The sequence below is a fragment of the Mixophyes fleayi genome, chromosome 8 (assembly GCF_038048845.1).
Source record: "Mixophyes fleayi isolate aMixFle1 chromosome 8, aMixFle1.hap1, whole genome shotgun sequence".
Taxonomy (NCBI): Eukaryota; Metazoa; Chordata; class Amphibia; order Anura; family Limnodynastidae; genus Mixophyes; species Mixophyes fleayi.
Window position 1 is genome coordinate 143076045 of NC_134409.1, and position 123882 is coordinate 143199926.

At 45.1% G+C, this 123882-nt stretch overlaps 1 protein-coding gene across 3 annotated transcripts; it reads right to left on the bottom strand.

Moving 5' to 3' along the window:
• Positions 1 to 19052: 19052 nt before the first annotated feature.
• On the bottom strand, positions 19053 to 87766 carry GGA1 (golgi associated, gamma adaptin ear containing, ARF binding protein 1). 3 transcript variants are annotated; one of them, XM_075183962.1, is made up of 17 exons: positions 87659 to 87766; positions 82287 to 82371; positions 79839 to 79914; positions 79291 to 79389; positions 60280 to 60403; positions 60058 to 60158; positions 59377 to 59457; positions 48876 to 49013; positions 48700 to 48781; positions 48281 to 48388; positions 48035 to 48196; positions 34594 to 34655; positions 27941 to 28098; positions 22572 to 22747; positions 22141 to 22310; positions 21908 to 22018; positions 19053 to 20033 (listed from the first exon to the last, which is right to left on the bottom strand). In XM_075183962.1, exons 1-17 carry the CDS (start codon positions 87687 to 87689, stop codon positions 19923 to 19925), a joined length of 1875 nt encoding a protein of 624 aa, XP_075040063.1. In that variant the 5' UTR covers positions 87690 to 87766; the 3' UTR covers positions 19053 to 19922. The 3 variants fall into 3 exon arrangements, with proteins under 3 accessions (XP_075040063.1, XP_075040064.1, XP_075040065.1); XM_075183963.1 differs by having other exon boundaries at positions 87633 to 87721; XM_075183964.1 differs by lacking the exon at positions 87659 to 87766 and adding an exon at positions 87438 to 87536.
• Between the last annotated feature and the right edge of the window lie 36116 nt (positions 87767 to 123882).

The window sequence follows — 123882 nt, forward strand, 5'->3', positions numbered from 1 at the left end:
TTCACAACATACAGTATCTGTCGCAATGCTGGCTGCTCTCAGAAGAGACATCTCCGGTGCTTCCTGAGTTAAGATTTTCTTATACGAACATTTTACTTAAAAATGCCTAAACTATGTGGAAAAAGCAGTTTCCACATAGTTTAGGGCTTCATAAATAGGCTTCTTAGTTCTAATTGACTTGACCTTTAGTAAAGTGCTGATTGCAGCAAGTGTTTTGTGCAGTTGTCAGTGTTGAGAGTGCACTGCCACCTGCTGCCTGTATCTGGTAATGAGGTGATTCCTCACATGGTGCAGTTGTCAGTCTTGAGGGTACGCTGCCACCTGCTGTCTGTATCTGGTAATGTGACAGATCCTCACATGTTGCAGTTGTCATATTTGAAGCAGCGCTGCCACCTGTTTGTAGCTGATATTGCAGCGAATCCTCACATATTGCAGTTGTCAGGTTTGAGGGTGCGCTGCTGCTGGTTATCTGGTAATGAGGTAATTCCTCACATGGTGCAGTTGTCAGTTCTGAGTGTGCGCTGCCACCTACTGTCTGTATCTGGTAATGAGGTGATTCCTCACATGGTGCAGTTGTCAGTTTTGAGGGTGTGCTGCCACCTACTGTCTGTATCTGGTAATGAGGTAATTCCTCACATGGTGCAGTTGTCAGTTTTGAGGGTGCGCTGCCACCTGCTGTCTGTATCTGGTAATGAGGTAATTCCTCACATGGTGCAGTTGTCAGTTTTGAGAGTGCGCTGCCACCTGCTGTCTGTAGCTGGTAATGTGGTGGATTCTCACAGCATAATTTCTTAGAGATTTAACTATTAAGGTGAGTGTAAGTAAGATTAATAAATATAACCCTAAGAGCCAGATGCAAAGAGTTAAGCAAAACTGCACCTGAAAGAGAATTTTGATAAACAGGTTGAATTTTTGATTCAACAGTTTCAGTAAAAAAAAATCTAAATCTACTGTGAATCAATCAGTATGTTTTATAAACAATCACTGTCTTCGATACAAGCATAATAATACATTGGTAGAGGATAATTGTAATTACAAATGTAGTTTTATATGTAGTTTTAATAAAGACAAGTGGGTGGAGAAAATCATTAACAAAAACTGGAATTTTCTCTTATTAGACCCGGTACGAATATATTTATTCTATAGTTTAGGAGTCCCAGTGGTCAACCTCTCAGTTCACCCCTCTAATATCACCACCAGAGAGGCATTAACAGCTTAGGGTAAAGCCAGAGGGTTTTGAAAAACAAAAAGCCTATTATACAGCATATAACTCTTTTACGTACAGGATGTTGATGCATGGAAATGCAGTGATATTTGGCATATTGGTCAATTATAGCAGGATGGCACATTGACATACTTTACAAATCTTTATGAAGATTTCTCTGCACCGTCTAATTTCCATTTTTTATACCTCCAACTGAGGCAGTCACTCAATCAGGGGAGGGCTGGCAAGTTTTATCCCGGTGGGCAAGACTGGACTCAGCAGCCCATTATGATAATTTTAAAGGGGAAACAAGGCAGGTGGACCAGTGACTCAGCCCATGTAGCCCACTAGGGGGCAGGCCTTCCAGCCCAGCCTGTCCCTGCACTCCATGCACAATACTCTCAGAGATTGAGAAGTGTTCAATACTCCTCATCAAGCAAAGGTACATCAAGTATCTAACTTCCTGACTGCTCCCATCTTCTAACCAAGAATGTGACCCTAATAATTGATGGCTGAATGAGGATAAAAGTCATTGGCTGCCTGAACAAAGAAGTTGACAATGTGCTCCAGAAACCCCCACTAAGGTATCACCTGAGAGTTGCCCAATTCTATTTTCTGCATCACACCTATCCAACACTTCTTATGTTAAATCTCACTCACTCGTGACAACAGGCCAAGGGAAGAAATGGGACAACAGAGGATATGTGTGTAATACCCCTTTCCTTCCTCTAGTGTCCAGTGGGTGTTTTAAAATGAAATGTGCCTTGATCTGTGGTATCTCCTTTACCTTCAATCTTCAGTAGCATCTCCATCGTGGTCTGAGTGCAGCCGGCTCTTCGTTGGGTCGTGTTCTGTATAAACAACAGGAGAGGGAGACAAATTAACCCTCCACCCCTACTAATAAAACCACAGGCACACACAAACAATAACAGTACACAAATTGCTCTTTAAAAACCACTCTGACCTGTTTATTAAACCAGCGTAAGCTCCCAAAGAAATTTGACTTGACTTTCTTATTAAAAAAATTTTAATTAAAAATGTAAGTTTTAAAAATAGCTTAAGTTAATACATTTACAATACTATAGATTCACTAACTAAAATCGGATACATTTATATAACATCTCAGTAAATAAATATACATTTATTATAAATAAACGTCCCTTATATAAATTTCAGCGTCCAACTAGTCCTTTCCCCTCATTTAATGCCAGTCTAATATAAAAGTGGTAACTGGCCCAGGGTATTATCACAGTTGTCAGTAAACCGTGGTATTGAAGCCATTTATATCCCTACAACTGTTACTCTCCAAATGATCCTTCACTATACATTAGAAAGTATCATTTGTCCTCTTACTGTCCCAGCTTTAATGTCTACATAAGGCGCAGGTGAAGCTTAATGCTGTTCTCTCTCTCTCACAGGTATACATGTACAATTCTTAAGTAATCAATCAATTTATAGGGTTTTCAATGGCAATTCGTCTCTTATCTGAGGTGACAATCTGGATTATTGTATACATATTGTGCAGTTTCTGCTCCATTATTGCCTCAGTTCACAGCCCTTGTTATTAAGCACAGATCTGAAAAATGGCTTAAAAATGGCTTATAATTAGTCATCAGGTCTCTTCCTATTACCTATTATTGAGTTACTGTTGTCTTCCTGTCAGCTGGAACCAGGGTTTCCATTCTCTTCTGACGTTTCCCATTAACAAGGTGTTTCCACCCACAGAACTGCCGCTCACTGGATCTTTCTGTTTTTGGTTTTGAGCATCATTCTCTGTAAACTTTAAAGACTGTTGTGTGTAAAAATCCCAAGATCTGCAGTTTCTGAGGTACTGATTCAACCTACATGGCACCAACAATAATTCCACAGCAAAAGTCACTTAGATCACATGTCTTCTCTATTCTGGTGTTTGGTCTGACAACAATTAAATTGTTGACCATGTCTACATGCTTTTATGTATGGAGTTTCTGCCACATGAATAGCTGATTAGGTGTTCAGGTATACCTAAGTGGACAGTCAATGTTTTTATAGATCTGTAGCGCCTGCGGGAAACAGGACAGACACAACACAAAAGAACTTACCTTGTAAACGATGGTCACCTCCAGTCCGCCTCCGATATCCCAGCTGCGACCCGATCCCAGCAGATCCGCAGCCGCAACCCTTGTCACCTCCAACCACGTCCCTCTAAGAAAGAGACAGAGATTACGGCCGTGCCTACCAGGTAAGGGCTGTCCAAGAATACGGCAATGAACAAGAACACTCTCAGTCCAAGCTCCCTTGCCGCCTCCTCACTTTGCTCTTGCCAAGGCACGGGGGACTACAGGCACTTGAGACCAGGACTAGTCCCGCCTCAAGTACCTCGCACACCTGCCGGTGAGGGCCTAACTGAAAGGGGGAATCGAGCATGATACTCACCGGGACACTCCCACTTCCGATCCGGTTCTCCTGCACCTTCCCGACACCTGCGGATGACAAGGAACACACAGCCTCCCTCTACGCTGTCAGTGAGACTAAGATGGGCACCCACAAATGCTAAGCTGTCTACAACAGCGACCCGACCCTAACTCTAATGGTCGGCAACGCAACTAAACTATACAGCTACAACTAACTAGGTGTGGTGCGCTAACGGAACTGCTCACTAACCACTACGGGGAACACCAGCCGGTGTTCACGGACTAAACCGGAGGGCGGTTCCTAACCCCCTCACCCACGTTGTACCAAGAAGCTGCCTTCTTGCTATGGGGTCACCCACGGATCCTAAGGACCGGCTGCACCAGGCCCGACTGAGGCTCACTGGAACAGCCCACTAACCCGCGTACAGACTGCCGCCCGGAACAGCCGATCCAACTGAACCGCCCGACTGTCTGCACCCGGGTATCGAACACGTGTCCCACTCCGGAACCGCCAGGGAATCTGCATGGAACTGAGGACTGGGACACTCAACCTGAACCATGGGACGCCCCTGGAACTGCGTTGAGCTGTGCTGCACTGCCACTGACTCACTCAGTCACCCCCTCTGGAAACCAGTGCGACCCCAGGGACCTAAGGGACAGGAAAAACTATGCGTGTTCTTCCCTGACTATGTGTACGCTGGTAACTACACTTGTCCCCACAGCACAGGTTATTACAGGAAAACACAGGGAACAAGAGCCTACCTTTAATGGGGGCCTGACGTCTTGCCCCTGGACACAGTTATGTAGCACACCCCAAAATACCGTAATATAAACAATACTCGCCGCAAAGACAGAATAAATACAGTATACAGTACTTTGCACGCTACTCACCAGAGCACACCGCTGCTAGCCAACCAGCCGGTTGCTACAGCACCCACAGGAACCTCCGCTCTACTGTACCTCCTAACTACGTGTGCTCACCTCACACAGGACCGCGCCTACACTCACGAGGCTCTCACGCCTCTACCACACACCAGGGCCTTATGCCCTACACACCATGGGCCTCTGCCCAGCTACACACAGAGCCTTCTGCTCTGTTTCATGGGCCTCAGCCCCCTCTCTAACTCAGGGCTCTGAGCCCACTCACTAGGGCCTTATGCCCTGCTACCGAGGGGCTCTAGCCCCTGCCTACTGAGGCCTGTGGCCTCCCTAACTATTTACTAGGGCCTTGTGCCCTTTATAGCTACAGGCTACCAGCCCCTACTCAGGCCCTGTGGCCTTCCTATGGCCTCTAGGCCACTAACTACCTAAGGGCCTTGTGCCCTTGCACCTGGGGGCTCTGAGCCTCCCCTCACTTAACTAACTAACAGGGTCTTGTGCCCGTTAACAACTTTATGGCCTACTGGCCCACTACTTGATCGGGGCCTAGTGCCCAAGTCCCTGGGCCTTGTGCCCCTAATTTACTGCTCCACGGGCCTTGTGCCCGACCGTGGCCACGGGCCTAGTGTCCGACCTAACGTTGAGGGTACTTACCTGCTCTGCGCAGGATACTCAACTTGCCAAGCCGTCTTCTGCCTTCTTTTCCGTGTCTTCCAGACCCTCCAGCCGGCGGCGCCTCTTCTCCCGTTCGGCGCGGGTCTTCTGGCTGGTCTGGAGGCGGGGGCGCTCTCAGCCCTTACAAGGGCTCCCCGCCGTCGTCTCCGGTGAGTGATTAGTGGCAGGGTCGCTCCTAGCCCTCGCAAGGGCTCGCTGCCATTCCGGCGTCCTGTTGATGGAAGCTCTCTTCTGTGCTTGACTCGCCGCTCCGGACGTCCACCGACGTCCTTCTCACTCCGCCGCCGACTGTGTTCTGGCAAAATGGCGCCGCCCGGCGACTTATATAGTCGCCGGCGCGACGTCATCAGCCAGCGCGAGCGCCTATTGGCTCGCGTCGGCACCAATCTTTTAAATGGCTGGGCGCGAGCCGCGATTGGCTCGCGTATCCGGCCGCTGATTGGCCAGCGGGGAAAGATGAGCCCTGATTGGCTCATCTGTCCTCCGCTGCCAGAACCTGGGGAAAAGTAGCCAAACTTACCGCCGCTGGAGCGCTGGACGGGTAAGTAACTTCTTTCTTCCTTTTTCACCCTCTTGCTGGGCACAGGAACCAGGGGCATCTTCTGTCCCTCCAGGGACACGGCGATATCGGGCATCTTCGCCCGCTTCCAAGGTGAAATGGCAGAAAGACAGTCAGTAATGCGAGACAACACAGATGGTGAGAGATCAGGAGAGGATAGATAGATTTGGGTATCATCTGCATAGAGATGATACTGAAAGCCAAAGGAACTTATTAGTTTTCCAAGAGAAGTGGTGTAGATAGAGAATAGCAGAGGACCTAGGACTGAGCCTTGTGGTCTCCAACTGGTAAAGGAAGCGGAGCAGAGATGGATCCAGAGAAATTAACATTGAAGGAGCGATTAGAGAGGTAGGATGAGAACCAGGATAGGACAGTGCCTTCAAGACCTAGGGATTGTAGCATCTGTATGAGGAGAGAGTGGTCAACAGTGTCAAATGCAGCAGAGAGATCCAGGAGAATTAGAAGAGAGTAATCACCTTTAGTTTTAGCTGCATTCCAAAGACAACTCTCTGGTCTTTTCTTTTCTTTTTTGTAATGAATATTGTGGATACATTAGTTGTCAGCACCTTCCCATCTCCACCTCTACAAATATTACCAACATGGAGGTTTATGACATGTCTAATAAAGATGACTGTTTGTGGAGTGTGGGCAATTGCTTTTTTCCAATACCAGTTGCTGCATATATTGGCATAAAGACATTCCATTAGCAGGGCAAATAGTAGGAACAGTATGGAGCAGCCATATCTAGTTCTGTTCTCCTCTGCACTGATCATCTCATCCCACTAAAATGACCTCCGTCACTCCATCCGTCTGTCCCCTAATCTGAGCACCTACAATGGGCTCTCAAAACCATTTGTTCCTTAAAGCCTACCAGCCATCCATCTAACCTCCTACTTCCCTGCTCATGCTGCATCCTTACTTTTACACTACAATGATGCCTAGCAGGCTTGTGGAAAGGCCTTGCTTACAAATCCTGGGTGCAAATGTACAAAGTGAGTTTTCTTGAGAAAGTCAACTCCATACAAAGTGAGTCCCACTTGGTTGTCAGAAGATAATGAAATATATAAAAGATACACTCAAAGTTTTAAAGTATAATTTAATTAAATATTGTCTGTATTTTATATATCTGTGTGTCACATCAATTGTATTATTTATGTGATATTTTTAATGGACTTTTTAAATATTTCAAACTTGATGAGGTCTCTTGGATATGAACCACACATATGGTACTCTAATTAAGAATTGTTGATTCACAGTTTTTTCTGGATAATGATTGGACTGCTTTGTTTTGAAATTTGTTGCAAATCCATAGCCCCGTATGCCTTGAGAATGATTGTTGAATCGAAACGCACCTGAGAGTGTTCATCTACCCCGGAATACATGGAGCAAAGTTCCGGCTACCCACTTAACAACAAAGTGGTTTTGTTTCTTCACGTGTATACTATATATTCGGGGGGTAAGAGTCCACCCTTATGCATATTGTAGCATTTGGAACACTATTTTTTCGGGAAGATATCTCCATATGTATATCTTTTTAAATTTCAATAAAAGATGAGGCACTATTAGTGCTACTTTTTATTTGATTCTTCCATATGGAGCAGAATCATAAAAAGATTGAAGAAAGTTTAAGAAAATAATCGTATTGAGAGAGAAAAATGTAACAGGAAAAATTCCACTAAAAGATATATGCTGTATTTGGAAAAACATCTTTGTAGTGTGCTTACTGAGGGGTACGGGATAGATCTCTCCTTCTTGTGGGATGTTGCATGCGAATTACATTGATGTTACATTTATTTACAAAATTGGTTTAAAACAATTTAATAGGTTTATTTAGGCTATATGGCATTATGATGTTTTTTTGTGGTTTTTTGTATGTATTTCTGGAGGAAAGTTGATAGAGCAAACTCCTGAGTCACTTGTCTGTGGATTTTGACATGAATATAATCATATCATCGATAGTTTAACAACGAAAGAAACAAGAACTTGAGGAACCTCATTTATATCAATTACTGTGACTTTTTGTGTAATCTTGGGAGACTCAGCTGTGGGATTTTTCTATTGCACATTATGTTATTTTGAGAGGTAGTATTAATTTAAGTTTTTCATTAGCGCCACTTTTGTTCCTAATTTAGTTTTAAGTATTGATCCTTTCTAGGCTCAAGTGAGAGTCACAGTCTAGTCAGGGAGGGCTGCTTCTTATTGTTTGCGCTGATCCACTTAATTATTTTGTAGCATTCTTTGTATTTTGAAAGTCAAATAATTGGATAAAGTCTTCAAATTAATAAACATCGATTGAACTGGTTTTATGTGAAAATAAGCGAACGGTACGCTGTGGCGTAGAAGGGCTAATTACGCAATCACACAAGCGATAAAAAAATGTACACGCACATATATATTTATAGCTCACTTTAACAAAGTTCCAGCATAGTCCTTTATATTCAAGTGTAATAGTTTAATATAATAATGCTAAAACTTCTTCAAAGACAATCTAAGGCTCAGGATATAGGAAATGTATCATGTTTAGTGTCATACTAATCCACTTTTTACCATCAGAAATCCGATTATATCGGCTAAGCAATCGCACCCTGTGTACGCTAGTTATGGATGATAAAGGATTAATGCTCAAAATTATGTTGTGTTTGGAATGCATATGGGTTTGTTTAAACCAGTATTTTGGCAGGCTCCTGAGGGAAGTTGGAGTGAGTTGCCCCCACCCTTGAAGAGCATCATTTGAACCGACCTTTGACATGCATTGTACTGAACAATCCTAAATCCTGAACCAATAGAGAATGTTTTTACAATTATCTTGTTTACTTTATTACATCATCACTGTTTTTTATGTAACACAAATTATATATAAACCAGACACTGAGAACACCATTCACTATAGTTTGACCACGGGTTTCAGGACCGGTTAGCTGGATCCAGTGTGCTGCATATGTATGGGCTGTTCTTTTATTTATTATTGTAATTTGTTACATCTTGCTATTATCTTTTGTCTGTTGGTACCACACTGATCGCAGCGGACAATATTTATTTGGTAGCGATAATACGAACACTACAGTATTTTTGGGGTTCCATTCTTGTCAGGAGACAAGCAGTTATTCAGAAAGGTATGGAAATTCCTCTTTTTAAATTGTTTTGCTCACCCCTAATATAGTAAATAAATGAAAAACAGATTGTGATTTCAGGCAGAAAGCTAATTGACCCTTCATTTAAAGCAATAGGTTGTCTAGATTCCTACATTAAATGCATTCCCTGACTTTTTTTGTGCCTCTATGATGAACCCATTGCATAATTGGGAAAAAAAATATGGTAGTTGCAGAATTGTACTGCTGGCACCCCTTACGCTGAACCCATAGGGATTCTTTCTTATTTGGAGAGTTGCATCTGTACAAGGATAACTATGACAATTCCTTCATTTGAACTTTTTTTTTTTTTGTAGTGTATAAATGAAAACATGCTTTTTTTTTCATTATTGTGTCACTTTCCGGGAAAATACTGTGCATTCTAGTCTTGGGTAATAAGGAAACACATGTTAATTTTTGAAAATGTAAAGTCTTCTGAAAAAAAAGGAAGAATTTGTGTTGGTACTCCATGGCCTAATTACTAATATTGACATCAGAAAATGAAGAGCCCAAAACAGGCTCAACTCAGGGTGCCAATACCATAAGAAAGGTTGAGCGCATTATAGATTAAACAATAATGTTTTAAATCATTCCCATTGTTAACTCAATTAGTGCAACCCCAGAAAATTATCCCTAACAAATAACTTTCCCTAAAATATAGATTTTAAATATGTGCTTTATATAAAGTATAATACATTTATAATATCAAGCACCAAAAAGTAGTTATCTATCAAATTATTTTTATTTTACATAGAAGTTAACCTGCCTCTGTTCTCTCCCACTGCCAGTGTTGCTAGATTCAGTATACTATTTATACAGCAATAAGAGCCATTATTAGCCATTAGGCAGGCATGGGCAGCTAGATGTTCAACACCCAAGCCCTCTGACAAGCAATCAGCACGATTGGCAAGCTGCCACCCGCGACCTCCTGGTTCTCTATTGGGAGCAGTGGTTCAATTCCACCAGACACCTGGGTGAGAGGCTTCTGAAGTCATGGATACATAATAGAGCTCCTGATATTGCCTGCAGGTGCTTTTTCACCACAGGTATTCCTGGAGACAAAGTAAAAATGTGTTGCTATAAGAAAAGCCATTCAGTCCCTTATTGTGGTAGTAGTTCCCATTCCAGAACAACAAAAGGGCGTGGGTTTTTACTCAAATCTATTCCTGGTCATGAAGCCAGATGGATTTTTTCAATTTATTCTGAATCTGACATCCTGAACTGAATTCAGTTTTGGATGGACCAGCATCAGCAGCATGAAAATGGGCGAGTTCATGGTGTCCTTGGATATCAAGGATAAACATTTACATGTTCCAATTTCAGAGTGCATTGCAGTTTAGTTCAGCTTTGGCCTGTTGACCGCCCAGAGGGTGTTCACAAAGCTAATGGCAGTGATAGTGGCCGTTCTTACAGCCAGAGAGGTGATGGTCATCCCGTACCTGGATGATCTGTTGATCAAGGCTAACTCCTTGGCCCTGCTTCAGTATCATTGTCAGGAGATGGCCCAGGTTTAGAAAATAACTTTTAGATAAATCAACTACAGGAAGTCCAACCTGACCCCTTCCCAGCGCATGATCTTCCTGGGCCTTCTGTTCAACATCCATCAGCAACAACTTTTCTTACCGAAGGCCAAGATTATTTTTCTAAACAGACTAGTGAGGGTTCTGTTAGCTCGCAGATAGGGGTCAGTTTATCTGTGCATGAAGGTTCTAGGAAAAATAGTTACCACTTTCGAGGCAGTGTAGTTTGCACATTTCCATTTGAGGACATTTCAAATGAAGTTGATCTCAAAAGGTGAGCAAGTCACGCCATCTCTTAACCAGGTAGACTGTCTCTGTAAGTGCGTGCTTTGAGAGTGTGATCCAATGATCAAGGCTAGGAAGCCTGTTTCAGCCAGTAATAAATTATATAATTACTCAATGAATATATGGTTAAAGAGATTAGTTTTTACACAGAACGACTAATAGCTTTAAAGTGCATACAAAATGGCTTATTTATTTCCATGTGATATTTTGAAGTTTACCCAGCTACTGTTGACCTTTTTGAGCAATTATGATAGCTGTGATTAGTTATTTATCAAAGCTATGATATATAATTAACAATCTGACAGCAGAGAGAACCATTAAATTAAAACAGGAGACCTTAAATTATATCACAGATACCAGATCAGATTTGAGATATATTGAAATTAATGATGAATAAACAAAGTACACATAGGGAAGCTTAGCAGGTTGACAGTGCTATTTTATCACACAATCTTTGCACTCCATACACTGTACCATGTTTTTAAATTTTCACTAATAATGATGATTTAGTAGGAATATGGAAAGTGTTTTTTTTTAAACAAAAATACAAATAAAGGGTATAATTTTATTATAATGATAAAATCACAGAGTGCCCCTATAAAGACACAGTTTCCTTCTTTCTCATGTTCTTACATCTCCAAGTGTGAAGTGGTTTCGTAACTCTTGTTTCAGGGTGAACCAATTTCTGCTGCTCCTGCAGGACATTCAGGAAGGGGGTTTAAAACTTAGCTTGTTGAAGGTGCAGTTCTCAGCCCTCTTGGTTTTCTTTCACATTAGGAGCAGACCTTCTTGTAGAGAATGATGCATGTGCAGCCCCCAAACATCACTCGGTGGCTACTTTTCATCTCAATCTGCTACTTTCAGCTTTGCTGCATTCCCCTTTCTAACCAGTTAATTAGTGGAATTAAAGTTTTTTACTTGGAAAACTACTAGCTTTTTGGCTATATCCATAGCCAGGAGTTTCAGAACTGGGGTATCTGTCTTGTAGATCCCTATTTCTCATCTTTCATGAAGACAATATGGTGCTTAAGTCTAAATCCTCTCTTCAGCCCAAGGTGGTCTCCAGCTTCCATTTAAATGAAGATACTGTGATTCTGGCCTTAGACTGGGATACGATTCCAGTGGAAGAGCTCTCTTTTTACTCTCTGGGTATGGTTGGAATCATGAGCATCTGTGTACATAGGAGTAAGCAATTATGCAGGAAGGATGACCTGTTGGTCCACTACAATGTCCACAAGAAAGGTTTCTCAGCCTCTTACCAGATTGTTGCTAGCAGGATTAATTCAGTAATTCGCAAGACCTATATTGGGACAGGGCAGCCTACCCCTGAAAATGTAAGTGTGCATATCTATACATCCGTGGATAACTCTTGACTAGCTGTGCAGGACAGCCGCCTGGTCTCCAATGCACACCTTCACAAAGTTCTACAGATTTCCCTCTTTTGCGTCCAGGAACGTAAGGTGCCACTGACGTCTGAATGTACACAATCCTTAGGCATAGCTTTGGGACGTCCGCCATAATCCAGTGTCGCCCATTAAAATTAACGAGAATGAGATTTTTGGATTTAGGTTAAATAATTTTCTCTGATTCCACTGAAATGACTGGACACTGAGATCTCTGTTTTTGTTCCTGCTCTGGATAAGTTAGTTCTCTCTTCTTCTATTCCGTTGTTCTCACCTTTGGGTCTTTGTTAGAAACAGACTGAGATCCAGGGGCAGTGAATGAGATATAAAGGGGGATGGGGGGGGGGGGGGGAGACACCTTCAGTTTTGTCTGTAAATTTGAAAGCACTGAAGCTCCGGTCAACACACAGTCAAAAAATTACATTATTTTAGTTCTAGGGCTAAGTAGATATGAAGGGCTATAACAATTGATTATATTTACAAACCATCTTCTCTCTCTACAAACTGTATGAAAAAGACTTTCCAAGAACATGAATGCTTGTTATAGGATGGTTTTTACACCCTAAACGATGTAAACCTGTTGGAAGGAATACTGTCCATGTGCATCTACCACTCTCAAAAGCAACAGGTTTACTTCGGATCTGTAACATGTTTAATAAATATGTTTTTCTCTAGGAATGGCAACAATGCATCTATGTCTGAAGATATTTAACCATTAGAGAGTATGGATCTGTAGAGATTAGGGGTCTATCCACTCCATTATAGATTGACCAATACAGAAACCAGTGCCAATGCTGCCACTTAAACAATTTGAGGAAAGGGCACATTAAACCAGAGTACAGTTACATATTGTTATAGCTACACATATATTGACCCTCAACCCTGGTTTAACATTTCATTTGATAGATAAGTCTTCGAATAGTAGAACAACCAAAAAACTGCTCAAAAACACCAATGTCAAAGAGTCTCACTTAGGAAATGCAAAACCTTCTTTGGTGGTGCTGCATATCTATCTTCAGCACGGGTTTATGGAGCTAGATGGCGACAATGCAGAAAAGTAGTATTTGTAGCAATTATGAAAATAGTTGGGGTAGAGAAAGGACATTCCATGAGAAATATGAAGTACATGTTACGGCTTACGGTCTTATCATAAACCTGTAGAGCAGGATGGAGAGGTCTTTAACTATAGAAGCCACCTTTCCTGTCGAGCTCGTTATGCTCACAGGTACTCAGATGCCCCCAGGTCTTAAACTCACCATACTGTAGTGCAGAGTAGCGGGGTGTAGAGGTTAGCGTGGTCAGGAAACAAACCGAGGTTAAGGGCCGAAGCAAGTAACATGGTCAGAGTCAGGCAAGATGTCAGGGCTGGCGGCAATCAAGTAAAAGCCAGGAACGTAGCGAAGGTCAGGACAACAGGCAAGAATCAAAATCCAATAACGAAGCCAGGGGTTATACACAGACAATCCAAACAGTAACACAGGTTCAAGCACAGGAGCAGGCTAGCACAGAGAAACTGGAACTATAACCGGCAGGGAGGCTAGGCCCTCCCTGCCTTATATACAGACACTGGCCAATGGTAGCAGGAAACAAGCAGCAAAGTAAACAGGGGCTGCTTAATGATTCCAACCTGACCCATTTGCGCACGCGCCCGGCTGCACCTAATTCTAGGACGCGGCACTAGCTATTACAGGGTCCAGGACGAGACCCGGAAGTGACGTCTTGGTTGTCATAGCGACGGCCGGGGCGCAGATGAGAGAGTCGCAGCGGCTGAGCACCGCCGCGACTCGTAACAGTACCCCCCCTTGAGGAAGGGTCAAGGAACCCCAACATCCAGGTTTTCCAGGGCACCGTTTAAATAATTCCTTGAGGAGTTCGTTAGCGTACAGGCGTCTCTGAGGGACCCAAGAGCATTCTTCTGGGCCGTGGTCCTTCCAATGCACCAGAAAATAGGTTTGTCCCTGAACTTTCTTGGGAGTCAAGAATCTTCTCCACAATAAATTCACGAGAACCATGCAAGTTGACTGGTCGAGGTTTGGATAGTTCTGGAGTCTCAAACCGAAAGACGAGACAACAGGTTTCAAGAGGGAACAGTGAAACAAATTAGGAATTCTCAAAGAAGGTGGAATCTTCAGCCTGAAGGCAACAGGGTTAACTCTTTTTAACAATAGAAAAAGGTCCAATAAACCTAGGTCCCAATTTCTTGCAGGGCTGTTTGAGCTTAATATTACGGGTGGAGAGCCAGACTTTGTCTCCTACTTTAAGAAAACAGTTCTTACGATGACGATCTGCATAAAATTTTGATCGAAAGGAGGCCTGAAGAAAGGCAGAATGGACCTTCTTCCAATAAGTCTGAAACGGGCGGTTCTTTGGCGTACCTCAGGAGAACCAGAAGGATTGATTGAGGAAATAGAATTAGATCTAGGATGAAGGCCATAGTTGCAAAAGAAAGGTGATGTGCGGGTGGAAAAACGTCAGGAGTTATTATAGGCAAATTCGGGCCACGGAAGTAAAGAACACCAATTGTTATGAAATTTGGAAATATATAAAATTGGAGGAATTGTTCCAATGACTGATTGACTCTGTCGGTTTGACTGAGGATAGGCAGATGACAGACTGATGTTGATGCCAAGGTGGGCGCAGAAAGATCTCCCACGGACAGAAACACTATCTTCAAGCAGACTGTGGAGGCGGAAGATATGGCGAATAAATAACGATGCCAGAGTTTGAGCATTAGGTAGACCTGTCAAAGCAATGAAGTGGGTCATCTTGCTAAATCAATCTACCACCACCCAGATAGTATTGTGACCGGATGACCAGGGTAATTCCACAATGAAATTCATTGACAGATGTGACCAAGGTTTACTTGGCGTAGACAAGGGCATAAGTTGACACGACGGAGAGCTTCTGGAAGATTTTTTCCTAGCACAATTTCTACAAGAGAGCAAAAGTTCCTTAACATCAGCGGTCAAAGAGGGCCACCAAACTGTGCGCAGGACTTTAGTGGTTTTGAAAACTCCAGGATGACCGGCAATCTGTTGTCATGAGCTTCAGATAAAACAGCCTTCCTGAGATGGACTGGTACAAACAATTTCCCAGAGTGAGTCTCAGGAGGGGCGATTCTTTGGAAATAGTGAAGAGCGACTCCCAAATCCTGGGTCAATCCTGTATGGATTGAGGAGGTAGGAATAATAGGAAGCGGAACAGCGGGTAGAGCGTGAGAGGAAATAAAACTGCGGGAGAGTGCATCCACTTTAACATTCTTGGAACCAGGTCTGTAAGTAATCACGAACTTGAAGCAGGTAAAAAAACAAGGCCCAGCCTGCTTGTCTGGAATTTAGACGTTCGGCGGATTCAATAAATGATCATTTTTTGTGCTCCGTGAGGATGGAGATAACATGAACAGCACCTTCCACACAGTGCCGCCATTCTTCAAACGCTCATTTTATAGCTAAAAGTTCTCGACTGCCCACATCATTTCTATCAGCAGCTGAGAACTTCCACGAGAAGCACATGGGTGCAATTTATGATCCCGAGGGTCCTTTTGGGACAAGACAGCACCAGCACCTCTATCAGAGGCATCCACTTCGATGATAAAAGGTAATTCAGGGTTGGGATGTCTCAAGACTGGAGCAGAGGCAAAGGCAAACTTTTGGGCTTCAAAAGAGGCTATAGCTTCAGAGCCTGCTTCCATCCATGGAAACAGTTTCCACTCTTCACTGGCCGGTTATAATGTTATAACTAACTGTCTTATCATAAACCTGTAGAACTGGGTGGAGAGGTCTTCACCTATAGCAGCCACCTTTCCTGTAGAGCTTGATATGCTCACACGTACTCGGATGCCCCCAGGTCTTAAACTCACCGTACTGTAGTGCAGAGTAGCGGGGTGTAGAGTCTAGCGTGGTCAGAAAACAAGCAGAGGTCAAAAGGTCTGAAGCAGGTAACCTGGTCAGAGTCAGGCAAGATGTCAGGGCTGGCGGCAATCAAGTAAAATCCAGGAACGTAGCGAAGGTCAGGACAACAGGCAAGAATCAAAATCCAATAACGAAGCCAGGGGTTATACACAGACAATCCAAACAGTAACACAGGTTCAAGCACAGGAGCAGGCTAGCACAGAGAAACTGGAACTATAACCGGCAGGGAGGCTAAGCCCTCCCTGTCTTATATACAGACACTGGCCAATGGTAGCAGGAAACAAGCAGCAAAGTAATCAGCCTCAGGGGCTGCTTAATGACTCCAACCTGATCCAATTGCGCAAGCGCCAGGCTGCACCTAATGCCGGGACGCGGCGCTAGCTATTACAATGTCTCAGTCGTTGCCTAGGCAACGGCATGGACGAGACCCGGAAGTGACGTCCCAATCGTCATAGCGACAGCCGGGATGCAGGTGAGAGAGTCGCAGCAGCTGAGCACCGCCGCGGCTCGTAACAGTACACACATCGGTGCAGATAGTTCTGCAGAGCAAGGTATAAACAAAGAGCAAATGATTGAGATAAAGGGGTGGTGAGGGGCATTCCATCCAGTGCAGAGAGGGCACGGTCTTTCTCACTCAGGAATTTATTTTTGCACTAATTTTCAGCATTGAGTTTAATCCTACAAACACACAAAAGTACCACATGTAATAGACACTTCCAATGTCTCCTCACTGTCATGAGTGAATTACAGTGTGTGAGGCTTCGCTTAGCTGTATTTTAGGAGCAAACATGACATGTGAAATATACTGAAATTGGTGGTTCTGAAGTAGGAGGTTGCACTGTTGTACAATGAACTACCTGGTGCACTTTTAGTCTGCAGAAGCGCCTCTTGAGAACTGAGAGTAAGAATGTACCTTAATGTGAACCAGGGGGCTCAAATGGGTGCATTGATGCGAAACCAAGGAGCTTTGTGCATCAAATGCATATTTTAATTAAGGCACTGTGTGTTAACAGATCAAACAACTTATATACTGCAGAGCAAATTCACTATGTACTTTGGCTACATTGTCATCAGATTTCAAACTTCAGAAATAAAGCTTTTATTTCTCATTAAATTACAGAATTGAGTGTGCCTTTAGCCCCTCCCCACCCATGTGTGTGTATTTACAAATTATATATATATATATATATATATATATATATATATATATATATATACACATATATATACACACACACACACACACATACATATATACATACACACACAGGATATAGATAGGTGCAAATTAATAAGATAAAAATGTAAAAAATCAGCTTGAAGATATAAGTGAAAAGGATCACAATGGAAGGTGAAAGCAAAGAGAAGCCATATAACAGACATATCTTCTATTCTGGCCCATGGTTTTGATTTTTTATCCTTTTTCAATACTGGAGGGGCTGTAAGTATAAGGATTGTAAGTTTCTCTGTCTTTATACCCAGTGCTGATTTAGGCTTCTATAGCAGTTGCTGTAGATTAAAAACAAGTGTTTTGGCCATTTGTAAAATTTCTGCTTTCAGAAAATAGTTTTTTTTTTGTTTTTTTTTTAAGGCATCCTAAACTTCTAAATCTTTAACAAAGAATATCAACTGACTTAAGGCTTATTAACATCAGTAAAACTTCTCTTTTTCTGTATAAGGACACTGTTTCATGCACGTGAATAGCCAAGAAGGGAAGTGGTGTTCGTGCAGCTTCCTCAATAAATACTGATCACAATTCCAAGCAACAAAAAATAGAATTAAAATGTCACATTTAACAACAATGCTACTTATAATTATCAGGGCTGGAGAAGAGTATTTTCCAGAGTACATTAGTCTGGAAAACCAGCATAATTAAAACAAGGGTTTGTGATATGGAAGAGATGAGCAGTTGTGTGGATCGGTCAGATGATAATCTCCAGCTAACTATAGGAGAGCCTTTAATACATCACCGAAATGCTTGCACAACACTGCATGTAGACTTTGTAATAGATTTGCTGCAGATTGAAAAGAAACAATATCCCAGTGTGCAGGTAAGGAAGTTAAGCATATATCGCCGTAGCTCCAAAAATAGACTATTCACCAGTCCTTTAAAAAGAAACATGCTTCAGGTAGGACAGATTATATTAGAGATTACACGGTGATCAATAATATATGTGTACCAGCTGCTGAATTTAACATTACTGACTATACATAAAGAAGTACATCCAGCTACTACTTATGTACATAGAAGAGGTGACTGTACACTCTGCGACACACTGGAGGAGATGTGGTCAATGTATTGTAGCAGCATTCAGAAACCATAAGAGTCATTTCAAAAAAACCACAAAGGAAAGTCTGCTTAGCACACAGTGATATGTGGTTGAGAAAGGCGAACACTGGGTGCAGCAGACTGTTAGAGCCAAGACGAAACAACAGGTTAAACTGGATTTGAAGGAAAATTCACTTTCCTTTCTTTCAAATAGAAAAATAAAGTGGACTGTATACTGAAGACTCCCTTGTTTTGGTAGATATTACCCCCTCTGCACCCTATTGCATAAAAGTATCTATCAAAGGGAGCTGAGTTTCTGCTTTACAGGTTTCTAAATCCTCTTCTGCAACTACTGCTAAATACGTTTTTTCTAGCTTCCTGTTGTGCTTTCAGCCATGTACTTATATCAGGCAAAGTTGATTAGTCGCAGACAGTTTGCTGAGCATTATGTATCCCTTCTGCCCAATGTCATTACATGGGTGACAAGCAAAAAAAACCTCTTGTATTCAGTAACAATTGTAGGAGAGCATCTATAAGTCAATAACGAACGTACCTGAAGGCTAAAAACTAGGGTTTATTTGAGCATTTAAAAAGGACAAGTAAATCCTAGTTAGATCTTCTAATTTCTCCTAGCTTAAAAAAAAATAAAAAAAATATATCCCAATTTCCTATTCACAAAGCTGTGCAGAGCTTCCCACTCAGAAGCTCTGCTGGAGAAACTAATGTCTACTACCATTATCTTCAGCCAAGCCATAACCATATGCATTGTCCTCAGCGCCAATTGCAGGACTTTTGACAGATAAAACTCTGCAATCCGTGAGGGCTGTTAAGTGAAATAGGATTGAGGTTTATTAAAGTTGAGTTTTCCTAGAATATATGATTCATTTACCTCTGCTTCTAGAACTACATTACCACGACCCTAAGGATGATCATTTCAGCTAGACACACAGGTAGCAAAAAAGACCAACTTCATTATGCTGTAAGATAGACTGATATAACAAATGAGAGTAACAGCGAGAGGGGAGAGCAAAGTGTGAGCACAAGATATAAAGATAAAAGCCGGAAGTTGAATTTGCATTAATGCACAAAACACAATGCAAATAATGTAGTGTGAGAAACAGCACACAATAGTAAGAAGCACGATTGAAGACAAAATAAAAGAACATTCAATGACTGTTCATAACATGCAGAAAATTAAGCTTTTGGTTAGGGTTGGTTCTATTATATTTGTACAAAAATCAACAAACATTATGTAGGCAACAATTTGTATAGAGGAAAGTATTGTCTAAAACACAATCAGGTTGCTGTAATAGGTCATTTTCTGAGGTAGGAGAGTGGACTGTGCTGAACAAGCTGCCATTTCGGACTTATCCGTTCAGAGCAATGTGACAGTCCTCCTCAGAGTAAAAGGAAAAAGAAAAGGGCAACAAAACAAAAAGCTAAATGACAGATAAAAGAAGGAAAGGAGTGACATTCCCATGTCCTGCACTTTCTGTGTAACAGCCGGGCTAGATAGGTGCTTTGGATAAACACTTTCACTAAAGAGCAGCCACAGAATTAAGAAAGATTTATGGATAGTGCAGTTCTTGCAGAGCCTGTCTACGCAGGTGATGCACGCCTCCGACCGTCGGCCAAGTAAGGGCTTGGTGCTTTCAAAGCATAAAGTTTCTGTCAAGGAGTTTTTCCTAAATATATCCTACAGGTGACCCCACTTCTCCACAGGAGGGAAGTCTTCCACATCTCCCATCTCTTCAAAGGTTTGCTCTCCTTGTATATAGGCAAGTTTGTATCGTAAGCGAACTTTTTCCTGTTTGTGAGAGATGAGGACAGGCATGACATAAATCTCAAGTGTTAGAAATACAAACTGGTCATAACTGTCTGTGCACCAAGAGGACGGAGGATCAGCATCGCACCTGCATGGGGAGGGGGGCATGTAAGCAAGTGGGGGTATGTAGGTAAGGGGCGGCTCTGCTGTACCTCTGTGGGGCTATGTAGGTAAGTGGGGCTCTGTACCGTACCTGTGTGGGGTATGTAGGTAAGTTGGGGCTCTGTACCGTACCTGTGTGGGGTATGTAGGTAAGTTGGGGCTCTGTACCGTACCTGTGTGGGATATGTATGCAAGTTGGGGCTCTGTACCATACCCTCTGTGGGGCTATGTAGGTAAGTTGGGGCTCTGTACCGTACGTCTGTGGGGCTATGTAGGTAAGTTGGGGCTCTGTACCGTACGTCTGTGGGGCTATGTAGGTAAGTTGGGGCTCTGTACCGTACCTGTGTGGGGTATGTATGCAAGTTGGGGCTCTGTACCGTACCTGTGTGGGATATGTATGCAAGTTGGGGCTCTGTACCATACCCTCTGTGGGGCTATGTAGGTAAGTTGGGGCTCTGTACCGTACGTCTGTGGGGCTATGTAGGTAAGTTGGGGCTCTGTACCGTACGTCTGTGGGGCTATGTAGGTAAGTTGGGGCTCTGTACCGTACCTGTGTGGGGTATGTATGCAAGTTGGGGCTCTGTACCGTACCCTCTGTGGGGTATGTAGGTAAGTTGGGGCTCTGTACCGTACCCTCTGTGGGGCTATGTAGGTAAGTTGGGGCTCTGTACCGTACCCTCTGTGGGGCTATGTAGGTAAGTTGGGGCTCTGTACCGTACCCTCTGTGGGGCTATGTAGGTAAGTTGGGGCTCTGTACCGTACCCTCTGTGGGGTATGTAGGTAAGTTGGGGCTCTGTACCGTACCCTCTGTGGGGCTATGTATGCAAGTTGGGGCTCTGTACCGTACCCTCTGTGGGGTATGTAGGTAAGTTGGGGCTCTGTACCGTACCCTCTGTGGGGCTATGTAGGTAAGTTGGGGCTCTGTACCGTACCCTCTGTGGGGCTATGTAGGTAAGTTGGGGCTCTGTACCGTACCCTCTGTGGGGCTATGTAGGTAAGTGGGGCTCTGTACCGTACCTGTGTGGGGTATGTATGCAAGTTGGGGCTCTGTACCGTACCTGTGTGGGGTATGTATGCAAGTTGGGGCTCTGTACTGTACCTGTGTGGGGTATGTAGGTAAGTTGGGGCTCTGTACCGTACCCTCTGTGGGGCTATGTAGGTAAGTTGGGGCTCTGTACCGTACCTGTGTGGGGTATGTATGCAAGTTGGGGCTCTGTACTGTACCTGTGTGGGGTATGTAGGTAAGTTGGGGCTCTGTACCGTACCTGTGTGGGGTATGTATGCAAGTTGGGGCTCTGTACCGTACCCTCTGTGGGGCTATGTAGGTAAGCTGGGGCTCTGTACCGTACCCTCTGTGGGGCTATGTAGGTAAGTTGGGGCTCTGTACTGTACCTGTGTGGGGTATGTAGGTAAGTTGGGGCTCTGTACCGTACCTGTGTGGGGTATGTATGCAAGTTGGGGCTCTGTACCGTACCCTCTGTGGGGCTATGTAGGTAAGCTGGGGCTCTGTACCGTACCCTCTGTGGGGCTATGTAGGTAAGTTGGGGCTCTGTACTGTACCTCTGTGGGGCTATGTAGGTAAGTTGGGGCTTTGTACCGTACCCTCTGTGGGGCTATGTAGGTAAGTTGGGGCTCTGTACCGTACCCTCTGTGGGGCTATGTAGGTAAGTTGGGGCTCTGTACTGTACCTCTGTGGGGCTATGTAGCCAAGTTGGGGCTCTGTACCGTACCCTCTGTGGAGCTATGTACCGTACCTGTGTGGGGTTAGCTAGCAGCAACACCTGAGTGACAGCAGATGGAGGCAGGATGGGGTTGAATGCCGGAAGTTCGGAGCCAGTTGCTGGTTGCAGCTTTACCTTCATCACCTTTCAAAGCCAGAAAAAAAAATATTAAATAGAAGATAAATATATAATAGAAGATAAGATAGCCTATGATAATTCAGAAATATGGGTATGAAGAGAGGAAGTGAGAGAGTTACAGTTACAACCTTTGGAACAGCAGCCTGAAAACTGATTCCAGTGACAGGGAGAGGGGCCGTGCTCAGCATTGAGATTACAACCACCAGGACATCCGGCCTTCCTGGAGGGGCATCCTGGGCAAAGTGGAAAAGCACTCGGAAACTGCGCTGGTCATACACAGTGACTGGGAGGATGCTACCTGTGTGGTGAGAACAAGAGGGGCAGAGAGGTGAAACTTGGTAACCAATAAAACAGAGAAGAAAAAAAATCACAAGTAAATGACACAAGGAACTGGAAGACAATATATGAACAGCAATTTGAATTGAAAATGTATGGAGAAAACTGCTCCCATGAGGTCTATAATATGTCACCAAGGTGGGAATGTTTAGGATAGAATATAATAGTGTCCAAAATATGCATTATCCCCCCTCTTATTCCTGTACAGCTCACTGATCCGTACTAGGTTTGATGGACTCCAGAGGTACAGTAGTATTAGCCAGGGAGAGTTCAGTCTTCACAGGGGACGGTGAGGGTTGCTCACCACCGATGGGTACAATATCTCCCAGAACAGATGCAGGGTGAGGGGTAGTTTTACTCTGGAGGTCTCGGAGAGTGGGCTTGAATTGAGGCTTTTCCCTGGAAGGAGAAGGGACAAACGTCAAAAACAATGGAATTTTATGCATCAAGATAAAAATATATATATATGATAAAAGACACACAGACACACACACACAGTAATTACCTTCTAAAATGACCAAATGAAAATAGTGCACTTCTAAAACAAATGAGCTACATATTAAGAAAACTTGACAAAAACAGTTTAAATGCTGAACAATAAACCTACTTCATGTACAAAAAAGTCAATGCGAGAAATAAACAAAAAAAGTTAAAAATGGAATTTTCATACTTATGTTAAATACTTCTCTCTAAATACAATAAGTGGCACTGGAAAAACTGGGGTATAGACTGCAATGACAAGCTTGAACACTTTGAAAATTTCCTCCAAAAATTCTAGCTCCTCCCAAAGGAATACCCTGGAAGCATATCAGGAAGTTTAGTATTTTTCTAACAAAACACAAAGACAGAACCAGGAGTACAAAACAAAAAGGAGTGGAGAGAAAAACAAAACCGTAACCAGAATCTTAACAATGAGAACAGTAAAGAACAAGGATTAAACAAGGCTGTGACAAGATGGACGTCCTATGCCACCCTGTCTGCTGCTGCTGGGAACCAGCTGGGCTTACTTTGCCAAAGTTCCTTTTCGTTATCCCAATTGCACCCTCTAACCGCAGTACGAGGGGCTCACAAATGCTGCCACCACTGGACTCCTTACCGGCATTCAAAAGAGGGTTCCTTCTGGGTAACTGATGCTGCGAACGTACCCTGTTATTGGTGTATCTAGGCTGGTAGTCCTGACCTCTTCCTATAGATCAGGGTTGCTGTGAATGGATCCCCCCTGGCCTATCACAATAGCCAGAGCTGCTGGGAAGCGGGCAGAGCGATGGTAATGGATGCTGGGTTCAAACCTCAGAAACAGCCGGGAACGGATTAGATTTTGGGTCTAATCTGTAGGTCACAGGAATAGAGAAGTTTCTAAACAGGTCTATGAAGCAAGTGATGTTTATTTGATCAACCTGGTTGAAGGTCCCGGGGAGCAAGTCAGATGGAATGAGAAGAACAATCTTCAATACAAGACAGGCTGTGTTCAAATCTGTATAAAAAGCACTAACAGGATAAACCAGCCCCCTTGAGATCTGATGCAATTTGTTTACCATAACATGTATATAAATGCAATGCAAAGCTAACAATATTTACACTTCTTTGCGATATGCTAAAACTTGCTGTGATTTCCTGCATCTTATTTTGCACACAAGAAAATTTAATATAAAGTCTAATTAAACCTTCCTGTGCCTTCAGGTGCTAGACCCTCACATGTCAGAAGGTCTAATTAACATGAGATTAATATGGGTCCTTTCTTCAGACAGCTGCAGAATACACATTCCCAAAGAATGTCACAAACCCCAAACAAGTAATTTCCCCACATCACGATACAATAAGCCTTTGTGGAGGAAGTCTTATGTGTATCAGATATATACCTCAGAAATCATGCATTTCCTCTAGCAAGGTTAAAACAAACAAAATTTCTACCCCTGGTCTCAGAAATAAAGCTCTCTCTTTTACCAACATACCCACAATATCAAAAATAAGTACATTTGCAATATATAAATAAGTGCCTTGCGCTATTTCCTTTAAATACATTTATACCATAAGTTATTTATAAGTGATCTAGTCATAAAAAGGATGGGTGTCCAGTGTGCCCCACTGGATTCAGAGGCAAGGTTTTAACCCAAATAGAAAAGAAAACATCCTATTTTGCCTGTCATCCATGGGGGACACTGGAAACACTGGGGATGTTCCAAAGGTGTCCCTTTCAGAAGCAATGCTCAGAAGTAGTATAGAGCAGTCAAAATGTGGTAGAAAAGCCGGTGAAAGTGTGTATCGAAGATATGGTAGCCGTCCGCCGCGACGCCTATGCAGCACTCACTGACCTGGTAGAATGTGCAGTCACATTTTCGGGGAGAGGCTTATCTGCGCCAATATACGCCAGACGTATCACCAGAGTAATACCGGTGGTAATCGTTTAACGATGACCACAAAATCAGACAACGACAAGCCCTACAAATAAAATCCGAGTGTATGAAAAACCGACTGCAAAATAAACAGACTTACCTCAAACCAGACGCTGCAGATCTCCGTGGCACCATCATGCCGACAGAAAGTTTTTCATACATTCAAATTTTATTTGTAGGGCTTGTCGTTGTCGGATTTGTGGTCATTGTTCAAGCGTACCCAACCCAGTAATACACCTGCCAAGGAGATGATGCTTAGAAGCTGGCTAACCTCTCCTGTAGTCATTGCAGAGGACTAAGATCTTTCGTCCTAGGCACATCACGAGTCCTATGGACATAGGTCCCTAAAAACTTTTCAGAGACCGGAGAGCATCCTCTTCATCTGGAGGCCTATCCTGATCCGAGGGCGGAAATCCTAATTCAGATGTAATTTGGAAACAACCTAAGGTTGAAAAGAAGGCTTAGTTCAAAAGGACAGCCCTGTCTTCAGCAAAACTGAGGAAAGGAAATTTACAAGACAGAGCCCTCAGCTCTGAAACTCTCCTAGCTGTGGAGATAGCCAGGAGGAAAGTAGTCTTCCGGGTAAGGAACTTTAACTCCACATTATCCAATGGCTCGAAAGGAGGGTGCTGCAACACTGTCAGCACCTGTTCAGATCCCACGGAACTACTGGATGTGCTAGTTTTCTCTGAAGGCTGGCATCTGTTGTCACCGATGTCCAGGCCCAACTGGAGAATGGGCAACCCCCTGTTGAGGCTGTCGCTCCTCAAACACCAAAGAGGTGACTGGCAGAGACCGTCTCAGGTACTGACTGCACAGCTGAAGGCGAGACTTGTTCCATGTCAAAAAGGAGTCCAATTTGGAACTCCCTATAGTGGAACCTCGACAAGATGCACTGCCTCGAAGGCAGACACCATCTTGCCTAGCACTTTCATTCAGAAGTGAACACACACCAGTGTGTAAACTAAGATGGACTTCATCAGTCCCTGTTAAAAGAGGATCTTTACCTTCAGCGGGACCACCATCTGCTGTAGAACAGCAGCCTCAAGAATACCATCTGCTGGTAAGGAATCGGATTGAATTTTTTTAGTTGGTGATCCAACTATTAAATTCCAAAATCTGGGCCGACTCCTGCACATGGACCCGAAACAAGGTCAGAGAACCTGCAATTTGGACTCAATGTCTGCCTCTAAGACCCTAAACTAGAGGGCATAAAGTGCCTTGGCTGCAAAGGCAGATATTTTTGCCCCAATGAGCCGTGCATCAATGGCAGCCTCTCCACCACTCTCAGCAATGTTTCACCACAGTGAGCATATCCGATCTGGGTCTACCAGTCTACCGACCTTCTACCAACTGTTCCGACCACATCTTCACTGACTTACTGATCCAAGCCAAAATTTAGATTGGTCTAAGGGAGGCCCCTAGTTGCTGTGAATATCAACTTAAGTGTGGCCTCATCTTCCTATCCATGCTATTCCTTAGGGTAGCAGCATTCTGAATCAGAATGGTGGTCATCATGGACAGGCGAGCTTTGCACACATCTACCCTAGGCAGAGATTTTACCATGTCCATGCTAGGAAGTGCATAAAGAGACTGCAATCTGCATGAAACCTGCAATCCGGCCTAATCCACGACCTGAATAAAAGGTCCTTTAACCGAGGAGAAGAACGAAAGGAACACGTTTGCTTCTTCTTGCTACTAAACATCAAATTGTTGGAAATCCCAGATTCACAGCTGTCCTGAATATTTTATGCCTGCCGCACAGCTTGAAGCAAAGTCTCCACTCCTTGCTTCCTACCAGAGTCTTCATCAGAGCACAAGGAAACCTCAGGATCAGAATATTCAGCCACCTCACCTTTGTCCTGGGAGGAAAGTTGTGTGTGCTTCTCATAACTGAATGACCGGTAGAAGTTGACACTTTCAGGGTCTGGCAGTGGTGGCAGAATCCAAAATCCTTTCAAAGGAAGAGGAAATCTGCACTAGACAATGCACTGGACCTAGACATTGTGCCCCAATCAGGTCATTGGGTGTTGCATGGGAGGGTTATAACAATGGGGCCCACCATAGACGTGAGCATGGCTGCTGATCCTCTACTTCACATGGCACTTGGAGTAGGGAAACAACTTAGGGTATGTCCCTCTCCAGGCCTAGCCTTGGACGCACTCCCCTTACCAGACATGACAGAGATGGGGAGGGGGGGGGGGGGGGGGGGGTAGACAGGACAGCTGCAGGTGGAGAGGGGAGAAAAAGGAGCGGTTGCTGTCTTTCTTCTGCGATCCAGAAGGATGTCCCCCTCAGTCTCCTTGCTCCTAATGGGAGGAGTTGCCATGACAGGCAGCACTCACGTGACCCCTGTCACTGCACCACTCCTCACTTGTCTGCTCCAGCGCCGGGAGGATGACAGGGACTAAAGATCAGCTTTCCCTATCCAAGAGGATAGGGAAGCCATTTACTTCTAATGCTGCACCTCTAGTGCGAGGTCTGGTGCTGCTTCCCTGCAGCACTGGCTGGTACCTCCTCTGGCTCCTCCAGGCAGTGGCGGAACGACCATTGATGCAGCAGGTGCTGTGCACCAGGGCTCATGGAGATAATGGAGCCCGCTGCACAGGGAATTAGCGAGCTGTGTGCCCCGGTTCCTTCCTCCATGCTTCCCTGCACCGGCTAGTTTCAACTCTGACTCCAGGTATCCTGCAGCCACCGTGGCTAAGTGGGTGCTGGCAATGAGATCTCCTGTCAATCATTAAAGTGAAAATAGAATAAAGGTTCAAAATAGAAGGCTGCCCGCTGCAGTAATTAACTAAGCGTCCTGCTCCAGCAGCACTTTTAAAAAGTACCTGGCAGCCTTACAGGGTATGAGTTTTTGGAGGTAATTTTCACAGATCTGCAGAAACATTGGTACATAAGAGTGATCCCAGGCTTTATACCACCATTAAAAAAAAACAAAAAAAACTTTGCAATGTTACAGCATTAAATGACACCAATGACATATGATACAAATTCTTTGGCAACAACTTATAAAAATAATTTTACATTTTGTTTTAACGTGGTGTCTGGCAGCCTACTAACCATCCATATGTAAAGATGATGTGGATGCCACTAGACAGTGTCTGTGTCCAAACAATCCCTTAGTATTAGATATTACAGTATGAGTTCATATTAAGTTTAAAATCTTAGATAAACAGTAACATTACTGGCTCACCATCGTACGTGTAATGCAGAGGCTGGCAGGGATTGCTGAAGAAGGGTCTTTCCAAGAAGATCAAGGTCTTCCAAAGCTTTATTAGCCTGGCATGTAGTCTGTGAGAGGGAAGAAACCCCCTTCTCATCTGAAGCAGAGTCAGGGTTTGTTTCTGAAGACTATGGAAATATCAGTGGTTGTTCATGAGAAAAGAGATTAAAGAACGAACATTTAACACAAAACAGGACAAGCAATATCCTCCACTATATAAGCACAGTCATACAGCCTCATCAGAAACAGACATTAAAAAAAAAAAACAGCTGCTAAAAACCATGAACATAAATAAAAGAGTAAAGCAGGGTATTTTCAGTATAAGGAAGATGGCAGAACAAGGGTTACTGACACAATGGTAATATTCTTAGGCCTCTGTGAGACGACAAATCTAGTTCTTCCACTACAAACTTAACTGTTGCTGTGTTATAAGTTTGAAAGATTCATAACTTAGGACTGTAGTGGCTGATCCATTTAGCAGACATTGAGACCAATACCTTAGAAATCCACTGCATTCTGTCTATCTATCTCATAGCCACTCATCTCCTGGACATCTATAGTTTTAAAAAGTTTTGTAATAAAAGTAATATGTGGGAGGGATGCCACCATAAAAAACCATATACCCAATCACTCGCCCACACTCTGCAGCCTTTAAACAAAGAAGGAATGAAATAGAGGATGATGAAGATGATGAGTGACAAATACTGTTAGGGCACATTGCATGTTTTGTATAAGGAAGCTATAGTCGGAGGACTTTTAGGCAGTTAAGCCATCAAGGTTGATTCCATTGTGTAATGTCTTTACTGGAGCTCTGAACCAGGCCCACCGCTGAAAGACAGGTCAGTTCTGAGATGGGGTGGAGATATTAGACATACCTCTAAAGTCATGGTAATACAGGAATATTTTTTTTTTAAGCTGAATTTGTATATATTTCCAGGCATTCTACCAAATTATTTTCAGTTGTACATCTAATCTAAGTGGCTAAGTGGTTAGCACTTCTGTCAGCAGTGGGGTCATGAGTTCGCTTCCCGACCATAGCCTTATCTGTGTGGAGTTTGTATGTTCTCCCTGTGTTTGCATGGGTTTCCTCTAGGCGCTCCGATTTCCTCTCGCAATCCAAAAACATACTGGTAGGTAAATTGGCTGCTATCAAAATTGACCCTAGTCTGTGTTTCTGTGTGTCTGTGTGTATGTTAGGGAAATTAGACTGTAAGCTCTATTGGGGCAGGGACTGATGTAAGCGAGTTCTCTGTACAGCGCTGCGGAATTAGTGGTGCTATATAAATAAAGGATGATGATATTTCATATCTCTCCCTTACCACTCATATCTATATCATCTCATCTCTCTCATATCTATTTTATGGCCATCATATCTAGATTTCCTCTTAAATGCTCCATAGCAGCCAATACCATTGGTAAGCGTCCTTCTGGTTTAGGTAGCAATTAAACAAATGCCGCCAGACCGTATACAGGGCAGCACCACACTCCTTTCCCTAGGTCTTTACCTGTCACTAGTTACCTGCTTTGTAGGCACCAGCAAAGCATCATGGTGTAAGCGAAGCACTAGGTTGGCTGCCTGGGGAACTCCAGTATGCTACCTCAGGGAGCAGATCTGGTGTGCAATTCAAATCGCGTTCCACTATACTGACTTTGGGGTTCTGTGCATGAATGAGTGACATAAAGAAGTCATATGGTGTCAAGATGGAGGACTAAGCTGGAATAGGATTCGGAAATCCTCTTAGCGTTCCCTGTTCCTGGAGGAAGAGCACTGTTGCCCTCACTGTATTTTATGTACAGCAGCTGGATAATGAAAAACAGAGCCCAATCCCAGACAGCCTAAGAGCACTACTCTAGGCAAGCCCCTAATTCAGGGGTGATTTATGATTCCTGCATTACTCTTTTAGTTAACGAGCCATTAGCAATAGGCTGTCCTTTCAGTACTCTTGTAGAGCCTGTGGAAGGAAAGAAAGAAAGCAACAACAGCATAGAGTCTGTGGAGCCTGTGATAAATCCTTAACAACTGAATCCGAAATGACCTTTTGTACTGGGTAGTTCAAGTCATAAGTTAAAGAACTTGTAGCCTGAATGAAGGAATCCTTTGACACCAAGGAAGATCTGTGTGCTACACAAGGCATAAAAAGGACATGGTCTCAGATAGTGTGGAATTTAAAGACTGACTTAGTATTTTCAGGGAATTTAGAAGGCCCCACTAGTAATGAATTTGGAGAAATTAAAGAAACACCTAGGATGGATTATTAATCCAGATAATGTGGACATTTTGCTTAAACACATATACAAATTTATGAGTAGTGTGTTTCCAGTACAACAAGTTGTGAAACAATTCATCAACTCAACGAGATTATGTATCCATTCAGTGATAAAGAAGCAGAAAAGTTGAGCAGCTTCCAAAACTAGCCATAGCTAGTATGTCAACCAGAAATAATATCCCTGTTAAATATGAATAGAAAGAAAGAAGACTGTTTTAAAAAGTTTCATACTTTATCTGGAACTACATTGAAGGTGTGCTCATAGCCTTAGTAGCCAGAGTGCTCATATTATGAAGAGAGACACTTTATAGAAATGTCCAAAACGAGGTGAACAGGCAAACAGTTGTTGAAAAGTATTGAAGTTATGCTAAGACGCATCATCATCATCATCATCATCAACATTTATTTATAGAATAGCATTTGTGTGTGAAGCATCTGTGGGCATTATTGCATTTTAAGCGAGGACAATGACATCAGCATCGCTGGCTAGGAGAGCTCACTGCTGGCCCAACTGAAGTAGCAGATCCTCCGTTAAAACAAATAGTCTGATCAATATCCTGTTTAAAGGGTCCCTGTTCTTTGGAGATAAATTAGACACCATGATACAAAAGTCTTCTGTTGCCACAGGGTCAGAGGTCACAATAATTCCTATCTTCCTCATTCCATCAACATTTCAAAGATATGAGGCCAGGAAGGCAATACACCAGACAGAATGTTCCTACTATATCGAAACAATCATTTCTAGCATTCAGACTTAGGGAGGGGAGAATAAATCAGAGGACTCTGCAATAATTATTGTCAGGAGCTGTCCCCATTGACACCAATAGGGGGCAGAATTTCACAATATGCAGAAATATGGACCCACATAATCACAAATAAATGGGTTTTGGACATTAGGAATGGATCTAAGGGAGAGTTCCATCAGCATCCCAAGGGAAAAGGTTTTATCCGATCCAAGACTTCATTGGCGTCAGCGGAGTTGGAAGCCTCTTAAAACAGTCTGCAAACTTTAGGAAAGGCTTGAGTAATTTATCTGTTTTTTGCAGGTCAAGAGGGTACAGGATTTTATTCCAGACTCTTCCTCATGAGAAGATCGTTAGGAGCCTTTCACACTGTCTGAACTTAAAGAGAGTCTAAAGGTTTGTCTGTGCCACACTTTCTAATGGAGTCTGTTAATTCTGTCCTCACAGCCATCATCGATAGACCTTCAGGAATATTTTCATATCCATACTGCAGTTGATCACAGGAAATTCCTGAGGTTTTGGGTCATGGGGCTAGAATTGCACATGCCTGCCCTTTGGACTGACAATGTCCTTGAGAACTTTTACCAAAGTACTTGTGGCGGAATTAGGAAAGTGAGGTATCATGATATGGCTTTATTTGTATGAATACCTTGTAGTTGGGAATTTGGAGCACAGTCAAGTGCAGAGATAACTTTTCACCAAGAACATGGCTGGATTGTGAACAGGTCAAAAAGCCATCTTGGCCCAGCATGACTGATTAAGTTTATGGAGGTTTCAAAGTATAAATAGAGTGACTCAGCAGAGGAAAAACTGTCCCTACATTGGTTGCCTGTATTTTAATGAATTCAAAATAAAATTCTTCTACTAACATACAAGGCCATCAACAAAATTGCATTAACATATATCTCCTCACTTGTCTCAAAATATCTCCCAACTCTACACCTCCGTTCTGCACAAGATATGCATCTCTCTTCCTAACCCTAAATGGACTTTTTCGGCTGCACCCACTTTATGGAATTCATTCCCTCGCACCACAAGACTTTCCTCTAGTCTTTAAACCTTCAAGTGTTCTCTGAAAACTCACCTCTTAAAACAAGCTTATAATATTCCTTCAACCACCCTCTTAATCTTCCTAGGTTATCCTATTACCACTCTATATAGGTAACACAATGCAACAACCTTCTGACCAACATTGCTCTGTGACTGACACTAAATACTTTGTCTAGCTAGAATGCAAAGGTTACAAATATTCAATATGATGTAGCACTTACCCTTGTGTAACAAACCATTGTCCAATAGATTGTAAGCTGTGAGCAAGGCCCTCTTACCCTTTGCATGTATTACCCAGTATTGTTTTATTACTGTTTGCTCCCAATTGTAAAGTGTCACGGAATCTGCTGGTACTATATAAATAAATGATGATGGTGATGATGAAGGTCCACATAAATACCATGAAAAACAAATTATATCTGTCAGAAATAAGGTGCAACAAGATCCAGTCCCTGGCACATCAGCTACAGACTTGGCAGCAAGTAGCAATAAGGAAGGGACTTCAATTGCTAGGAATGATTTTGTCCGCGATGAGGGTCACTCCCTGGGCAAGCTGGCACATGCGAAATCTCCATCTGGAAATTATGGCACAGTGGAATCGTATCATCACACTATCAAGAACCACCAATGAGTATCTTAGCTGGTGCAAAGGTCCAAAATTAAAGACAAGAGGTGTGTCCCTTTTGGAACCAGAGTGGGTAAACCTTATGACAGACTCCAGCATTAGAGGCAAGGGAGGCCATCATCTGCCACAAATAGCACGAGTGACATGGTCACGAGACAAGATTAAACAATGTAAATGTCTGAAATGAGAGCACTGTGGAAGGCAATTCAGCACTTTCATCTTTAACTAAAAGGTAATTACCTCAGTATATTCTCAGGCAATAACATGGTTGTGGCTTTCAGAAATTGTATAGGAGGTACCAGATGTAGAAAAATGTCAAAAATAACAAAAATCATGTGTTTGGCTAGACATAAAAATCTGAAGTCACTCTCAGCATTGCATGTAGCAAGCAAACAAAGCATAAAAGCCAATTACCTCAGTCAAAAACAAGTTCATCTAGGTGAGTGGACTCCTTAAGGAAGTGCTCCAGCTACTAATAGGAAAATTTGAGCTTCCTCAAGTGTATACTACAGCAACAAGCAACAATACAAAAAAAAAAAAAAAAAGGGGGAGTGAAGACAGAAGTAATAGCAACCCTTCCATTTTGGCCAAGTAGTCTGGTTTCCTGCAGCCTGGGAGATGCTTCGGGTGCAACGATATAAAGGAGTCTCAGGGCCAGTGATTAGCATACATTAAATACATTAGCAAGAAAGAAGTCTTCAGTGATTTATTATAGTTTCTTAAGTTTGGAAAAAGTTTATCACGTCATGTGGTTCAAAATTCAATGCAACTGCAGAGACTTTTACCACAGATCATAGATTTCCTGCAGGACGGTTTCAACAAGGGCCTTGCGTTGTCTACACTCAGTACGGATGATCTTTTTAGATATCAAATTCAGAGGCATTGGTTATTCAATGTTTCCAAGAAGTAAAGACGATCTGTCCTTCTGTCAGGTCTTCTGTAGCTCAGTGGGACCTCAATTTAGTTCTCAATCATTTTGACCCTTCTGAATTACTGCAAAAGGTTTCTCTGTGATGGACAACACTAGAGGTGGTGTTTAACTCAACTCGCAAGGCTGTAGTATTACAAGCACTGTGCCACAAGGAAACCTTTCTGACTATTTATGTAGATAAAGTGGTACTTTGAGATCCAATATTTCTGGTTTGAAAGAAAAAACTAAATAAATAAATAAAGTATCTACATTACACAATAATCAGGTGGTTGAACGGCCATCCTTTTGTCCACAGCCTGTTGATGACAAGTAAAGAAAACTGCACTCACTGGATGTTGCAATAGCAATATCCATATATTTATGCAGAACAAAGGGATTTAGTAGAACAGAACAATTTTTCTGCTATACCTACAGGGCCTCAGAAAGTACCCTTCTAAAGCCAGATCCAGGTGGATATGAGAAGCAATTATACAGGCATGGAAGAGGAAGGGATGTAAGCCGCCAGAAACATTGACAACTCACTCGACATGGGCTTAGCAACATCTTGGGCAATCTTTGTAGCCCTCCTACTACATTGCTTGTATACATCCTATTGTCATGACTGCCATGGAGGACTGAAGAGGAAAAAAAGCACGTTATAGTTACTGTTTATTCCTATCTTTCAAACTACTCAATGGCAGCCCAATTTCGCATTCATTTTTCATTTTTACTCAAGGGGTTAGGGGAAAAGAGGATGTGTCAGATATACTGTCTGGGGTGTTTGTTTAATTGATCCTATCTTTACAAAAACTAGAAGGGAACTTACCATTGTGATGGCTGCCATGGAGTATTTTGAAGCAAAGGAAATACCGGTAACTATGATTCACTATATATTTAATCTAGGTTTTCTTGTAGAATGGAAGAAGTGTGTGTGTACAGACAGGTGCAATCTCAGCAGCCAGAAGCTGTTGATTCTTAGCTGTTTGTGGCTATAAAGCGGTGACCCCAAGCCAGAAACAGTTGATTACCTGGAAACTGTTCCATGTTGAAGACTCTAAAGGCTGTGCAGGTGATGCAGGGTCATTTAAACCTAAAATTAAACACAGTGAAAGAAGATCAAGAAAGAGTGTGACAACATCTATAATGCTATCCTGTTAATACAAATTCCTACACATTATCAATTTTAATGTTTAAATCTCACTTCCAAAATTGTGGCAAGCTGATGCTCAGCATCGTTTTCATAAACTGCACATGAAGTCCAAGACAACCAAGCACAGATGGAACAGTTCTTAAGTGAGGCCCAATCTTCCCATACGTGCTATCCTGGAAGTTAGGAAGGTTCAGAATAGGAGTGGTTTTGGATAGGGGACCTATGGGAGGCATCCATGTTGGGCGGATAAGAAGATTTTTGTACTTGCGTTAAATCTCTTTCTCAGATTCCATCTGGGGGACACTGCTACCATGGGGCTGTATGAGGTCGCATGGAGTTGGTACTTAAATAATTAGCAATTAAGTTTGCTGCGGACTCCTCCCCTCTGCAACCCCACAGACCTCAGTAATACTAAAGTCCCAAGAAAAGCGCTCAACAGAACAACTAAATGTAGAACAGCAAAAGGGAGGGACACTGCGTTCCACCAGATGGAATCGGAGAAAGATTTAATGCAAGTACAAAAATCTTCTTTTCTCCTTCATCCACTCTGGAGGACACTGCTACCATGACCTTTTAAAGTAGCCCGTAAGGGAAAAAATGTTTTGGTCTACCAGCCCGCAAAACACTGTGTCCAAAACTGGCATCCGCAGACGTAAAAATGTTGAACTTGCAAAACCTTGTAATGGTATGGAACTGAGGACCAAGTCACTGCCCTACACAGCTGCTCTGCAGATGCTCCATGACGAGCAGCCCAGGAAGCCCTCATCACACGGGTAGTATGCACCTTGACAACCTGAGGCACAGATAGATTTATACACACATAAGCAAGCTTAATCATAGACCTAACCCGATGAGCAATGGTCTGCTTGGGGACTGGCCAATCTCTCCTATGAGAATCGTAAAGAACAAAAAGAGAGTCAGTCCTAAAATCAGCAGAAGTCCTGTCCACATAAACCCGTAAAACCCAGACCATGTCCAGACTAAAAGAGGAAGAATGCCCAGAAGGAGCAATCCCTTCTCTAAAGGCCAGAACCACTATCTCCTGATTTATATGAAAACCAGGAACCACCTTAGGCAAGAAAGTAGGTACGGTCCTATGAACCGCCCTACCCTCATGGAACACCAGATAAGGAAGCCTACAGGAAAAGGCTCCAAGCTCCGACACCCGGCAAGCAAATGCAATGGCCAGCAAGAACACCATCTTCCACATCAAGAAACGTAGATTAGTCGACTCCAGGAGTTCGAATGGAGGCCACCTCAAGAACCAGGTTCAAATCTTACGGAGTCAACGGAGGAACGTAGGGAGGCTGAACATGAATCACCCCCTGAAGGAAAGTACGAACCTCAGGGAAGACAGCCAACCGATTCTTAAAGAAAATAGAAAGCGCCGAGACCTGAACCTTCAAAGAACTCAGTCTTAGTCCCTTCTCTAACCCATCCTGAAGAAAGGCCAGAAACTTGGCTAATCTGACAGACGCAGGGTTATGACGACCCCCTCGACCACCAGAGGTCAACAGCCACGCCTTTAAAGCCAGCCGAGGTAAGTCAGGATGGTGAAATGGTCCTTGACGGAGAAGATCGGGCCTGAGAGGAAGAGTCCAACCTGGTCCTTCCGCCAGAAGCAAGATGTTGGAGAAACAGACCCGCCTGGACCAACTCGGTGCACCAGAATGACCGGAAGATGTTCCAACCGTACTCGTGCAAGAATCCGAATCTCTGGTTCTTGTACAGAATTTTGGAACCTGGTGTTTTAGCCATCAGATCCAAATATGGTAGGCCTCATTTCTGGACTAAATCCCGAAACACCCGAGTATGCAGTTTCCATTCTCGCGGAAGAATTGCATGCCTGCCGAGATAATCCGCTTCCCAGTTGTCCACTCCAGGAATAAAACACTGCCGAAATTGCTGGAACTAATTTCTCCACCCACAAGACCAGTTCCGCTACTTGCATAGTGCTTGAACTTTTTGTTCCTCCTTGGCGATTTACACATGCCACTGCTGTGGCATTGTCGGATTGGAGGCGGACTGGTTCTCCTTGAAGGAGGGACTGAGCATTGCTCTTAGCTCGAAAACACGTATGGGCTGAAAACGCCTGTTTGTCCAAAGACCTTGGAGATGCAGTTGGACAGCAACTGTTCCCCAGCCCTTCAGACTTGCATCTACGGTCACTAGAATCAAAGACCACAGGACAAAAAATAAAGAATCGGCCCATCATCAGTTCTTGAACTAGCCACCATTTCAGAGGTTGACGAGTCTTCGTAGATTCCACTGAAACGTACGAGAGCAGAACCAACTGGATGGGAGGGTTTCGAACATCGATATCATCAACCCTAGAATCCTCATGCCCAACTGCAAGGAAGGACAAGGGTGACTCAGGATTGACCGTACAGAGAGTTGTAAGGATCTGTAGAGAAGATTCTGGAGAAAAATCTTCTGAAGAGTGGTGTTCATTATTCATCCTAAAAACCTCATCCTCTGAGGGCATCAACTGGGATTTGGAATAATTGATCATCCAACTGTGCTGTTCCAGAATTCAAATAGACAGGGTCAGATGCTGATAAAGACCCAATGAGGCTTTGAGTAGTAAATAGTCCAATTACAGAATAATGTTCACTCCCAGGGCACGTAAACGTGCTGCCATTACTACCATAATCTTCGAGAAGACTCTCTGGGCTGTGAAAAGGCCAAAGGGGAGCGCCCTGAATTGATAATGGGAGCTTCTTGCTGTAAAAACAAAGGAAGGATTAATGACCCTCATAAACAGGGGCATACAAATAGGCGTCCTGAATGTCTATCGACGCCAGAAATTCCAGGTGTTCCAATCTGTTGATAACTGAGTGGACTGATTCCATCTGAAACTTGTCTACTCATAGATGTTGGTTTAGCCCCTTGAGGATTAGAATTGGTCAAAACGAACAGTCCTGTTTGGGCACCTAGAACAGGTTTGAATAAAACCCCTGGCATTTCCGAGACTCCGGACTTGATCCCAAAGATTCAATTATCTCGGGTGGAAGCCGCCCACTGATATATGAATAATTGTAGGCGACCCCCTACCCCCATAGTTGCGAGGAGAGGAAGGTCCAGTCACGAGGGTGATTTTGCGGCGATTTTGAGATTTGAACGTCTTTTGTAGTTAGCGCCTCTACCCTTTTGCGACCCTCCTTGTCTTGCAACGGGTCTACCTCTACTGGCAGGATGAATTTTACAGCCCGTGTTCCCATGAAAGGAATGCTGAAAAGACCCAAAACATGAAGTTCGTGGTTTAGGGTTAGGGTTAAGCTAATCATACGGTCCAGTTCCGGACCTAACAGAGAAAAAGTTTTGATTAAGTGCGTATACATAGCATTATGTGTTTATATAACACATACATGTCTCCTAACTCTACAGGGATAAACACAATCTTGTGTTAATATACATATACAGAATAACCCTCACAATGAAAGAATCCCAACAATAAGTTGACAACTATGTGAAGGAATTAGTAAAAGTATGTAAATATTCTACAGATATTTGTACAGATATGTGTAAGACAAAACTGATGTAAGGTACTCATCCCTCCAAAACCATGTCTAGGGTAGTGTACCCGCAGATAGGAAGCAGGCTGTCAGTCAGATACAGTATATACTGCAGTGTGTGAGGTAAAACTGCTCAAGAGTTTCTTCAACATGTCACTTCACAAATTGGTATGTTCCTTGGAGCCAATTCAGGAGAAGGGGGAGCAGTCCTATATGAAAAGGACATACTCCTCCTCAGTATTGAATCACTATATGTGTGTAATAGTACTTGTATCTTTCAAATAAAAATGATTTAAAACAAAAACAGACAGGCCATAAACAATCACACCAGAGATAATAGATAGTATAATCACTTTTTTTCACTCTAATGCCTCAAAACAGTACGGAATTTAACCTCTGAATAATAAAATAAATGGTTCATAATAATTTAACTGAATGCTCATAAAATACTGTCTCCATTAACTTTAGAGCCTTCTACAATAAAACTAACTGTAGTTAGATATATAAAGACAGTTTTCTCCCCATTACATTAAGGAAACTCATTCACTAGTTATTCCCCAGTGGGGTACTTAGCTGCTCAGGACAGCGTAAACGCTGTGCACAAATTGCCCCCTGGTCTTTTTGCCCCACAGGTAAATTTGGCAGAGCATTTTGAACAGGTATAACATTTTGCACAAGAATTCTTGTCATTGGATTTCATTTTTTTAAATAAAAGGTCAGACAACTTTCACAGAGAAAAATACTGTAAAATAATTACTATTCCTGACAGCCTCAAAACAGTAATAAAAGTATCTGTGACAATAATAATGTAAATCAGTACTTAAACTGCCCAACTCCTTGGGCACTTAAACAAAACTAAGGCCTGTGGGGTTGCAGAGGGGAGAAGTCAGCAGCAAACTTAGCTGTTTACTATTTAAGTGCCAACACTACGCACCCCATACAACCTCATGGTAGCGGTGTCCCCCAAAGTGGATGAAGGAGAAAAGAAGATTTTTATACTTACGCTAAATCCGTTTCTCTGATTCCATCTGGGGGACACTGCTACCATGGGATTGTATGTGGGGAGCTTGGAGTTGGCACTTAACAAGTTAAATTAATTCTTTCTGACAGACTCCTCCCCTCTGCAACCCTTACTCTAGCCTCAGTGTAGTTCAAAAGCCCCAAGGAGGGGTAAAAACCACCACTGAAGACCAAATAGCAGAAGAGCCTAAGGGAGGGATCGCAGTGTCCCCCAGATGGAATCAGAGAAACGGATTTAACGCAAGTATAAAAATCCTCTTTTCTCTTTCATCCTATCTAGGGGACACTGCTACCATGGGGACGTTCTAAAGCAGCCCCTTGAAGGGAGGGACCACTTTTTAAAGCCCGGCATGCAACACTGCGTACAAAAATCAGTGGCCGTAGGGCCCACAGTAACTAGGCAACGCATGTGAAATGGCAGCCAAAGGACTATATAACTCCTTGGCTAAGTTGATCCTCTAAAACACTATTAAGATAATGCCAGATCAGCCCCACAAGTGGGTGAAATTGGCGCAAAGACAATAGGACACAGGCCGAGTCGATAGAGACCTGTCGGACAGAGGACAGAATGGTTCTAGCGAAGGTCTGCTTAGCAGACTTTTCCAACCTCCGTATGGAACCATATGATCAGAACTCTCTTCCTAATATTGGATGGCCCCACCACTAGTAGGAGACCTGACTCATTAGTGATCTTGTGCAAAAGTTAAGATGCTATTTTTAAGAAGAAACGTGGAAAGAAGAGTGACGTTTAAGATGGATTTTCATCTCAACTTAAGAAATTCTTCACTTGCACAGTGGATTTTGCTTCTTATCTCCCTTTCTGAGCATGCACATGGAATGGATATACTCAAGTTAAGCAAAAAAAACCAAAACGGCAGATAAGATCACAAATGAATCAGACCCAAGAACCCTATGTTAAAGAAAAAACCTCCAGAGATAAGGTCCAAAGAGGCAGCCAGCTCGCAATGAACCGCCACCAAAACCTCCAGATTCACTTTGAACCCTAAAAGGCATTGAAGGCTGATCGAAGGGACTGAATAAGAAAAAGGACAGACTCCACGGGTGCTCTAAAGATGCAGTCCAATTGTTCTACCTTATATTTGGTTTTGAGTGAAGGAACTGTACGAAACAGCCCTTACATCGCATAAAATGGAGAACTTGGTATAGCCACAAGGGACTATAACCTTATACCCTGCACCAAGGTCCTTGGTCCAGGAACTCCACTACCCCGTGGCAACCACTTTACAGCTGAACACGAAGTTTGATGAAGCTGGTAAGGAATGAATACCTAATGTCTTAGGCCACCCCTTGGTGCCAGGGAAAGAATCCTGGAGTTATGTGCAGATCCCCTTAGAGAAGGGTCCGCACCTGTTGCACATCTTCAGGTCTCTGCAATAACAGAGCAAGTCCTGGAGGGAAAACTGACTCCCGAACAGTCAGTAACTGAGCCAGAGAATCTTCCTGCAGTAATCTGCAGAAAAATAGAAACAGGGAAAAAAGAAGTTGTGGTGCTCACCCCCGCCTACGAATTACTGAGCACCTTGTTAAACTGTGGTAGCCACAGATTTCCTGGCCACTATTGTGGATGAAAATCCCCTGAACCATCACAAACCGACCATAACGGACCTGAAACTGAGGAGGAGGGATAGGGGTGAGGGAGGAGGTCTGTGTGAAGCAGACGATCCCCTTCTACCTGGACCCAGCAAAGAGAATATGGCAGTCGGAACCGATGCACAATTTACAGACAGTAGAATTCTAAAAAGAAAGGGCCTCCTTTATAGACCTCCCAGAGACTCAAGGACCCTGCAGAGTGGGAGGAATAGGTGTCCCATGTGGAACTTCCCTGCCTGGTCCTGATAGCTATGTCAACAGTAGGAGCCCTGGTCCAGATATAATCCAGGTTTTGGTGACCTGGCAAGACCCCTTGAGATGTATATCAGGTAATCCACTGCTGGCACAGTGTCTGAAGATGTGCGTGGAGAGACCGATTTCTCGCTGGACTGCTGCGACATTAGTCTACCCAATGAACCAAGGCTCTAATTTAATGCCTTCTGGCATTCCTGGTTCCACCCAGTCAATTGACAGGAATCACAAACATGAGATTGTCAGTCTGAAGGAGAACTGGAACCCTTAAGGAAGTGACCGAGCCCCCTGCTAGGGAAGAAACATGTCCCTATGGTCTAACTTATATCTGTAGAGCACTCTCTCTGATCGGGTACATGATGTCGGATACCGATCCCCTCTGTGTTAAAAAGACCATTGCTCTCCAGCCCCACAGGCCGGTCTCTGTGTCACCGTGTTCCATGAGCTCAGGACCAAGGCCTTGTCTGTTGTGAGATGGTCCTGTCTCAGGCATCCATTGAGATATGAGTGTGATCCACTGCTGGTACTCATCTCCCCGTCATGCAAGTCCCGTTTCTAGACGGATTCCCCCCAAAAAGAGCAATCTGATATCCACTGAAAAGAACGGACCACACAGTGTAACGATATGCTTACAGCTTTCTGCTTGTATTGGCAGCTCCTGTCTCCTGGAGTTTTGGACTGTATTATTGTGTTTCATTTTATGTGTTAGCAGCAGTACCTCTGATAACCAGAGGTGCTGCAATTGTGCCTGCTTTTGTGTTTTAGGAGTTAACCTTTCTGTTCACTCATTATCCCATGCACCTGGGTGTGTTCCATTTAAACCTGTCTCTCCCAGCAGTCATTGCTGGTTATTGTGGTCATATGCTGCTGGTATACTCTGTGGTCACTTCCTCCTGGATTCATGCTGCCTGGAATCTTTCCTCACCTCCCATTTACCTGCAACTGCTGTACATCTAGTAATTTCTGCAATTTCATTATTTGATCACCTGTTCATACTCTCCAGCAATAAACATTGTTGTTTTTTCACCTTATCCATGGCTCCTTAGCTGTATTTCTACATTGATCCGTGACACACAGTAGGTCTTAACCCAAGGTCGAGAAGATACAGAATGAGGGCTCGTAGAGCAAGTATGGGACTCAACGACCTAGCTGGCTAGTGAAGCAGAAGGAGGATGAATATAACTCCTCTACCCTATATTATGGGATCCTGGCAGAATAAGCCTGGCTGATCTGTCTGTGGGATCCCATGTAATAGTGCGGTACTGGATTAAACCAGATCCAGGCCAAGGCTCTTGACAGCCTTTGGAAGCTAGGACTCTGGGTGTCTCTTATGAGAAGAAAAATCATCCCCTCCCTGAATAGCCCTGGCCGAACGGGGTCTGCTTCTGGACTACTGACCTTTGTCAGATTCAACGCCCCAGAGGAACTGGCAAAAAAAAAAAAAAATCACTCTCAGAGCCCATGTTTGTTTTGAAATATTCCATGGAGTAGGGCACTCCCCTCCTGTGGGCTAACATGAAATGTATGTCAGCCTCTGGCCCTACTGATATCCAACCTGATAAGGGGAATTTTTCCAAACTCTGTGGGCCTGAGTCATTAAGGTGAGCAAAACATAAAAAAAGGAGTAACATTTGAACCTGGGCAAAACCATGTTGCATTGGAGGGGGAGGTAAATTTAAAATGTGGAAAAAAGAATTATAGTTGGGGTAGGACATGTCCTAGATCAACTTTAAATTTCAGTGTAATAATAAAGCTATCAAGTATTTGTGTGCTAGATGAAAAAACAGCCAGTATTTAACTTATGTGCAAAATAATAAACGAATTTGCACCCCTTGTATTGTAACATGGTTTGTCCCAGAGAACATTTACTCCTTTTTTGCCTTAATGACTCAGGCCCTGTGTCGGCACTGGAGGACCTTAAATAGAAGGTCCTGCCACAGACTAAGGACAGGTAATGAACTGATGCAGCATACCCGGTTTCCGCATACCTGTATCCCTAAACCTCCGACAAGGGCATGCCATCGAGAGCAGTGCCTTTTAACTGCACTGCCCGCTGGTCTGCTTAAGTTTTCCAAGCCCTACCTGCATAAAGGTGGGCTGTGATGTCAGGTAGGTGTTTGTATTAAACAACAGATACCCGCGGTACAATACTTCAACGCGGCAGAGGATAAGGGTCAAGTTTTATGAGCCTTCCTTTTCACCATCAGGTTACCTCACTACTCCGTCTCTAATTAGATAGGGTCTAAGTCTAGGTGACCCGGTCACCACCAGATCCACAATGTCCTTATGGCTGGAGGTTTCTTTCCGGCCCGCCATGGGGAAAGGCAGAATCCTCCATACCTGTCCTGATTTAGAAGAGTCCTAGTGTGGATAGACTATGAGGGCAGGCCTGAGTGGAACCTTGTCCACTTACGTTCATGGCGTCATGTGGGTGGAATCAAGAACCATGTAAATGGTTGAAGGTCTGCAACTAACCCCCGAGCGAGAGGGTTCTCCTGGGAGGACCTCCAATGCTACGTGACCAAGCCGGCCCAGGCCCGTAACTATGTTGGGGCCGTACTTGTCCACCTTGGAAGGGAGTACAGTAATAGAAAAAAACAAGCACTTGTTTACATCTTCGTCGGCCTGGCAAATAGCTGAACACGTGTCACTACTGACTGCTCTCGGTTGCACACACTGACGTGTGTATATATATCTGAGGGGGGCGGGGGGGGGCGTTACCCTGGTCCTACTTAACATGGGTAAGCCCCACAGTCTGCACGGACAGGCCCGGGTCTTTCAGTCCCCAAGAGAGACTATTATTTATATTATAACCAGTAAATCTTTTAACCCGGGCGCTTCTTTTTGCAGCCATTGTTCCTGAGACCAGGTAACGTCTGCAGCAAACCAGTTCCTCGTGTTTTTCCTACCCTAGGAAGCAACACAAACAGAACAGGTGGCAAATATACAAATATAGAGGATAACTGTTGTTTCTCAGCTTTCAGCCCAACAGTATCACAATCTGAATGGATATAATATTTGATAACTTAAATAAGAAGTATACTCTGAAACAGGTAACTCTAGACAGGATAGTGTCCACAGCCCAATGTATATTAATTGTGGAAAATCATTTGTCCGTTAGCAAACGGAGCAATTCATACTTAAACACATGTACACAAATAGGTGCTGAATATCATAATAGTGAACTGTACATATACACATATATTTATACATACAGACATATGGAGAAATACCTCACTGGGCTATTTCACCGCCTTCTCTCTTATCTATAATTATATCTGTCAATAAAAAAACAGTTTCTGCTATGTGGGCTAAATAGTGATCCCAAGTCCTCCTCCGCATTTGCGGGGAGTGTTACAATCTGAATTAGAAATGGCCGCCCACATTTGCGGTGTCCGACGATCTCTGCCTAATGGCAGCGGCGGACATCTAGGGTGATAATTATTTTTTTATACAATAAATATCTATAATAATAATAATACAATAGAAAAAAAGTAGGGTACTTGGCTCCATGTGATCTAGTACACCATGCCTCTGAGAAAAGAGCCTGTCAGCAAGTTTGTATCTGCAGACTTCTCCTCCTGTGTGTCTTCCTGCTTCAGGGAGAGCCCATGTAGCCTGCCAGGACAGGGGGAGCTCAGTTCTCCCCCCTCCTTCATGAAGGCTCTGTAGTGGTATCTGCTGGCTGTGGTGCTGCTTCCATATGTTTAATCGCAGCACAGCCATTTCTCTTTGGTAACAAATATGGCACCAAGAGTGTGTACCTAAGTCCCCCCTATGCTCTGAGAGCGGGTGACTTGGTACAATCCATCCAAATGGCGGGCGCCATTTACTGAGTAGCGGCGCTCTATGCCCACAGTGGCAGCACCGGTACTCTTAACTGTAAAGACCTGATGGTCTCTGTTGCAAGGAAGGGGCTCCGGTGTGACAGCGGTCCCTGAGATCGCTGGCAGCACCTGTCATGAAGCACTGGCAGTGAGAGCCGTCCTGCTCACACTGAATTCTGTCGGCTGCAGCTAATTACAGCATAAGAGTCCCCTACAGTTCTTGCATGTTATCCATTTAGCAAAATAAAAAAATAAAATAAAATGAAAATAAAGTAAAATCAGCAAGGTGTAGCTGCAGAGCAGCCACAGTAAGCCCAACTCCTTTGGGCACCTTACAAACACTGAGGCTAGAGTGGGGGTTGCAGAGGGGAGGAGTCTGTCAGCAAGAATTAAATTAACTTGTTAAGTGCCAATTCCAAGCTCCCCACATACAACCCCATAGTAGCAGTGTCCCCCAGATAGGATGAAAGAGAAATTTTATTTTTCCCATAGCCTCGCTAGGAGAGGATAGAAGGACTGCAATCTGTGGGAGACCTGAAAGTACGGTTAGATCTAGACCACTCCTCCCTTACTTAGTAGGTTCTCCAAATGAGTGGATGAGGGAAAGGAAACAATCTTTCTTTCTCCTCTTAAACAGTGAACTGCCTGGAATGTTTGATTCCTCGCAGTCCTTAATTTCTAGTGTCTGCGTAATGGCTACACACTAAAATCCACTCCGTTTTCTGTAGGAATCCTCGTCAATACACGAGAAATTCTCATGGTCAGACCATTCTCCCTGGAAAGAGAAATCAGAGTTTTCCAAAGTGAGGAACCTGATGCTTCCAAGGTCCAGATGTAGAGGAGGTTGTCAGGATCTTCTTGGAGGAAGAGGATATCAGAACTGAGCCATGCACGAACTTAACAAGGTCCTGAGCCCCATCCGGCTTGTCAGGCATTGTAAAAGCAGAACCCAAAGGGTCCTTAGAAAAAGGCTCAAGAGAGGAAATTATGCCAGAACATCCCTGCTCTGCTTCGTAGGTCGTGTGGAAAGCTGCGTCAGTTCTGAAATAGCCTGGGCCAGGTTCCGCCATCCCAGGGTTGGGGTTTAGTAGAGGGGTGTCAGGGCCATATAACCAGGAGGCCATGGTCATTTGTAGAACTGTGTGGAGGAGTGATGGGGTCATCTAATTAGTAGCCTGTATGTGGAAAGAGACTGTGGCCATTGAAGCAGGTGGCGGGTGAGATTTCTTGCAGTGCTAGTGTGTATGTTATTGCTTATATATAAATATGTGCACAATTGTGTATTTCTACTCCTGGAAATATGTAAAACATGTCTGACTGTATGTACATACATAATGTTGCATAGTGTACAGGTGATAAAGCTGTTCAGCGAAACGCGCGTTGGCGTTTCTTAGCTCAGTGTTCATAATATGTAATATCATCTATTCACGCTCTCACTATTCTCTCCTAACCTTGATTGACCAAATTAGCGGTTTTAGAATACACAGGGCATTTAGGGAGAAATAGTGCAGGATATTTAGCGTTACTACCATCAGGGTTCTCACGTTGTTCCCTGAGTCTATTTTACAAACACACCTTGTTCTCATATATAGACCTCTAGGAGACTTACTATCAGAGTTAGTAGATACAGGACAAACCTGAGATTCTCTATACTAGCGACCACTAGGGGGACTGCTTCTAAAGGTTCACAGGCATCTCTCCCAAGTTACCCCTTACTATTTAATAACCAACTATATAAATAGGGGCTTACTCTGAAATGTTATTTAATCTTCTAATAATTTTGACTATGATATATTAGTTAGTCACTACTATAACCCTTATCAAGGGGCTTCTGTTGATCTACAATGGTATCCTTTTGATCCTACATATCGTTTAAGATACCTAGAGGTCAATATTGTTAATAGGGAATTCTTCTTTAATAGTGTTATTTCTATATGAACTCATCTATATCAATCCACTGAGCTAAGTTTGCAGTGGATCTGCAATTTTAACAATTTTTGTTTTGTTTTTTGTTTTTAAATATTTCGCTAGCTTTGGGGTTTGGGATGAAATGTTAATACACAATTTTTAAGGCATATCATTAAAAATTGATTTTATTTCATATACATATTCATACATCGTCTCTGAGTGCCCCTCAGTCACCTACTTTTCCTCTCTTTGACACTTCATTATAACTTTGGTGTATAGGGTGCACCGCTCAGGATGTTCTGTACCATAATTCAATCATCCTGATTGATAGGCCACAATAATTAGAGCCTATTATTAGACTTTGTTATGAAACATACCTAGTGCGGATATCTTTTCTTTTCTACTGACTAGAAAAATATATTTCTGTGTTTGTGCAGAGGTCTATTCTTAAATTTTAAAGGACAATTTCAACAAAGTGAAACTTCTGAATACATATTAAATTGCATTATTTTTTTTATAAGATTGTACTATGTTTGCATGTAATGATGCACAGACACCAGTGCACTATATTACATTGCCTTATTCAATAGGAGACAGCCAAGGGACATTTTCTCAGTATGTGAAGTGATAAAGTGTTATATTGACCCAATGCTGTGGTCAGATTAGTTTAAGTGTACTTTAATATTATAGCCAAGTTCTATTTCCTGGTTGATTTTATCCATTTTTGCAGTTAATATGTTGCCCTATTTATCAATTATTTTAGCAATGTTTCAGTGTACCTCAGTGTACCTGTGTGTGGAGACAGCACTGCATTCAGATGCCCAAGACAATACTACAAGAGGCAAGGTTACAATAAACAATCTGTTGAACGTACAATAGATTTGACAAAGGACTTGTGGCGCAGGAGGTATTAAGTGGACAAAAGTGAGCTGTCAATGTAGTGCAACATGGAGAGAGGTTTTTGTACTTCCTCCTGGGCTTGTGATGTTTCATGGAGATTAATGCAGCTCACCTCAGTTATAATACATATGCGATTATGATAAAAGGAGATAACTTTAGTACGCGAGAGAAAACGTGCACAAAAGCAAACGTCAAGTGAAAAAATAAATAGTTAAAAGCATAAATTTATCTTTCATTTTTCAGCTATAAAAAGAACATCCCAAATAACAAACGAAAAGTCCCTTACCTAGAGACATAAGCTCGTCATCTAACAGAGATAGAGATGTGGCCATCTGTGTAGGGATAGTGCTGGAGTATTGCAAGGGCTGAGATGGAAAAGAAGGGTATGAAGGGGCAGCTGCTGGATTCATATCCAATCCTGAGAGATCCAGCAAAGCAGACGAGCTGGCTGAGTAAAGAAAGTGCACAAGAGATTAAACCAATAGCCTTACTGATAGAACGAAGCTTGTCATGACTAGAAGTCGCATCTTACCTGGCATGCTGCCGGATGCAGTTTCTCCATTGATTTCTTCCCCTTTCACTAATTGTCGGTATGTGTTAATTACCTGTGTTAAGCTATCATTGGCCTGCAAGATTTCCGCTGGTGAATAGATAAGAATATGATTAACAATAGTCACTCTTTTGAGGTATGTACATTCTGTGGTCTCATTAGCCCCATGCTGCGTGTGGAGACAGCACTGCATTCAGATGGCAAACACAAAAATTACACAACCTCAAAATCTAGTTCCAGATGAGCCAGAGAGGACACAATAATATGCACTGATTGAGTAATGATAACATTTCTTTAAAGATATTCCCTTTCCTGTGGCAAGTCAAGCAGCTCTATAATTCAGAAATGGCAGTCACCTGACCGAACATTTACAGGCTCTTAAAGCACACTTCTCCTCTTACCCAAAGCCTCATCATTGTCTTCTGTGTCACTGGCCAAGCGGAAAAGTGTAGGCCTCATCTTCTCACAGCGCTGATACAGCTCCTACCAATAAAAGGAGTAAATTTATTACAACATATATTGTTCTGTAACACTGGACTAATCAATGGTTGATGTGTCCTCAGAACACTGCACTGACCTTCATTAAGTCCTCACTCCCCTCAGAAGACTGTCCAGTTCTAAATGTGCTCAACATTTCACTCAGAAGTTTCACATTGTTGTTCACTTCTTCAATAGCATTTACTCGTTTGGAGATTTTTTCAATACGTTTTTGGTCCTGATGGAAAAGTATAAAAACAAAAAGGTGGAAGTGGGCAAGTGTTGCAGAGGAGAAAAGTAGAGGGGGAAACACGGCCACAGAAAGTGTAGAGCTATAATACAAAGCACATTTATAAGTCTAGAACATGTTGTAGACCCAACAGATGAATGCACCAAACATATACCTTATCTAATTCATTAAGCAGTCCTATGAAAGCCAATGTCAATATGTGGTATTTCATTTTCCTTACATTCCACAAAACAAACAAAAAAAAAAAAAACACAGCATGGAATGTAAAATATTAAAGAAGAATTTTCTGCAACATACCATTAAATCCATTTCTTCTAGACTGGATGGTGGTGGGGGTTATATCCCTCCCTAAAAAACAGGGCAATGGAAGAAAACAGACTCCTACTTTTACTTATAACCCTGCAGGTCTTTTTTTTTTTTTTACCCAATGATTTAAGGCCAAATAAATAGATGCAGGCGGTAGGATATCCCAAAGCCACCATTAACAAGCAGGGAGGAATGTCAAGAAATAATAACTGCCTAGAGGACCTTCCTATCAAAGACTGCTTCCGCCAAGGCAGCAATGTCCATCTTGTAAAACGTGTATGCACGTATGAAGTAGATAAATAACAATTGTAGCAGAGGTGGGGCAATGAGGATTTTTATACCTATGTTAAATACATTTCTGTGATTCCATTTGAGAATTACGGCTATCTTGAAATATAGAGGACTAGTCACGGACAAAAAAGAAAAACCTAAAACAACCAAACATTCTCCCCTTGGGGACGTTTCAAAGCTGCCCCTAAAGGAAGGAAGGAACGTTCAGAAAAAGCTGTGCGTAGAACTTTTCATCCAAACCTAGCCTCTTTGGAAACAAATACATTGAACCACTAGAATTTTGTAAAAGAACGGATGGAGGATCAGGTTTCCTCCCCAAAACTACTGATCAGCTGAGGCACCGTACATCCAAGGAAGGGCTCGCAGATCTAGTAGAATAGGCTGTGATGTTCTCAGGGATTAGCTTCCCAGGGAAATATCGGTCTGCCGATTTGCAGTTTTAATTCATCTGGCATCGGTTTATTTTGTTGCTGGCCAGCCATTCTTCTGCGCATCATAAAGAACCAGAAGACTGGTTAGACTTGCCCTATGCAAAGATGAAAATCTATTGGCATAGATCCTAAAAGCTCTGGCCACATCTAACAACTACTCACTTCCTGAGGACGAACTCTGTGCTAGGACATGGATACTGAGGTTCTGGTTCAGGTGAAATTGACACCACCTTGGTCTGAGAGTATGGTTTGGTATGCAGGACAGCCCTGTCATTATAAAAAATATAAAGAAAAGTTAACTGCAAGAAAGGGTAGCCACTTCAAATACTATCCACAATGGTTCTGCCGTCATGCTTAAAAAGTCGGTTTACCATGATTTTCTCGGCCAATCTGGTGCCACTAGAATTACTGGAACACCATCTCTCTTCGCCTTCTTTAGTACCCGACATAGAATGGCTATCGGGGGGAGAGGGGGATAAATCAGCTTATATTTGCACAGGACATACGTCCACCAAGAATGCCTTCTGAACCCCTGGCTCTCGCACAGTATCAGTCCACCTTGTGGTTCAGCCCCCACTTCTCCATAATCTGATGGAAGGCCTCCACCTAGTGCATGACCCTAGTGGCCTCCTTCACTGCTATATGACTCTTGGTGCCTCCTGATCTACGTATGCCACTCCGTGGTGTTGCCCAACTGGATGCAAATAGGCCTGTCTCTAGGAGTGAAGGATGTGTATGTGGCGACAAACTGAAGAAATGTGTTGCCAAATGAGGGTTGGATCTGAATCACCTCATTAGAATTTAAATTTGTAAGGTCTATGGATGAAAGTGTCAAACTGCACCACTTCAAAAAAGAGGACACCACAGGAGAGCGGATATTCACTTGAATGCCAAAAAGAGATTTCACCTGCATTTGAATGGCTAGGATCTGGTCTTCTGGTAAAAAAACAACAACAAAAAAAAAAAAAACTGCAACCGAAGCCAAGTCCAAGAAAGATTATGCTTTGGGCTGCATTGGAATTTATCACCCTGCCGTGGGATTCCAACGTCTCCACTTATCTGCAAATGGGTTAGAAGAAGAGATGCAGATCCAGCCTCTATCAGCAGGTTCTCAAAGTATGGTACAACAGTTACCTCTCTTGACCTTAAGAGGGCTACCATGACCGTCATAATTCTGGTGAACACCCTTGGTGCTGTGGCTAGACCAAAGGGCAACATTCTGAAATGAAAGTGATCTGCTATAACAAACCTGAGGAGGCCCTCCCAGACTAGCATGTGGAGATAGGTCTCATGTCCATGGAGGTGAGAAACTTGTCTCGCTCCAAGCCATTGATGACCGATCTTATGGACTCTTAAGAAAATGGCAAGTCTGGTTTTTGTACAAAAAAACCCCCAAAAAACTCTCATGGCTCATACAGGACTGGGACAATCACTCTCAAGGAAACTAGAGACTGAATGGCTTCCTGTACAGCCAAACTCCTGGTCCTTTCTCTTGGAAAGGCTGTGGAGAAAACAAAACAAACCCAAAAAAAAACAAACACCTGGTGGTAAATGTATCATACTCCGATTTGTACAAGTCGCCGGAAATCGGCGAGTTGACAGCTAAAATTTAAAGCGGCGCTGCCTTGTAAAGGGAAGTTTCCTTTTACAAGGCAGCACCGCTTTAAATTTTACTTGTCAACTTGCCGTTTTCCGGCGACTTGTACAAATCGGAGTAGGATACATTTACCCCCTGGGTGGAGATCCAAAGAGTACAAGATCATTTTTCAAGGATGTCTCTGATCCACAAGTCTGAAGAGGAGGAGATCCACTGGTCCACCAAAGACTTTGCGGAGCGAAGAAGCAACCAGTCACGCAGTCTGTGGAACTGACAGTGCTTTATTAATTAACATATATGTGGCTGTTGGAATATACACAGATCAGCTACAACATTAAAACCACTAGCATAATATTGTGAAGATCCTCCTCGTGCTGCCAGAACAGTTCTGACCCATCAAGGCATGATTCACCAGATCTCTTAAGGTGTCCTGTGGTATCTGGCACCAAGGCGCTAGCAGCAGATCCTGTAAGTCCTGTAAGAAGCTAGGTGGAGCCGCCGTGGCTCAGACTTGTTTTTCCAGCACATCCTACAGACTCTCGATTGGATTGAGATCTGGGGAATTTGGAGGCCAAGCCAACACCTTGAACTCTTTGTATTGTTCCTCTAACCATTTCTAAACAATTTTTGCAGTGTGGTAGGGTGCATTATCCTGCTGAAAGAGACCATTGCCATTAGACAATATGGCTGCCACCTTCTTCCATTGCTCCATGATCCAGTTCTGGCACTCACATGCGCATTGTTGGCTCTTTCAGCAGTGGACAGGGGTCAACATGGGCACTCTGACTGGTGTGCTGCTACGCAGCAAGCTGCGATGCACTGTAGGCACGAATCACTGTATAATAAGGTAACTCCCCACACCTGCCATTTTGGAGATGCCCTGACCCAGTCGTCTAGCCATCCCAATATGGCTCTTGTCAAAGTCGATCAGATCCTTACGCTTGCCCATTTTTCCTACTTCCAACACATCAACTTCTAGAACTGACTGTTCACTTGCTGCCTAATATACCTCACCCCAGGACTGGTGCCATGTAACAAGACAATCAATGTTATTCACTTCATTTGCCAGTGGTTTCAATGTTGTGGCCGATAGGTGTATATACCAACATTGTAGATCACAAAAGGAGTTGAATCTTTTCTTGTAGATTAAAATAGCACCTTTACAGTTTCCCTTATTTTGCATATATGATACAGAACAAGCTTTCCAAACTCTACTGAATTTTGTTGCTTAAAAAGATACCTATCAGGAGAGGGGTATAAAATAATTTTAAATGCATTACATGTAACATGGAACACTGAGGACTATCATCATAAAATGGAGAAAATGTGGCACAGCAGGGACATTGCTAACATCAAGGAAATCCCTCCAAAGTTCATGACAAGACAAAGTGAAAACTTATCAGGAAGCCTACCAAAAAGGGCATATGGAAATATTAAAGGAGCTACAGGAATTTATGTCAGGAAGAGGTCACTCCCTGCAGGTGACAACCATATCCTGTATTCTACACATATTTGGGTTTGGGTGGTACAAAAAACCCCAACATCCAAGCCTGTCTAAATTTAGCAAAAACCAGGTGGAAAAATGTCTTATGGTCTGAGAAGACCAAGGTTGAACTTTATGGCCTTCATTGTAAAAGAAATATTTGGCACAAAAGACAACACGTATCATCACCCAAAAAACACAGCACCTACTGTGAAGCATGGTGGTAGCAACATCATGAATTGGGGCTGCTATACTTTATCCAATGAGTATAGAGAACACATGAATAGCTCCAAATATCAAGATATTTGGCCATCAACCTGCCTGAAAAGAGGATTCTTATACTTTCTCTAATCTTTAATACTTTCATGGGAACTTTTTTACCCCAAGGACCATACACAGGACACATGGTCATCCCCTAAGGTTAGAGGAGAGGAAATTTCACAACCAGCAAAGGAAGGGGTTCTTTACAGTAAGGGCAGTCAAGATATGGAATTCATTGCCAGGGAAGGTTGTGATGGCAGATTCAATAGATATGTTTAAGAAAGGGTTAGACAAATTTTTAGCGGAAAGGTGTATCCAGGGATACGACCGTTAATTAAAATGTAGGATAGTAGTGGATATAGGGTAAAAATAGGACTGCAATATTTAGTCTGGGAGGATTTTCACAAGTGAAACAGATTGGCGGTTGCTTACTCTGGATTAATTTCAAATATAAGTGCAGGATCGCAGGAGATCCAAAATAGGTTGAACTTGATGGACTGGTGTCTTTTTTCAACCTCATCAACTATATGTTACTATGTTCTTATCCGTTTTTCCGATTCCATCTGGAGGACACTGCTACCATGTGATTGTATGAGGGGAGCATGGAGTTGGCACTAAACTAGTTAATTTGTTTAATGTATCAATGCTGACAAACCCCTTCCCTCTGCAACCCCCTGTAGCTCCTCAGTTTAATTATAAAGCCCCAAGGAGGATAGGCCAAACAACTAAAGAACATACAGCAGAAGGGAGGGAATGTAGCGTCCCCCAGATGGAAACAGATTTATCGCAAGTATAAAAATCCTCTTTCATCCTATCTGGGGGACACTGCTATCATCAGGACGTTCTAGAGCATCCCCCCTAAGGGTCGGACCGCTCTGACAGCCCGGCACGTAGAGCACTACGGCCAAAATTGGCATCTGTAGACGCAAAGACATAGAATTTTGTAAAAGTATGGACTGAGGTCCAGGTGGCTGCTCTGCAAAGTTGGTCCACTGAGACCCCATTTCTCACTGCCCAAGACTCCCCCCACTGAACAGATGAAATGGGCAGTACGTCGACCTGGCACAGGTCAGTTAGCTCTGATGTAAGTCTGCCTAATGGCTGCAGTAATCCATCTTGCATTAGAATGCTTTGAGGCTGGTCATCCTCTTTTATGTGACACAAAAAGGATAAATAAAGACTGCGCCAAATGTGGGAGGTCCTTCCCACATAAATTCAGAGAGCCCTGACCATATCCAAATACTCCATCAAATTTTGTTTGGAAGACGACGCCCTCGCCTAAAACACTGGAACCACTATCTCTTGGTTCATGTGAAATGCCGAAACCACCTTCGGTACGAACAAAGGAATAGTCTGTGTAACTGCTCTGTCCTCATGAAAAACCAAATATGGCTCACGACAAGAAAGAGCGCCTAACTCCGACACTCTGCGAGCTGATGTAATCGCCAGAAGGAACGCTACTTTCCATGTTAAGAACCTTAGATCTGCTGAATGTAACGGGTCAAAAGGAGGCCCCTTAAGCATATTGAGAGTACCAGGTTGAGATCCCATGGTGCCGTAGACGGGACATAAGGCGGTTGGATATGCAAGACTCCCTGCAGAAATATCCCAATATCTGGCATGTCTGCCAATCAAAGGTGAAATAACACTGAAAGGGCTGATATTTGTACTTTTAAAGAGCCAAAACGGAGACCTGCAAACAGGCCATCCTGGAGAAATGCTAGGAAACGAGGAAGACGAAAGGACGACGTATGGCAGGGCCGATTCTCACACCATCTGTTATAAGTGCACCAGATGCGGTGGTAGATACGAGTCAAAACTAGCTTACGAGCTCACAACAATGCATTCACAACTCTAGGAAAGAATCATCTAGACCACTGTTTCCCAACTCCAGTCCAAAGGGACCCCTAACAGTGTAGGTTTTCCAGGTCACAAGTGAAATAATTAGTGCCACCTGTGGATCTTTCAAAATGTGTCAGTTAGTAATGAATACACCTGTGCTCCAGCAAGAGATATGGAAAACATGCACTGTTAGGGGTCCATGAGGACTGTAGTTGGGAATGACTGCCCTAGACCGCCAAAGGCTGGCTTCAACAGCCATGCCGTTAAAGTGAGCCGAGGAAAGTCCTGATGTCGAAATGGGTCCTGGAGAAGGAGGTCGTCTCGTAGTGGTAGACGCACTCCTTGACCTACTGCCATCAAGATAATGTCTGCATACCATACCCTCCACAGCCAGACAGGAACCACTAGTATCACTGGGAGTCCCCATTGCCGTATTAGTCCGAGAACACTGTGACTCATGGGTAATGGGGGAGGGGCCTGCCGCTACATAAAATCAGTCTAAGTGACCCTCAACCTTGCGGTCAGTGGCATCCTGCAGGGCCGCTGTTCCAGGCCCCCGGAAGCGTAGTGCGACGAGCTAAGCGACAGACCGGAGAATCAACCTTTGGAATCTGTTCCCAGTGGGCCAGATCCTCTTCCTTCAACGGGTACAGGGCAAGGAATATCCTTGGAATAGTAACCTTCCGGTACGGCCGTTTCAAAGCTGCTTCTGCGATGTCTGTTAATTCCACCAATGGTGGAAAACGGATAGCGCATCTTATCATTGTTTTGAAATGACGCTGATCCGAAGATTTGGGTTCATCCAAATCCACAAGGTGCAGGGCTTGCCTGACTGCCAAGACCAGATTGTCATTGCCCTGATATCTAGGCGATTCTTTCGGGTCTGTGACCTGCGCAGAAACGGAGTCAAAAATAGGCTCACCCCCCTCTTCTGATGATCTCTCAGAATCAGAAAAAATTTGCAGTCCGAAGCCTCTTATTTCTAGGAATTATAGGTCTTGGTGCTTCTAGAAAACAGTTTAATTACTAGATTATTATTTTTTATTTATAGGGCGCCACAAGGTGTACGTAGCACCGTACAGGGACAAACGAATTACAATACAAGGTGAGACAGCACAGTACAGTAAACATTAAGCAAAGTAAGCTCAATGCACAGCTAGAGAGGGCGGAGGGGGGATCCGCAAACGACGGGACCCAAAAAGGGAGGGCGCGGAAGACAGGGAGACCACCAGAGGTGGGAGGAGGGCTAAGTAGCTGGAGAGCAGAGTTAGAAGTGGTGGAAACAGGAGGAGAGATGGCCCTGCTCAGAGGAGCGTACAATCTAAGGGGAGGGGTGGACAGACAGAGAAACGCAGGAGAGAGGGAGAGTAGGGGGCCGGAGGCAGGGAAGGGGAAAGAAGGGGGAGAGGCAGAAGATAAGGTAGGTAGTTAAGTAGGAGACTGGAAGGCTTTAAGGAAAAGGTGGGTTTTTAAAGCCCGTTTGAAACTGGACAGATTAGGGACAGTTTAATCTATCTAGGCCTCGGACCAGGCTGGATCTCCAGAGGAAGTGCCTGGGTTAGTGAGAGAGGATGATGAACCCGCCAAAGCGACTTCAGATGGCCCGGCGGTCACTGGCATCTCTACTGTCACAGGGAGGGCAGTTTCTACTGAATCAGCAGGGAGAACAGCAGAAACCGCTGTTAGCCCTGTAGGCTTAGTAAGCAGTCGGACCAGAGTACTAACAGACTGCGCCAGAGAAGATGCCCATGCCGGTTCTTCCGATAGTGGTAGTACATTAATCTGGGCCTGCGTAGTGTGTCTCCCCACGTCATAGTCAGTACAAAGTGCCCCCGGGTTCTTTTGTCCAATTGGCAATTTAACTTTACATTTTGAACAAGTGAAATATTTTGTAAGTGGTGCTTTCCCCTTATTAGACATACTTTTAAAGGGAAAACACACTGAAGCAAAAGAAATTCAGTCACACAAGATATAGCTTGAATAACTACAAGTATACTAACTAGTCTATGACAATCAAAGTTGTATCTTGTAACAAGCAATATGAAAAGATGTAAGTTGGATAAGTAGAATACAATAAATATGTTTTTAAACTACTTGCAATACATTTAACAAATATATTCCTCTATCCAATATGAGTTGAAAGGTATATAATATGGTTACTTAGCCTTTTAGCTAAGCCAGATATGCAGGAAAGGAGTCAGTCAGCAGTGTCCCCGCAGGCTCAGGAGAGTCTGCTGTCTTCCTGGGCAATCTCTTGGTGCGCAGATGGGGGGAGTCCAAGTCTGCAAGTAGAGGTGGGGGAGCTCTATATACTTTAACTCCGATCCCCCGGAGTTTCCTGCTCCTGTTCCTGGAATCGATGATTGTTTTCTTTTTGACAAACCACCGCATTTTGTAACCTCCGATCTAAATTCAGTCACACAAGGCTCCTGACTGAAGTTCCTGCACCTTAAACAAGATTCCCCCCTCCTTTCTCTGAGGTGGGGGACACTTGGTATGACCCAGCAAGACGGCGGCTGCCATCCCTCCGAGTACCGGTGCTCTATGCCTGTCAAGGCAGCGCCGGTATGTCGGGAGACTGCCAGTGTGACAGCAGCTTCTCAAGCCGCCTGTCAGCTCTGTTAAACAGTGCAAGCGCTGTCAATAAGAGAGACGTCCGGCTCTCACAAGAAGGTGAAGTGTGGCTGCCTAATAGGAGTGTGCTCTCTAACTGTAGAGTACACTCCTCAGATAATATAGCAACAGAAAAAAATCTTTTCTATTTTATTCCTTTATTTTTTAGGAATGAAAGTAAAAAGCTATGTTAGCACAAAAATTAAGCCCAACTCCCTTGGGCACTTAAGCTAAACTGAGGAGCTTCAGGGGGTTGCAGAAGGGAGGGGTCTGTCAGCATTTATACATTAAACAAGTTAACTAGTTAAGTGCCAACTCCACGCTCCACTCATACAACCCCATGGTAGCAGTGTCCTCCAGATAGGATGAAAGAAAAAAGGAATTTCACCTTCCAACATGATAACCACAAACCACATATCCAAGTCAACCAAGAAATAGCTTCAGAAAAAGAAGATTAAAGTCTTGGAGCAGTCAATTTAGAGCCCAGACCTCAATCCCATTGAAAACCTGTGGTATGACCTAGAGAGGGCTGTGCACCCGAGAACCTCTCACAATTTTATTGAACTTTCTTATACAGAAGATAGAATTGCAAAGTCCAGATATGCGAAGTTGATAGAGACTGATTTTTTTGATTTTTTTTAACTGCCTTTTCCTACAAGATATCTATTTGTTATCTTGATCTGTTTTTTTTCACTTGAATTTTGTTGGTTGCAAGGGCACATTAAAAAGGTGGAATAGGATATAACATGACTTATTTCGATTTCAGGCTTAACATCACAAACATTTGCATTTACAATAAGGGTGCACAGACTTTTTATATTCACTGTATTTAATTCCTAAATAAACATTACTCTGAACAGTCTCACTTTAGGACTCTCCAAATATTGATTATTTTCCCATATGAGAATATTTCTGGTATACAGGTAACTGCAGAGCATTAATGTACCCGCAAAATATTTTTTTATACCTCCTCAGAGGTGGTGGAAACAGGTCTCTGCCTATACTTTCAACAGGGCGTCTTTTCTAACAGTTTAGTAAAAATATTGAAATTCAATAGCCCCAATTCTCATAATAAAATTCAGCTAAATTGAGCAATATTTTTAAGGGTTCAAAACTCTACAGTTGAAGTGCTTCATGTTGGCAGGTCAGATAATTAGGCACATTTGCACAAAATGAAATCCTCTGTGCTCCTGCTTCAGGAGCAGTTCGCAAAGGGCCTTTCTATTAAGTTCTAGCTACCACCACTTCAGCTTTTCCTAAATTGTGTATGGTGGCACGTGGCATCAGTCAGCAAATGTTGCCCTACAAGGGTATCACAAGATAGCTAGCTGCTGTTAAAATGATTATTTCAGAATCCCTAGAGCTGGCCGAGATATCAAATCAAAATAAGTGGAATTATTTGCATACAAACTATATAAATTTGCTTTGCATTTAATGATAAAACTAGGAACATATCACAATAAAGAGTAGTAGTCAGAAGACTTTTTAGAAGTTTGCCACACAAAGAGTTGGACAAAAATCTCTTACCTCTTGCACCATTTCTTTAATAAGTTTGTTAGCAGCTCGTAAGTCTTCTGGGTGAGTGCTTTTCAGCAAACGGGCCAACATCTGGAGATGAGGAGGGTACCATGAGAAATAAATAACACTACTTATTCTGTGTAACAGCATGAGAACATCTAAACACTGAAAGGAAGCAAACAAGAAGAAATAGAAAGAAAATAAGTGAACTCCACTGTGGATTGTGCCTATACTCCTTCACCACGTAGGATGCAGCAGCTCATTAGCACTATGAGTGTGAACATTTCCTGAACATTGGACAACACCTTTTCTGGTAGCTGGGTTAGCAGGGGGATTACGGAATATTCCACAGAGAACAATTCTTCTTTATATGTAAAGGTCCAGAACTTTATATAAAACACAGGTACAAAGATGGTTTCCCATCAGAAAGAAAGAAGCAGGAGTTGCATCAAGTGATTCATGGAAAACTAGTATGTCAGATCAGTCATATTTTGTCTACAATACAACATGGACATGCAAGGGAAAAATCCATCAGTATTTTGCACAAACTTTTAACCCTACAAATAAATGCAGCATACATCATTTTAAATGCAATTTCTATGACAATGAGGTTCCCAGTATGTGGGTGGTTTGAATGGAAATTGGACAAAAGGACAGCCCAATACTTCATTGGTGCCAATTAATAATTACCTTTGATTTTTCATCATCATCAAAAATAGCATTCTTAGGTCGAGGGGGGAGAGGAGGCATCATTGCTTCTGCTGGCAGCTTGGGATCTTCCTTTAAAATCCCTAAAAAAAGATAAAGTCATTTACTAGTAGGGTGGGGGTTAGGGTAATATGGAGAAATAGTGGGAAATCTATAATCATATTTAACTGGGAAGGATTATTAAAAAGACTGCCACAAACCAACCTTGCTTCTTCAGCATCTGGTAGGCCTCTGCAATCTTCACTTCACTGGGAAGACCCAAAGTCCAACTGTATAGCATCTCCAAAATCTTTAATTTTACTTTCTCTGGAGAGCGGCTACCAAGGTACTATAGAATAATGAGAGAGGGAGGAGCATTAGCAATAACTCAGTGTATCTTAATTAACCTACTACTAATGACAAGTCTAAATACAGGCATGGGATCTTTATCTTGTAAGCCATTATCCTCAGGTACATGAGAGTTTTGAGAAAAAGAAAAAAAAAATTGCTGTAATCAAATAGACATTTTCACATAGACACTTTGAAGAGCATTGCTACACACATTCCTGGATAATAGATAACATCTGTGTAATTATTGGTAAGTGCACTAACTACTGTGAAATCTAAGGATTAAAAAATCAGATGATATCCGCAGGAGACAGACAGACATCGAACTCCATGATGACTTCTACTATGCTTTTATTTCACAATAGTTGGTAAGGGATTCTTTTTTAGTACATGAGTAGTAGTTTTGGACAAAGAAATTAAAACACATTTAGTATTTGGATTTTAATTGCATTGGACTATGTTTTGGTATACCGGATTTGTTTTGCTTTTATACAACATTTTGTGTTGTTGCACACCGCAATGAATAACAGGTTAAATAGTACACAAATTTCAGTGTATTTTCATTCAGGTAACACACTAGGGGGGGGTATTCAATTGACGGCGGAATCGCCGCAAAGCCCGCGCTCGAAAAATATTACCGTTAATACGGTAATATTGCGCATAAATATTTACTCGCTGGATTTCAGGGAGCCGCGAGCTGAAATCCAGCGAGATATTACTGTATTAACTATAATATTTTTCGAGCGCGGGCTTTGCGGCGCTCCCGTCGTCAATTGAATACCCCCCTAGGAGTACAATGTAGTTCTGAAACCAATATTACAATAATTTGTGCAAAAAAAATAAATAAAATAGGGATAGGGTTGCACTACCTTTTCTGTAGCACATGCCAGCATTAGGGTTTACAAAGTGTACTCTACACTCCCATAGCCTGTAACAGGACAATTCTTTGAAATAGGAAGTCTCCGTAGGGTCCATACCCTACTGGCCTTTAGGTGCTATGAAAGAAAAACCCATCGCTGAACTTGTCACTCAAATTTCCATCCTCACATGTGAGGAACAAAACAGAGGACGAAATCAAGTGCGACACCAAGGCATCAGGCTTGATAGACTGAGAAAATGTTGATGTTTTTGAGAGTTTTCAGGGAAATTGGCGACTTCTGGGAGGATGTAATATGAGCTCTGTTTTGGACATGTTGAGCTTTTGGTAACATTTGGACATCCATATGGAGACAGCAGGGAGACAAGAGTACCCAAGGGGAGCGGTCTGGGGAGGAGAGATACGTTTGGGTGTTGACAACAGAGATGGTACTGGAGACTTGTATTAGTTCCCAAAAGAAGGAGGTATACAGTGAGAAATGCAAAGGGCCAAGAACAGAGCAATATGGTAGCCTAACAGATAGTGGGAGTGGAGGGGAGGATGTGCCAGAGGTAGAAAAACTAATGTAGTGGTTTGATAGGCTAGGAATCAAACCAGAAAAGAACTGTGTTATGAAGGCCAATAGAGTGAAGAATGTGCAGGAAAATAGGGTGATCAACGGTGAGATCTTAAAACAGTCAGCAGCTGTCAACCATAATTGATCTTCATCATAACGGAGAATCCTTCCCCTTCTGGTTTGAGAGGAGGTGTGGCTGGATCACGTAGAAATAACTTACTGTAGATAAGAGGATTTATATACTTACGATAAATCTGTTTCTCCGATTCCTTCTGGGGGACATTGTGTAAGGGGGAGTAGGAGTTGACACTTAACTAATTCATTTCGGTGAGCTGCCGACAGAACCCTCCCCCTCCAACTCCCCTGTACTTCCAGGTTAATTCTAAAACCCCAATCAACCAAGAACATACAGAAGAAGAGCAGAAGGGAGGGACCGCAGTGTCCCCCAGAAGGAATCCGAGAAACAGATTTATGGTAAGTATATAAATCCTCTTTTCTCTTTCATCCATCTGGGGGGACACTGCTCACCATGGGGACTTTCTAAAGCTTCCCCTTGAAGGGAGGGACTGCTCTTATAGCCCGGCACGTAGAGCACTACAGCCAAAACTGACATCTGCCGACGCAAAGACATTGAATTGGTAACATTTTGTAGATGTATGGACCAAGGACCAGGTGGCTGCTCTGCATAACTAATCCGCTGAGGTCCCATTTCTTGCAGCCCAAGACGCTCCTACAGAACGGGTAGAATGGGCAACAATACGATCTAGCGCAGGACGGTAAGCACTGATATAAGCCTGCTTAATAGTCAAAGTAAGCCATCTAGTAATAGATTGCTTAAAGGCTGGCCATCCATGTCTTGAGAAGTCAAACAAAACATATAAGGAATCTGTACTGCGAATCTTTGAAGTCCTGTTTACATAGATTCTGAGAGCTCTGACAACATCAAAAAGTTTCATAGTTCTTGTTCCAGGCCTTTGAGGGTCTTCTGTGAACACCGCAACTACTATTTCCTGGTTTACATGAAAACCAGAAACTACCTTTGGTAGAAACGATGGAACTGTTCTAAGAACTGCTCTATCATGAAACACCAGATAAGATTCTCGACAAGACAGTGCCCCCAGCTCGAAAACTCTCCGGATTGAGGCAATAGCAAGAAGGAAAACCACTTTCCATGTTAAGAACCGTAACTCTGCAGACTAACGGTTCAAAGGGAGACTTCTGAAGCATATTAAGGACAAAATTAAGTTCCCAAGGAGCCGTGAGCAGAACATATGGAGGTTGGATATTTAGGACTCTCTGTGGGAAAGTCCTAATAACCAGTATGTCTGCGAAAAAACACTGAAAGAGCCGAAACTTGTACTCTTAAAGATCCTAGGCGAAGACCTCCATCCAGCCCATCCTGTAGAAAAGCAAGAAACCTAGCAAGACGAAATTAATTTGAATTGTAGGTACGGTTGTCACACCATCTAAGGTATGTAAGCCAGATACGGTGGTATATCCAAGCCAAACTTGGCTTTCTAGCGTTACTAAGGGTGCCTACTACTCGTGAGGAGAACCCTCTGGATTTCCAAAGGTTGGCTTCAAAAGCCATGCCATTAAATTCAGCCGAGGCAAGTCCTGATGCAGGAATGGTCCTTGAATTGGCAGATCCTCGCGAAGAGGTAACCGAAGACCTGGACCTTGCACCATTAATAGGATCTCCGCATACCAGACCCACGTGGAAAAGTTGGAGCAGCCAAAATGACTGGCAGGCCCCCCCTGCTTGAGTCTCTGAAGGACCCTGGGAACCATGGAAATGGGAGGAAACAGGTATTCTAACCTGAAGTCCCATGGCATCGTCAATACATCCACTGCCACTGCTAGGGGATCCCTTGCCCTTGAGCAAAACTGTGGAACCTTTCTGTTGTGGAGAGACGCCATTAGATCTCGACCCGGAAGCCCCCACCGGAGCGACCAGCGTCTGAAAGACCTCTGGATGAAGATCCAATTCCCCCGGCAGAACATCATGCCGGCTTAGGTAGTCTGCTTGCCAGTTGTGAATGCCTGTAATAAAGACTGCTGAGATGGCGGGGATCGTGGTTTTCGACCCATGCGAAAATCTGATTCGTCAACTCCATCGCTCCTGCACTAATGGTGCCTCCCTGTCTGTTTACATACGACACTGCCATAGCATTGTCGGACTGAAGACTGACCGGTAATCCCTGAAGGATGAGCTGCGCTCCCCGAGATGCCTTTAACATGGCCTTTAGTTCTAAAATATTTATGGGGAGAGAGGTCTCTTGAGCAGACCAGAGCTCCTGAAATCTCAGATGAAGAGCTACAGCTACCCACCCCCGAAGGCTGGCGTCCGTGGATACTAAGATCCAGGGCCAAGGGGCAAAGGACCTGCTCACTAACAAGTTGTTCCGTACTATCCACCATCTGAGAGACTCTTTCGCTTCCGGTGACAAGAGAATCAGCTGACGCTCTAACTTCTGATGGGATCCTGATCCCTTCCTGAGGAGGTCCCATTGAAAACACAGAAAGTGGATTCGACCATAAGAGAGTCTCGAAGGCCGACACCATCTTCCCCAGTAAGCGCATGCACAGGAGGAGCAGACAGAACTCGGGTCGTCGAGTCCCCCAGGGATTGTATCCTGTCCTCTGGAAGAAACACTTTCTAACTGTTGGTATCCATTATCAGTCCCAGAAAAGTCATTATCTGACAAAAAGTTAACTGGGACTTGGGGCGGTTTTTGAGCCAACTATGCCCTTCCCAGAATACTGATGGTGAGACGAAGGTGCTCCTCGAGCAAAAAGAGCTCAAGCTGCCTTGATTAGTAAGTCGTCCAGATAGGGCACTAATTGCACCCCTCTGGAATGAAGAGAAGCCGCCATAATTTTTGTAAACACCCGAGGTGCTGTTGCAAGACTGAATGGAAGAGCCCTGAATTGGAAGTGGGCAGAAACCACCGTGAATCTGAGGAGAGCTTGATGTGCTTTCCAGATGGGAACGTGGAGATAAGCATCCTCGATATCTATCAACGCCATGAACTGACTTACCTCCAGTCTGTTGATAATAGATCTCAGGAATTCCATTCAAAATGTGACCACCCGCAGGTGAAGATTCAACTGCTTTAGGTTTAAAACTGGCCAGAAGGAGCCACCCGGCTTTTGGACCAAAAAGCGGTTGGAGTAGAACCCGTCTCCTTTGGTCTTCCGAGACCCTCATGATAACTCCCTGTGAGAAGAGCAGCAACGCAATGAAGCATGGCTTGTCTTTTCTGTGGATGGCGGGCAAAGTTGGTTGCAAAAAAACCTCTGAGGGGTTGGGCCCGCCAAATCTATTATGTAACCTCTTGTCATGATCCCGCAAATCCAACTGTCCTCCGAGGACTCTGCCCACTGATCCCTGAACAGTAGCAGACTCCCCCCCCCCACCGCTCCAATAGGGGGGTGGGCATCATGCTGCTGGAAGAGTAGACTGGGGGAGTGCATAGCACACTACCGCCCCCGGACCCCTGGGACCAGGCGATATGCAAGTGACCTATCCTGGGAGAAGCATATCTTCCCCGAGTCAGTAAGTCAAAAGTGGGCAAAACAAGTGCTTTGATCCCCCGGACTAGATTTCATGGCTTAATCTTAACCAGCAGAGACCACTCGAAGAAAGGCTTGAAGATACCATGATCCTGTAAACTCATGCTAAAATAAATGTAGAGCTCTGGGGGCAGAACCCTGCTGGAAGCTAGGCGGCTATCAGAGCTAGGTTGCGAAAGAAATCGACCTAGAGAGTCTGAGACGTATGAAAACTGCAGGACTCACACCAAACTCTTTCCTGTTTCCAGACCTAGGAAAACGGATGAGGAAATTGCCCTCCCGGCTCTATCCAAGATACTAAGAAGCTCCCTGCGAACAACCTCTGGCCCTAAGGTTAGAGTCTTCCAACGCCACCAGCTAGAATATATAGAGAGTGACCGGAGGGGGTTCCCGACTGTTCAGATCTGCCCACAGAGGTAGGCGGAATGGAGATGTTGCCACCATGGGCTGGAACTGAAATTATTGTTCCGCCAAAGCGAAAGAGACACCGGTGCCTCCTTCCCAACTGGTACATGTAAAAAATACCTACATGATGTATACTGAAGCCAGGAACGGCTTTTGTTCACTGCCTGCCATGACTGCGTGCAGTGACTACATCCAAAACAAGAGAATGCGGCCTGCCTGTTGAAGGACTGCCAGCTTCAAAGAAAGGAAAAGATCCATTTGTGGATCAAGAAAAGGTTGGAATAAACCACACCAACCTTCGGGAATACCACCAGGTGTATAAGCTTCTTCCCTAACTGCACCTGTGCAGGTACTATATGCTCCTATGGGAGCCAGGAAGTGATTACACGATGGGGCACGCCGACCCCGGGAAAGTAGCTGAATGGCGGGTTTAAGGCCGCCCATGACGTGCCTAGTGGAGCCGACGGGAAGAGATGTACTCTTACTCTCAGAGGCCCCTTTAGCCTACACTGTAATTCTGCCAAAGTGAGCAGCTCCGTTCTTGGAACGTCCTCCAGTATACCTGTGGGTAACTGTTCTCCCCATGGCTGAATGGCCTATTTCAAAGCCCAGCTATGGGTTTTGACAGACGTCAGTTAAGTTGAGTGGAGGCTATGTTACACCTCCAGTAAGAGAAAAACCTACCATGGTAGTCTGCCCTGCGTAGGGATAGAAGAGAAAAACCTACCATGGTAGTCTGCCCTGCGTAGGGATAGCAGAATAAGCAAATAAAAGAATCACAAGGGTTGTTAATCCCACAGGTTACACTTCATCTATTTTCCAGGGGAGGAAAAATATAAGAGGAAATTCTGGCCTTTGTTATAATTGTTTATTCTGCTCTTAGCCAAAAGGTCAGACACCGTGCCCAGCCTCCGAGAAGGTGCGAATGGGACCGCAAACTCGAGTTCCGCAAGGGTTAAAGTGAGTTTGATGCTTAAGCCTAGCATATACATTCTGTGAATGGATGTTAAATTTTCAGAGATAATGTTTTTATTTGTTAATACAGATCTAACTAGCCCTTGTCTGTTGACGAATAGACCATGTCCTGATCCTGACTGAAGAACTCTAAAAATAAAAATGACGCTTATCCCTGTGAGATGGTGAGCAGATGTGTCCATGTCTGAGTGGAATCAGATCAGGACACAGACTTTCTATCTGGGAAGAAGTGCCTGTGACAGATATGATCTGTGTGAACGGACTGTGCGTAGAAGCGTGAGAAAAGAGGATTTATGTACTTACGTTAAATCCGTTTCTCTTTCATCCAGTCTGGGGGACACTGCTTACCATGGGTTGTGGAAGGAACTTGGGGAGTTGGCACCTAACTAGTTAACTTTAGTACTGCCGACAGACCCCCTCCCCTCTACACTCCCCCTGCCCCCTCTTGTTAAGTTAATAAGCTCAAGGAGGAAAGGCAAGTCAAACAAGAGCACACAGAAGAAAAGCAGAAGGGAGGGATCGCAGTGTCCCCCAGACGGATTTAACGTAAGTACACAAATCCTCTTTTCTCTTTCATCCAGTCTGGGGGACACTGCTTACCATGGGGACGTTCTAAAGCAGCCCCCCTAAGGGTGGGACTACTCTGAAAATCCCGCTCGTAAAGCACTACGAGCGAAATTGGCATCTGCGGATGCAAATACATTAAACTGATAAAATTTTGTAAAGGTGTGGACAGAGGACCAGGTGGCTTCCCTGAAAAGCTGATCCGCAGAAGCCCCATTTCTCGCTGCCCACGACGCCCCTACCGATCTGGTGGAATGGGCCGAAAGTCTCTCCGGCACAGGACGGTTAGCCTTTATGTAAGCTTGCTTAATGGTTGCCGTAATCCATCTTGCAATGGACTGTTTTGAGGCTGGCCAGCCTCTCTTATTAGCATCATAAAGAACAAACAGAGAATCAGTACGCCTAATCTGAGAAGTTCTTTTGACATAAATGCGGAGAGCCCTAACCACATCTAACTTTTCCATAGACTGTTGATCCGAATGGGAAGAAGATGAGAAGACCAGAACAATTTTCTGGTTCAGATGGAAAGCCGAAACTACTTTTGGAATGAAGGAAGGGAGGGAGGGTTCTTAACACTGCTCTGTCCTCGTGGAAAACCAGATATGGTTCCCGACAAGACAGAGCCCCTAATTCTAAAACCCTACGCGCAGATGCAACAGCCAAAAGAAAGAGGACCTTCCAGGTCAACCACTTCAAATCTGCCACAAGTAATGGCTCAAAAGGAGGCCCTTTAAGCATATCCAGTACCAGGCTGAGATCCCAAGGTGCCGTAGGCGGAACATAGGGAGGCTGAATATGCAAGACTCCCTGAAGGAAAGTCCTAATATCTGGTAAATCCGCTAATTTCAGGTGAAAAAAATACTGAAAGTGCCGAAACCTGGACTTTTAGAGAAACTAACCTAAGCCCTGCTTCCAGACCATCCTGAAGGAAAGCCAATAAGCGAGGGAGACGAAAGGCGGACGTGTGACATGTCCTATTTTCGCACCATCTGATGTAGGCTCTCCAAATCCGGTGATAGATGCGAGCTGAAACTGGCTTTCTGGCTCGCATCATAGTGTTCACTACGCTGGAGGAAAAACCTCTAGCCCTCCAGAGGCTGGCTTCAACAGCCATGCCGTTAAACTGAGCAGAGGTAAATTCTGGTGACGGAAGGGACCTTGTAGAAGGTCGTCTCGAGACGGAAGACGGAAACCCTGTCCTTCCGCCATAGAGATTATGTCCACGTACCAGACTCGGCGCGGCCATGAGGGAGCTATTAGAATTACTTGCAGACCTCCCTGCCTTACTCGTCTGAGTACGCGAGGAAGCATAGGGATCGGAGGAAACAGGTATCCCAACCTGAACTCCCATGACATCGTCATGACGTCCACTGCCAGCGCTAAGGGGTCTCTTGCCCTTGCGCAGAACCTGTGAACCTTTCTGTTGTGTCTGGAGGCCATGAGATCTATGTCCGGAAGGCCCCACCTCTGAACCAGGGACTGGAAAACTTCCGGATGGAGTGACCACTCCCCCGGCATCATCTGGTTTCGACTTAGGTAGTCGGCCTCCCAATTTCTTATTCCTGGAATGTATACTGCCGATATTGCTGGAACGTGTTGTTCTGCCCAAACCAAAATTTGAGCTGCAATGCACTCCTGGTTCCTCCCTACCTGTTGACATATGCCACGGCCGTGGCATTGTCTGACTGAACTCTGACAGGGTGGCCCTGGAGGAGGGACTGGGCCCCCCGGAGGGCCAGTAGAATTGCCTTCAACTCCAGCACGTTTATGGATAGGGCTGATTCCTGAACCGACCAAAGTCCCTGGGAGCCTGAGGTGCAGGATTACCGCCCCCCAAACTTTTAGGCTGGCGTCCGTCGTGGCTATGATCCAAGACCATGGAGCGAAGTACCTGCCCACTGTCATGTGATCCTGAATCAGCCACCACTGAAGTGATTCTCTCGCCCCTGGAGATAGAGAGATCCTCTGGAGATCCAAACGTAGGTGGGATCCTGACCATTTCGTCAACAGATCCCACTGAAAACATCGAGAATGGGCTCGACCGAAGGGGATGGTCTCAAAGGAGGCCACCATCTTTCCCAGCAGCTGCATGCACAAGTGCATTGAGGGGCTGGGAGAAGACAAGACTTGAGTTGTTATACTCTGAATTGAACTGATCTTCTCGACAGGCAGGAACACCTTTTGCTGGCTGGTGTCCATAATGAGCCCTAGGAAAACCATGCGTTGACACGGAACCATCTGGGATTTCCTTAAATTTATTAGCCATCCATGGCCCTCGAGAACCGCCAAGGTGAGTGATAAGTGATGACGTAAGCAATTCTCTGTGGAGGATTTGATGAGCAGGTCGTCCAAATAGGGCACGACCTGAACTCCTAGAAGGTGAAGACATGCTGCCATAACTGACATGATCTTCGTGAAAACCCTCGGTGCTGTTGAAAGGCCGAAGGGAAGGGCCCAAAACTGATAGTGGAAGGATCCCACCGAGAATCTTAGGAGAGACTGATGGTGGATCCAAATGGGAATGTGGAGGTATGCTTCTTTTATGTCTATGGACGCCATAAACTGATTCTTCTCTAAGCCGTTTATCACTGACCTTAGGGATTCCATCCGAAATTTTTCCACCCGTAAGTGCACATTGAGGCCCTTTAAGTTTAGGATGGGACGAAAGGAGCTGTCCGGCTTCTTGACCAGAAACAGGTTTGAATAAAACCCCTGTCCCTTCTGGTAATCTGGGACCCTGCAGATAACTCTTTGAGAAAGAAGAGAGGCGACACAATCCTGTATTGCCTGCCTTCTTGATGGATCTCGGGGGAGCGGGGTCATGAAGAAGCGATGTGGAACCAGGCCCAGCAGGTCTATCCTGTACCCCTCTGATATAATGCCCGAATCCAAGGATCTTGGGAGGACGCTGCCCACTGTTCCCGAAACAAAGACAGACGTCCCCCCACTGGCGCCCCCTCCAGGAGAATAGAGTGGTCGTCAGGACGCAGGCTTTTCCTGGGTCTTGGAGGCCTGGTGTCTAGCTGCAAACGAGGATCTCCCCCTGGCAGAGGAGCCTTGAAAATTGGGCTGTCTGCCTCTAAAGGACTGTCCTCTAGGCAAGGAAGTCCCCCAAAAGGGCTGACGAAAGGAGCTGACCCGAGGGTTTCGGATCCTGCTAGGGAAAACCGGCAAGGAAGTGCTTTTGCCCCCCGGTGCCTGGGAGATCAGGGTATCCAATTCCGGGCCGAACAAACCTGCTGCAGAAAAAGGAATGGTTTCCACAGACGTTTTTGATTCCGCATCTCCTTCCCAGTATTTCAGCCATAACGTTCTTCTTGCTGAAATAGATGCAGCCTGAATAGAAGAGGATACAGCCGCTGTGTTCTGGGCTGCCTCATAAAGGTACCCCGATGCCTCCTTCAAATGCAAAGCCAGGGGAAGTAAATCAGAGTCCTGCAAGGCCTCTGCCAGCTGGTCTGCCCATGCTTCCATGGCTCTAGCCACCCAAGCTGAAGCAAATGTGGGCCTAAAGGAAGAACCTGCAGCCGTAAATATAGATTTCAGCTGGGATTCCACTCTGCGGTCATTGACATCCTGCAGAGATGCAGAACCTGGAGCTGGGAGTAAAGTGTGCTTGGACAATCGGGCTATTGGAATATCCACTTTTGGAATACTCTCCCAGCGAACCACATCTTCCTCCTGCAATGGGTACAGGGAAGAGAACCTTTTGGGAACAGAGAACCTCTTATCAGGCTGTTTCCAGGCTCCTTCTGCAATATCCTTAAGTTCTACGGAAGGGGGAAAACGGATAGCCTTTCTTTTGGCCTTCTTAAAGAGACTTCTGTCTCTAGGAGTAGTATCCTCCGGTTCTGGGAGGTCCAACGCTTGTCTCACTGCTAAAACCAAATCATTAATAAATTGGCTTTTTAGAGCTTTCTTCCTGTCCCAAAGGTTGAACCTGGTCAGGATCAGAATTAATTTCCCCCTCTTCCTCTGAAAACTCCTCAGAGTCTGAAAGAACCATAAGGGTATTATCAGATGTAGGCCTCCTTCTTTTAGCAGGCGGAATGTTTGGGGATTCAAGTAACTGGTTTAGTTTATCCAAACCCTTTATAAATGCTGCAGACCATGCCGGTTCTGTGGGAACAGGGGCTAGGTCTGTATGAGAAGAGGAAGGTCCTGGTATAAACATCCCAATAGAACCTGTGGTAACAGGGAGGCCCAACTGAGTACTAGTATTATTAGCCACCGAAGTAGCCACAGTAGATCGCAATGGATTAGATTGAAAAACCATCTGTGCTAAAGAGGAAACCAACTGTGTCAGGGAGGTCACCCAGGCCGGGTCCTCCGTCAGTGGGGCTGAAATATGCTGGGCTTGCACAGGGGGGACCCTGCCTCGCAGACAGAGAAGAGCGCCAACGGGTCCTTCTGCCCACAAGGTAATTTTACATTACATTTAGAACATGTAAAATATTTTGCAATAGGGCCCTTTCCCTTATCTGACATTTCTTAATAAAGGAAGGCACACCAAACACACAGACTTAAATTGTTAAATTTAGCTGAGTAGAGAGAGAGAGAGAGATATAAATGTGTGGAGAGAAAAGTGTAAAACTACAAGTAATCAACTAATCTAGATATAAAAGTTGTACTTGTAATATTTTAAACACAAAATAATACTTAAGCAAGTAGGAGAACTATAATATAACTCCTACTAGCCCACTAGTACACAGCAATACAGAATATGTGTTTAAATAAATCAGATACTTAGCCCATAGGCCTAACAGGGGACAAGCCCAACAGCAGTATCCTGGTGCCAGCTCCCTCAGATCAGTTCTCTCTTCCCGGGCTTCTCCTTGGCGCCAGAAGACTGGGATAAACCATCTCTCTCTCTGGAAGGAGGGGGAGCTCTATTTCTTAGCTCCCCCCCTTCAGTAGTGCTGCCTCTGCAGCGATTCTGTGGTCCATATATAAAAAATAAAAAGGGTTAAGTGGCAGAGTAGTGGAGACATCCAGGGGAGTTCTCTGCAGCGGATAATACCCGATGCCCCCTCCTATGTATGAGGGTGGATCCAGGTATAGCCCCCTTCTCCTCTCCTCCGTTTTCCAAGATGGCCGCCGCCAATGCAATATCCGATAACCGGCGCTCTATGCCTGCAGTGGCAGCGCCGGTTATCGGGGAGGCTCCAGGAGTGACAGCGGTCTGTGAGACCGCTTGTCACTCCCAATTCAGGCACCTATTCTTCTTGTCTTCCTGTCCCTGTCAGTGAGAGCCGCTGGCTCTCATCTGACAGGGTAGTGCCTGCACTGTCCTGCTGTGAGTGTGTTCTCTATATTAGAACACACTCCAGCTCTGCCACCTATAAAAAAAGAATAAAAGAAAAGAAATAAATAACCTACAGTACTAAAACACTGCCCAACTCCATGGGCACCTAAAAAAAAACTGAACAAGAGGGGGCAGGGGGATTGTAGAGGGGAGGGGTCTGTCGGCAGTACTAAAGTTAACTAGTTAGGTGCCAACTCCCCAAGCTCCCTCCACAACCCATGGTAAGCAGTGTCCCCCAGACTGGATGAAAGAGAAAAGGGGTGGTTCACGTACCTTTTCAGAACCTAATATCACTCTAGTGCGTTCGATCACTGATGCTGTTAATGATTCTTGCCTAGACTACCTTTTGTAGAGTTGGCGACACCGAAGTGGAAGCATCTCGTTCACAGGCCTTAGTATTGCAAGCTGCACAGAGCGCATCTGGGCTAAACTGCTAAAATTATAATATAACTGGCATAGATATAACGCAGCTTAGACGTACCAGCGAGACAGCCTGAAACATAAGACAATGGTAAGCAAAGTGTCACAGAATAAAACTGAATCTTATCATTCTGGTAAATATATATATTTAATGCAGTACAGACGAACCAGAGTGTGGCTTACTGCTGCAGGTGGCCCCTTTTTGCCATAATACCCTGGTAAGGTAGAAGTTATAGACTACAACTTATTTTTCCTCTGGGCACATATTATATACACATTGCAATACGGCCCTATTAGCTGGTGCCTTTACACAGAATAAATCTATATATAAATTCTTGTGGCACCTATTTACTGTAGTGTAAACATACCAGAGGGTCTCTGACCCCTGGGAATCCCCTCCATTTTAGGCATAATGGCATGGCAGAGAAAAATGTATAATATATGTATAATATAAAATATCCATCTTTTATATATCTACATAATCACAGTATAGTAGGAGTTTACCAAGACTATATACTAGGTAATCCTCACAATAGCCACCAATCTCCAGGCTCTGAGATAAATTAGCTGTAGTCCTGTGCAATAGATAATTTACATTTACACTTGGTACAGGTATAGTATAACACATCAGAACCGGAGGGTCCTTTGCTTGTTTTGTTCCCTCTTCAGCCATAGTCTTAAATTAGCAGATAAATAAAGTAATGCTCTATCTCTTTAGAGTAGTCTGCTGGCTGAAGCAATAGAAAATTACCGAGTCTGTATACAAGGTATTCCTATAACACCACTCTCCCCAACATCGAGTGTTACAGCGCTGTATGTGAAAAAGATAAACACATTAAGCCACTCTCAATCGTTTAACTATCGTTCTCAATAGGCTTAGTAGCAACGATACAAACAATACCAGCTGAGGAGAGGCAGAATCGGGCGGGCAACAGCGTGTCTCCTGTTGTCTCGGTTTCCAATATGGCCGCCCTCCGCGCCATGAAGTTAATAGGGGGTAGAGGGGAAGCTTCTCCCTCAACTCCTCCTGTTCCTGCTGCCTCTGCCGCCTATTGCCTGTAGCAATAGGGCTGGCACTGTGTGTCTGCACCACGCTAATTTTAATGGTGCCCAGGGCGCATGTGCGGCTTCTGCAGACGTTCCGCTTCCCATTGAGTGTGGACGCTGCTGTGTCCACCCGCTGCTCGTTTCAAGGGGGGGAGACACTGGGTGGACCTGCCGGCAAGAGGGGGGTGGGGGGGGGGAGACGAGGTGAAGCGTTACAGCATCCTCCCTTCCGTTCTAGAGGCCTCGCTATATAGGGTCAGTGCTGCTTTTAAGTTGCCACTGCTGTCCCTCTAAAAACAATAGTTCTGGCAGACCCTTAATAAAAGAACTGTCCCCTATTTGCTCATTTCTGGGGGATTGCCGGCAGAGGTGCTAGTTAAGTGAGCCCAGGGCTTCTTTTATCTGCGCTGGGACCCAGAGAGTGTGCAGAGCTGTGTTCTACTCACTCTCCTGGGTCTTTGGTTCGAGTTCCGCGCTGCAACCTGAATGGGAATTAAAATAAAAACATGAAAAACCTAAATACTAATACAAGTATAGGCAGGAGCCTATACCCAAGTGACCTATCTCCTAGGCACTTACAAAAGACTGAGGTCTGAGCTGGAGAGGAGGGGCATAGTAGGGGAGGAGTGTGACAAACCAACAAGTTTATAAGTGCCTAAACTCCCAGTCCACCCCAATGTATCGCAGTGTCCCCCAATGGTAGGAAAGAGAAAGTATCTATACATGTAATATACTATGTCCCAATACAAGTATATACATATCACAATGTCCTAATACATCACTTTCTACAATAGGAAGTATATAGACAAGTTTGGGTTCTTAGCCTTTCTGGACTAAGCACAGGCGAGGGAGAAGCCCGTCAGTAGCTCTGCTAGCCCAGAAGCTGAATCTTCTCCTTTCCCTGCATATTTTGGCGCCAGATGAGTCCACTTGTGTAGTGCAGACAGGGAAGTTCTATTTACTTAACTCTCCCCATCATTTGTCTGCTCCTTTGCAGCCAAAATATTGCCCAGGCGATTTACTGCTTCTTTTGCTTCACCACTGTGTCTTTTATCTGGCTGTCTGCAGTGTCCTGTTAGTTCAGGCACCGCACCACCAAGTCCCCCCCCCCTCCTTTTCTGAGGAGGGGGACTTGGTCTGTTCCAAGAAGACAGCCTCACTGTGCGCTCTCTGCCTTCGTGGCAGCGCCGGTCAATCTAACCATCCTCAGTGTGACAGCGGCTTGTATAAGCCGCTTGTCACACTGTATAGGAGCCCAGTAAAAAATAAAAATCTATCCTGTCAGCGCGAGCCGTCTGGCTCTCCTGACAGTTGCTCCTTTTAACGAGTGTGCTCTGTATGTAACAGAGCACACTCACACCTAAGGAAAATAAAAAAAAAACGGAAAATAAAACATAACCTGATACACAGTGAATTAAAATTCACTGCCCAGCGAAAAATAACTCCTTTGGGCACCTAACATAAAACTGGAAGTACAGGGGAGTTGCAGGGGGAGGGGTCTGTCACTGAATTAACTAGTTAAATGTCAACTCCTCCTCCCCCTCACACAACCACATGGTAAGCAGTGTCCCTCAGATGGATGAAAGATAAATTTATTATAATTAGGGATACAGTGCACTGCTGCATTACACTGCAAACGTAATGATTATTTTTATAATCGGGTTGTTTATATGTATAGGAAATATATTTATTTCTGAGACAGTATGCCAGGGGAGGAAACATGCTTTCGTTTTGGAACTTCCACAGGTAGGTTAATCACATGCTAATTAAGTTAATCAGACCTTATCTCAGTGAACAAAATGCCCTTTTAGCCTGAAAGCATGGAAGGGGGGGGGGGGGGGGAATTGTTGGACTGGCATTCTGCACCTGAGAGTTATTAAACCCAACAAGTGATCGAGGAGATCACAGATTGGTGTAAATTTTGTTAAAGTTTAAAATTGCGTAAATTCCAAGTTGTGGGGATATATCACATCCTGATGATAAATATCTGCTGTGATATCTCAGTCTTTGAGGTGCTATCTAGGAACAGGGAGCAAGGTTACCCCCTAACAACATGTGTGTCAGAGTCTGTATAAAGAGAGCTCTGTTTGACCATGTAATGTATTATTCCATCTGTCACTTTACACGCTAGTACCTCAAACTAGCGTGTAAATGTCTTTATTAGGGCGGCTTGAGCTATTAAAACATCACTGCTTCATGCCTACTTACCTGCTGTAATTCCTGTGACCTACATATTAGATCAATCTAATCAGTTATCCAGCTGTTCTGAGGTTGGCGCCCAGCATCTAGTACCAACGCTCTGCCCACTACCATGCAGCTCTGGTCAGTGTGATAGGCCAAAGGGAACCACCCACGGCATTCCTAATCTGAAGAAAGAGGTCAGGTGTACCAGCTCAGGTGCCTAGCAAGAGGGTACACTAGCAGCGAGAGTTACCCAGAAGGAAGCGGTCGTAGGTGTCGGTGAAGGAGCCAAGTTGTGGCAGCAGAAGCTCCTCCTACTGCGTTTGAAGGGGCGCAATTTGGGATAAAGAAAGGGGACAGTGGTAGGACAAGCCCAGCCAGCCCCCAGGAACATGGACATGGTAGCATAGGTGGTCCATCCTGTCACAATGATCTATTTACTTAAAGCGGCCATATGGTGGATATTATCTTTGTCGTCACTCAAATCACTAGTCAAAGAAATACTTATATGCAAGTATTTACACTTACACTCATCATTTAGGTTTTTATTGAAATATATAATGAAGGGGAGAGTAACTTGGAAAAGCAAGGTGTAGCATTTATTTTTGCTAATGTCCTGCAAAACATCCTTAAAACAATAACACAGACTCAATGCAATTTAAACCCAGTTCTGTGGGAATTAAGTAAAGTACAGTCATGGCCAAAAGTTTTGAGAATGACACAAATATTATTTTTCACAAAGTCTGCTGCCTCAGTTTTTATGATGACAATTTGCATATACTCCAGAATGTCATGAAGAGTGATCAGAAGAATTGCAATTAATTTTAAAGTCCCTCTTTGCCATGACAATGAACTTTATCCAGAAAACAACATTTCTACTGCATTTCAAGCCTGCCACAAAAGAACCAGCTGACATATCAGTGATTCTCTTGTTAACACAGGTGAGAATGTTGATGAGGACAAGGCTGGAGATCACTCTGTCATTCCGATTGTGTTAGAACAGACTGGAAGCTTTAAAAAAATGAGGAGGAAGGTGCTTGAAATCATTGATCTTCCTCTGTTACCCATGGTTATCTGCAAGGAAACACATGCAGTCACCATTGCTTTGCACAAAAAGGGCTTCACAGGCAAGGATATTGCTGCTAGATAAGATTGCATCTAAATCAACCATTTACCGGATCATCAAGAACTTCAAGGAGAGAGGCTCAGTAGTTGAGAAGAAGGCTTCAGGGCGTCCAACATCATCCAGCAAGCGCCAGGACTGTCTCCTAAAGTTGATTCAACTGCGTGGTCAGGGCACCACCAGTGCAGAGCTTGCTCAGTAATCGCAGCAAGCAGGTGTGAGTGCATTTTCACACACAGTGAGGCGAAGACTTTTGGAGAATGGCCTGGTGTCAAGAAGGCCAGCAAAGAAGCCACTTCTCTCCAGGAAAAACATCAGGGACAGACTAATATTCTGCAAAAGGTACAGGGATTTGACTGCTGAGGACTGAGGTAAAGTCATTTTCTCTGATGAATCTCCTTTCAGATTGTTTGAGGCATCTGGAAAAACGCTTGACCGGAGAAGGAAAATTGAGTGCTACCGTCAGTCCTGTGTCCGTGCCAACAGTAAAGCATCCTGAGACCATTCATGTGTGTCTCAGCCAAGGGAGTGGGCTCACTCACAATTTAACCTAAGAACACAGCCATGAACAAAGAATGGTACCAAAACATCATTCAACAGCAACTTCTCCCAACCATCCAAGAACAGTTTGGTGACGAACAATGCCTTTTCCAGCATGATAGAGCACCTTGCCATAAGGCAGAAGTGATAGCCAAGTGGCTCATGGATCAAAACATTGACATTTTGGGTCCATGGCCAGGAAACTCCCCAGACCTTAATCCCATTGAGAACTTGTGGTCAATCCTCAAGAGGCGAGTGGACAAACAAAAAAACCACAAATTCTGGCAAACTCCAAGCATTGATTAGGCAAGAATGGGCGGCAATCAGCCAGTATGTGGTTGAATGACAGCATGCCAGGGCGACTTGCAGTGGTCTTCAAAAAGAAGGGTCAACGCTAAAAATATTGACTCTTTGCATAAACTTAATGTAATTGTCAATAAAAGCCTTTGACACTTAGGAAATGCTTGTAATTTAACTTCAGTATAACATAGCAACATCTGACAAAAAGGTCTAAACACTAAAGCAGCAAACTTTGCAAAAACCAATACTTGTGTCATTCTCAAAATGTTTGCCCATGACTGTAGATAAAAAGTACAGTGCCTTGTTGTCTCTCCAACCGTGAGGTAGTGAAAAGCAACCAAACCTATACTGTGAACCATGGCCACCATTCGTGCCCAAGAGCTACAATATTCACCTACCATCTGCCTCAATTCCAGACAAGAGAACAAGTCTCATAGTTCCAGGTGAATACCTGGAACTATGACCGTGGCTTATTGGTCAGGTGCGCAGATTCCCCCTACCATACTGGATATTCAACTGTCCCTTTGCAATAGACCTAAGCCAACAAGAAAAGATCCTCCTGCACAGCAGACATTTAGGAGCCTCGTATAAACCCTGACCACACCCATCTCCAGGACATCTAATTCAATTTGGTGGAGTTAATTGGGACGGGTTCAGAGCTAGTTGCACAGTGGAAGGGATAATTCTCTACGAATGCTGCCAATACTATGAGAGGAGAGGATTTATAAACCTTTGGCATAAATGAACAGGGATGGAATAGAAGATTCTACTGTCTCCCGTTCTAGGGTTTATAGAATATATAAGGCTACGATCCTTTAGGACTTGGAGCTGCAGGCTCATTGTGCAGGGGAGGGAACATTTGGGAGTGAACTTCTCTGGGACTTGGAATGGAAAAGAGCAGTTGTGCATGGTTTTGTTAATGCGACCAGTGGGCAGCTTCTCGCAATAAACATTGAGCCTACCCAGCATAGAGTAATACCTCAGTCTAGACACGGATTAACTTCTTCCATCACACTTACCTTAGGAGAAACTACTTTTATCAGCTCGTTAAGGAAACGGAACTTCCCAACCTCGTTGTGAAATCTTTTTCCACAATTTTTCATACACGCTTCCAGTACCTGAAACATAAGGTAGTTAATTAAGAAGGTGTACATCTGTCACCACAACTGGGTAGTAAACATTGAATATAACAAAAAACTAGCTCATGGTGGGCCCATGTCATGACAAGAATGATGGGGAGGTAGGGTTTGAAGAAATAGGAGGCTAGTAAAGCCACTGCCATTCTTACTGGAGGCATTGATTAGAAAAAAAAATAAAAAAAATAGATGCTTTAAATTACAGGCTCTCTGGCTCCTAAGGACACCGAGCTAAAAAATTAAGCTGTGTAGTGTGTCTGGAGAGGGAGGAGGGGGGGGGGGGGTATTTATCTCAGTGTCCCCTAAACCTACATGAGGGAAAATATAACATATCTTCATGAAAGACTGACTAATGAAACGGATTAATTATTAAATCAGGAGATAGACAAATGGAATGTAGAAAGGATAAAGTTGTACATAAAAAGAGTTACCGTCAGAGCTTGCATGGCCTCCCATTCTTGTGGGGACTGTATCTTGTGTGCCAAAAGTCTTGTAGCGAGTTGAGGCCTAGCCAAGAAAACAATAGCAATAGGTTTAAAAAGAGGGTTTTTGACTGTAGCAATAATAGGATTTTTGTAATTATGTTAAATCCTTTTTTGTGAATTAAATGGGGGATCTGGGAGTTTATGGGATATAGAAAGTGGTCACTGGAGACTTCAGCACTTTCACATTTAGCGCTGAAACTGAAGCTTCTCCCCTTCTATACCAAACTGGCTACATTCTAACATTCAGTGCTTGTCTAACAAAACCCTGAAACAGGAGTACAGATTAAAAAGAGGAGAAAATGACCCCCAAAAACCAGAATCCTAACAAGGATAACTGAAAGAACAAAAAACAGAACATAACAAAAACAAGAGTGTAAAGGGTGGGTGTCCAGTGTCCCCAAATGGATTCAGAGAAAAGTATTTAATGCAAGTGTGAAAATCCTATTTTCACTCACATCCAGAGGCGACACTGGTCAGGCTGCCCCACTCTGTTGTAAGCCTGGCAAAAAAAAAACAAAAAACAAAAAAAAAACACCACAGTAATCCACTGGGCAATGGTCTGTTTAGGGGCTGACAAGCCTCTCTTATTTATGTTGTACAGGACCAAAGGTCACCCTTCCTGTACAAGTCCCTAGTCCTATCTACATGGGTTCTCAAGAAACCAACGACATCTAGAGGGCCCACCTCCGCTAAAGAATTATCCCAGTCCAAAGCCGGAATAACAAATTAATGATTTAGGCGGAACTGTGATACCATCTTGGACTGAAGATTTCTATCCTTGTGAAATATGAAGAAAGAAGATCTACAAGACAAAACTAAGGAATTTCAACTCCACTGAACCAATAGGGAGGGTGTTCATATATGTAAGAAGATCTGTACCTCAGGCAAAATACAGTTTCTCCAAAAGAAAAGCAAAAGGGCTGAAATCTGGACCTTCAACAAACATAGTTTTAACTCCCCTTCCAGCCCGTCCTGCAGAAATTGCAGTAACCGGTCAAGCCTGAAAGAAAAGGGTAGGAAACCCCTTCAATTCATATCAGGAGATGTAGATCTTGCAGACTGTGGTAATTTCTGGCTGACACAGGCTTGTAAGCCTTGATTATGGTCTAAAACACACTATAAGAGAACCCCTTGGACTTACGAATCATATGCTTCAACATCCATGATTTCAGTGTACCAGGACATCCTGGGCCAGTCCAGTGCTGTGGGGGCTGCCATGGCATCAACTAGACATGCCTGTGGAGCCACCCGGCAGAACATCCTATCAGTCACCCTCATAACTAAGGCATTCATGGTGCCCACCTGGTGATTTAGGTACAGCTTGCACTTTTATGACCCTTCCTCACAGAAAACAAACACAACTAGACAACAAAGTACATGATTTGTGATTATGTTTGTCCCCAATTGTAAAGCGCTACGGAATATGTTGGCGCTATATAAATAAATGATGATGATGATTATTGTTATTGTTTCAAAGAAAATGTTGGCCTTTGTGTACAGCTTTGAGAAACGCTCTTAAGTCCAAGCTCATTGGTCAGAAGTTTAGACCCCTACTGAGTTCAAACCCACTGCAACCCGTGCTGGAGCACCGCCACACCCCAGCCTCTGAGCCTGGCATCTGTTGTCACCAATGTCCATTTCCACATGGCAAACCCTATTGAGGTTGCCTGTTCCGCCACCAGCGGAGTGAAACTCGTGCCTCTAATAACAGACAGAAAGTCAGTCTAATGTACAACTATGGGACTTCGAGATTAACTTACCCTGGAACACTTGTGAATGAAACTGTCCAAATTACACTGCTTTAAATATGGACCATCCTTCCCACCGTTTAGACCCAGATGAACTGACACCCACCTACGAGCTAACAGGGACTTCACCAGTCCCTGTAGCGAGTGGATCTTTTCCTATGGCTGGGTCAGGTGTCGAACAGAAGGTCCAGGAAGTTCATCCACTACTTCTTTAATTTCAGTACCAAATTTGAAAATGCCAAGGCTCCAGCAACCACTCTCTATACCCCACAGTTTCCAGTGTCCCCACATGGATGAGAAATATAAGGAGCATAGTTCTTAAACCAACGCTCATAAACCGCGAACAAATCAAAAGCTTGAGCATAATATTCAGTTATATAGCCCCATGCCCCTTTTCCCACAGCACCAGATACCCAGTCGGTGAAGTAGTTTCACTACAAAATGCCTTCCACATTGTCAACAGTACCACCTAAATGGCATTACCAGGGCATTAGGAATCCTCTTAGTGAAGTGTGCGGCCCCATTATATTGCTGCAATCATGTTGACCCCCACTTCCCTATACAACACTTCTGATCTAAACTTTAGTTCCTGCCTGTGAATGCCATTAGCTGTAATGACCCTTAAATTACACTGAAACTCCCTCACCCTTCCAGATCACGGTTCAGCTGATCACAAAAAGTCTGCACATCTTCCCAGTCCTGCTCCTTGTTGAGTGGGTTTGTGGCCCTGTCTGTGGAGAAAGAACAAAATCAGACGGAACTCACAGAAAAAGTTGCTCAAGTAAGGTCTTAACACAAAGCACTACAAATCACATGACACCATAAGGAGCACACTCACTGGTCCACCTACGTCTCATACACCAGCTGTAACACATATACAACATATTATTTATTTATTTTTAGAGAATCACACTTATCCATCCCACCTCTATTTTATTGTTCCCCACCACTCATTGTTTTATTGCTTAGATTGTTATTTTATTCTCCTCAACTTTCATTGTCTACAGTGCTTTGACCCTGCTCTTCCCCACTTAGCATCGTTCATATTGTTTTGCCTCTGCCCTTCTGTTTTCACTCCGTTCCTCAATCCCATACTGGCCCTCTTACTGTCTTTCTCTGCTCCGTCATCCGTATCTAACTTAACTCCATTTTTCTCCTCCTGCCCCTGCTGCCGTGTCTCTCCCACTCTTGTCCCCCATTTCTCACTATGCCGCCCCGCTCCTTTCCCATACCCATCCTCTCCCCGAGCCACCTCCACCAGCCCTTCTCTCGCGGTCCCATCTCTCCATCAACCCCTCCCCCACCTCCCTACACTGGTCCAACCCTCACTCCCCCCCTCGCTCCATTAACCCCGACAATCTTATCCACATCTCTCCTCATTCTTCTCTCCCATTCTCCTGCGCCCTCTGGAACTCTAGGTCCATCCGTAACAAACTGACTTCCATCCACAACCTCTTCATCTCCAACTCTCTTAACCTTCTTGCCATCACTGAAACCTGGCTCACTCCTTCTGATACCACCTCACCTGCCGCTCTCTCCTATGGTGGCCTCTCCTTCACCCACTCCACCAGACCGAATGAACATCCAGGAGGTGGAGTGGGCCTTCTCCTGTCCTCCTGCTGCACTTTTCGGGTCATTCCCACCCTACCTTCCCTCTCTTTCTCCTCCTTTGAAGTTCACTCCATCCGTCTCTTCTCTCCTATCCACCTCCGTGTCTCTGTCATCTATCGTCCCCCTGGCCCCACCTCCCTCTTCCTAGATAACTTTGCTGCCTGGCTCCCCCACTACCTTTCCTCTGACCTTCCCTCCATCATACTTGGCGACTTCAACATCCCCATTGACAACTGCTCCGACCCTGCCACCATCAAGCTTTTCTCCCTCACCTCCTCCTTAGGCCTCACTCAGTGGACCTCCTCCCCCACCCACTGTCTTGGTCACTCTCTCGACCTTGTCTTCTCTCATCTCTGCGATCTCTCCGATTTCTACAACTCTCCCTTCCCACTCTCTGACCATCATCTGCTCTCTTTCACTCTGTCCTCCTCCCCTGCTCCTCCCCCGCCGAAAGCTACCCTCACCAGACGCAACCTTGAAGCGATCGACCCCATCTTTTTCTCCTCTTGACTCTCTCCCATTCCCTCCCTGACCTGCCATCCTTTCTCTACAACCACTCCCTCACTACTGCCCTGGATGCGGTCGCCCCTGCCTCTCCTGTCCACCAATGCCGCCTTATTCCCCAACCTTGGCACTCCAAACTCACCCGCTTCCTCCAAAAATGCTCTCGCACTGCGGAACGCCTCTGGAGGAAATCTCGCTCCCTGGCTGACTTCCTCCACTTTAAATTTATCCTCTCCTCATTTTGCTCTGCCCTCTCCTTTGCCAAACAAACCTTCTTCAAGTCCCTCATTCCTCTCAGTCCTCTAATCCCTGTCACCTGTTTCACCCTTGAACTCCCTCCTTTCTCCCCCTCCGGTACCACTTTCCCTCTCCGCTGCTGACTTCGCCACTTTCTTCTCTTCCAAAATTGAAGCCATCAGACTTAACATCTCCGCCTCAATCCCCTCACCCGCTGTCCACATCGCTTCACCCCCCTCCAACAATCAACTCTGGTGCTCCTTCTGCCCCACATCAGGCGAAGAAGTTCGCTCCCTTATTCTTTCCACTCCACCTGTCCTCTCGATCCCATCCCCTCTAACCTCCTTCGCTCTCCCACTGCCTGCTCCTACCTGGCACACCTTTTTAACCTATCACTCTCCTCTGGTGTAGTACCCTCCTCATTTAAACATGCTCTTATCTCTCCTATCCTCAAAAAACCTATTCTTGACCCCACCTCGGTCGCCAACTATCGCCCCATCTCTCTTCTCCCCTACGCCTCCAAACTTCTTGAGCGAATTGTCTGCTGTCGCCGCACCAGATATCTCTCGGACAATTCCCTCCTTGACCCTCTCCAATCTGGATACCGACCCCTCCACTCTACTGAAACTGCCCTGCCAAAGTGACCAATGACCTCCTATCGGCCAAATCTAAGGGTCACTTCTCCATACTCATCCTTCTTGACCTCCGGCGGCCTTTGACACTGTTGACCACCCCCTCCTTCTGCAAACTCTTCTCTCTCTCTCGGCCTCTCTGGTTCCGTCCACGCCTGGTTCTGCTCCTACCTTGCTAACCGCTCCTTCTCTGTCTCCATGTCTGGCTCTTCCTCCACCCCCCCTCCCCTCTCTCGGTAGGAGTCCCCCAGGGCTCTGTCCTCGACCCCTACTCTTTTCGCTCTACACATCCTCCCTCAGTGCCCTTATCTCCTCCTTTGGTCTTCAGTATCACCTTTATGCTGACGACATTCAACTTTACATTTCTTCTCCTGATCTCTCTTCCTCCCTCCTCTCTCGTGTATCTGACTGCCTCTCTGCCATCTCCTCCTGGATGTCCTCCCGCTTTCTCAAAATTAACATCTCTAAAACCAAACTCATTGTCTTCCCTCCTCCTAGACTCCCCTCCCACCACAACCTCACCATCGTTGTTAATAACACCACCATCTCCTCTGTCACCCAACTCCGCTGCCTGGGTGTCACCCTAGACTCCTCTCTCTCTTTTGCCCCCCCATGTCCAATCCCTTGCTCAAGCCTGTCGCTTCCAACTGCGCAACATCGCCCGCATCCGACCCTTCCTCTCACAAGACGCCACCAAAATCATCATCCACGCACTCATCTTCCGCCTCGACTACTGCAACCTTCTCCTCACTAGCCCCGCCCTCTCACATCTCGCCCCCCCTCCGCTCTGTAGTCAATGCGGCTGCTAGACTCATCTTTCTCTCACGCCGCTCCTCTTCTGCCTCCCCTCTCTGCCATGCCTTACACTGGCTCCCCCCATCCCCTACAGAATCCTCTTTAAAACTCCTGACCACCATTTACAAGGCTCTCTCCCTGTCTACTGCTCCCTATATCTCCAACCTCCTCACCATTCACACGCCTGCCCGGTCCCTGCGCTCTGCTAATGACCGTCGTCTCTCCTCCACTCTAATTACCACTTCCCACTCCAGAATCCAAGACGTCGCCCGAGCTGCCCCCCTGCACTGGAATGACCTCCCTCGTTCCATCCGTCTCGCTCCCAATCTGTGCTCCTTCAAACGAGCACTTAAAACTCACCTGTTCCTCAAAGCTTATCAACCATCCACTTAACCTCTCATCTACTCTGCTCGCTATTCCCTCTCTCCCCAGGCCCCTTCTTCTCTCCCCTGGCATCACCAGCTCCCTCTCGTGTTTGATTTGTCCACCCTCCCTTAGGATGTAAGCTCTTATGAGCAGGGCCCCTCTTCCCTCGTGTCTCCATACCTATTCTTCTGCTCTGTCCTTACTCCATATGGCTGTCCTGGAGTTACTGAAGCATTGGTACCGTGTGTTTATCGTTCTGTACTATTTAACCCTGTATGGTCTACTGTTTGTACTATGTACGGCGCTGCGGAAACCTTGTGGTGCCCAACAAATAAATGATGATGATAATAATAATACAACTGCTATAACATATACTGTGACATCACCACACATACCATCGCTGTAACATCACCGCATGCAGAGCCGCTGTAACGTGTACTGTGACATCACCGCACATACCTATCGCTGTAACGTGTACTGTGACATCACCGCACATACCTATCGCTGTAACGTGTACTGTGACATCACCGCACATACCTATCGCTGTAACGTGTACTGTGACATCACCGCACATACCTATCGCTGTAACGTGTACTGTGACATCACCGCACATACCTATCGCTGTAACGTGTACTGTGACATCACCGCACATACCTATCGCTGTAACGTGTACTGTGACATCACCGCACATACCATCGCTGTAACGTGTACTGTGACATCACCGCACATACCTATCGCTGTAACGTGTACTGTGACATCACCGCACATACCTATCGCTGTAACGTGGACTGTGACATCACCGCACATACCATCGCTGTAACGTGTACTGTGACATCACCGCACATACCATCGCTGTAACGTGTACTGTGACATCACCGCACATACCATCGCTGTAACGTGTACTGTGACATCACCGCACATACCATCGCTGTAACGTGTACTGTGACATCACCGCACATACCTATCGCTGTAACGTGTACTGTGACATCACCGCACATACCATCGCTGTAACGTGTACTGTGACATCACCGCACATACCATCGCTGTAACGTGTACTGTGACATCACCGCACATACCTATCACTGTAACGTGTACTGTGACATCACCGCACATACCATCGCTGTAACGTGTACTGTGACATCACCGCACATACCTATCGCTGTAACGTGTACTGTGACATCACCGCACATACCATCGCTGTAACGTGTACTGTGACATCACCGCACATACCTATCGCTGTAACGTGTACTGTGACATCACCGCACATACCATCGCTGTAACGTGTACTGTGACATCACCGCACATACCATCGCTGTAACGTGTACTGTGACATCACCGCACATACCATCGCTGTAACGTGTACTGTGACATCACCGCACATACCTATCACTGTAACGTGTACTGTGACATCACCGCACATACCTATCGCTGTAACGTGTACTGTGACATCACCGCACATACCATCGCTGTAACGTGTACTGTGACATCACCGCACATACCATCGCTGTAACGTGTACTGTGACATCACCGCACATACCATCACTGTAACGTGTACTGTGACATCACCGCACATACCTATCGCTGTAACGTGTACTGTGACATCACCGCACATACCATCACTGTAACGTGTACTGTGACATCACCGCACATACCATCGCTGTAACGTGTACTGTGACATCACCGCATGCACCATCATACAGGCTGTAACATGTACAGTCACATCAAATTGACGTCATACTCGGGCCGATGACGTGCCCGGCGACGTATCTTGACTGAGAAAGTTACAGAACAGCCGATGACGTCACAGACATAATGCGGAAGTTGCGCCCAATGTGCCGGGCTGTCACCTGAATGTAGCCCTCCCAACACTCACTGATCCGTGCTTCCAGACTCTCCTCTTCCATCCTCGAAACCGACAAGACACTAGACGCTTCCGTCTGTCACCCGGTACTTCCGCCAGTAACTGGGATCGGCAGGACGTCTCTTCCGCCCCAACATATAAACCACGCCCCTCAGTCATCTTCCAATGCGAGACGCCGGCCTTTACTGCGCATGCGTATTCTCATCCAGGCGTTGGGCGCTTTGAGATTAGCAGCGGAAGGGCGAAAGTGAATTTATTCTATCCAATCACAGCGTGTCTCGTCCCAAGCTCCGCCCCTCGCATCATATTTGGCGAATTGCCGCCCTAAACGTTTCCCAGCATGCCCCTCTCTCATAGGCTGGCAGTGTGGTCAGTGCCTGGGACTAGCCATAGCTGCAGCTGTCATGAGGCCACGTGTTAGTCTTCACCATTGGATGGTACATGGTGGCCTACAAATGTCTGCTTCCACCCTTGTCAGGGACATTGGCTCTACCTTACTATAAATACAGTCTGCCCCAGTACCTTATACTAGTTGTTAAAGGTTTTTTTTTTAAATTATATTTGTATATGTAACTTGTATACTGTGATTTTTATGTATATATGTATAAGGAGAGGGGCCTAAAGAGGAAGGGTTGTGGCTTATAGTGCAAGGGTATGGCTTAGGGAGTAGTGGGAGGGGCCTAAAGATGAAGTGGGGGGGGGGCTTAAAGAGGACGTGAAGGGGCTACTGCACACAGATACGGCCTATTGTAAGTTTATGTTGGCTGGAGGAGGACACATTCTCCATGGCTTTGGCTGTAGCAAGCACAGTAAGAAGATGGGTTAGCATGCATGAGGTCTAGGATTCAAATCCAGGGTAGGGTTGGTTGATTTCTAGGGAATATAAATACTGCACGCATGTAGATAAATGCATGACTACAGGTTTATTTCGTGTTGAATGATGTACGCATGTAGATAAATCTGTGTGTATGTGTATGTTTATACAGTCAGGTCCATAAATATTGGGACATTGACACAATTCTCATATTTTGGGCTCTATGCACCACCACAATGGATTTGAAATGAAACAAACAAGATTTGCTTTAACTGCAGACTTTCAGCTTTAATTCGAAGGTATTTACATCCAAATCAGGTGAACGGTGTAGGAATTACAACAGTTTCTATATGTGCCTCCCACTTATTAAGGGACCAAAAGTAATGGGACAATCGACTCAAAACCTATTTCATGGATATGTGTGGGCTATTCCCTTGTTATTTCATCATCAATTAAGCAGGCAAAAGGTCTGGAGTTGATTCTAGGTGTGACATTTGCATTTGGAATCTGTTGCTGTCGACTCTCAATATGAGATCCAAAGAGCTGTCGCTATCAGTGAAGCAAGCCATCATTAGGCTGAAAAATCAAAACAAACCCATCAGAGAGATAGCAAAAATATTAGGTGTGACCAAATCAACTGTTTGTAACATTCTTAAAAAGAAAGAACACACTGGAGAGCTCAGCAACACCAAAAGACCCGGAAGACCACGGAAAACAACTGTGGTGGATGACAGAAGAATTTTTTCCCTGGTGAAGAAAAACCCCTTCGCAGCAGTTGGCCAAGTCAAGAACACTCTCCAGGAGGTAGGTGTATATGTGTCAAAGTCAACAATCAAGAGAAGACTTCACAAGAGTGAATATAGAGGGTTCACCACAAGATGTAAACCATTTGTGAGTGACAAAAACAGGAAGACCAGATTAGAGTTTGGCAAACAACATCTAAAAAAGCCATTACAGTTCTGGAACAACATCCTATGGACAGATGAGACAAAGACCAACTTGTACCAGAGTGATGGGAAGAGAAGAGTATGGAGAAGGAAAGGAACTGCTCATGATCCAAAACATACCACCTCATCAGTGAAGCATGGTGGTGGTAGTGTCATGGCGTGGGCATGTATGGCTGCCAATGGAACTGGCTCCCTTGTATATATTGATAATGTGACTGCTGACAAAAGCAACAGGATGAATTCTGAAGTGTTTCAGGCAATAATATCTTATTTTTAAGGCTAACAAGTGGAATGTTATGCAATGGCCAAGTCAATCACCTGACCTGAATCCGATTGACTATGCATTTCACTTGATGAAGACAGGCGTAACAGGGGAGTTTCATACAAGATTTTGCCACCTGGGAGTGATCCTCCATCTAATCCACATACAATAATAACCGTACTGATACTCTTGAAGAGGATTCCAGAAGACTTGGCGAATTCAATGCCCAGAAAATTTCCAGCGGCACCACTATCAATGAAGGCTGAGATATCAACGGAATCAGCACCATAAGCAATGTGCATGGGAACCGAAACTGCATTTTTAGAGGAGATAATCTGCAGACCTAGGGGAACCTCCTCTTGATTTCCTAGGCCAACTCTTTTCCCGACTTGTTAGGGCAGGAACGAGAAAAGTGTCCTTTGTAGCCACAGTAAAGGCACAGACCTTGGGTCCGTATTCTGTTTTTTTCTTCTGCAGAGAGACGGTAGGCTCCTAATTGCATTGGTTCTTCCATGTCCAAGGATGCAGAAACAAAAGCAGATGATGAACAGGACGGTGCCTCTTTCTTCGCCTTTCTCTCTCTGATCCGTCTATCGATTTTGATGGCGAGCTGCATAAGACTCTCCAAGGATGTCGGAGAAGGGTACTGTACCAAAACATCTTTGATCTGTTCCGACAAACCTAAGCGAAATTGACTGCATAAAGCAGGATAGTTCCATTCACTGTCGGTAGACCATCACCTGAACTCGGCACAGTAATCTTAAGCAGAGCGCCAACCCTGTTTTAAGGGCCTAAGTTGAGCCTCGGCTGAAGCCACCCGATCTGGGTCGTCATAGAGCAGTCCTAAAGCATTATAAAATGCATCAATGGACTGTAATAAAGGACTTGCAGGAGCCAGACTGAACGTCCTGGACTGGGGGTCACCTTGAAGAAGGGATATAATAATACTGACCCTTTACTGCTCCGAACCTGAAGAACGGGGTTTTTAGTCAGAAGTAGAGCTTACAACTTTTTTTAAAATTGTGGAATAAAGCTCTCTCCCCAGAGAAACGGTCTGGCAGGTTCAATTTAGGTTCTAGAGCAGGTTCCAGGGCACCTTGCTGGGCTTGCGAAGTCCTAGAGGCTTCCTCTTGTGAGGATAAACTATGCGATAGTCCTTGGACCATCTGGGACAGGGTGTGGAGCTGCCATGCTAAGACTTGGGCTGTGTCACGGACTTACCTGATCCACGCCGCTCTGTCCAGCCACACTTCCGCATTCAGGACCATGTGACCGCACCCGGAGGCGGTCACATGACCACAACCCTAGAGGCGGGGATTTTGAATCCCCTTCAGTATAAAAACCTCACTCTGACACTCGCTGAGTGTCAGAGCAACACTTACCTGTTCCTGGCTCCTGCTCTTCGTGGATTGCAGTGTCTTCCAGTTTCCAGTGTCTTCCTGTGTGCTGATCTCTGCCTATTTGACTTCCCTGGCTCTCCTATCCCTGTGTACCGACCCGGCTTGCTGACCATTCTCCTATTCTTGTGACCCGTGTACCGAATCTGGCTTGTTGACTCCGAGTTGCCCTCTGATTCTGCCTGACTCCATTCCTGTGTACCGAACCGGCTTGTTTGACTCCGCTACCACCGCTTCACTCCGCTGTACTACACCTTGAGGCGAACCTGGGGACCGCGACCTGCGACTCCTGGCAGCGAAGCCCACCCCGCCTTGCGGCGGTTCTTGGTGAACACCGGGGAGATCGTTAGACTCTGTGTCACGGGCACTAGGAGTCTTTACCCAGTATCACCCGCTGATGGTCTTATCAGAGCAGTTGAGTTGGTATATGATACTCTGATGGCAGGGTGATAATGGAACTGAAAACAGCAGATGGTTAGAGAATGCTCAGAAAGTCTATGACTAGCAGCACTGGTAAACAATAGGTAACTGAACACGAGGATCTGGATGGACAAGGGCACGTGAGGGTAGTCAGTGGTCTGCGCACGGCAAGTTGTACCACTGCTATAGTGAGAAGAATGTCCAGGAGTAATAAGGAGGTGGAAGTCAGCGGTCTGCATATAGCAAGTTGTACCGCTGTCTGTAGTGAAGGAATGGAATCCAGGTGAAGGTAACGGGGAAGTCAGTGGTTTGCGTGTAGCAAGTTGTACCACTGCTTATGTGAGAGGATATATGCAACTGGTGACACAGGGAAACAGGAATCAGTGGTTTGCCTCTAGCAAGTTGTACCACTGAATATATATGTGAGGAAGGACACGAGGAGATAAATGCAATGCAGAGTCTACACGGGTACACTGAACTTGATCCCACGTTGAACTGCACACAATAATAATAATGAATGAACAGCACTGCACAGATAAACAAAGTCACTAGAATAGTCCAGCAAAAGGAAACACAGTCTATAATAGCAATAGTCTCAGGATGGAAACTCCGGAGGAGAACAACTCAGTCCAGATGGATATGCAATACACCAGCACAGTCAATGAGAAGTATGCATACCGTGGTTCAGATGAGCAGGCTGTTAGAGATAGCTGCAGGGATACCTGAGCGGCAGGGAACAGACGAGATGAGAAGTCCTTGCAGAATGGAAGCGGCAGGTAGGTGCAGCGCACTGTAGGTAGGCCAGCAAGGACGACAAATACTCAGGAAGCAGTAGTATATCGAATTGAACAGCAGGAGACCACGGGAGAGTTGAAGCGATGTAGCAGAGCTGGAAGCCGAGGAGCGTAGACTCGATGCTAACAGGCAAGTTGACACAAATGGACACACTGTAGAAGCAGTAGGCAGCGGGTCAGCTGACGGCAGGTAGAATGCAGACTGGAGCGCTGAGACGAGCAGGACTCTGTAGACACGCTGAAGTAGCTAACAGGAATCAGCTGGAACAGTAGCGATGTAACACAGGAGAGTTTGAAGTAATCTGTGACTGTAGATACACGGAGGCAGCGGATAGGAATCAGCTGCTGGAGTCACGATGACACACAGGGGAGTTTGCAGTAATCTGTAACTGTAGATACACGGAGGCAGCGGATAGGAATCAGCTGCTGGAGTCACGATGAAACACAGGAGAGTTTGCAGTAATCTGTAACTGTAGATACACGGAGGCAGCGGATAGGAATCAGCTGCTGGAGTCACGATGAAACACAGGAGAGTTTGCAGTAATCTGTAACTGTAGATACACGGAGGCAGCGGATAGGAATCAGCTGCTGGAGTCACGATGAAACACAGGAGAGTTTGCAGTAATCTGTAACTGTAGATACACGGAGGCAGCAGATAGGAATCAGCTGCTGGAGTCACGATGAAACACAGGAGAGTTTGAAGTAATCTGTAACTGTAGATACACGGAGGCAGCGGATAGGAATCAGCTGCTGGAGTCACGATGAAACAGGAGAGTTTGCAGTAATCTGTAAATGTAGATACACGGAGGCAGCGGATAGGAATCAGCTGCTGGAGTCACGATGAAACACAGGGGAGTTTGCAGTAACCTGTAACTGTAGATATACGGAGGTAGCGGATAGGAATCAGCTGCTGGAGTCACGATGAAACACAGGAGAGTTTGCAGTAATCTGTAACTGTAGATACACGGAGGCAGCGGATAGGAATCAGCTGCTGAAGACACTAGGAACACGAGGAATAGAAGTGGTCTGGAAACCACAAACGGCAAACAGGAATCAGCATCAGCTGAACACACGAGCAGGCACTGGAACACCTTCAGAGACTCATGAGGAATGAGACTCCAAGATCAGGCCACGTGGTATTGACCACAGGTGCTTAATATAGGGAGTGTTGCCTGATCAGCCAATTAAGTTAAAGGAACAGAACTGAAGGTTAAAAGGGGCTGCACATGCGCAGTACCTCATTATAATGGACGGACACGGTTCCTAGCTACCTTAGAAGTAGCACTCACAGTCCGGTGAGTGACAGTACCCCCCCTTTTAAAGGTGGGCACAGAACACCTGGAACCGGGTTTGTCCGGAAATTTGGTATAGAACTTTTTCAAGAGAGCTGGAGCGTTGAGATCTTCAGCTTTGATCCATGAACGCTCCTCAGGACCAAAGCCTTTCCAATGCACGAGGAAACGAAGAACTCCTCGCGAAATTTTAGCATCCAAAACCTGAGTAATCTCAAAGTCCTCCTCCTGATGAACTTGAAGTGGCCGAGGTGCAGAAGGAGGGACCGAGAAACGGTTGATGATGAGAGGTTTGAGCAAGGAAACATGGAAGGCGTTGGAAATACGAAGACTCTTGGGAAGAAAAAGTTTGAAGCAAACTGGATTTATAACTTGAATGATCCTATATGGACCAATAAAACGTGGAGCAAATTTCATGGATGGAACCTTCAAACGAATATTCTTAGTAGATAGCCACACCCGGTCTTCGACTTTCAATGGTGGAATAGCCCGTCTCTTTTTGTCCGCAAAAGACTTATATCTGGCAGATGTCTTCTTTAAACAGGTTTTTACCTGAGCCCAAATATTTTTGAAGGTTTGACACAAAGTCTCAACAGCAGGAACTTGGGTGGGCGGGAGGGCAGGAAATTCCGGGAAAGACGGATGGTGACCGTAAACCACAAAGAATGGAGTTTTAGATGATGACTCATGGTACATGTTGTTATGAGCGAATTCAGCCCAAGGAAGTAATTCTACCCAGTTGTCTTGATTGGCTGACGAGAACATCCTTAAGAAAGTCTCAAGATCTTGGTTGACTCTTTCAGTTTGTCCGTTCAATTGGGGATGGTAGGAAGATGAGAGTGCTAATCGTATGCCCAAGGTCTTGCAAAGGGCCCGCCAGAATCTGGAAACGAATTGTACTTCTCTATCTGACACGATCTCGGACGGACATCCATGGATACGGAAAATTTCTCTAATGAAATGTTCAGCCAGGGTAGAAGAAGAAGGTAAACCAGACAAGGGAACAAAATGCGCCATCTTCGAAAATCTATCCACCACTACCCAAATGGTGTTGCAATTCTTACTAGGAGGAAGCTCAGTAACAAAGTCCATACTAATATGGGTCCAAGGTTTAGATGGAATGGGTAGTGGCTGAAGCAACCCCGCTGGAGTTCTGCGGGGGGTCTTGAACTGGGAGCATAAATCGCATGCCGCGATAAACTCTTTGACATCTCTCCTCATAGAAGGCCACCAATAACTTCGAGAGAGGATTTCAAAGGTCTTGCGTTCACCAGCGTGTCCAGAGAAACGAGAAGAGTGAAACCATGAAAGGATTTTTTTCCTAAGAGCAGGAGGCACGAGGGTCTTCCCAAATGGTAGCACTTTAGTGGAAGAAGCAGCCAGAGAAACACATTTGGTGTTTAGGACTCTCTTCAACGTCTTAGGACGCCACAAAGGCTCGGTCAATCGGACAATCCCATGAACGATGAGGGGGAAGACGTTCAGACTGAGCTTTATCAAAGACGTCGGCAAATGAAGCATACTGAGGAGGAAGTCCCGGTGAGGAAGGTGAAATGGAGGTTTGCTATATTCTACGCGGAACAACACGAGAAAGACAATGTTGGTGACATTCAGGTCCCCAAGACGTAACTTGAGGAGTGCGCCAGTCAATCTGGGGAGAATGACAGTGAAGCCATGGAAGGCCTAAAACAAGCGGACTTGTAGTAACAGGAAGGATTAAAAACGAAATTTCTTCTCGGTGTAGAACACCAATCTGAAGGGTCACTGAAGACGTACTTTAGGTGATGAGACTGTTGATAATACGTGATCCATCGATAGCAGTCACCGTAATAGGAGTCTTCAGGGTAATCACTGGTAGGGACCATTGATTTACAAGGGATTCAGAAATGAAATTTCCCGCAGCTCCTGAATCAATCAGAGCTTGGGAATCAAAAGACTTAGTAGCAAATGTAATGGTAACGTCAAATGCACAGATTTTTGATTTCGTAGAAGATGGAGAGAACTCCAGGAACCCTAACTTCACCTCTGCAGAACTAGTTAGGGCCTGGCATTTCCCGATTTTTTGGGGGCATGACTGGAGCATATGTGTGGCATCAGCACAATAGATACAAAGTCTATTCTTAATTCTTCGATTCCTCTCTGCAGAGGTTAGTTTGGAACGTCCAATCTCCATCGGTATTACCGGAGGTGAAGCAGGACGAATTTGAGAAGTGGGACGAAGAGATGTTTTAGCTGAAGTAGTTCTCTCAGAGTCCCTCTCACGAAATCTGAGATCCACACGATGACAAAGAGAAATCAAATCTTCTAAAGACGTAGGGAGTTCTTGAGTAGTCAGTGCATCTTTAATTTTGTCCGAGAGCCCCTGCCAGAAGGCGGCAATTAACGCTTCAGTGTTCCACTGAAGCTCAGAGGCTAAGATCCTAAATTGAATGACGTACTGTCCTACTGTACGAGAACCCTGTCGTAAACGAAGAATGCTGGAGGCAGCGGAAATAACACGACCTGGTTCATCGAATACATTACGAAACATGGAAATAAATTTGGCACTATCCTGTAACAACGGATCATTTCTTTCCCACAGAGGGGAAGCCCATGCGAGAGCTTGTCCGGAGAATAATGAGATGCGATAGGCCACTCTGGAACGATGAGTCGAAAAGTTTTGAGGTTGGAGCTCAAAATGTACTGAGCATTGGTTGAGGAAACCTCTACATGTTTTGGGATCTCCATCATACTTTGACGGAGTTGGCAGGTGAAGCGTGGAAGCCGTAGACACCTGGGATGGCACTGGGGAAACGGAGGAAAGCACAGGAGCATCAACAGAAGCTATAATATTCTGCCCAGACGTTCTTTGGGAGACTAACGTCTGGTAACATTGTAGTAATAGTTGTTGACGAACATCCTGTTGTTCCACACGGGTGACCAGATGCTGCAGCATCTCTTTAGCTGTGGGTTCCGAATCTGGGTCTGTCATGGCGAAAATCCGGACAAGCCCGGTTCCAGGCGTTCTGTGCCCACCTTTAAAAGGGGGGGTACTGTCACTCACCGGACTGTGAGTGCTTCTTCCCGGACATTTAGGAACCGTGGCCCTTTCTAATCCTTCAGTGTATGTTCCTTTAACTTAATTGGCAGATCAGGCAACACTCCCTATATTAAGCACCTGTGGTCAACACCACGTTGCCTGATCTTGGAGTCTCATTCCCCATGAGTCTCTGAAGGTGTTTCCTCGTTTATTCAGCGCTGCTGATTCCTGTGGTTTCCAAACCACTTCTACCTCTGTGGTTTTCAAACCACTTCTACTACTGTGGTTCCCATACCACATCTACCCTTCTGTGTATCATCGTGACTGTGAGCTGATTCCTATCCGCTGCCTCCATGCATTACAGTCTTCCAACCACTTCAACTCTACCATGTATTATTGGGACTGTTAGCTGATTCCTATCCGCTGCCTCCGTGCACTACAGTCTTCAATCCACATCCACTCACCTGTTCATCATCGTGACTGTTAGCTGATTCCTATCCGCTGCCTCCGTGCACTACAGTCTTCAACCTGCAACTCGTCTGTGTTTCATCATCGTGACTGTTAGCTGATTCCTATCCGCTGCCTCCGTGCACTACAGTCTTCAACCTGCAACTCGTCTGTGTTTCATCGTGACTGTTAGCTGATTCCTATCCGCTGCCTCCGTGCACTACAGTCTTCAACCTGCAACTCGTCTGTGTTTCATCGTGACTGTTTGGCTGACTCCTATCCGCTGCCTCTGTGCGCTTCAGTCTTCAGTTCATCTCAACTCTCCCGTGTTTCCTCGAGACTGCTGCCACTATTGCTATCCGCTACTCTCCGTGATCAACAGTTCCAGTTCAACTCTGCTCTCCCGTGTGCCATCGTTACTGCACCTGCTGGTTGCTATTGGCTACCTCCGTGTGTCCGCAGAGACCTGCTGCTGCTACTCCTCAGCTCTACTCATCCATCTACTGCTGATCCGCTCTCCACGCTTTCCTGTGTTCCCGCTGGTCTCTACCCGCCTGTCAGCATTGGATTCGTGTCTCTCTACTTTCCCCTCTGCTAGACCATCGCCATTCTCCAGGGTCCTCCAGGAGTCCAGTTCCACGCTCTACTGATTCCTGATATTTGTTTCCCTGCTGGTCTACCTACCTGTGCGCTGCACCTACTAGACCACCGCTTCACCCATCCAGGGACTTTGTATCCTGCCGGCTCCGGTCGTTCAGGTATCTCTGCACTCCTGTCTGACTACCTGCTTCTGAACCACGGTGTCACGGGCACTAGGAGTCTTTACCCAGGGATCACCAGGTGATAGGCTTACCAGAGCAGTATAGGTGGTAATATGGTACTCTGGTAGCAGGGTGATCACGGAACAGGAAATAGCAGATGATGAGATGCTCAGGAAAGTCTATGACTAGCAGCACTGGCAATATGGAGGTAGTAATACACGAGGAACTGTATGGACAAAGGACACGTGAAGGTAGTCAGTGGTCTGCGGTAGCAAGTTGTACCACTGCTATAGTGAGGAGGAATGTCCAACAGAAACGAGGAGGTGATGAGAGTCAGCGGTCTGCGGATAGCAAGTTGTACCGCTGTCTGAGTGAAGGAATGGAATCCAAGTGGAGGTATCCGGGGAGTCAGTGGTCTGCGTTAGCAAGTTGTACCACTGCTATGTGAGAGGATACTGGAGCAGGTGAAACTGGAAACAGGGGTCGGTGGTCTGCCACTAGCAAGTTGTACCACTGAATATATATGTGAGGAGGTGCACGGGGAGAGACTGCAACACAATATATACACGGGCACCTTGACTTTGATCCACAGTAATATGCACAATATAAATGTATAAATGACTGAACAACACTGCCAATATAGAAAGTCTCTTGAAGTAATCCAGCATGAGATAACCCAGTCAATGATGGCAATAGACTCAGCGGATAGTACACTCCAGAGGAGAACCAACACAGTCCAGCAAGGTATGCAATACACAGCACAGTCAATGGGAAGTATGCATACCGTGGTTCAGGAGGCAGTCAGACAGGAGTGCAGAGATACCTGAACGGCAGGAGGCCGGCAGGATGCGAAGTCCCTGGATGGGTGAAGCGGTGGTCTAGTAGGTGCAGCGCACGGGTAGGTAGACCAGCAGGGAACACAGGAAAGCGTGGAGAGCGGATCAGCAGTAGATGGATGAGTAGTGCTGAGGAGTAGCAGCAGCGGGTCTCTGCGGGAACACGGAGGTAGCCAATAGCAACCAGCAGGTGCAGTAACGATGGGACACGGGAGAGCAGAGTTGAACTGGAACAGTTGATCACGGAGAGTAGCGGTAGCAATAGTGGCAGCAGACTCAAGGAAACACGGGAGAGTTGACAAGGGCTGAAGACTGAAGCGCACAGAGGCGGCGGATAGGAATCAGCTAAACAGTCACGATGAAACACAGACGGGTTGCAGGTTGAAGACTGTAGTGCACGGAGGCAGCGGATAGGAATCAGCTAGCAGTCACGATGATGAAACACAGACGAGTTGCAGGTTGAAGCCTGTAGTGCACGGAGGCAGCGGATAGGAATCAGCTGGCAGTCACAATCATGAACAGGTGAGTGGATGTGAATGAAAGACTGTAGTGCACGGAGGCAGCGGATAGGCATCAGCTAACAGTCCCAATGATACAAGGTAGAGTTGAAGTGGTTAGAAGACTGTAGTGCACGGAGGCAGCGGATAGGAATCAGCTCACAGTCACGATGATACAGTAGATGTAGAAGTGGTATGGGAACCACAGTAGTAGAAGTGGTTTGGAAACCACAGAGGTAGAAGTGGTTTGGAAACCACAGGAATCAGCTGGGCTGAATAAACGAGGAAACACAGGAACACCTTCAGAGACTCATGGGGAGGGAATGAGACTCCAAGATCAGGCAATGTGGTGATGACCACAGGTGCTTAATATAGGGAGGTTGCCTGATCTGCCAATTAAGTTAAAGGAACATACACTGGAGGTATAGAAAGGGCTGCGCATGCGCAGTCCCTCAGGATGGAGGACGGCCACGGTTCCTAAATGTCCGGGAAGAAGCACTCACAGTCCGGTGAGTGACAGTACCCCCCCTTTTAAAGGTGGGCACAGAACGCCTGGAACCGGGCTTGTCCGGATTTTTGGAATAAAACTTCTTCAGAAGGGCAGGAGCATTAAGATCTTCAGCTTTGATCCATGAACGCTCTTCAGGACCAAAGCCCTTCCAATGAACGAGGAAACGGAGGACTCCTCGCGAAATTTTTGCATCCAATACCTCAGTAATCTCGAAATCCTCCTCCTGATGAACTTGAACTGGCTGCGGTGCTGAGGGAGGAGTCGAGAAACGGTTGATGATGAGAGGTTTGAGCAAGGACACATGGAAGGCATTGGAAATCCGAAGATTCTTAGGAAGAAGAAGTTTAACACATACTGGATTGATAACTTGAATGATCCTATATGGACCAATAAAACGAGGGGCGAATTTCATAGATGGAACCTTCAAACGAATATTTTTGGTAGATAACCAGACACGATCTCCAATTTTTAGTGGTGGAATAGCCCGCCTCTTCTTATCTGCGAAAGACTTATATTTATTAGATGTCTTCTTTAAACAGGTTTTGACCTGAGACCAGATATTTTTGAAGGTTTGACAAGCAGTCTCCACAGCAGGAACTTGGGTGGGCGGGAGGGCAGGAAATTCCGGAAAAGACGGATGGTGACCGTAGACCACAAAGAATGGAGTTTTGGATGATGACTCATGGTACATGTTGTTATGGGCGAATTCAGCCCAAGGGAGCAATTCTACCCAGTTGTCTTGGTTGGCTGAAGAGAACATCCTAATAAAAGTCTCAAGATCTTGATTGACTCGTTCCGTTTGTCCGTTAGATTGCGGATGGTAAGACGATGAGAGTGCTAATCGTATGCCCAAGGTTTTACAAAGGGCCCGCCAGAATCTGGAAACGAATTGTACTCCTCTATCCGACACAATCTCAGACGGACATCCATGGATGCGGAAGATTTCTTTAATGAAATGTTCAGCCAGAGTAGACGAGGAAGGTAAACCGGACAGAGGGACGAAATGGGCCATCTTCGAAAATCTGTCTACCACTACCCAAATAGTATTGTGATTCTTACTTGGTGGCAAATCAGTAACGAAATCCATACTAATATGGGTCCAAGGCTTGGACGGAATGGGTAGTGGTCGCAGCAACCCTGCTGGAGTTCTGCGGGAGGATTTGAACTGAGAACATAAATCACAGGAAGCAATAAACTCTTTGACGTCTCTCCTCATTGAAGGCCACCAGTAACTACGAGAGAGAATCTCAAAGGTCTTGTGTTCACCGGCGTGTCCAGAAAAACGAGAGGCATGGAACCACGAAAGGATTTTCCTCCTCAGAGTAGGAGGCACAAGGGTCTTCCCAAATGGTAGCATTTTGGTGGATGAAGCAGCCAGAGAAATACATTTGGGGGTCTAGAATAGCATGGTTGGGAACCTCTTCTACATCAGAGGACGTCACAAAAGCTCGAGATAGAGCGTCAGCTTTCTTGTTCTTAGCGGCTGGTTTGAAGGTTATAATTAATTCAAAACGGGAAAAGAAAAGAGACCATCTTGCTTGACGAGGGTTCAAGCATTGAGCAGATTGCAAATATGACAAGTTCTTATGATCCGTGAAGATCGTCACCGGATGGCGAGCTCCTTCCAACAAGTATCTCCATTCCTCTAATGCAGCTTTGATGGCCAGCAACTCCTTGTCCCCGATAGTATAATTTTTCTCTGCGGGCAGAAGACCCCGAGAGTAGAAGGCACAAGGATGTAATTTTTGTTGCTCCGAGCGTTGGAGAGAATAGCTCCTAAGCCCACATTAGAGGCATCTACTTCTAGGAAGAAGGGGAGTGTCACATCAGGCTGTCGCAGAATGGGAGCAGACGAGAAGGCCTCTTTGAGGATTTGAAAGGCTTGGAGAGCCTCAGATGACCATTGCTTAGTATTAGCCCCTTTCCGAGTTAGGGCCACAATGGGAGATGCAATGGATGAAAAGTCTTGAATGAAGCGTCTATAGTAATTGGCAAAACCTAAGAAACGCTGGATGGCACGAAGAGTAGTTGGCTGAGGCCAATGTAGTACAGCATTTACTTTGTCTGGATCCATCTTCAGGCCAACTCCGGAAACTATATACCCCAAGAATGGAATCTGGGGTAACTCGAATGAACATTTTTCCAATTTACAGAACAACGAGTTTTTCCGTAGTCTGGAGAGGACCTCTGCCACATGTTGGTGATGAGAAGGTAGGTCCTGTGAGAAGATCAATATGTCGTCTAGGTAGACAACGACACATACATATAATAAGTCCCGAAAGATCTCATTGATGAAACCCTGGAAAACAGCGGGGGCATTACACAGCCCGAAGGGCATTACTAAATATTCGTAATGCCCATCTCTGGTGTTAAACGCGGTCTTCCATTCGTCACCGGAACGGATTCTAATTAAATTGTAGGCACCACGAAGATCCAACTTAGTAAATATCCGAGCTCCCTTGATGCGATCAAATAGCTCAGTGATCAGCGGAATGGGATACCGATTCTTGATAGTAATGGCATTGAGTCCACGAAAATCTATACAAGGGCGTAATGATCCATCCTTCTTTTTGACGAAGAAGAACCCAGCTCCAGCGGGAGAGGTGGAAGGTCGAATGAACCCACGCTGGAGATTCTCCTGTATGTACTCAGATGTGGCTTGAGTTTCAGGTAACGAGAGAGGATAGACCCGACCCCTGGGAGGAGTCTTGCCAGGTAGAAGGTCGATCGGACAATCCCAAGAACGATGAGGAGGAAGACGTTCAGACTGAGCTTTATCAAACACATCGGCAAATGAAGCATACTGAGGAGGGAGTCCCGGGGAGGAAGATGAGATGGAAGATCGCTGTACTTTAAGAGGAATAACTTGAGAGAGACAACGATGGTGACATTCAGACCCCCAAGACGTAACTTGAGGGGTGCGCCAGTCAATCTGGGGAGAGTGACACTGAAGCCATGGAAGGCCTAAGACAATCGGACTTGTCGTAACTGGAAGAATTAAAAACGAAATTTCTTCATGGTGTAGTACACCAATCTGAAGGGTTACTGGAGACGTACTCTGGGTGATGAGACCATTGATGAGGCGTGATCCATCTATAGCCGTCACAGTAATGGGTGTTTTTAAAGTGATCACTGGTAGGGACCATTGATTCACTAGTGATTTAGAAATGAAATTTCCTGCTGCTCCGGAATCAATCAATGCCTGTGACTCAAAGGATTTGGTAGCAAAGGAAATCGTAACATCAAAAGCGCAGACTTTAGATTTCATAGACAATGGAGAGGACTCCAGGGACCCTAACTTCACCTCTCCAGAACTAGTTAGGGCCTGGCATTTCCCGATCTCTTAGGCAAGAGCTGAGCATCATGCGTGGAATCAGCACAATAGATACAGAGTCTATTCTTTACTCTTCGTTTCCTTTCCTCTGAAGATAATTTGGAACGTCCTATCTCCATGGGAATCACAGAGGATGGAGCTGGACGAAATTGAGGGTTTAAACGAAGAGGTGCTTTGACAGCTGTTGTTTTCTCAGACTCTCTTTCACGAAATCTCATATCTACACGATGGCAAAGAGAGATCAAATCTTCTAGTGACGAAGGAAGCTCTTGGGTAGTCAGTGCATCTTTAATTTTATCGGAGAGCCCCTGCCAGAAGGCGGCAACTAATGCTTCAGTGTTCCACTGAAGTTCAGAGGCTAAGATCCTAAATTGAATGACATACTGTCCTACTGTATGGGAGCCTTGTCGCAAACGAAGAATGCTGGAAGCAGCGGAGGTCACACGACCTGGTTCATCGAACACACTTCGGAACGTGGAAATGAATTTGGCACTATCTTGTAGAATTGGATCGTTTCTTTCCCACAGGGGGGAGGCCCAAGCCAGGGCTTGTCCCGAAAACAATGAGATAAGATAGGCCACTCTGGAACGATGGGTAGAAAAATTTTGAGGTTGGAGTTCAAAATGGACTGAACATTGGTTAAGGAAACCTCTACAAGTTTTGGGGTCCCCGTCATATTTTGACGGAGTAGGCAGGTGAAGCGTAGGAGCTGTAGACACCTGGGATGGCACTGGGGAAACGGAGGAAAGCACAGGAGCTTCAATATTAGCTGTAACAGTCTGTCCAGATGTTCCTTGGGAGGTTAATGATTGGTAACATTGAAGTAACAGCTGTTGGCGAGCATCCTGTTGCTCCACACGGCTGACCAGATGCTGCAGCATCTCTTTAGCGGTAGGTTCCGTATCTGGGTCTGTCATGGCCTGATCTTACTGTCACGGGCACTAGGAGTCTTTACCCAGGGATCACCAGGTGATAGGCTTACCAGAGCAATATAGGTGGTAATATGGTACTCTGGTAGCAGGGTGATCACGGAACAGGAAATAGCAGATGATGAGATGCTCAGGAAAGTCTATGACTAGCAGCACTGGCAATATGGAGGTAGTAATACACGAGGAACTGTATGGACAAAGGACACGTGAAGGTAGTCAGTGGTCTGCGGTAGCAAGTTGTACCACTGCTATAGTGAGGAGGAATGTCCAACAGAAACGAGGAGGTGATGAGAGCCAGCGGTCTGCGGATAGCAAGTTGTACCGCTGTCTGAGTGAAGGAATGGAATCCAAGTGGAGGTATCCGGGGAGTCAGTGGTCTGCGGTAGCAAGTTGTACCACTGCTATGTGAGAGGATACTGGAGCAGGGGAAACTGGAACAGGGGTCAGTGGTCTGCCACTAGCAAGTTGTACCACTGAATATATATGTGAGGAGGTGCACGGGGAGAGACTGCAACACAATATATACACGGGCACCTTGACTTTGATCCACAGTAATATGCACAATATAAATGTATCAATGACTGAACAACACTGCCAATATAGAAAGTCTCTTGAAGTAATCCAGCATGAGATAACACAGTCAATGATGGCAATAGACTCAGCGGATAGTACACTCCAGAGGAGAACCAACACAGTCCAGCAAGGTATGCAATACACAGCACAGTCAATGGGAAGTATGCATACCGTGGTTCAGGAGAAGGCAGTCAGACAGAAGTGCAGAGATACCTGAACGGCAGGAGGCCGGCAGGATGCAAAGTCCCTGGATGGGTGAAGCGGTAGTCTAGCAGGTGCAGCGCACAGGTAGGTAGACCAGCAGGGAACCCAGGAAGGCGTGGAGAGTGGATCAGCAGTAGATGGATGCGTAGCGCTGAGAAGTAACAGCAGCGGGTCTCTGCGGGAACACGGAGGTAGCCAATAGCAACCAGCAGGTGCAGTAACGATGGGACACCAGAGCAGAGTTGAACTGAAACAGTTGATCACGGAGAGTAGCGAGTAGCAATAGTGGCAGCAGACTCCAGGAAACACGGGAGAGTTGACAAGGGCTGAAGACTGAAGCGCACAGAGGCGGCGGATAGGAATCAGCTAAACAGTCACGATGAAACACAGACGGGTTGCAGGTTGAAGACTGTAGTGCACGGAGGCAGCGGATAGGAATCAGCTAGCAGTCACGATGATGAAACACAGACGAGTTGCAGGTTGAAGCCTGTAGTGCACGGAGGCAGCGGATAGGAATCAGCTGGCAGTCACAATCATGAACAGGTGAGTGGATGTGAATGAAAGACTGTAGTGCACGGAGGCAGCGGATAGGCATCAGCTAACAGTCCCAATGATACAAGGTAGAGTTGAAGTGGTTAGAAGACTGTAGTGCACGGAGGCAGCGGATAGGAATCAGCTCACAGTCACGATGATACAGTAGATGGTAGAAGTGGTATGGGAACCACAGTAGTAGAAGTGGTATGGGAACCACAGTAGTAGAAGTGGTTTGGAAACCACAGAGGTAGAAGTGGTTTGGAAACCACAGGAATCAGCTGGGCTGAATAAACGAGGAAACACAGGAACACCTTCAGAGACTCATGGGGAATGAGACTCCAAGATCAGGCAATGTGGTGATGACCACAGGTGCTTAATATAGGGAGGTTGCCTGATCTGCCAATTAAGTTAAAGGAACATACACTGGAGGTATAGAAAGGGCTGCGCATGCGCAGTCCCTCAGGATGGAGGACGGCCACGGTTCCTAAATGTCCGGGAAGAAGCACTCACAGTCCGGTGAGTGACACACGGTATGCATACTTCTCATTGACTGTGCTGGTGTATTGCATATCTTGCTGGACTGTGTTGGTTCTCCTCTGGAGTTTGCTATCCGCTGAGTCTATTGCCATCATTGACTGTGTTATCTCGTGCCGGATTACTTCAAGAGACTTTCTATTATTGCAGTGCTGTTCAGTCATATATATATATATATTGTGCATATTACTGTGGATCAAGTTTAAGGTGCCCGTGTATATCTTGTGTTGCAGTCTCTCCCCGTGCACCTCCTCACATATATATTTCAGTGGTACAACTTGCTAGTGGCAGACCACTGATCCCTGTTTCCAGTATCACCTGTTCCAGTATCCTCTCACATAGCAGTGGTACAACTTGCTAAACGCAGACCACTGACTCCCCGGATACCTCCACTTGGATTCCATTCCTTCACTCAGACAGCGGTACAACTTGCTATCCGCAGACCGCTGACTCTCATCACCTCCTCGTTTCTGTTGAACATTCCACCTCACTATAGCAGTGGTACAACTTGCTACCGCAGACCACTGACTACCTGCACGTGTCCTTTGTCCATACAGTTCCTCGTGTATTATTACCTCCATATTGCCAGTGCTGCTAGTCATAGACTTTCCTGAGCATCTCATCATCTGCTATTTCCTGTTCCGTGATCACCCTGCTACCAGAGTACCATATTACCATCTATACTGCTCTGGTAAGCCTATCATCTGGTGATCCCTGGGTAAAGACTCCTAGTGCCCGTGACAGGAATCCAGGTGAAGGTAACGGGGAAGTCAGTGGTTTGCGTGTAGCAAGTTGTACCACTGCTTATGTGAGAGGATATATGCAACTGGTGACACAGGGAAACAGGAATCAGTGGTTTGCCTCTAGCAAGTTGTACCACTGAATATATATGTGAGGAAGGACACGAGGAGATAAATGCAATGCAGAGTCTACACGGGTACACTGAACTTGATCCCACGTTGAACTGCACACAATAATAATAATGAATGAACAGCACTGCACAGATAAACAAAGTCACTAGAATAGTCCAGCAAAAGGAAACACAGTCTATAATAGCAATAGTCTCAGAGGATTGAAACTCCGGAGGAGAACAACTCAGTCCAGATGGATATGCAATACACCAGCACAGTCAATGAGAAGTATGCATACCGTGGTTCAGATGAGCAGGCTGTTAGAGATAGCTGCAGGGATACCTGAGCGGCAGGGAACAGACGAGATGAGAAGTCCTTGCAGAATGGAAGCGGCAGGTAGGTGCAGCGCACTGTAGGTAGGCCAGCAAGGACGACAAATACTCAGGAAGCAGTAGTATATCGAATTGAACAGCAGGAGACCACGGGAGAGTTGAAGCGATGTAGCAGAGCTGGAAGCCGAGGAGCGTAGACTCGATGCTAACAGGCAAGTTGACACAAATGGACACACTGTAGAAGCAGTAGGCAGCGGGTCAGCTGACGGCAGGTAGAATGCAGACTGGAGCGCTGAGACGAGCAGGACTCTGTAGACACGCTGAAGTAGCTAACAGGAATCAGCTGGAACAGTAGCGATGTAACACAGGAGAGTTTGAAGTAATCTGTGACTGTAGATACACGGAGGCAGCGGATAGGAATCAGCTGCTGGAGTCACGATGACACACAGGGGAGTTTGCAGTAATCTGTAACTGTAGATACACGGAGGCAGCGGATAGGAATCAGCTGCTGGAGTCACGAGGAAACACAGGAGAGTTTGCAGTAATCTGTAACTGTAGATACACGGAGGCAGCAGATAGGAATCAGCTGCTGGAGTCACGATGAAACACAGGAGAGTTTGAAGTAATCTGTAACTGTAGATACACGGAGGCAGCGGATAGGAATCAGCTGCTGGAGTCACGATGAAACACAGGAGAGTTTGAAGTAATCTGTAACTGTAGATACACGGAGGCAGCGGATAGGAATCAGCTGCTGGAGTCACGATGAAACACAGGAGAGTTTGCAGTAATCTGTAACTGTAGATACACGGAGGCAGCGGATAGGAATCAGCTGCTGGAGTCACGATGAAACACAGGAGAGTTTGCAGTAATCTGTAACTTTAGATACACGGAGGCAGCGGATAGGAATCAGCTGCTGGAGTCACGATGAAACACAGGGGAGTTTGCAGTAACCTGTAACTGTAGATATACGGAGGCAGCGGATAGGAATCAGCTGCTGGAGTCACAATGAAACACAGGAGAGTTTGCAGTAATCTGTAACTGTAGATACACGGAGGCAGCGGATAGGAATCAGCTGCTGAAGACACTAGGAACACGAGGAATAGAAGTGGTCTGGAAACCACAAACGGCAAACAGGAATCAGCATCAGCTGAACACACGAGCAGGCACTGGAACACCTTCAGAGACTCATGAGGAATGAGACTCCAAGATCAGGCCACGTGGTATTGACCACAGGTGCTTAATATAGGGAGTGTTGCCTGATCAGCCAATTAAGTTAAAGGAACAGAACTGAAGGTTAAAAGGGGCTGCACATGCGCAGTACCTCATTATAATGGACGGACACGGTTCCTAGCTACCTTAGAAGTAGCACTCACAGTCCGGTGAGTGACACTCCGCACCTCAGGTAAGCCAGTGCTAATCAAGATTAGTAATATAGTATCCAGAATCTGTTACAGGCTGGAGAGGGGTTTGTCCCGTTTTCTTCCATGAGCAATCTTCTCCAGTAAAATCACTGGCCGGTTATAATGTTAGGGCCTATGACCACCAGGATGAGCTTTTAGAACAGTAGTGTAGATATCTTCACCTTTAGCAGCCACCTTTCCCGTAGAGCTTTATGTGCTCACAGGTACTCAGATGCCCCCAGGACTTAGGCTCAGAGTAGTAGAAGCTCATCCAAGATGCCCGCAGTGCAGATGGAACCGGGGACGCTAGCCCAGACTGGAGTTGGTGGTCAGAGGCAGGTCGAGGTCAAAGGTCCGTAGCAAACCAGCAAAGTCCAGAATACAAGCCAAAAGGTCAGGGTCCAAGGTACAGGCACAGGTTACAACAACAGATCAGACAAATAGATATCCAAGAGCAGGTCAGCACAGCCCAGGACTAAAATGCTATAACCGGCAGGGAGGCTAAGCCTTAAATACTGAATGTAGCCAATCAGGGTCTTGCCCTGAAGCCACCCCTCGGCACTGCCAAATTAATTTAATACAAAGGTTCATTAGCTTGCAGGCTGTTTCAATTTACTGCGCTCATGCCCTTCTGCCCTGTATTGCCGGGATGTGGCGCTGAGAGACTTGGCGTCCGGCCATTGCAACGGTCGGGCCGGAACTGGAAGTGACGTCTCGATCATCAAGGAGACGGCCGGGAAGCCAGGCAGTGAAGGAAGCTAGCCGCGGCGGCTATGGAAACCGTCGCTTCTCATAACACTAACTAGGAGAACCGCGATCTGCACACCTCATGCAGCAAAGTCCTTACCTCCTTGCGGGGGTCCCTGGTGCACACCGGAGGAATGTTAGACTCTGCACCTCCTTGCTTAGTTTCGCTAATACCAACTAGTGTCCCCTTCTGTGATTGCTATTGTGACAGAATACTCTGGCCAGAGCTTTTTCTGCACCTGGCTCAAAGAGGGGATCAGCAGTAGTCAAACCAGGCCCAACTTCTGCAATGCATATAAGGGGTCGTGTCTCGCCTGGAATCACTTCAAAACACCCTTCCTACCTGTCCAGCCGCACCAGTAATTACGGTAACCACCTCTGCCTCCACTGCTACCACAAGTACTACCAACCCCCGATGTTTACGCATCTCCAGAAAAATTTGACGGCGGTGCCACAGTTTCCTCAACCAGTGAGCCATCCAGTTGGAGTTGGCACCGGAAATTTTAATTTCAGAGAGAACCAATTTGTGAAAATTGCTGAAATTTGGTCCTTTGGGGGGTATTGTGAAAATTGGTGAAATTTGGTACTTTGGGGGGAGGGGGTATTGTGAAAATTGGTGAAATTTGGTCCTTTGGGAGGGGGTATTGTAAAAATTGCTGAAATGTGGTCCTTTGGGGGGTATTGTGAAAATTGCTGAAATTTGGTTCTTTGGGGGTATTGTGAAAATTGGTGAAATCTGGTCATTTGGGGGGGTATTGTGAAAATTGGTGAAATTTGGTCCCTTGGGGGGTATTGTGAAAATTGTTGAAATTTGGTCCTTTGGGGGGGGGGGGGGGGGGTATAGTGAAAATTGGTGAAATGTGGTCCTTTGGGGGGGTATTGTGAAAATTGGTCATTTGGGGGGTATTGTAAAAATTGTTGAAATGTGGTCCTTTGGGGGGGTATTGTGAAAATTGCTGAAATTTGGTCCTTTGGGGGGTATTGAGAAAATTGGTGAAATTTGGTACTTTGGGGGGAGGGGGTATTGTGAAAATTGGTGAAATTTGGTCCTTTGGGAGGGGGTATTGTAAAAATTGCTGAAATGTGGTCCTTTGGGGGGGTATTGTGAAAATTGCTGAAATTTGGTCCTTTGGGGGGGTATTGTGAAAATTGCTGAAATGTGGTCCTTTGGGGGGGTATTGTGAAAATTGCTGAAATTTGGTCCTTTGGGGGTATTGTGAAAATTGGTGAAATTTGGTACTTTGGGGGGAGGGGGTATTGTGAAAATTGGTGAAATTTGGTCCTTTGGGAGGGGGTATTGTAAAAATTGCTGAAATGTGGTCCTTTGGGGGGGTATTGTGAAAATAGCTGAAATTTGGTTCTTTGGGGGGTATTGTGAAAATTGGTGAAATCTGGTCATTTGGGGGGGTATTGTGAAAATTGGTGAAATTTGGTCATTTGGGGGGGTATTGTGAAAATTGGTTAAACATGGTCCTTTGGGGGGGTATTGTGAAAATTGCTAAATTTGTGGTCCCTTGGGGGGTATTGTGCAAATTGGTGAAATGTAATCCTTTGGGGGGGTATTGTAAATATTGGTAAAATTTGGTCCTTTGGGGGCTATTGTGAAAATTGGTGAAATTTAGTCCTTTGGGGGGTATTGTGAAAATTGCTGAAATTTGGTACTTTGGGGGGAGGGGGTATTGTGAAAATTGGTGAAATTTGGTCCTTTGGGAGGGGGTATTGTAAAAATTGCTGAAATGTGGTCCTTTGGGGGGTATTGTGAAAATTGCTGAAATTTGGTTCTTTGGGGGTATTGTGAAAATTGGTGAAATCTGGTCATTTGGGGGGGTATTGTGAAAATTGGTGAAATTTGGTCCCTTGGGGGGTATTGTGAAAATTGTTGAAATTTGGTCCTTTGGGGGGGGGGGGGGTATAGTGAAAATTGGTGAAATGTGGTCCTTTGGGGGGGTATTGTGAAAATTGGTCATTTGGGGGGTATTGTAAAAATTGTTGAAATGTGGTCCTTTGGGGGGGTATTGTGAAAATTGCTGAAATTTGGTCCTTTGGGGGGTATTGAGAAAATTGGTGAAATTTGGTACTTTGGGGGGAGGGGTATTGTGAAAATTGGTGAAATTTGGTCCTTTGGGAGGGGGTATTGTAAAAATTGCTGAAATGTGGTCCTTTGGGGGGGTATTGTGAAAATTGCTGAAATTTGGTCCTTTGGGGGGGTATTGTGAAAATTGCTGAAATGTGGTCCTTTGGGGGGGTATTGTGAAAATTGCTGAAATTTGGTCCTTTGGGGGTATTGTGAAAATTGGTGAAATTTGGTACTTTGGGGGGAGGGGGTATTGTGAAAATTGGTGAAATTTGGTCCTTTGGGAGGGGGTATTGTAAAAATTGCTGAAATGTGGTCCTTTGGGGGGGTATTGTGAAAATAGCTGAAATTTGGTTCTTTGGGGGGTATTGTGAAAATTGGTGAAATCTGGTCATTTGGGGGGGTATTGTGAAAATTGGTGAAATTTGGTCATTTGGGGGGGTATTGTGAAAATTGGTTAAACATGGTCCTTTGGGGGGGTATTGTGAAAATTGCTAAATTTGTGGTCCCTTGGGGGGTATTGTGCAAATTGGTGAAATGTAATCCTTTGGGGGGGTATTGTAAATATTGGTAAAATTTGGTCCTTTGGGGGCTATTGTGAAAATTGGTGAAATTTAGTCCTTTGGGGGGTATTGTGAAAATTGCTGAAATTTGGTTCCCTCTCTTCTGTACCTCATCCCTTCCTCTCTTCTGTACCTCATCCCTTCCTCTCACTTCTGTACCTCATCCCTTCCTCTCTCTTCTGTACCTCATCCCCCTCTCTTCTGTACCTCATCCCCCTCTCTTCTGTACCTCATCCCTTCCTCTCTTCTGTACCTCATCCCCCTCTCTTCTGTACCTCATCCCCCTCTCTTCTGTACCTCATCCCTTCCTCTCTTCTGTACCTCATCCCTCCCTCTTCTGTACCTCATCCCTTCCTCTCTTCTGTACCTCATCCCTCCCTCTCTCTTCTGTACCTCATCCCTCCCTCTCTCTTCTGTACCTCATCCCTTCCTCTCTTCTGTACCTCATCCCTTCCTCTCTCTTCTGTACCTCATCCCTTCCTCTCTCTTCTGTACCTCATCCCTTCCTCTCTCTTCTGTACCTCATCCCTCTCTTCTGTACCTCATCCCTTCCTCTCTTCTGTACCTCATCCCTTCCTCTCTTCTGTACCTCATCCCTTCCTCTCTCTTCTGTACCTCATCCCTTCCTCTCTCTTCTGTACCTCATCCCTTCCTCTCTCTTCTGTACCTCATCCCCCTCTCTTCTGTACCTCATCCCCCTCTCTTCTGTACCTCATCCCTTCCTCTCTTCTGTACCTCATCCCCCTCTCTTCTGTACCTCATCCCCCTCTCTTCTGTACCTCATCCCTTCCTCTCTTCTGTACCTCATCCCTCCCTCTCTCTTCTGTACCTCATCCCTTCCTCTCTTCTGTACCTCATCCCTTCCTCTCTCTTCTGTACCTCATCCTTCCTCTCTCTTCTGTACCTCATCCCTTCCTCTCTCTTCTGTACCTCATCCCTTCCTCTCTCTTCTGTACCTCATCCCTTCCTCTCTTCTGTACCTCATCCCCCTCTCTTCTGTACCTCATCCCTTCCTCTCTTCTGTACCTCATCCCTCCCTCTCTCTTCTGTACCTCATCCCTCCCTCTCTCTTCTGTACCTCATCCCTCCCTCTCTTCTGTACCTCATCCCTTCCTCTCTTCTGTACCTCATCCCTTCCTCTCTCTTCTGTACCTCATCCCTTCCTCTCTCTTCTGTACCTCATCCCCCTCTCTTCTGTACCTCATCCCCCTCTCTCTTCTGTACCTCATCCCTTCCCCTCTCTTCTGTACCTCATCCCTTCCTCTCTCTTCTGTACCTCATCCCTTCTCTCTCTCTTCTGTACCTCATCCCTTCCTCTCTCTTCTGTACCTCATCCACCTCTCTTCTGTACCTCATCCCTTCCTCTCTCTTCTGTACCTCATCCCTTCCTCTCTCTTCTGTACCTCATCCCCTCTCTTCTGTACCTCATCCCTTCCTCTCTCTTCTGTCCCTCATCCCTCTCTTCTGTACCTCATCCCTCTCTTCTGTACCTCATCCCTTCTCTGTACCTCATCCCTTCCTCTCTCTTCTGTACCTCATCCCTTCTCTGTACTCTCATCCCCCTCTCTCTCTGTACCTCATCCTTCCTCTCTCTTCTGTACCTCATCCCTTCCTCTCTTCTGTACCTCATCCCTTCCTCTCTTCTGTACCTCACCCCTTCCTCTCTCTTCTGTACCTCATCCTTTCCCACTTATTATTGTTATTTCCTCCACAGTACCGTCCCCATTTCCCTCAGATTACAGAGATACATCCAGGGGCGGAGAGGTCAGAGGCCGATGATGACCTAAAGAGGCTTCAAGTGCCGCGGATCTCCTGTGACCGCCCCCACCCCCCGCTGAGCGGCCTATCACACGAGACGCGGATATCACGTGGGACCACGTGAGCAGAGAAGCGGCATAAAGGTAACTGTGCGCAGCGGCGGCGGGAGCTCATGTCAGTGTCTGTGTGAGCGGCGGGGGCTGAGTCTGTGTGTAACGGCGGCGGCGGGGGCTGAGTCCAGTGTATCATACATCACCTTCCTATGTGAATCTGCTGCTTACCGGAGGTTTCTGTGATCTTGGTAATTGCGGTTTATTAGTAGCTGGTAACAAATATCGCAGCGAGAATCTAAAACCAAACTTGTTGCCCGGAACATTGTGAGAACATTTTGTTTTTAAATGTATTGTTTTATTTTACAAGTGCCTCAAATTTGGGGCGGGCGGGGTCTGGGGCATCGGTTCCCCGGGCCGCACAATGGGACACGTGATGTGAACACGCGGCCGTATCACGTGTGATGTGATGCCGCCGCCTGTGCGCTCCCCGCGCTGCATGTTGTCAGCCCCAGCTGTCAACAGGTCACTGCTTAATGTCCTAACCAAGACTTTATATCATCCAGGGAGACGAAGCTGATACGAGTCAGAGTTGTAGTAATCACATCCTTGTGTTCTCCAGACTACAGAAGACATTGAGATCTTTGAATCCCTGAGAAACCTCATCATGGCCGATAACCTGGTTCTCCAGCTGCGTCCTGAGATGTCCGGATTCTCCGGCCTGGAACCTTTACATCTTAGCAGGAATGATATTACTGCAATTGGCAGCGACAGCTCCCGGGGCCTGTCCAAGATCTCCTCTCTGGACCCGTCCAAGATCTCCTCTCTGGACCCGTCCCAAGATCTCCTCTCTGGACCTGTCTTCTAATAAACTCTTCTCGCTTCAACGCAGCTGCTGGAACCCTGAACGGACCCTGAGACTGGGAGGGAACCCCTGGAACTGTTCTGCACACATAGGGGGTCATTCTCTTGTTACAAGGTAATACCCTGTTTATCACACGTTACTATTTATCAATGTACAGACTAGTATGGGTCATTTGCTGCAAGATGCATTGATAACTAAATATAACATAAATGTGGCTCATTTTACATGTACATACAGATTCTGTCTTGGGTGGAATATTACGTTTGTTATATATATTAATATTTAAGTGAGATTCAAGAGCTGGAAATTAATGGTGGTCTTCTAGCTGTAGGCTTTTTTCTCTTGTTTATGCTTCCTACAATGCTGGTGGCGAGATGTGTAAGATGTGTATTAATAAGCCAATACCTATAGCCACATGGCAGGGTTTTAAGTATATATATGTATATGTGTATGTGTATATATATATATATATATATATATATATATATATATATATATTAGCTAACTAGGTATGATCGCTGAAGATGAGGGGCTTAGGAATAAAGTGGAGGGGCACCTTGCATAGACATAGGGCCTGCTCTGCTACATGTGGCAAGCAAATGCCTCCATGACTGGTTATAGTTCACACAGTATGGCAACAGTTTACCATGCAGGAGGTTCATGCTTCAAATCTTGGCCAGGACAAGAATTAAAATTTTATGTAAATCATGCATGTAGGTAAATGTGTGTGTATGGTTAAGGGTTAGAGCAGGGGTCGGCAACCCCCGGCACGCAGCCCCATGAGTCCTGGCACGGCGTCCGACTGTTCTAAATGACAGCCGGAGAAGAGCTGAACTGCTGCACAGTTCCTCCCAAGCACCTTTGTCGACCGTTTCACGCCGTTAAGAGCGAAGTATAAAACTATATCATTTTTTTTATTCATTTATTAGTGTCCTAAACAAATTTTTATATATTTCTAAGGCCATAAGAGTCATTGGGGGCATTACTATGGCATAAAAGATATTGGGGACATTACTGTGGCATAAAATGTATTTGGGGCAACTGTGGCATACTATGTGTTTCTGTGGGCAACTGTGGCATACTATGTGTTTCTGTGGGCAACTGTGGCATACTATGTGTTTCTGGGGCCAACTGTGGCATACTATGTGTTTCTGGGGCCAACTGTGGCATACTATGTGTTTCTGTGGGCAACTGTGGCATACTATGTGTTTCTGGGGGCAACTGTGGCATACTATGTGTTTCTGTGGGCAACTGTGGCATACTATGTGTTTCTGGGGCCAACTGTGGCATACTATGTGTTTCTGGGGCCAACTGTGGCATACTATGTGTTTCTGGGGCTAACTGTGGCATACTATGTGTTTCTGTGGGCAACTGTGGCATACTATGTGTTTCTGTGGGCAACTGTGGCATACTATGTGTTTCTGTGGGCAACTGTGGCATACTATGTGTTTCTGTGGGCAACTGTGGCATACTATGTGTTTCTGGGGCCAACTGTGGCATACTATGTGTTTCTGGGGCCAACTGTGGCATACTATGTGTTTCTGGGGCCAACTGTGGCATACTATGTGTTTCTGGGGGCAACTGTGGCATACTATGTGTTTCTGGGGGCAACTGTGGCATATTATGTGTTTCTGGGGGCAACTGTGGCATACTTTGTGTTTCTAGGGGCAACTGTGGCATAAGATGAATTGGGGGCACAATTATGACGTATGATGTGACCTGGGGCACTACTGTGTGGCATAGCATCTTCTTTTTGCTGCTCCCTTACTGTTAATATGATATCAGCCTCATAAAATGAGAAATGTATAATATATATATATATATATATATATATATATATATATATATATATATATATATATATAATATAAAATTTAGTATGCCACAATTGCCCACAGAAACATAGTATGGGAGAAATGCAAGTTTTTGCTGATATTTCTGCATTGACATGACTTATGAAACAGCTGTCATTCCACATTCATCGTCCGTCATTCCACATTATGAGACTTGTGTGGTGGGGTACAGGTGTGGGGGAACGCATATGCAAAGGGATTGGTATGGGAGAAATAGGGGTGTTTTTTTGGGAGAAATGCAATTGTTTACTGATATTTCTGCATTGACATGGCGTATAAAAGTGCTGTCATTCCACAGTAATCGGCCGTCATTCCACGTTATGAGACTTGTGTGGTGGGGTACAGGTGTGGACGAGCGCATATGCAAAGGGATTGGTGTGTGGGATTAGGGTATATGGGAGAAATAAGGGTGTTTTTTTGGGAGAAATGCAAGTTTTTACTGATCTTTCTGCATTGATATGGCGTATAAAACAGCTGTCATTACATTTTAATCGTCCGTCATTCCACGTTATGAGACTTGTGTGGTGGGTACAGGTGTGGACGAGCGCATATGCAAATGGATTAGTGTGTGGGATTAGGGGATATGGAGAAATGCAATTGTTTACTGACATTTCTGCATTGACATGGCGTATGAAACGGCTGTCATTCCACATTAATCGTCCGTCATTCCACATTATGAGACTTGTGGGGTACAGGTGTGGACGAGCGCATATGCAAAGGGATTGGTGTGTGGGATTAGGGGATGTGGGAGAAATGCAATTGTTTATGGTTAAGGGTGGGGATAGGGTTGGCTCTGGGTTTTGGGTTAGGGTTTGGATAGCGGTTAGGGTATTGGGGTTAGGGTTATTGGGGGTGGGGGTTTAGCGGACATATTAGAGTTAGAGGGTTTGGGGTTAGGGTTAGCGGACATATTAGGGGTTAGGGTATTAGGGGTTAGGGTATTAGGGGTTAGGGTTATTGGGGTTAGGGTTAGCGGACATGTTAGGGTTAGCGGACATGTTAGGGTTAGCGGACATGTTAGGGTTAGCGGACATGTTAGGGTTAGCGGACATGTTAGGGTTAGCGGACATATTAGGGTTAGAGGGGTTAGGGTTAGCGGACATATTAGGGGTTAGGGTATTAGGGGTTAGGGTTATTGGGGTTAGGGTTAGCGGACATGTTAGGGTTAGCGGACATGTTAGGGTTAGCGGACATGTTAGGGTTAGCGGACATATTAGGGTTAGGGGGTTAGGGTTAGCGGACATATTAGGGTTAGGGGGTTAGGGTTAGCGGACATAGGGGTTAGGGTGGGTTAGGGATGTTAGGGTTAGGGGTTTGGGTTAGGGATTAGGGGTAGGGGTTAGGGGTATGGGTTAGGGTATTGGGGTGAGGGGTTAGGGGGTTGTGGTTAGGGGTAGGGTTAGGGGTTAGTGTTAGGGGGTTAGGGGTTAGTGTTAGGGTTATTAGGGTTAGGGTTATTAGGGGTTAGGGTAGGGGATAGGGTTAGGACATATTAGGGTTAGGGTGAGCGCCTCCGTCCCGGACATGTTAGGGTTAGGGTGAGCGCCTCCGTCCCGGACATGTTAGGGTTAGGGATGTTAGGGTTAGGGATATTAGGGTTGGGGTTAGGGTATTAGGTTTAGGGCTGGACATGTTAGGGTTAGGCGACCCTGGCCGAAGGGTTAGGCGACCCTGGCCGAAGGGTTAGGCGACCCTGGCCGAAGGGTTAGGCGACCCTGGCCGAAGGGTTTAGGGGTTAGGGTTAGGGGTTGAGTTTAGGGTTAGGGTTTTGGGGTTAGGGTATTAGGGTTAGGGTTAGAGTATTAAGGTTAGGGTTAGAGTGTTAGGGTTCGGACATTTTAGGGTTAGGGGGTTAGGGTTAGGCAACCCTGGCCAAAGTGGGTTAGGGTTAGGGTTAGGCAACCCTGGCCGAAGTGGGTTAGGGTTAGGCAACCCTGGCCGAAGTGGGTTAGGGTTAGGCAACCCTGGCCGAAGTGGGTTAGGGGTTAGGGTATTAGGGGGTTAGGGGTAGGGGTTAGGGTTTAGGGTCATATTAGGGTTAAGGTTAGGGGTTAGGGTCATATTAGGGTTAGGGTTAGGCAACCCTGGCTGAAGTGTTAGGGTTAGGCAACCCGGACATATTAGGGTTAGGGGTTAGGGGTTAGGGTTATTAGGGTTAGGGGTTAAGGTTAAGGTTTGGGTTAGAGTTAGGGTTAGGGCTATGGGTTAGGGCTATGGGTTAGGGCTAGGGTTAGTGGGTTAGGGTTAGTGGGTTAGGGTTAGTGGGTTAGGGTTTAGGGTTAGGGGTTAGGATGTTAGGGTTAGGATATTAGGGTTAGGGTTAGGATATTAGGATATTAGGGTTAGGGTTAGGATATTAGGGTTAAGGTTAGGATATTAGGGTTAGGGTTATTAGGGTTAGGGTTATTAGGGTTAAGGTTATTAGGGTTAGGGTTAAGGTTATTAGGGTTAGGGTTAGGGTTATTGTTAGGGTTAGGGTTATTAGGGTTAGGGTTATTAGGGTTAGGGTTATTAGGGTTAGGATATTAGGGTTAGGGTTAGGATATTAGGGTTAGGGTTGTTAGGGTTATTAGGGTTAGGGTTAGGATATTAGGGTTAGGGTTAGGATATTAGGGTTAGGATGTTAGGGTTATTAGGGTTAGGGTTAGAGTTATTAGATTTAGGGTTAGGGTATTAGGGTTAGGATGTTAGGGTTAGGATATTAGGGTTAGGGTATTAGGGTTTGGGTTAGGGTTAGGGTTAAGATATTAGGGTTAGGGTTGTTAGGGTTAGGGTTAGGATATTAGGGTTAGGGTTAGGATATTAGGGTTAGGGTTAGGATATTAGGGTTAAGGTTAGGGTATTAAGGTTAGGGTTAGGATATTAGGGTTAGGGTATTAGGGTTAGGGTTATTAGGGTTAGGGTTAGGGGTTAAGGTTGGGTTGGGGTTAGGGGTTGGGGTTAGGGTTGTTAGGATATTAGGGTTAGGATGTTAGGGTTAGGATATTAGGGTTAGGGTTATTAGGGTTAGGGCTAGGGTTAGGGGGTTAGGGTAGGGTTAGGGGTTAGGGGTTTGGGTTAAGGTTAGGGTTTAAGGTTAGGGGGTTAGGGGTTAGGGTTGGGTTAGGGTTAGGGTTTAAGGTTAGGATTAGGGTTTAAGGTTAGGGTAGGGGTTAGGGGTTGAGGTTAGGGGTTAGGTTCAGGGTTAGGGGTTGAGGTTAGGGGTTAGGGTCAAGGTAGGGGTTAGGGTTTGGGTTAGGGTTAGGGCTGGGTTAGGGTTATTAGCGTTAAGGTTAGGGTTATTGTTAGGGTTAGGGGTTAGGGTTAGGGTTATTAAGGTTAGGGTTATTGTTTGGGTTAGGGTTAGGGTTATTAGGGTTAGGGGTTATTAGGGTTATGGTTATTGTTAGGGTTAGGGTTAAGGTTAGGGTTATTAGGGTTAGGGTTATTGTTAGGGTTAGGGTTATTAGGGTTAGGGTTATTGTTAGGGTGGGGGGGGGGGGTTAGGGTTAGGGGTTAGGGTTAGAGTTAGGGGGTTAGGGTTATTGGGGTTAGGGTTAGGGTAGGGTTGGGTTAGGGTTTTAGGGTTAGGGTTTTAGGGTTAAGGTTTTAGGGTTAGGGTTGGGTTAGGGGTTTGGGTAGGGTTAGGGTTAGGGTTAAGGGTTAGGGCTAGGGTTTGGGTTAGGGTTATTAGGGTTAGGGTAAGGGTTAGTGTTATTAGGGTTAGGGTTATTAGGGTTAGGGGTTAGGGGTTGGGGTTAGGGTTAGGGTTGTTAGGGTTAGGATATTAGGGTTAGGGTTAGGATATTAGGGTTAGGATATTAGGGTTAGGGTTAGGATATTAGGGTTAGGGTATTGGGGTTAAGGTTAGGGTTAGGGGTTAGGGTTATTAGGGTTAGGGCTGGGGTTAGGGGGTTAGGGTTAGGGGTTGGGGTAGGGTTGGGGTAAGGTTGGGTTAGGGGGTTGGGGTACAGGTTAGGGTTAGGGGTTGAGTTAGGGGTCAGGGTTAGGGGTTAGGTTTAGGGTTGGGGTTGAGGTTAGGGGTTAGGGTCAGGGTAGGGGTTAGGTTTAGGGTTAAGGTTAGGGGTTAGGGTTTGGGTTAGGGTGTTAGGGTTAGGCTGGGTTAGGGCTGGGTTAGGGTTAAGGTTAGGGGTTAAGGGTTAAGGTTAGGGGTTAGGGTTAGGGTTATTAAGGTTATTGTTAGGGGTTAGGGTTAAGGTTAGGGTTATTAGGGTTAAGGTTATTGTTAGGGTTTGGGTTAGGGTTAGAGTTATTAGGGTTAGGGGTTAGGGTTAGGGTTATTAGGGTTAAGGTTATTGTTAAGGTTAGGGGTTAGGGTTAAGGTTAGGGTTATTAGGGTTAGGGTTATTGTTAGGGTTAGGGTTATTAGGGTTAGGGTTATTGTTAGAGATAGGGTTAGGGGATAGGGTTAGGGTGGGGGGGGGTTAGGAGTTAGAGTTAGGGGGTTAGGGGTTAGGGTTATTAGGGTTAGGGGTTAGGGTTTAGGGTTAGGGTTTTAGGGTTAGGGTGTTAGGGTTGGGTTAGGGTTGGGGGTTAGGGTTGTTAGCGTTAGGGTTAGGATATTAGGGTTAGGGTTAAGATATTAGGGTTAGGGTTAAGATATTAGGGTTAGGGTTAGGGTATTAGGGTTAGGGTTAAGATATTAGGGTTAGGGTATTAGGGTTAGGGTTGGGTTAGGGTTAGGGGTTAGGGTTGGGTTAGGGTTTTAGGGTTAGGGGGTTAGGGTTAGGGTTGGGGGTTAGGGTTGTTAGCGTTAGGGTTTGGATATTAGGGTTAGGATATTAGGGTTAGGGTTAAGATATTAGGGTTAGGGTATTAGGGTTAGGGTTAGGATATTAGGGTTAAGGTTAGGGGTTAGGGTTATTAAGGTTAGGGTTAGGGTTATTAGGGTAAAGGTTAGGGCTAGGGTTAGGGTTATTAGGGTTAGGGTTAGGGTTATTGTTAGGGTTAGGGTTATTAGGGTTAGGGTTATTAGGGTTAGGATATTAGGGTTAGGATATTAGGGTTAGGGTTGTTAGGGTTATTAGGGTTAGGATATTAGGGTTAGGGTTAGGATATTAGGGTTAGGATGTTAGGGTTATTAGGGTTAGGGTTAGAGTTATTAGATTTAGGGTTAGGGTATTAGGTTAGGATGTTAGGGTTAGGATATTAGGGTTAGGGTATTAGGGTTTGGGTTAGGGTTAGGGTTAAGATATTAGGGTTAGGGTTGTTAGGGTTAGGGTTAGGATATTAGGGTTAGGGTTAGGATATTAGGGTTAGGGTTAGGATATTAGGGTTAAGGTTAGGGTATTAAGGTTAGGGTTAGGATATAGGGTTAGGGTATTAGGGTTAGGGTTATTAGGGTTAGGGTTAGGGGTTAAGGTTGGGGTTAGGGGTTAGGGTTGTTAGGATATTAGGGTTAAGATGTTAGGGTTAGGATATTAGGGTTAGGGTTATTAGGGTTAGGGCTAGGGTTAGGGGTTAGGGGTTTGGGTTAAGGTTAGGGTTTAAGGTTAGGGGGTTAGGGGTTAGGGTTGGGTTAGGGTTAGGGTTTAAGGTTAGGATTAGGGTTTAAGGTTAGGGTAGGGGTTAGGGGTTGAGGTTAGGGGTTAGGTTCAGGGTTAGGGGTTGAGGTTAGGGGTTAGGGTCAAGGTAGGGGTTAGGGTTTGGGTTAGGGTTTGGGTTAGGGCTGGGTTAGGGTTATTAGCGTTAAGGTTAGGGTTATTGTTAGGGTTAGGGGTTAGGGTTAGGGTTATTAAGGTTAGGGTTATTGTTTGGGTTAGGGTTAGGGTTATTAGGGTTAGGGGTTATTAGGGTTATGGTTATTGTTAGGGTTAGGGTTAAGGTTAGGGTTATTAGGGTTAGGGTTATTGTTAGGGTTAGGGTTATTAGGGTTAGGGTTAGGGTGGGGGGGGGTTAGGGTTAGAGTTAGGGGGGTTAGGGTTATTGGGGTTAGGGTTAGGGTAGGGTTGGGTTAGGGTTTTAGGGTTAGGGTTTTAGGGTTAAGGTTTTAGGGTTTGGGTAGGGTTAGGGTTAGGGTTAAGGGTTAGGGCTAGGTTTTGGGTTAGGGTTATTAGGGTTAGGGTAAGGGTTAGTGTTATTAGGGTTAGGGTTATTAGGGTTAGGGGTTGGGGTTAGGGTTAGGGTTGTTAGGGTTAGGATATTAGGGTTAGGGTTAGGATATTAGGGTTAGGATATTAGGGTTAGGATGTTAGGGTTATTAGGGTTAGGGTTAGAGTTATTAGATTTAGGGTTAGGGTATTAGGGTTAGGATGTTAGGGTTAGGATATTAGGGTTAGGGTATTAGGGTTTGGGTTAGGGTTAGGGTTAAGATATTAGGGTTAGGGTTGTTAGGGTTAGGGTTAGGATATTAGGGTTAGGGTTAGGATATTAGGGTTAGGGTTAGGATATTAGGGTTAAGGTTAGGGTATTAAGGTTAGGGTTAGGATATTAGGGTTAGGGTATTAGGGTTAGGGTTGTTAGGGTTAGGGGTTAAGGTTGGGGTTAGGGGTTGGGGTTAGGGTTGTTAGGATATTAGGGTTAGGATGTTAGGGTTAGGGTTAGGATATTAGGGTTAGGGTTATTAGGGTTAGGGTTATTAGGGTTAGGGCTAGGGTTAGGGGTTAGGGGTTTGGGTTAAGGTTAGGGTTTAAGGTTAGGGGGTTAGGGGTTAGGGTTGGGTTAGGGTTAGGGTTTAAGGTTAGGATTAGGTTTAAGGTTAGGGTAGGGGTTAGGGGTTGAGGTTAGGGGTTAGGTTCAGGGTTAGGGGTTGAGGTTAGGGGTTAGGGTCAAGGTAGGGGTTAGGGTTTGGGTTAGGGTTTGGGTTAGGGTTAGGGCTGGGTTAGGGTTATTAGCGTTAAGGTTAGGGTTATTGTTAGGGTTAGGGGTTAGGGTTAGGGTTATTAAGGTTAGGGTTATTGTTTGGGTTAGGGTTAGGGTTATTAGGGTTAGGGGTTATTAGGGTTATGGTTATTGTTAGGGTTAGGGTTAAGGTTAGGGTTATTAGGGTTAGGGTTATTGTTAGGGTTAGGGTTATTAGGGTTAGGGTTAGGGTGGGGGGGGGTTAGGGTTAGGGGTTAGGGTTAGAGTTAGGGGGTTAGGGTTATTGGGGTTAGGGTTAGGGTAGGGTTGGGTTAGGGTTTTAGGGTTAGGGTTTTAGGGTTAAGGTTTTAGGGTTAGGGTTGGGTTAGGGGTTTGGGTAGGGTTAGGGTTAGGGTTAAGGGTTAGGGCTAGGGTTTAGGTTAGGGTTATTAGGGTAAGGGTTAGTGTTATTAGGGTTAGGGTTATTAGGGTTAGGGGTTAGGGGTTGGGGTTAGGGTTAGGGTTGTTAGGGTTAGGATGTTAGGGTTAGGATATTAGGGTTAGGATATTAGGGTTAGGGTTAGGATATTAGGGTTAGGGTATTGGGGTTAAGGTTAGGGTTAGGGTTATTAGGGTTAGGGCTGGGGTTAGGGGGTTAGGGTTAGGGGTTGGGGTAGGGTTGGGGTAAGGGTTGGGTTAGGGGGTTGGGTACAGGTTAGGGTTAGGGGTTAGGGGTTGAGGTTAGGGGTCAGGGTTAGGGGTTAGGTTTAGGGTTGGGGTTGAGGTTAGGGGTTAGGGTCAGGGTAGGGGTTAGGTTTAGGGTTAAGGTTAGGGGTTAGGGTTAGGGTTTGGGTTAGA

Coding starts and splice junctions, on each gene's coding strand:
- GGA1 (XM_075183962.1), bottom strand. CDS start 87,689: ATGGAAGAGGAGAGTCTGGAAGCACGGATCA. Junction 82,372..87,658: donor GAGTCTGGAAGCACGGATCA/GTGAGTGTTGGG, acceptor CTTTCTCCACAG/ACAGGGCCACAAACCCACTC. Junction 22,748..27,940: donor TCTGCATTACACGTACGATG/GTGAGCCAGTAA, acceptor TTCTCCTTCCAG/GGAAAAGCCTCAATTCAAGC.